Source organism: Lepidochelys kempii, chromosome 19, assembly GCF_965140285.1.
Source record: "Lepidochelys kempii isolate rLepKem1 chromosome 19, rLepKem1.hap1, whole genome shotgun sequence".
Lineage (NCBI taxonomy): Eukaryota > Metazoa > Chordata > Testudines > Cheloniidae > Lepidochelys > Lepidochelys kempii.
In genome coordinates this window covers 10,671,974-10,781,321 of record NC_136398.1, presented here as the reverse complement: position 1 = coordinate 10,781,321, position 109,348 = coordinate 10,671,974, and the positions used below count along the sequence as shown (strand labels likewise).

At 58.1% G+C, this 109,348-nt stretch overlaps 4 protein-coding genes across 13 annotated transcripts; 3 read left to right on the top strand and 1 right to left on the bottom strand.

Moving 5' to 3' along the window:
* The first annotated feature begins 26,490 nt into the window (after positions 1-26,490).
* CD164L2 (CD164 molecule like 2) lies at positions 26,491-43,010 on the top strand. 2 transcript variants are annotated; one of them, XM_073317710.1, is made up of 6 exons: positions 26,491-26,697; positions 30,812-30,916; positions 34,409-34,486; positions 35,180-35,317; positions 37,631-37,793; positions 39,224-41,133. In XM_073317710.1, exons 1-6 carry the CDS (start codon positions 26,613-26,615, stop codon positions 39,237-39,239), a joined length of 585 nt encoding a protein of 194 aa, XP_073173811.1. In that variant the 5' UTR covers positions 26,491-26,612; the 3' UTR covers positions 39,240-41,133. The 2 variants fall into 2 exon arrangements, with proteins under 2 accessions (XP_073173811.1, XP_073173812.1); XM_073317711.1 differs by lacking the exon at positions 39,224-41,133 and adding an exon at positions 41,929-43,010 and having other exon boundaries at positions 26,492-26,697.
* A 2,967-nt stretch (positions 43,011-45,977) lies between these two features.
* LOC140900421 (ficolin-2) lies at positions 45,978-55,636 on the top strand. Of its 2 annotated transcripts, none has more exons than XM_073317680.1 (8): positions 45,978-46,106; positions 47,023-47,145; positions 47,963-48,007; positions 48,840-48,875; positions 50,315-50,442; positions 51,641-51,770; positions 52,223-52,357; positions 54,771-55,636. In XM_073317680.1, the coding sequence occupies exons 1-8, from the start codon at positions 46,016-46,018 to the stop codon at positions 55,010-55,012; spliced, it is 930 nt and encodes a 309-aa protein (XP_073173781.1). In that variant the 5' UTR covers positions 45,978-46,015; the 3' UTR covers positions 55,013-55,636. The 2 variants fall into 2 exon arrangements, with proteins under 2 accessions (XP_073173781.1, XP_073173780.1); XM_073317679.1 differs by having other exon boundaries at positions 47,963-48,008; positions 48,832-48,875.
* Positions 55,637-61,334: 5,698 nt separating this feature from the next.
* On the top strand, positions 61,335-86,093 carry MAP3K6 (mitogen-activated protein kinase kinase kinase 6). Of its 6 annotated transcripts, none has more exons than XM_073317428.2 (29): positions 61,335-62,029; positions 65,600-65,739; positions 67,838-67,861; positions 69,071-69,258; positions 71,544-71,712; positions 72,306-72,412; positions 72,829-72,999; positions 73,496-73,608; positions 74,130-74,289; positions 74,669-74,819; positions 75,466-75,573; positions 75,693-75,742; positions 76,537-76,632; positions 77,189-77,273; positions 77,454-77,587; positions 78,441-78,568; positions 78,954-79,090; positions 79,539-79,644; positions 79,897-80,054; positions 80,471-80,675; positions 80,812-80,971; positions 82,021-82,189; positions 82,606-82,791; positions 83,068-83,173; positions 83,749-83,986; positions 84,303-84,405; positions 84,676-84,776; positions 85,139-85,215; positions 85,601-85,689. In XM_073317428.2, the coding sequence occupies exons 1-28, from the start codon at positions 61,723-61,725 to the stop codon at positions 85,173-85,175; spliced, it is 3,837 nt and encodes a 1,278-aa protein (XP_073173529.2). In that variant the 5' UTR covers positions 61,335-61,722; the 3' UTR covers positions 85,176-85,215; positions 85,601-85,689. The 6 variants fall into 6 exon arrangements, with proteins under 6 accessions (XP_073173529.2, XP_073173528.2, XP_073173530.2 ...); XM_073317427.2 differs by having other exon boundaries at positions 84,243-84,405; XM_073317426.2 differs by having other exon boundaries at positions 61,337-62,029; positions 84,296-84,405; positions 85,601-86,093.
* Positions 86,094-86,456: 363 nt separating this feature from the next.
* Positions 86,457-105,826, bottom strand: SYTL1 (synaptotagmin like 1). Of its 3 annotated transcripts, XM_073317433.2 has the most exons (16): positions 105,647-105,826; positions 104,269-104,415; positions 98,994-99,458; positions 96,285-96,433; positions 95,633-95,738; positions 94,918-94,966; positions 93,717-93,762; positions 93,463-93,548; positions 91,554-91,673; positions 90,911-91,077; positions 89,669-89,768; positions 89,070-89,231; positions 88,691-88,769; positions 87,976-88,075; positions 87,394-87,599; positions 86,457-86,808 (listed from the first exon to the last, which is right to left on the bottom strand). In XM_073317433.2, the coding sequence occupies exons 3-16, from the start codon at positions 99,119-99,121 to the stop codon at positions 86,669-86,671; spliced, it is 1,638 nt and encodes a 545-aa protein (XP_073173534.1). In that variant the 5' UTR covers positions 99,122-99,458; positions 104,269-104,415; positions 105,647-105,826; the 3' UTR covers positions 86,457-86,668. The 3 variants fall into 3 exon arrangements, with proteins under 3 accessions (XP_073173534.1, XP_073173533.1, XP_073173535.1); XM_073317432.2 differs by lacking the exon at positions 104,269-104,415; XM_073317434.2 differs by lacking the exons at positions 96,285-96,433; positions 98,994-99,458; positions 104,269-104,415; positions 105,647-105,826 and adding an exon at positions 96,052-96,265.
* Positions 105,827-109,348: the final 3,522 nt, after the last annotated feature.

The window sequence follows — 109,348 nt, the reverse complement described above, 5'->3', positions numbered from 1 at the left end:
CAAGCAAGCGCTGAATAATTCATCGCCTGGAGAATAAGCGATGCCAGCCCCGCAGCAGGGCTGGGAAGCGGAGCTCCGGGCAGACAGCCCTTCCCGCCAGGGCCGGGCTTGGAGAGCCGAGAAACGCCACGCTGCTGCAGGGAAGTGTGCGTTAGGTGGCTTTTATGGGGGAGGGGAGAGAAATCCTCCTCTCCCTGATGTGAGTGTCTTGGGGGGGGGGCAAGGGGGGAAGGCATCAAGCCATTAGGTGGAGTGTGCGTGGGGGGGTCTTGCACAGGAAGCTCCTCCCACCCCTCCCCCAAAGCACGTGTCAGAGCGGAAGCAGGCTCGAGGTGTGCAGTGTGGGAATTGCACTCCCAGGCTGGGGGCGTGTTTCCTTGAATCGCTCTCACTGCAGGAGGCCTTTACAGGCAGCAGCTGCGGCTGCATCGGTCCATGCCTAGCTAGCTGTGTCAGCTGGTTTGATGGGGCTGAACCACAGCTCCATGGGGAACACTGAGCGGGGAGGGGGGAAATCAGATGGATGGATTCCAAGGAGGGGGATCCTGGTTTTGCTTCGCTCTCCCCCCACATTTAATTGTTCAGTGTTCCTGGGTTGTGGCCACAGCAGAGGGCTGGAGGCTAGGAACAGACATAAACTGAGGCAGGATCCCTTCCTCTCCTGCAGTTAAAACTTGGCTGTAAAGCCCTGATCCCAAGCCCAATGAGTTTGATGGACAGCTATGGTGTCAGAGCTATGGTGATCAATACCCCCCACCTCACACCTTTCTAGATCCATGGCTCCTACACATGCCTCTAACAACATGTGCCGTACCTCATCCCGTGCACCAGCTGTCCCAACAGCAGCCATGGTGAAGCCAGATCATCACTGCACTCTCAAATGAATTCACTCAGAAAAGGATAAAAGACAAAAACACCCTGTCACCTGTGGGCACACACTTTTCACATGGCGACTGCTCCGTCTCTGATCTCTTAGTCCTCCTCCTCAAAGGAAACCTGCACCATCTTCAGAAGATGACCCTGAGAACTTAAATTCATAACTCTGCTGGACACTAAAATCAGGGACACTGATTTTATGGGCCATTACAATTAGTAACACACTCTGCTGCCTACTAACCCTCCATTGTCCTCCCACTTCAGAGATATTAATTGCCTGCTTCATTTTAAGTGGTCTCCTGCAACTCCTGTGAACCCTTCTGCTTAGCAATCTGTCCTGCCTTGTATTTAGCTTGGATGCTCTCCAGACCTGAAGAAGAGCTCTGTGAAGCTGAAAAGCTTGTTCCTTCCACCAGCATAAGTTGGTGCATTAAAGATAATGCCTCACCCACCTTGTGTCTCTTAGGCCAGCCCTACACTACAAACTTACATTGGTAAAACCACATCACCCCGGGGTGTGAAAAATCCACAGCCCTGAGTGACGTAGTTAGACCAACCTAACCCCGCCTGTCAACAGTGCTATGTCTCCCATCAACGGGACTACTGCCTCTTGTGGGGGTGGATTAACTATGCCAGTGGGAGCACTCCTGTCTGCATAGTAGCATTTTCATAGAATATCAGGGTTGGAAGGGACCTCAGGAGATCATCTTGTCTAACAGACCAATCTCAAATTTTTGCCCCAGATCCCTAAATGGCCCCCTCAAGGATTGAACTCACAACGCTGGGTTTAGCAGGCCAATGCTCAAACCACTGAACTATCCCTCCCTTCGCTAAAGCACGCTGCCATGCAGCTGCACCAGTGTGGTGCTGTAGGTTTAGACAAGCCAGTAGTGAGAGTTTGGTATCATTGTTATACAGTGGGCTTTCTCAACGGTCTTTAGGCACCTAGCTCCTGTTGAAATCGATCAGTGAGATTGAAATCAATAGGCACAAGACACCTAAACACCTTTAAAGAAAAGGAGGACTTGTGGCACCTTAGAGACGAACCAATTTATTTGAGCATAAGCTTTCGTGAGCTATAGCTTCACTCCGATGAAGTGAGCTGTAGCTCACGAAAGCTTATGCTCAAATAAATTGGTTCGTCTCTAAGGTGCCACAAGTCCTCCTGTTCTTTTCGCGAATACAGACTAACATGGCTGCTACTCTGAAACCTAAACACCTTTGAGGATCTGGGCTGCAGGGCCTATATTTTTAAAAGGGACATTAATGATTTTGCTTTTTTACTATACATACTGGGAAGTTGCTTTGGGTCATTTGTTGCTCACAATGGCCCGAGCTCTGAGCTCTGTAATCACTGTCTACATTTCAGCTATCTCCAGGTGCCTCTCTCCAAAGCAGCATACTGCCTTTTTGTGGTACATGTCTTTTTATTCTCAGGAAGGATGTTTGAATTAAACCAAAAGTTTTTATCCCCACTGTGGTGGGCGGGCGGAGAGCAGTTAAATTACAAGAATGTCTCATTTGGGGGTTATTTACAGCAAACAAACCCCAAAGGAAATTCGTTGTATTTTTATACAAAAGGCACGTTCCAAATGTGACAGCCACTAGCATGCTGTAGTGAATGAAACAGAGGATGTTTGTCCTCCCTTTATGGCTGAAGCTTTCACCAGTGGAATAGCAAGCAGCCGAAGTTATATAATAGCCCAGTGCCAGTCATAGATCTGTAATTAGATCCTGGTAGAGCAAGCAGGCACTGGAAGGAGCCTCTTTGAAGTATTTAGGGGCGAACTCTTGAGTTGCATCAGCTGAATAATGGATACTTTTGTTCTGAAATAACAAAAGGGATGCAAATTTGATCCAGCCATAGGTGCCACCTGCCAGGCTATTTCTGGGCCCAACAAAACAATCTGCTCTTGATCAGTGCTAGGCTCCCGTTACCCCAAGGGGTGTTTGGGCAAGGAGCTGTTAATGGTGCTGAAAAACTCTTGCTCACTCTTGCACTTTCGCAGGTAGAGGCTGGCTAGAGAGCTGCAGGCCCCCGGGAGTTGGGGTCTGGCTTTTCCTCCAGCAACACTGATTAACCAGGGCTTTAAAACCTCAGCTTGTTGGTGTTGTTGAGCTGCAAATTTTCAAAGTCTTTTCAGTGAAAGGCAATGACCTGTGGTTGAGAGCTGTACCCTCTCTCTGTGTTGTGGCATTGTCTAGCGATCAAGGCCTGCTGACGTTTGGAGCTGTACCTTTGCACCATAATAGGCAATCTCTGCTCCCAAGATATGACAGTCTAAACACATGAGTAGTGGATCTGACAAATGAACAGGGAGGAGGACATGGGCGCAGCGAAAAGCTCCTGTGGACTGTAATAAACAATGTGGAGTGATGCTTATGGTCGATACTGACATAACACAAAGGCATGGTGTAGGGGCTTTATTGGCTAGTTTTATTTGGGATGGCTGTTTATTTACAACAGGGGATCAGCATTCTCCCTGGGTGTGTATCTTTTCAGGTTCTTATACTGAACCCATCACCCTGGTATCTGTGCACCTCCTAATGATGCTCGAAGCAATGTTGATTAGCATCGGTGGTTCCTTTTCCTTTTTTCTCTCCAGAAGGAAATTGCCTATGTGTGTTTCAATGATGTCATCTGTGCTTTTATTAATGAAGGCCGGGTTGAAGGAGTGTGATTTGCACTTGGAAGAGCATGTGGTTTGTTTTTCATTGTCCCTGCGATCTGCACTCGGAAAAGACCCTGGTTTGTTTTTCATGGTCCCTGCTCCACATGAGCTGTTGCGCTGGGTGCGACAGCTTCCTGCCCACCCCAGAGCTGGCTGCATTTCAGCAGAGAGATTCACATGCATGTGGTTTGTACAGGCGGAGACACTCGAGAAGCATCTTGGGACCCACCCAAAGGACAGGCTGTCTGCGAATGTCAGATCCTTAACACCGTTGTCTGAACTGTGCTCAGTAGCTCCTGCATGTCGCTCCCACCATCACTGGGTTACCGGTGCTGCTTTATACAGTCCCAGCAGAATCCGTGGGGTGGGTAGGGGACTCTCTGTCAAACCAGCGTCTCGACTGCAGTGGAGATTTCAGGATACGCTGCCCTCTTGATGTGCCTAGGTAACCGCATTTAATGGACATGGCAGATGTGTATGTGAAGGGAAGGGCTGGCAGCCATACGTACGCGTCTCTCTGGGGAGACACGTCAAATAACAGTGCTTAGCACTTACACAGCATGGTACATTTTTCAAAGCATTAGCTACATCTCAACATCGACATGGACAGGAAGGTTGGTCTTTGGCAAAAGCCTTAGATTGGACTAAGAAGCTGTCAGTTCAATTTCCAGCTGTGCCATTGACTCTTGGCCAAAGTCACTTCCCCTTCCTGGGCCTCCCAGCCTCTGGCTGGCCTGTTTGGATTGTTAGCCCTTTGGGGGCAGGGACTGTCCAGATTGTTCTGAGTTTCCCAGGCAGGAGTAAACCTTTCCTGCCTGTAGAGCTTTCCATCAGCATCAATCCCCTACCTGCTGCAGTGTTTTCAGAGCTAAATTAATCCAAGGCCCTGGCGATGAGGCTTTTATCTTTCCTTTTGCATGTTATACGTGTTTTTACAAAACCACCCCCGGGCACACATCTGCAATTGGATGCGCTCTGCATCAGTATTCTCATGCCTGGAGGCAGATGTGTGACTCTCTTACTGCTCCTGGGGATTGCACGCAGAGCTGACTGGTGAGGCAGGGCTCAATCCCGAGTGCAGGGGGAGTTCTGTGGAGAGAGAAGGGGGAGGAAATTAATCATAATTCCTAAACTATGGCATCCCCATGCAGCCCAACCCCCTGCGCTCAGTAACAGGTTAGCTGGGTGGGGGTCTGTGTAGCCAGGAGTTTGCTGGTCCCCTTCTTTCCTCTGTCCCTGTCCTCAAACCTGGGCTGGTTTAAGGCAATCTGGTGTCCTAGGCATGCTATGACACAGCTACCCACCCTGTGACTTCACCTCTGCTCCTGCCAGCACCCACTGCTCCCTTTGGGAGCAGTAGGGGCTCCACCCCTGAGGTAAGGGGCAGTACTTACCCCAGAGGCTCACGGAGTTGTGGGTGCTGTGACAAAGTTCATCCTCTGCCTTGATGGGTCCTGCACTTATTGGCAGATTTGCTCGCCTCAGAGATTCACGGCAGCCCTCAGTTTGCCCACTTTTGCTCGTGGCTCAAACCTGCCGTTCACTCAGCTAACCTCATCACTGGCCAGCATGGGGAAAAGGAAGGAGAACAATCCCCGCCGTCTCTGCTGATCCACCATGTGGGTTGCGGGACAGGCCAGGGACCTTTCCCTCTGGTGGAACCCACAGTCCAGGTCAACTCCTCCTGTATCCAGCAGGGAGTTGGGGGGATGCGGGAACCTGGGCCCACCCTCTACTCTGGGTTCCAGCCCAGGGCCCTGTGGCTCACAGCTGTCTACAGTGTTTCATGTAACACCTGTGTGACAGCTACAACTCCCTGGGCTACTTCCCCATGGCCTCCTCCCACCACCTTTTGTATCCTCACCACAGGACCTTCCTCCTGGTGCCAGATCATGTTTGTACTCCTCAGTCCTCCAGGAGCACTCCCTCTCACTCTCAGTTCCATGCACGCCCCTCACTGACTGAAGTGAGGTCCTTTTTAAACCAGATGCCCTGATTAGCCTGCCTGTCTTAATTGATTCTAGCAGCTTCTTAATTGGCTCCAGGTGTCCTAATTAGCCTGCCTGCCTTAACTGGTTCCAGCAAGTTCCTGATTGTTCTGGAACCGCCTGTTATCTTACCCAGGGGAAAGGGACCTGCTTAATCTGGGGATAATATATCTGCTTTCAATCACTCTCCTGTAGCCATCTGGCCTGACCCTGTCACAGTGCTCAGTACCTCTGAATATCAGGGCCAAGGTGTCTCAAGTTGGGCACCCAAGAATGGCAGCCACTTCTGAAAATCTGGGCCTACCTGACTGCCCCAAGGTCCTGCAGTAAACCAGAAAGGGAACCCAAGAATCCTGGCTCGTGGTCTTCTGCTCTGACTAGGGGATGCTCCCATATGTTAATTACCATATGGAGTGTTCGGAATGATCTGCCCCTGGTGAAGACGGGAAATGGGCCTTTGTGCACATGAAATAAATAAACCCTAGTCAGTGGGTCTCAGCCGTGGAGACTGACCTCCCCTGTCATCACTAGAGGGGATCCTGGCAGGGCAGGACCGAGATGTGTGGGCGAAGGCAGCCCTGCCTCTGTGTTTACAAAGAGGACCTTGATCTCCAGGGCTGCCCATTCTCCGCAGTGCTATGATCGCCCCCACGCGTGCCTTCCCCGGCGCTGTCGGCACAGGTGTGTTGCCCTCTCTGGCACAGATTGGATCTTAAACCAAAGAACCGGAGTCTTATCGTCCTACCTTTTGAGTCTCTCCAGGCAATTAAAATGTGCTTGCTCCTCAATTTCCCCACTGTGGGGAGGTGGGCTGGAAAAGCCTCTGCGTGCGTGTGGGTGTACGTGAGGCATTGCACTGACCTTGGGAAGCAGGATTCAATCTGATTGTGTTCCTCACTCAATTACCTCAGCGCCTCACCGCCCACGTGGGCCAGGTGCAGAGATGGTTGGCTTGATTGGCTCTGCTGGGAATTCTGAACGGCCCTGGGCTAAGGTTTGTGGCCAGATGAATCGGAAGAGGACACTGCAGTGTGTGGCGTGAGGAAGGCCTGGATCCAGATACACACACATAGAATGAGAAGCTAAGCATGCAGCCCATGACAGCAGCACTGAAAAGCTGTGTGATGAATCAACCTGCGTAGGATACACAGGACTGGTGACTCACTTTGCTGCAGAGGTAATCTCTTTCCGACATGCTTGAGAGCAAAGCAGCTTCTACACCCTCACAAGCCGTAGGTTTTCTGCATCTCATCCCCACGCGCCACAGATCCCTCCTCTAGGGAGAATTGGTGGATTGGAGATAAAGGTCTCTACCCCTGGGACAATATGATCAGTGGCTATTCATCCCACCCCTAAAGGCTTCAAGGTGGAGTTAGTACAAATTCTATAGACGTGTCTCACACATTGGTCAGGAGAGAGAAGATAATTTACAAGGCATTATGAGGCAGGGAAGCCAGGACTGGGTAGACTTGAACAGGAGGTATAAGGTACGCATAGATGAACTTTAACACCACTTTAGCCATCAGAACTCGCTGATACAAAATAGGTTTCAGAGGAGCAGCCGTGTTAGTCTGTATTCGCAAAAAGAAAAGGAGGACTTGTGGCACCTTAGAGACTAGTGGAAAAACCACTGAATGCACCCGATGAAGTGAGCTGTAGCTCACGAAAGCTCAGGCTCAAATAAATTGGTTAGTCTCTAAGATGCCACAAGTCCTCCTGTTCTTGATACAAGATCATTATTGGCAGAAGAAGCTGAGCAGGATTTTTTAGAAGGGATTAGATGTTAATGTAATTAATAAGAATACCACCCAACGTGACAGTAATTGTAGGATAAACATTGGTATCGGTTCTCATGCTTCAGCCAACCACTGACTGCTGGGGTTAGGGAGAAATTTGTCAGAACTTTGTCCATTTTGGGAGTCTTGCACGTTTGTTAAGGCAATACTAGCCGTGGTCAGAGGCGGGATAGTATATTAGATGGATCCCGCGTTTCCAAGCCATTCACTAAGCAACCTAATACAGTATGTTCCTGCTGCTTGCACTATCCAAGAAAGGTCCCAAATGTCAGAATGCTGATCCTGAGGTTCTGGTCAAATTCCAGCTGAATAATTGCCTTCTGTCTGCCGAAAGGTTCCCCGGGCATTTCCACTGGACACAGTAATGTTTGTTTTTCATGTCCTTCCCTCAACCATTTAGTGTTGCTTTGTGCTGTTTGCCATCTGCAGCGTCCCACCCCAGAAGTGGCTGCATTTCAGTGCTGTGTGGTGCAAAGCAATTCCTGTATCATTTGTACTGGCCGTGTGGGATCTTTGGCTAAAAGGCGCCATGTCAATATTGGTCACTAACTAACAGGTTGGCAGCATGATCTCACTATTAGGGCAAAGGAGTGAGGGCCAAGAGATTTTGCTAATGTGTTGTGGGGCTTTGGACAAGTCCCTGCCCTTATTTGGACTGGATACCATGCATTCCCCCCTCACCCAACAAAAACAGGGGGGAATAGGATTTCTTTAAGCCTTCCTCATGAGCTGCATCCACTCAATTACAGTCATAAGAACTGCCACCATTAAAGTTGCATCAATCTCGCCATAGCAAAGCCGATCTGATTTCTCCCACAGGGCTTATAACTTGGCCATGAATGTTTGTTACAAGATTAATTTGGCACCAAAGCTCTCAGCCTAAGAACAGTATATAGTATCTGTCTGTCTATCTGGATTCTACTACCTCTATCTGTCCAGATTCTACTACATCTCCCTACCTTTTACAAAAGGTAGATCGTGCCAAACCAACCTGCTCTCCTTCTTTGAGAAAGTAACAGATTTCTTAGACAAAAGAAACGCAGGGGATCTAATTTACCTAGATTTCAGTAAGGCATTTGATACGGTGCCACATGGGGAATTATTAAATTGGAAAAGATGGGGATCAATATGAAAATTGAAAGGTGGATAAGGAATTGGTTAAAGGGGAGACTACAGCGGGTCATATTGAAAGGTGAACTCTCAGGCTGGAGGGAGGTTATCAGTGGAGTTCTTCAGGGATCGGTTTTGGGACCAATCTTATTTAATCTTTTTATTACTGACCTCGGCACAAAAAGTGGGAGTGAGCTAATAAAGTCTGCGGATGATACAAAGCTGGGAGGTATTGCCAATTTAGAGAAGGACCGGGATATCATACAGGAGGATCTGGATGACCTTGTAAATTGGAGTAATAGTAATAGGATGAAATTTAATAGTGAGAAGTTTAAGGTCATGCATTTAGGGATTAATAACAAGAATTTTAGTTTTAAACTGGGGATGCATCAATTAGAAGTAATGGAGGAGGAGAAGGACTTTGGAGTATTGGTTGACCACAGGATGACTATGAGCCGCCAATGTGATATGGCCGTGAAAAAAGCTAATGCGGTCTTGGGATGCATCAGGCGAGGTATTTCCAGTAGGGATAAGGAGGTTTTAGTACCATTGTATAAGGCACTGGTGAGACCTCACCTGGAATACTGTGTGCAGTTCTGGTCTCCCATGTTTAAGAAGGATGAATTCAAACTGGAATGGGTACAGAGAAGGGCTACTAGGATGATCGGAGGAATGGAAAACCTGTCTTATGAAAGGAGACTCAAGGAGCTTGGCTTATTTAGCCTAACCAAAAGAAGGCTGAGGGGAGATCTGATTGCTCTCTATAAATATATCAGAGGGATAAATACCAGAGAGGGAGAGGAATTATTTAAGCTCAGTACCAATATGGACACAAGAGCAAATTGATGTAAACTGGCCATCAGGAAGTTTAGACTTGAAATTAGATGAAGGTTTCTAGCCATCAGAGGAGTGAAGTTCTGGAACAGCCTTCCAAGGGAAGCAGTGGGGGCAAAAAACCTATCTGGCTTCAAGATTAAACTCAATACGTTTATGGAGGAGATGGTATGATGGGATAACATGATTTTGGCAATTAATTGATCTTTAACTATTCATGGTAAATAACCCTAATGGCCTGTGATGGAATGTTAGATGTGATGGGATCTGAGTTACTACAGAGAATTCTTTCCTGGTGAATCTTGTCCACATGCTCAGGGATCGCCATATTTGGGGTCGCGAAGGAATTTTCCTCCAGGGCAGATTGGAAGAGGCCCTGGGGGTTTTTCGCCATCCTCTGCAGCATGGGGCACAGGTCACTTGCTGGAGGATTCTCTGCACCTTGAAGTCTTTAAACCATGATTGGAGGACTTCAATAGCTCAGACATAGGTGAGAGGTTTATTGCAGGAGTGGGTGGGTGACATTCTGTGGCCTGCATTGTGCAGGAGGTCAGACTAGATGATCATAATGGTCCCTTCTGACCTTAATATCTATGAATCTATTAATCTATCTTCGGAGCAATCAAGTAGGCTGGTTTGAAGCTGGATACTTGTTTGCAGGTGTTTTAAAGACCATTTTCAGGCCTATGTTTTCCAAGGCAAGCAGTGATTTTGGATGCCTCCATTTTGGGGTGCCCAGGGTGAGGCCACTTTAAGAGGCCCTGGATTTTCAGGAAGCACTGAGCACCTGCCTGCTGAGAATTGGACCTCCTGGCTCAAGATGGGCCCCCAAAATCACTTGTCACTTTTGAAAGCATAAGCCCTGAGGTCCCAAACAGGAATTGTCCTGAGCCTGCTGCTTTGCCTTTCTATAGCACTTTTCAGCTGAGGATCCCAAAGCACTTTACAATTATCTTTGTTAATGAGCCTTCACGGTCCTCCTGTGGGGCAGTACTCTCACCCGTTGGAGAGGTGAAATGGCTCCCCCAAAGCATCACCGCAGTGCTGCATGGGTTAGACATGCCTAGACCAAGAGGGAAGCAGAAGGACAGTAAGTGGCGAGAGTAGTATGATTGACAGGTGTCTTGATTAGTTCCAAAGTTTGCCAGGGAGTGGGGGAGGGAGTTATACAATTTTAGGCTGAGCCTTTCAAAGGGCCTTGGGTGCCCAGCTCCTGTTGAGTTTCAATGCCATTTCAGCACCTAACTCCCTTAGGCTGCTTTGGCTCTCCTAGCCTGAATGTTTCCATTGTAAAGTGAGCTCAGCGAGGAGCTGGGAGCCCACTCAGTTTCACACTGTTTCTCCTCTGCCCTTTCCTCTTCACTGGAGCTTTCTAGAGCATGGGCAGTTCGCTGTGTGACAGCATGTACCCTGTGTACACCCCTTATACACTGTTGTAATAATCTTTGTACAAAGTAGGTCTTGTGAGGTATCATTTGAAAACTCATAATTTGCTGGTCAGTATTGCCTTGATAAAATATGTGTGGCAACGGTGTATGTGAAATTACAGGATTCCACTCTATGGGGTTCTTAATATATGTTCCAAACTGAGGTGGGCAGACACGCCTGTCTCAAAGGAGCGTGTGCTCGGCTTAACTTGCAGGAGAGGGAAGAAAGAGAAACAAGATGCTCCAACAGGTGAGGAAAAGTAGCAAGGAACATCCTTCCCTTTAGACACTGTCTCCTGAATCTCCGCTGGAAATGTTTTCTGGGGGGAGGGGAGACACAAAAACTATAAAAGGGGGGACCTTCGTCTCTGAGCAGCTCACAATCTTCAACACATTTATCCTCACAGCATGTCCATTGAATGGCTGAGCACTGAGGCCCAGAGAGACTATGTGACTGAACCAAGGTCACAGAGGAGATCTATGGCAGAGCAGGGCATAGAATCATTGAGTTCTCGAGTCCCTGGCACACACACTAACCACAGAACTGACCTTTCTCCCTGCATCCCTGCCTCTGGGGATACACCGATTAACACTGCTCCACTGTGCACAACTCTTTGGCTCTCTGTGTGCTCGCTCCCCTTGCTTACTGACGTCACGACCTGCCCTCGTCACTTGCTCTCAGCCTGTCTCAGAAATGAAGGCTCAGCCATCCAGTGGCCGCCATGCCCAGCGCTGGTTTTCATTTGATGCAATAGGAACATGGGAAGTTCCACAATGGAACATACTGCCGTGCTCTGACACTGCTATGGGTGTGTAACGCACGTCAGTCTCACCCATCTCTACTGTCTCTGATTGGTCCTGCTCGGGCTGAAGTTTTACCCCTTTGCCTGACTTCCTTGTAGCTGGTTTGCACTCTGCTTTGGCAGGGCGTTACTCATCCAGTCTGGGTAGGAGCCATCCATCACCCCAGAGCCCTGAACCTGCCTGGTTGGCGAAAGCGGCTTTGCCCAGGTCTGATGGGCTGAAAATCATATGTGAGGTCTCACAGCAACCAGGGAAATGGATTGCCGAGGCTGTGGTGTGAGGAGGAGGGGCTGCGTCTGCATCTGCTGGGATCTCTGCGTGTTGGACTTTTCCTCCCCATGATTGATCCCAGACCCAGATGCCCTTAGCTGCACTAGGCTGTCCTGGCTGAGCTGCCAGTTCAAATGTCTGGTGAATTGTTATATGTTAAATACCAATTGGATGTTAAGGCAGTTATTAAAATGTAACCACCCCCTAATAAGTCTAATTACACAGCCATTCAGCCTCCTCCAACAATGCCTTGCTTTTGATAATAATAATTAATAATATTAGGGTTTCACTTTTACACAATGGCTGCTTCCCACCCTGGTGTCTGAGTTTAGCTCTGGTGAAAGGTGCCAGATTGGCAGCTCTAGTGACCATGGGCCTCTGTGTATCCAGAGCGCCCCCCCCCCCACACACACACACTGCTGCTGCCTGTCCCGGGGGAGCACCTGTAGGAGTCAGGGGGACTTCAGTCTCCATAGGGCCTATTCCGTCTTAGGCCTCAGTGCTGAGGCTGTCATCACGGGATGGGGGATTTGTGACAGCTGTGATGTTGGGTTTTTACAACTCTTGCTTTGTAGGGACTGGACTGAAACCCAGGAAACTCATTTCACACAGACACCAGATGGGCCTAATCAATGGCAGTTAGGCGCCTAAATTCCTGTGAGGCTCTGGGCCAAAGGAGTTGGGTGTGACCAGACAGCCTGGCTGGGGAAGGCCATTCCCAATGGCCAATGCAGCCTGATCCCCAAGATGGATGGATGGAGCTGGAGGAACCCGTGTCACCAACGGGGATTGAGTGTGGTTCGAAGGTCCATTCGTGTCCATCAGATGCACAATTCAATCTGACCCAAATCCTGTGTCTGGCCTTCCCCCAGCACCGGTTCTCCCTTCAGGGCATTGGCGCTGACCAGTCCATGCTAGAGAGCACGGCAGCTGCTCAGCAAAGCCCCACGCATATCCAGCGGTGTGGCATCCTGCTCTCCTTTGCTCAGTGTTCACGCAGGCAGTGATGCCATAGGATTGTGGGCTCAGTAGGTACTCGCTTGTCAGAGGTGCTGAGTGCCTGTCTCTCCTAGGAAGGGCGACGGGACCTGCAGATGCTCAGCTGCACTGAGAACGGGGACCTCAGAATCTGGCCTTTAGTGATTATGGATGTGACTGGAGCCAAGTGAATAGCCACTTCCCTGTGAGTGGAAGGAGAGACAGGCTGGTCTCAGTGGTCTGTCTGTTTCCTCCTGTCTGTCCTAGTTGTGTATGTTCCGTCCCCGCCCCCCCCCCAGGAGCTCTGCTGTGCTCTCAACCCCCTCCCACTCCAGTGCTGAGAGTCAAACCAGTGAGTGGCTCAGACTGGATGACCCCACTGAGGCTCCCAAGCTCACTCCCCCTCAGGAGGCCAACTGAACATGGGGGGATGCGGGGAATCTAGAGTTTAAACTCCCATCTCCACATGGCAGTGGCCTACCAAGTATGAATGGAGGTGTGAGGAGTGGATGGACGGTCCCTGTAATGAGGTGTTTACTTGTTGCATATTATTCAGCCACTAGGTGTCCCCCTGTGCTGAATAAAATTCCAGGCAGGGGACAGAGCCTGGTAAACAAGGGAGACAAAGCAGGGACTCAAGCTGTGTGGGAATCTCTTTGTATGTGCCTGTAGTTATAGCTGCTTGCTTTACCTGTTACAGGAGGGTGGTACTGCCTAACAGCACAGCCCCTGTCCTTAGCGGGGACAGCGTCACACAGGAGGAAGAAGAGGAGGGAAAAAACCTCACTGTCTCTTTGGAATGAACAGGGCCAGCAGGGGCCACTAATACACGGGCACAATCTGCTGTGCCAGCAGCTGCTCAAACCTGCCTTGAACAAACTGGGTTGGGGAGCAAACTGAACCGGTGAGGGAGGCCAGGATCGGGCTGAGGGAGGCCAGGATCGGGCTGGGAGAGGCCGCTGCAAAGCCCGTTCCCCCCCGAGTTTGTCAGCCCAACTCCACGCACTCTGCGGCTTTGCCTCGCACGGGCAGAGGAGCAGCCCCTCCAGCGCCCAGCCTCCACCCGGGGCCGCTGCCAAGCAGCAGGGCGTCCGCCGCGTTCCCACACCCGACAATGGAGGGCAGCGGAACGGGCTGAGCGGCTCCTGGACGCGGACGCCTGCGGGAGCCAGCGGCGTGGCCGTGCAGCCCTGGCGAACTCTCTGCCGGGACGGGACGGGGCGCCGCGGACACGCGAGCCAGGGGCAGCCGCCACGCGGCCGCGAAGCGAAGCCTGGGGCCCGGCTTGGGAGACAGGCCCAGGGACGTCCGGATGCTCCCAATCGCGGGCAGGGTGGAGGGGGATTCCCCCGGGAGAGGCCCCGAAGGGTTAAGGGCCCAGCCTCTGCGCGACGCCCCCAAACGCGGGCGCCTCCCTCCCCAGCAGCTGCGTGGCCGCTTCCTCCGCGCAGCCCAGCCCGAGGCGAGTGAAAATACATCGGCACGCGGCGCCTGATCAGGATTCCGGTCACCGCCCCGGAGCAGGCAGGAGACACGCGTGATCCCCGCGCGGGCAGGGCAGAGCCAGGCACCGGCCAAAGGCGCAGCGGGCAGCCGCGCAGGGACTGGAGCAGCCGGGGGGGGGGGGGGCCCGCGCGTGCGGCTGGAGCTCCCCCAGCCGTGCCCGGAGCCCAGGGCGGCTCAGGCTGGGAGCGCGCAAGCTCTCCCCGCTGGGAGGCAATGGGGCGAGAGCCGCGGAGCTCCCACCCGCTACCGCAGCCCCGCGCTGGACCGGAGCAGCTCCCGGTCACAGCACCTCCTGCTGGGAGTGTGGCGACGGCGCCTCCTGTCGGGAGAGGCTGGGACTGCAGTAGCTGCGCACTGCCAAAAGCCCAGCCTCCCGCGCCACCAGGCATTGATTCCCCCGGTAACTTCCAAGCGCCTGGCTGCATGTCTCGGCTCCCTGCCCTGTCTCTTTACTCAGCCTCCCCAGCGCCCTTGGAGGGACACGGCAGGGGGGATTCGTGCAGGCCCAGCTTGAATCGTAGAATATCAGGGTTGGAAGGGACTTCAGGAGGTCATCCAGACCAACCCCCTCCTCAAAGCTGGACCAATCCCCAGCTAAATCATCCCAGCCAGGGCTTTGTCAAGCCTGACCTTAAAAATATCTAAGGAAGGAGATTCCATCACCTCCCTAGGTAACGCATTCCAGTGTTTCACCACCCTCCTAGTGAAAAAGTTTTTCCTAATAGCCAACCTAAACCTCCCCCACTGCAACTTGAGACCATTACTCCTCCTTCTGTCATCAGCTACCACTGAGAACAGTCTAGATCCATCCTCTTTGGAACCCCCTTTCAGGTAGTTGAAAGCAGCTATCAAATCCCCCCTCATTCTTCTCTTCCGCAGACTAAACAATCCCAGTTCCCTCAGCCTCTCCTCATGAGTCACGTGTTCCAGTCCCCTAATAATTTTTGTTGCCCTCCGCTGGACATTTTCCAATTTTTCCACATCCTTCTTGTAGTGTGGGGCTCAAAACTGGACACAGTACTCCAGATGAGCCCTCACCAATATCGAATAGAGGGGAATGATCACGTCCCTCGATCTGCTGGCAATGCCCCTACGTATACATCCCAAAATGCCATTGGCCTTCTTGGCAACAAGGGCACACTGTTGACTCATATCCAGCTTTTTGTCCACTGTAACCCCTACGTCCTTTTCTGTAGAACTGCTGCCGAGCCATTCGGTCCCTAGTCTGTAGCGGTGCATGGGATTCTTCCGTCCTAAGTGCAGGACTCTGCACTTATCCTTGTTGAACCTCATCAGATTTCTTTTGGCCCAATCCTCCAATTTGTCTAGGTCCTTCTGTATCCTATCCCTGCCCTCCAGCATATCTACCACTCCTCCCAGTTTAGTGTCATCAGCAAACTTGCTGAGGGTGCAATCCACACCATCCTCCAGATCATTAATGAAGATATTGAACAAAACCGGCCCCAGGACCGACCCTTGGGGCACTCCACTTGATACCGGCTGCCAACTAGACATGGAGCCATTGATCACTACCCGTTGAGCCCGACAATCTAGCCAGCTTTCTATCTACCTTATAGTGCATTCATCCAGCCCATACTTCCTTAACTTGCTGACAAGAATACTGTGGGAGACCGTGTCAAAAGCTTTGCTAAAGTCAAAGAACAGCATGTCCCCCTCTTTCCCCTCATCCACAGAGCCAGTTATCTCGTCATAAAAGGCAATTAGATTAGTCAGACATGACTTGCCCTTGGTGAATCCATGCTGACTGTTCCTGATCACTTTCCTCTCCTCTAAGTGCTTCAGAATTGATTCCTTGAGGACCTGCTCCATGATTTTTCCAGGGACTGCTCTGATTCGGATTCCGGGCCGCACCGTCCCTTCCCCTCTGAACAACTGTGAGAGCTGAGCTCGCGGCCAGGAAGCGTCTGTGCCAGCCCCCTGCTGCCGTGGCTCCTTTCTTCCCGGGACCAGCGACACCAGGCACAGGTGGGACAGCCCCTGAGCCGTCAGCTAATGAGACGGTTCTCGCTCCAGCTGCCGGCCCAGCTGCCGGACAGGGTGGCTGGCCCAGCGCTGTGGTTCTGCCCAGGGGTGAAGAATTCCAGTGCAGCCTGGAGATCTTGACGGAAACGCAGCAGGCCAGATTCTGCTCTCGGTTCCGCCAGTGTCCCCTTCCCCTTGCCCCCACACACAACCCCCCTCCTCCTAGCTGCAGTGGGGCTGCTCCGGATTTACAACAGCCTCCGGGAGGGCAGGTGCTGCTGACCCCGTGGATCACATTCGTTTCAGCAACAACAACCAACCAAAGGAGCCAAATAACAGGGGGACGTCTCTCCCCACCTGGAGCACTTGATTCCCCACAAGCCCACCCCCATGTGCCTCACCCCCTCCCCCAGGAGAGCAGGAGGAGGTCTCTTGTGTGTTTCAGGACTGAGCCAATACCCCAGCATGCCATCCGGACCAGCAGTTCTCAGCCTGTTTTGGGCTCAGGACTCGTGAAAACCTTCGTGGCCTGTCATGACCCAGGGAATGGCTTCAGTGCCAAAAACATCTGGCTCACGAAATATTTCTTACCCATGTTATGTCATATGCACGTTAATGGAAGGAGTACACAGTGCGTACCAGAGCAGCAGCTCCCATGTGGCACCAGTCCCACAGGGCTGGCTAGGTTTGGCTCCCTGCTCTGGGCACTGCGATCTCCACTCAGGTGCCACTCAGGTTTGGACCGGCTCCCCTGATAGGGGGCCAGATGGGCCAAATTTGTGAGAGTGGTCGTGTGATCTGGATCGTAGCACCACTCACTCAAATTTGGCCCAGCCAGCCCCCTGTCGTCATGATGGAGGGGCAGCTGGGCCAACCCCGTGCACCAGGTCCCAATGCCCGGAGTGGGAGCCGAGCCCAGCTAGCCCCACGGCACCTGATGCAGAGTGGGTGTGGGGTGGGCTTTGCATTACACTCCCTCCGTCTGCAGCAGTGACATGACAGAGCATCCCTGGGTGCCCAGACAGGCGCTATCAGAGGCTCCGTCTTTTGTGAGCAAGGAGCTGTGCTGCGAGACTGAGCGGGCTCCACCTACTGTCCATGGGAAGGTAGGTGGTCCAGCATCCCCTTCCCAACCACCCTGTGCCAGGGTTTAATGAGCCCAGCCCTCAGGTGCCAGCTGGGGTGGAGCATCTGCCAGCCATCTGGATGCTGGCTGAGTGCTTGCCAGGTGGAGAGGGGCCCTTAATTCCCACACAGGACCAGCTCCCCAGAGAGCACTACTGACCGCCCTTATCCCTGCTTGGAGGATAAGCAGAGGGGCATCTGTATCTCCCAGTGCATGACCAGGCTGTGGAACAAAACCAGCGCTGGGTCATAAAGGGGAAAGACCCCAAGGCACCCAAGGGGCTATTGAAATGCATGGAGCTTTGGGGGAAACCACGGCCAGCTGCAAATCCTGGGCTCCCCTCTGCCCCCCATAGCTCTGTCGATGCCCCTCAGTCCTGGCCTGCAGCCCCCTGCTATCCCTGTTATGAGCGTCTCACGGCCACGTTACACACCAGTGCGGCACCAGCTGCGGCCTCCAAACTGGTTTTGCTGGGAGCAGAGCGGCAGGAGGCTGGTGAGCGAGAGGCTGGGATCTCCCTGCGTTGGCTGCAGGCGCGGTGGCTGGTGCTGCTCGCCGGGACAGAAGGGGGCTTGGATTTGGGGGTGCCTGGGATGGGTGGCACCCTGACAATGAGGCTGTCTCCCCAGCAACCTAGCAGGAGCCAATGGAGGGGGAGCATTTGGCCCCGACTTTCCAGCGTTGCTCTCAGTCTTTTGGAAGCTGCATCTCCATGGCAACCATCCTTGAGTCTGGCTCCACTCTCTGCAGATGGGTTGCCAGGGGCCTTATCAGCTGATCCAGCCATGTTTCTCTCCAGCAGCCTCCAGTGTGCTTGGGTACCTGAACAGGCAGCTCGGTGACAATGCCCCCCGTGCCCCCCTACGACGAAGGCAGGTCTGCGCTCCCTGAAACCACAGCCTAGGGCTGGGCCTGAATCTCTTGTGTGAGCCTTCGGGGCGGGGCGGGGGGCGCTAAGGGCCCATCTCCCTGGCATCAGGGCTGCTCATGGGCAGGAAGCAGCCTCACGTGAGCATTGCAGCAATGCTGGGGTTAGCTGTCTTGGGACCAGCATTGTACGGCACCAGACTTAGCCGGGTCAGCACTGTGTAAACTGGCTTCTCCTCCCCCAGCTCTGCTGATGCCCCTCAATCCCGACCTGCAGCAGCCCCTTTACTCCAGTCCTGGGCTGCCCCATCACAGCTCTGCCCATGCCTCTCAGTCCTGTCCTGCAGCACCCCTGCTCTTCTTGGGCTCCCCACACCTAGCTCTGCCCAGACACCTCAGTGCTAGCCTGCAGCCCCCCTACTATGCCGCTCATTCCTGATCTGTGGCACCTTTCTCTGTTCCAGCCTTGCAAATGCAAGTCTCCCCTGCTCTGCTCTGTATTCCACTGCTGGGTGCTCTCACACAGCTCCGTCACTGCGTCTCGGGGCATTTCTAGTGCAAACGCCTGTTTTCAGTTGCTTATCGCTTTCTCAAAGCATCGATTCATCAGGCTACAAGGCCTCCTACTTGAGGAATCTTTTGGAATGGTTGGAGATGTGTCATGCAGTGCTTTTGTGTTTGAATGAGCAGAACAAGGAAATCAGACGTGGAGGAAATGTTCTTCCGAAGGGTTTAAAAGCAAAGTGTTTGGATGACTCAATACAACTCTAGCTTTGCTTTCAGAAAAGCTGAAGCTTGGCCCAGGTGAGCTCTTGGCTTTGCCCTGGATGGGCGCATTTTTTGCCTTGCAACACAACTAAATTATGAATATTTGAAAACTATGATTGATTGGTATTGGGGAAGAGTCTAGGAGAACCAGTCCTGGACCAGAACAAAAAGACAGTCTCTCCCAAAGAGCTCACAGGCTGGGCCTCTGATCTAGCAGAGCACTTAAGGATGTGCCAAACATTACGCATGTGCTCAAGTGCCTTGCTGGGCCGGAGTCCTGCGACTGGCAGCCACCATGCAATCGCCTTCACCTCGTGGCCCACGCTGAGGGTTGACACTCACAGTACTCACCGGGGGGGAGAAGGGGGGCGGGGGTGCATCTGATTGTACAGCCCCGCCTCTGGCAGTGATAGTAACCAGCTGAGCTTTCAGGCCTGGATGTGTTAGGAACATGAGGCAGGAGAGATGCCCCACTCAGCGTGTGCCGCTCCTCCAGGTGTCGTGCAGAATGGGGCCTCACAAGGTTTAGGATTGGCCCTTCATGGGCGACACAGCATCCCATATGTGTCCACTGCGGGGTTCTCGTACCTTCTTCTGGAGCAGCTGGTGCTCGCCCCTGGTGGAGACAGGACACCAGGCTACACGGACCTGGGGTCTGGTCCCGGCCAGCAGTTCCTGTGTAACCATCTGTACTCTCTAATAGGGGATGAGCAGTGATCAACACTCCCTGTTTCTCCAGCCGTCATCCTGAAGGCCCAGCGTCGGTGCAGGCTGACCTAGTGCACCCCCTTGCAGGCGGGCGTGGCATTGTAGGTGAGCCCGTACTTGATTTTTCCCTCACCCAGGGTATCAACAAGTCAAGACAGACCCTTAGGTGCTCAAGAACCCTGCCGAGTGGAGAGTCTTGTTGATTAACAGAAAAGCCAGAGCAGAATGTAAACAAAACTTTCACCCCAACATCTCCGCTGGGTGGCCAGGTCATTCTTAGTCCATCTGTCCCCACCTCTACCAGGCTCTTCCTCAAGGGTTCTCTCGGTTCCGGGCTCTGCCCCTACCGGAGTAAGATCCTTGTCAGGGATCTGGGGAGGTCCATCCACAGCGACACTTCTCCAGGGATAGCGGGTGATCCTTGTTAGGCCGGGCTTCCAGCCCGTGTCTGGGAGACCCCGGCTGACACCAGACCCTTGTGGATGTCAGCTGCCTGCAGACCCCTGTCTAGGAGGTTCCCTGCTCTAGGAGCACCTCTGACAGGCTTTATTCTAGTGGGTTCCCTGGAGAATTCACCCTTTAGGCTCCCTGCTTAGACCTCTGGTTCAGGCCTCTCCTGGGAGCTCCTCTCCACAGGAGCTTCCTGTATCCTTCTGGAGTTCCCCTCTGAGATTGGGTCCAGGTGCTTGTACTAACCAGCTACCCGGGGCAGTCTATGACCCCCAGGTGGAGCCTTCATAAAGCAGTCACAGGCAGCCTGGGCCCTAAAGAGTAACGCCCCATAAAGGGGAGCTGCCCCATGACAAGCCAGGTGGATCCTGGTGAGCAGACCCCAGTGCGGGTGTGCTGCTGTCCCATTGACTTCGATCAGCACGGACCCAGTTGTAGGCTCAGGACCTAACTTTCCAACCTGCCATCTGCACAAGAGTTCGTAGGATTTCCAAGTGACTTGACTGCTTCGTCATACAGCCAGGTGGAAATACATTAAACTCCCACTCTGCTGCGTTAGATGGAGCTGGGACGGCAGCCCTGGCAAATCCTCCGTTCGCGTGGGTTTGCCAGAGGAGAGCTGAGCTGATTTGAATGTGGCAGTGGCTATGGAAAGCTAAGCAGGGTGAGGCCTGTAAAGTAGCACCAGCAGGCGACTGCCAAGGGGAAACCGGACCCACAACGACACACCAGCCACTTGCTCAAATAGGACGCTTTGGGTCTGACCTCAGGCCCATTGAAGTGACTGGGAGGCTCCATGGACTCCATCGGGTTTGGATCAGATCCTGCCACAGAGTCTTTTTCAGCTTTTGCTTGAGGAACCCCTGGGCGGTTTCTTGCTGGAGTGGCTCTGTCCCGGGGAATGTTAACCCTTCACACGCTGCTCGCTTACTTGGGTGCTTTCTTATCGTCCAGTGTCCACCTCGGGAGGTGTCATTATTCCCAGCTGCAGGAACTTGTAGTCAGGGCTGAGCAGAGAGCTCAGTCGAAAGCGTCGGCTGGGGAATGGGAGCCACGTAGCGCAGCACTGGAGAACGAGGCCGGGGTTCGAGGCCCTCAGGAATGCAGGCTGCTAGCTGCCAAACACTAGCCCCCCAGCATGCGCAGCTAGCCACTCTGCACCCTTCACAGAGATCTCTTTCCTACAGCTCTGCCTGCCCGCTGCATCATGTGACAAGCAGGATCAGACCTTCATCATCCACACAATTACTCTTTGGCCTGACCCTTCCCTTGTTCTCACCCCAAAGAGGAACATTTGGGATGTGGATGTGTGTGTGTGTGTGTGGGGGGGGAATCCATGTGACTGTTGTTGCACATCAGGCATTCCAGTAAAACTTAAGTTTGTTTCTTTGTTTAATTTACATCCTGAAATATTCAGTTGTGATTTTCAAAGGGAAATTTAGCAATACCTTTCCCCCGGATTTCAGTGGCTAAATCTGCGAGCCAGCTTTGGCAAATCTCCAGCTTCATTTTATTGTCTCCCCTTATGTGTCTTCCTTAATCAAGAACGTATAAAAGAGGGGTGTGTGTCTCTCTGTGTGTGTGGTGTGTACATAGAGTGACATTTGAACAGCACAAAATGTAGAACTTCAGAACAGAAATAGAACTCAAATAAATTGCCTCACAGTCTATGATTAACCAGGGTGCTGTGATAAATTGTAGCGGGGTCAAGGCAACATCATATCACGGAAAAGCTGCTCCTTTTATCCATGCGGCTCCTGGGGTCATTCTTTGTAAATCAATGATCCTGTATCCTATTTGCTATTTAAACGGGCCCTTTCCCTAGACTCTTACATCTGCAGAGGTGGAATTTGGCATTCCAGTATTTGACAACCCCACCCGTGCACAAATTATGAGCCTGGCCTCCAAAAAATATGAGATTAAAAAAACCCACAGTGCATTTTGCATTCTTTCTCTTTGACTTCTGGGTTTTCAGCCTTTAGGGGTCACATTTTTATGCTTTCCTTGCAACCAGCGGCTACCTATTTCCTTTTTTTTTTTTGTTCAAGGAGAGCTGAGATTCTTGCCTAATCCGTGACTCCAGGAGCCGAGGCTTTCAGGAAGACACCAAAAAAGGTGAGAGTTGGCAATGCTCCATTCCTGCTTTAGCGTCGTGTACCATTGCAATGGGTTTCCCCTGCCCACCTGCTAGGCATGCTTCAAGAAGGACTGAGGTTATAGAAAGCGAAAGGTAAAGTGGGCTGGGGATCCTGCCTGTTCTAGGGCACACAGCCACTGCAATGTGAGGGGTCTGCAGCAGAGGGTTGTCGGGCCTTTAAAAGCCTGTGTGATCTCTCCTTCCTTCAGGTCCTCCGGATGCGACAGTATAATGAGAAGCCCTATTGTCCCCCTGAGTCTGGAGAAAGGGGCAGGGTTACAGCTGATCTGGAAGCTTTAGGGAAATATTGGGCATTTTAAAAAAAATCTCACCCCTCCTGCTGCATAAACCAGGGTGTGGGGGAGTTTGGATTGAACGACTGGCTGTAATCTCCAGCTGGACCAGGAGGCGGTGTTCAGAGCTAAGGTTACACAGAGCCAGTCACAAGACCCAGGATTGGTAGGGCTCAGTTTTTCATCCTTTCCTTCTTTTAAACTTTTCTGTGCTGTCCAATGGGCAACTCTGTGCTCAGCGAAGCGGCCCCCCGAGGGTGGCAGAACTGTGGGGCGTGTCCTACGGGTGTTGTGCTGACAGCACCGTGGGCAAACGCGTATGCCGCTCAGCCCAGCCAGAGACACAGAAAGAGCTGGGTGGCTTTGTAAGACAGCAGAAGAGGGGAGCTTTTTCGTTTAGGGCCTGATCCAACATGCAGTGGCTTCCCTTGGACTTGGGTCAAGCCCTTACCGGACTGCTGGCCAAAAGGGAGGGTCTGTCATAACCCGGGAGCAGCAGTGATTAAAGTGAGACAGTTATTAAAGTGTGCCCCGCCGTGACCTGGGTTGATCTAAGTGTTGGGGGGTTTGGCCAGGTCTCTGAGGCCTGCCGCACCCCCCCCCCCATATTCACTTTAAGCACCATATATAAAATTATACAGCAGCTGGTTTGGACAGCAAATGCAACTAAGGATGTTGCAGATGTTCCACTGGATCGTTGGCAAGAGTAAGGCTGAGCAAGCCTGCGGTGCTGGGGAACGGGCACCTCCCACAGAAACGTTAGGAGCGACTTTGGCATTTTCCCAGGTATGAAATGACACACACGAGTCTGAGAGAGCGACTGGGCTAAATGAATCTGTCTCTGGTTCTTATCTGGCCCCCTGTTACCGTAGCATCTGAGATCCTCACAGGCTTTAGTGTATTTAGCCTCGCTATGCCCCATGAGGCAGGGCAGTGCTTTGACTCCCATTGTACAGATGGGAAACTGAGGCACAGAGAAGCTAAGTGAGGTGGCCAAAGTCACAGAGGAGGTCTGTGTTGGAGCTGGGAATTGGACCAGTCTCAAAGGTACAGGCTAGTGATTTAACCAGTGGGCTATCCTTCCTCTCATATCCACCATGCCTGACTGACTAGAACAGACAGCCCATCACACGGAGTGAGTTCCATGGGTGATCCGCGTGGCCAGCTCTTGCAATTTTATTGGAAGTCTTCAGATATTCCAGGTTTTTCTTAGAGCCCCAGCTCCCCGAGTCAGCTGATTACATGAGAATTTCAGGTTTCACAAAAAGAAATTAAGTTTCTCGCTCTCATGGTTGCTGAGCAAAGTGTCAAAATGCTGAAAACCAGAAGGCAAATAAAAAGAATCCAACTTTTATTATTATGTCAAATCTAATGATTTTTAAGCAAATCTTGTAATTTGGGGGCCTGACTCAGGATTTTTGAATGGCGGGGGTCAGTCGGCAGCATGGAGGAGGGGACCCTCATTTGGGAATGCTGCTTTCTAACCTGAGCATACAACTAGCTGGTCTGTCTTTGGACAGTAGCCAATGCCAGGTGCGTCAGAGGGACTGGACAGAACAGGGAATTATCAAGTGATCCATCCCAGATGGAGATGATACCAAGCTACTCAAGACTGTTAAGTCCAAAGCAGACCGTGAAGAGCTACAGAGGGACCTCACAAAACTGGGTGACTGGGCAACAAAATGGCAGATGTTGATAAATGCAAAGTAATGCCCATTGGAAAACAAAATCCCAACTGTATGTACAAAATGATGGGATCTAAATGAGCTGTTACCACTCAAGAAAGATCTTGGAGTCATTGGGGAGAGTTGTGTGAAAACATCCACTCAATGGGCAGCGGCTGTCAGAAAAGCAAACAGAATATTGGGAATCATTAAGAAAGGGAAAGATAATAAGACAGAAAATATCATATTGCCTCTATATAAATCCATGGTGCACCCGCATCTTCAATACTGCGTGCAGATGTGGTCGCCCCATCTCAAAAAAGGGAAAAGGTCAGAAAAGGGCAACAAAAATGATTAGGGGTCTGGAATGGCTGCTGTGTGAGGAAAGATTAATAAGACTGGGACTTTTCAGCTTGGAAAAGAGATGGCTAAGGGGCGATATGATAGAGGTCTATAAAATCATGACTGGTATGGAGAAAGTAAATATGGAAGTGTTATTCACTCCTTCTCATAACACAAAAACTAGGGGTCACCCAATGAAATGAATAGGCAGCAGGTTTAAAACAAACAGAAGGAAGTATTTCTTCACACAATGCACAGTCAACTTGTGGAACTCTTAGCTAGAGGATGTTGTGAAGGCCAAGACCATAAGAGGATTCAAAAAAGATCTAGATATGTTCCTGGAGGATAGGTCCATCAATGGCAATTAGCCAGGATGGGCAGGGAGGGTGTCCTGAGTCTGTTTGCCAGAATCTGGGAATGGGTGACAGGAGATGGATCACTTGATGATTCCCTGTTCTGTTCATTCCCTCTGGGGCACCTGGCATTGGCCACTGTTGGAAGACAAAAAGAAAAGGAGGACTTGTGGCACCTTAGAGACTAACCAATTTATTTGAGCACAAGCTTTCGTGAGCTACAGCTGATACTGGGCTAGATGGACCTAGATGGACCTTCGGTCTGACCCAGTAGGGTCATTCTTATCCCCTGTTGCCCACTCAGAGCTTCTGGCAGTCAAAGGCTTAGGAACATCCAGAGCAGGGGGCTGCATCCCTGACCATCTTGGTTAATTAATAGCCATTGATGGACCTATCCTCCATGAATGTACCTAATTCTGTTTTGAGCCCCAGTTACACTTTTGGCCTTCACAACACCCCCGGCATTGAGTTCCATGGGTTGACGGTGCGTTGGTGTCATTTACTCCCGTACAAAGTGAGCTCAGATGTGCTGCTGTTCTGGTCTGGTAGCTTTACACACATGTACAGCTGCTTTGCAGGGTAGGGGAGAATTAGGACCCTCCCCTGCAGGTTTCATGGAGGCTCCCCTCTGGCCGACTGGGCAGCAGCATTTGCAAATAAGTTTGGATTTTGTTTCCAGACCTGCACCCTTCTTTGCACACCTCAGGTTCCCCGTCAGGACTCATTTTAGTGAGCTGCAAGTGGCTGACGGTTGGCGCAATAAATAGCAAGCACAGCGCACAATGCAAACAGCAAGCAGCATTGCAAACATGTTCAAAGGAACTTTGTGAACGTCCTGACTTAGGCCCTGTCCATCCCGGCCACTCTGTTTGTGTGCCTGAGTGCAGCCCCCGCCCCCGGCAGCTGTGCGAACGAGCCCGGGCCAACGGGCTAGCTTTTCAGACGCTCCCGGGTAGGCCCTTAGAGAAGAGGTGACATTTCCCCAAGGGACTCAGTGCACACGGTGACACTGAAGGCCCGATTCTTAAAGGAGCTCAGCTGCCAACCTGCACCCGCAGCCCGGAGCTCTCCACCCTGGTGCCAGGGCTCAGCACTCCAGCCTAAATGAGGAAATCCAGGAATTTAGCAAATGTTGGTGCATGTTTTTGGAACTTGCTGGCGAAGGTTCACTGGGCGCTAGTCATGGTGCAAACTGGGCACCCACAGTTGCCCCTTGGCCAAGACCTTTGACCTCCCTGCCCAAAGGGGGGTAGATTCCTGGGGAAAGGGAGGGCTATTTGGGGAGGAGCCGTGGGATTTCTGTTAGCAGGTAGAGAAAGGGCTTGTGTGCACCTGGGGGAGCTTCTGACCCCGGCCTCTGCCCTGGATATGGGGAGGTCGCATCTCGGGGGGGTGCCCTCCTTTGGCTAAGATGGGGGCTTATCTGGAGAAGCAGCTGCGCCCCCACGGGGTCGACAGGGGCAGCACCCGAAGGAGCCCGTGGTTTTGGGTGGGGCCGCACCTGGCTATTCCTCCGCCCCCGGCCGGGACGCTGGCTGCTAGCTCCCCGCCCCTGCGCGCATAAGCTCGCTCCGCTCCGGCTGCTTCCCGGGCGCCCCGCTCGCTCCCCCGAAAGTGACGAACCGCCGGAGCCGGGGACTCGCTCCTGCCCCCCGGAGACATGGGTGCGCCCCGCACCTGGGCGCGGCGGGCTGCGCTCTGCTGCGCGCTGCTTTGCGCGCCCTGGCTGCCTCTCGGCTGGGCAGGTAGGTGGCAGCTTCTCCCCCTCCCCAGCTCCAGCGCCTCTGGGGAACGCAGAGGGACCGGGGTGCCCCCCCGGGAGTCCCCCTCCCCCCGGGGTGACCCCTCCAGCAGGGACCCCGCTCCCAGGCTGGAGCCACAGTCTGGGTTTGTTGAAAATGGAAGCTCAGAGCACGAGGGTCTCTGCCCCCTTCTCCCCCCAAGCCCTGTGCAGCTTGGCAGGACAGCGCTGAGTTTGTTTTCAAAACAACTCCCCCCCTCCCCCCAATCCCAGGTGACCTGGCTGAGCCCTCCTGGGTCTCCTACCACTGGGGACGCTGCTGGGTCCAGGCTCAGGCTCCTCCCAAGTCCTGGGGTTCAGGGGAGCCCTTTGCAGGGCAGCAATTCCAGCCTGGGGCTTGTGATCAGCTGCTGTTCTCACTTCCATTGGTAAGGCAGAGAAACCCCCTGGACTGCATGGCTGGGGCTGCGTTCGCCTGGTTCTGTGACCCATTCCTCCACTGACCAGTTCCAGGCCAGTGGTAACCCATGACCGGCCACCCGCCACTATCCTGTGACCCTGCTCAGAGCAGATCTGTGGCTGGTGCCCAGAGCAGCCCTTGTGCTAAGCTCCCAGCACTGGGGCAGACAATGGACAATGTTCCCAAATGGGGGTATGACCTGAGCTCAAAATCTGGCCCTCAGTTTGCGGGGTTCTCTCTTTAGGGGATTGGAACCGATTTGTGCAGGGTCAATTTCCTTGCTGTAACTTCCAGCTTAAACTGTGCACCTGTGTTTCCCTGCCTCCTTGGGGACTCGCGTGAGCTCTGTGTTCTCACCATGCAAATCCCGCTCTTGTTTAATTTCCCACATGAAATGCTTGGGAGAGATTTCTAGCTCGGGGGGGATTTCTAGCTCGGGGGTGGGGGGATGGCCCACAAGAGACCTAAATCATTCCTCACCGAGCTCTCCAGCTCAGCTGATTGCCTGCCAGTCTGGGACGAGCGCTTGCAGATTCGCTCACCTTTCTGCAGCTGGGACTTTCTGGTGCTCTAGAATCTGAATCCACCTCTCACCAGGGCTTAGCAACAATCTGTGTGTTGTTTTTTCCCTCCAGCTGCCCGATTCCCAGTGTAAAGCATCGGAATAGGCGGCATTCAGCAAAATGTCTGATTCTGTGTGTCTGTGCCTGGCAGGATAAAAATAACTTAAATTCTAAACCTGCCTGAAACCCTGAGAACAAAGTCCTGCTTTCCCATTGGTTACTGTACAGCTCTTTAACTGCTAGGCAAAGAGGAGTGTTAGCACCAAAACACTGTATCCATGGCAATGTGTGGCTCAGCTTTTAACTTAATGCAGGAAGGTAATTGCCTAATTATTTTCTTTTCTCTTTTCATGGTTTGCAATAGCAGGAATGGCCTGTGAGTCAGGCTCCGCCTAGTGGTTAATGGCCAGCTGGTTTGGAGGACCCTTTGTTTCAACTCAGACCCTAAGCTGCTCGTTAGCTGTCCCGAAATCATCCTTTTTGCTCCTGTAATGTGTCTCAGTCCAGCTTTTCCAAGGGTGGGCATCCCTCCCAAGGGGGTAAACCGAGGCACACAGGTTAAGGTCCTCCAGGGCCCCAAACTGGCAGTGACCTCCATGGGTGTGCTGGGATTTACCTGAGTGGAGCTCACTGTGGGATGGGTGCCTAGGTTTTTCCAAGGTAATTGCTAATTTTGGGTGCTCAACTTGTGATCTGGGGCCTGATTCATGACAGTGCTGAGTGCCCCCAACGCCGGCTGTTATCAGCAAGGCCGGCGGGCACTCCGTCCCTCTGAACAACAGGCTCTCGAGGGCACAAGTTGGACACCCAGAGCCTGGGGTGCCCGGAGCCAATGAACCTTTCCTGTACAAACAGTGACCAACGCCCGCGTGCCTTCCGCTGCACGAGTAGCCCCCTCGACTCCTGTGCTTCAAGTTCAGCCCAGGCCTACGTGGGCTTTGGGGAGGAATCCTGCTGTCGTGACACCAAAGGGCCTGTTCTAACCACTAGATCGCGCAGCCTCCCCTCTATCCCCTCCTTATTGGCTAACTTTGCTTCCATTTCGAACAAATAACGCAGGGGCAACAGAGTTCTCCGAAAATAAAAACGAGATGCCCGTTCGATACCTGGGTGACTCACTTTACTTTCCCCTGGGCTATTTTTTAAAATGTTGGGGTGGTGATGAGTAAATGTGGGGGGCAGGCACAGTGGGATCCCACCGGTGATAGTGGTTGGACTTGCTAACGCCTATCCGGGTGGGGGAGGGGGAGGCTGTGTTTTTAAGCCAGCAAGGGCCAGGGCAGGGGGCAAACCCCTGTTAGAAAAAAGCCCAGCCTGGCTGCAGTTCTGGGAGGCAAACACTGGGGACCGCTAGGCTCATGCTGCTGGGAGCTAGGATGCGCTCTGATTTTTATCCTGTGCTGACACCCAGGTTCTGGTTGGACTTTCCACCGAGAGCTTCTCTCTCTAGAATGGACCCTAGCCGTTAGCAAGTATCTGGCCATTAGCAAGCAGGCCCAGTTTGGGGGAATAGCCACGGAGCATGAAGGCTGCTACTTGTATCATTATTTCTAGTGACCTGAAGGGAGATCAGGGCTCCCTGGGGCTGGGGGCTGTGTGGACCGGGATCTGGACAGTCCCTGCCCAAAAGAGTTTACAATCTAAGTAGACAAGGCAAAGGAATGACCCCCATTTTACAGGTAGGGAAACTGAGGTATGGAGCTATTTCAGTGACTTGCCCAGGGTCACCCAACTGGCAATAAACCCAGCTCTCCTGAGTCCAGGTGCAAGGCATTAGCCAGGAGACCAGCCTTTAACTGTGAATGCTCCACCCCAGATAGTTTTTATGGGTCCAATCCTCTCAAGTGCCGATTGCCTCCTGGGATGTGCTGAGCATTCTCAGTCACTGATTTCAGGATTGGGACCCATTGTGGCAGCGAATCCTTGGCTCTCCCATGATCAGGCTTTGCCAGTGAATTAGGCAGGAGGCCGGAGGAAGCAGGCTGTCGCCCTAGGACAGCAGCCCCAGAATGTGGGGCTGGTTACAGGAATCCTGCGAGGTCAACGTGGCTCCACCCAGAGCTGGGTGCAGGTGAGGAGTGCTGCAGGGTTGTCCCAGTGCCCCAGCCTCTGGAGGGAACTGCCCAGGGGTAGCACAGGGAAGTTGACCCAAATAGTTTGGGCCATTCACAAAAACAACCGGAGGAGGAGGTGATCCAGCCACGGCCCCACAGACCCTTATGGCCCTTAGCCCGGTGCTTTGGGCAGTCACCGGAGATTTAGGGAACCCAGGGCCAAGGCCCTGCTCTGGAACAGCCCGAAATGGAGGTCTTCAATTCACTGAAAATTCAAAAACCCCTCGGTCAGTTCATCCTGAAGTGAGTTTTTTCAGAACTGGCTTGGATCCAAACAAATCAGCCATTAGCCCAGCTCTGTGTATTTGTGCTTTGAGATCTGTGACTAAAAGGGCTAGGTCAGCGCAAGGCATGGCTGTCGCTCCATGTAAAGCACTGGGGTGTTCTCTGCTTCTCTGGGGAGGGCATTCAGTGCGGGACACCTGTAGCTCAGGGCCACAGCCAGGTGAGGTATGTGAAAATGAATGTCCTACTTTCAGAGATGGAGAAACGGAGGCCCAGATTTTCAAAGGTATTTAGGTACTGAAGTGACGTGCCTGAGGACAGGGAGGCATAGGCTTTGGAGAGCTCTGACTCTATCCCGTGCTCAGACCACAAAACTCTACCTCTCTTGGGTCTAATCCTTAGACTCTAATCCACCTAACTTCCAAGAGGGGGCAAGGGCTGGAATGTCTTGACTCTCCAGACACTCGCCGGGGCCGTGGCTTGCTGGGTCTGAGTGTCGCTCAGAGGCCATGGTACCAAGTCGCCCATGGGGGATGCTGGCCAGGCTCCCGAGAAGGCCCCCGGTCAGGTCAGAACCGAGGGGGCTGGGGACTGTTCTGTGTCTGTGAAGGCTTCACTTAGCAGTTCCGAGGTGCCCTTCAACCTTGACGTCTCATGGCTCCGTGCCCCGTCCTCCAAGCAGAAAGACGGCGGGGCGGGCTAGTTACCCGGCTGCTTGCTGTGACCTGACATCTGGCGTCCTCTTGGTTTTGGCAGGAGAGTGCAAACAGCTGGAGCCCTGTGAGAGGTGCATTGAAGGAGACGCTTCCCGGAACATCACAGGCTGCGTGTGGATGCACTGCGGAGCCTTGGAGGAGCCAGGTACGGTGGGGGAGCACCTCGAGTTCTCCTGTGTTAACCCTTTGCAGCCTGGCCCCATGGGTCCTGCTGGCCAGGAGGTATCCGGTTGTGTTCAAACATCAGCACAGCTTCCACCGTCAGCAGGGATCTTAAAGCCTTCTCCCAAACCCTCCGTGTAGGGCGAATCCTTGGCACGGTTCTCAGACCCACCCTGGGCCCAGGAAATGGCTAGAAACAGGCCCTAGGATTGTTCTGCTGGTGGCCTGGAAAGTACCAGTGTCTTAAGTGTTAGTGGGCCCTGTTCCCTTTGAGCTAGAGTCTACGCACCCACAACTGGGGTCTGGTTTTCACGAGGGCTCAGAAAACCCATCTGTAAGGGTCACACTGAGGGCTTGGAAAGACCGGCCCTCTCTGCGGGTGCCCAAATGGGTGGGCACTTTTACTGTGGTCAGGCCACGTGCTCTCTCCCGACGCCAGTGTCCGTGATGGGTCGGATGCTGCGCCTGTCACCGGGGTATCGGGCTGTCACCGGGGTATCGGGAGAGGGTTCCACTGCGAATGGTTTCAGGACAGATTTCCTGACTGCCTTTCCCGGCAGGGGCCTGCGTTCGCTCGCTCTCTGTTGGGGCGGGTTTGTCCCCGGGCCGGACAGGGCGCTGCTGGTTGTATTCGGCGCTGCTAGCCAGGTGGGGGATTAGGCTGAGCTGCTTCCTCTCATGTTGGCAGGGCGGTGGGGAGTTTGCTGCCCTTTGACAGCTGAATTTCAAGCTTTCTAAGTGATTCAGTGACGGAAGGTTTCTTCACTGTCCACCTAGTCATGTCCTGCTTCCCTATGGAAACCATCTTGGAGAAATCTCCCTGTCTCTGGACGCTGGTCTCGATGGGGGATGCTGGGGAACCCACACCCCACCCCAGCTCAGCCCTCTAGTGGAGGTGACCACCCTGGTGAAAGCAGCGTTCTCCTCCTTGCGGGATAGACGGAGGACGCGGAGGGGCCCCGGCTGGTTCTGTGAGCTGAGGCCTGGCTTCCCTGGCTGCTAGTCTGGCCACCTCTTCCCTTGCAGCGCCCTGCTCGAAAGCCAGACTGAGGTCAGGCCCAGCCGCCCGCCGCAAAAGCCTCTGTGGTACAGTGAGGAGCCAGCCCGCAGGGAGCCGCTAAACCCAGCGGAGAGGCAACAGCTGGCCTACTGTGGTCTGATTAAGGGTGGGGACGGGGGACCAAGAGTCATTAGTGGGGGGCCCCTCCCCAGTCACATCATCACCCCCCAAATTACCCAGCATCCCCCACACATTCACCTGCCAAAAATCCCATTATCCTCCCACCCTGTCCTAAGCCATCGCCTCCCACGGCCCCGTGAATCACGCTCCCCGGTATCGAGTGCCACCCGCCCCCAGCTGCTTCTACTGGCGGGTGCAGCCTGTCTTCCCACCCCCTGCAAAGACCTCTGGCTCTAGGCCTCACCCCTCCAGCCCCACCGCCGGCCAACAGCAGCAGCGCCACCTGGTGGCCGGTGCAGGGCTGGTGGGTTGCTAGCTCAGTCTGCCGTGGCTGGCGGTGCTTAATTTGCAAAGGCAGAAGTGCCGGGGCTCCAGCGGTAACCCTGGCATCCTCTGCCCAGCATGGCCTTGCGTGCCACCGAGAGGCTGGGGCTGAGCCCTGCCAACCCCAGGCACAAATTAAGCTCCGGTGGCCGGGCAGCCCAGTTCCCCCAGTGAGCAAAGAACAAACTCCGCTCGCTGTTCTGGTGTGTACGCCCCGGCCCACCCTATGCGCGCTGTGGCCAGCAGAGCCACTTGCCACGCCCGCTGTCCCATTGCTCTGCCGGGGGCACCGAGGGGATCAGGCCCAGCTGGGCAAGGGGAGTTGGGTTGTCCCTTTCAGAGCCGAGTGAGGAAAAGTGACAGACTGGCGACTGCGTGAGGATCTTTCCTGCTCATCCGTGTAATTCATTCTCTTGCTTCTGTCCCGCTATGCAGTGTTGCATGAGCTCTCCAAGCTGGAGTCTTTGCAAAGTCCCTGCTCTGTGACCCATGGAAGACACTAGGTCTTTGCTGTGGGAGTCTGTCTCTTTCAAATCTCCCCCTGGTGCTTTAAAGCCCAGGGCCCAGCCAGCCCTGAACAGAACAGCACACGGCATCTTTGTTTTCTGGGTGGGTGTCCTGTTGCTTTGGGAGGGGGCTCTGGATGCTTCTGCTGCTACCTTCAATAACAACTGATGTCGTCGGGAGTGCGGGGGGAGGGAGAAGCAGAGATAATGGAATCGAAAATCCTCCACTTCCCAATGGGTGGGGCAGATAACTGAGACAGAAGAATGTGCGGCAAGAAGAAGCCGACCCATCAGCCCAAGCACATGGACCTGCAGAAAACCCAGTAGCTTAAAAATACCTGCCACTTTGTTTAAACTCTTTTGGGAAGCCCAGGCTCCTTTGGTGACTTTAACTAAAGTAACCAGAGTCTGTCTATTTGGAGATCACGTCACCTGCTGGTAACATGCAGCCATTTCTGGGGTGAGATGCCTCAGATTCTGCTCTGCTTGCAAGTCAACCATGACCTCTTGCTCTAGAAGTGGCATCTGAACAGCTTGTCTGCGTGGCTGACAAGCCAGTAGGCTGCCTCTTGCTCTCCAGGAATGGGTTTCTGGTGTGCCATGCTAGGTCCAGCTGCCTGTTGGTCCAGCCATCTTCATCCAGCAGCCATGTGCTGGGATGGGCTTCTGCCAGGTTACTGGGGTCTGGAGTGAAGCTATGTAAGGGTCCATAGCTGAAATGATAAAATAACAACTGGCTTTCCAAAGGGGATGGAGCTCATGCAGCTGAGCTGACGCCAGGGTTGTGACTTGAGTTCCACGGGATCCCATCGATCTGGGGGTCTGTGGATCCCAAATAGGCTGGAATTTGTGGTTAGGTGTCTAATGCTGGAGAGAGCCACTTATAGGGACAAAACAATGGGAGATGTGATCTCCTTGCTGTTCTTCCACCCTCCAGGAACTGAAATATCCCCAAGGGTGAGAGCCAGTCCCTGTTTCAGCCTACGATGGGGCTCTCCCAGGACTTACAGCTCCTGGGGGAATTGTCGGTACAAACCACGGGCCCTGATGAAAGCTGCATGGATCCGATGGGGGGAGAGGTTTGCCGGTCGTCCAAGAAACGCCATTCAGGAACGCATCCCCGCGGGAGATCGTGTTCCAAGCGTGATGCCGTCCGCACAAGCTCTGGGCGTGATGCTGGGCAGGGCCTGGGGGAGCAGAGGCTGCTGAGGCAAAGTCGGGACATGTCAAACTCAAAGCCCGTATGCTCATTTGGGCAGGTTTGGACTTTTGAGTCCTTAGACTCTGCTTCCCCAGTGCTCGTGTGTGGCTTACCAGGCTGACCACACAGTCTCGCTCATTGTCTCCCCACGCCAGCCAGGCCTCCCCCACTCAGAGCCCTCCTCGCGGGGGGGAATGGCAGGGTTTTCTAGAGGGCAGGTTTGCTCAGGGGAGTTTTGTGGAAGTTTTTTCCTCTTTCCTTCAGGGCCTGGGGACTGCATTGGGAAGGGAGAAGCCACCAAGGAGACATGCTCCATCTACAATGTCACAGCTACGTGTCCAGGTAACTTCCCGGGGTGAACGCAGCCGCACAGGCCATGGGTGGAGTGCAGCACCAGGCCTCGGCAGACCTGTATTCTGTCCCTGGCTCAGGTGCTATTTATATTCCCATCTGTCAAATGGGGATGATATTCCCCCTTCTTTGCAAGGCGCTGTGCGAGCTGATGGTCTCAATGTAAGTGCCTGGTATTGCTGCTGTTTATCATCTGCTTTTGTGTAAGAGAACCCACACTCCGCTGCAGGAGCGGCAGCTGTGAGACCAGCCCCGGCCTCTCCCTGCAGGAGGCGCTGTGGAGAACGTGGCAGGAGCACTGGCTATCAAGGCAGCAGCTAGCTACTCCTGTCCTAGCTGCTTCCAGGATCCTGTAAACACCTCTGACTAAATGTGTGCAGGAGCCCCTGCCTGCAGCTAATTGCATGCATAGGGTATAAGCAGGGCTGCCTGTCCTGGGAGAAGAAGGCGCAGTTCCATGGGCTCAACCCGTTGGGGAACTTGATATGTCTGACGGCCAATTGATGTCCCCAGCTACATGAGACCCAGCCGCTCCCAGCAGGGGACGCTGTAGGGAACGGGGCAGGAACAGTGACGGTGGGGGAGCTCCAGTCCCATCTGCTCCAGTCCCAGCCATGGTAAGAGCCAGAGAGGAACTCTGGCCTCTAAGCACCTTGTTTTGTTCTGCCACCCTTGCCCCCTCAGCATGGAGAGCGCCCACCAAGGAGCCCCGGAGAGCGCCCACCAAGGAGCCCCGGAGAGCGCCCACCAAGGAGCCCCGGAGAGCGCCCACCAAGGAGCCCCGGAGAGCGCCCACCAAGGAGCCAGAGATCCTCACGCCAGGCAAGTGGCACCCAGGTGGGCTGGGGAGGGAGTGTCCAGCTGGGGATCTAGGGTGACCAGCAGTGGCAGGCTGGAGTAGAGGCAAGTTCAAATTTGTGGTTCTTGCACCAGGCTCGGGTCAGCGGGGAGGAGTCTGGCAGGGTTTGTTTTGGTGAGAACACTCACTCTTCCTTCCCGCGGCAGACAGCCAGTTGAATGTCTCTTCGTTCTAGAATTTCTCCTGCAGAAACAGGGGGAGGGAAGCGTGTGCTGTAATTCAAGCACAGGCCTGGCCCTCAGGACTCCTGGGTTCCACTGACAGTGCTGGCTGTGACACTTCTGCAAAGTCCTCCTGTCCCTCCCCCGCTCCGTGCCTCAGTTTCTCCATCTGCACTGAAAAGGAGAATAATGACATTCTTTCCCTGCCATCCCAGGGAGAGTTTGGAGGGTTACTAATCACTGCCTGAAGTGCTTCTAGGTTAATGCCCGGTGCTATACAAAGGCAAAGTATTCTATTAATCAGAGCACTGTCACATAGGGGAGAGCCCCATTTTGGGGATCTCCAAATATTTGGTGAAAGCCTAGCATGTACTAAGGCAGGGGTGGCTGACATCTCTACCTGCCGAGCTCCCCGGGCTGCGTGCGGTGCCTTTTGTGAAGCATCCAGCGCTACCTATTATGTCTGAACGATGGATCTGACTTCTTTTACAAGAGGGTGTGAGACACCCGCATACTAACTTATAGGCACAGTTAACTGTGATCTGTTCGTGCAAACCAGGTCATCGCTCATGCAGAGTATCACAAGTTGATCAACTTGCACACTCATTTTGCATGTGTATTTGGGGCCCAAACGTTCGGAAAAATCAGACCTGTGTGCAAGTGAGAGAGAGAGCCCTCTGATTTTACATAGAGACTCTCCAAGCATTGCTTCACTCCCCACTAAAATGCAGCCGAGCCCTGGGCTCGTAAGAGCTCTGGGTGGAGAGGATCCCAGCACCTGTGAGACAGGCTGTAGCAATGCAGCATGGGATAGGAAGAGGATACCGTATCCAGCTGCACCTGCCTGGGGAAATGGAGGCAGGCAGCATGCAATGGGCACAAATACTCTTTCCAGTTCCTGGCTCATTGTTTGCTAGGGCGGGTGGGGAGGGTAACCAGGTGGGAGTATGGGGAACGGGACGGCAGTGTTATGGGAAGGAGCCTTTTTCCAGGAAGGAGGAGCAGGAATCAGAGAGCTTTCAGCTAATTAAAACGAGTAACTTTATCCCGGAGCTTTGTGAATTATTGATCCAGCCCAGGCTCTGATGGGCAGTCGCTCTCGTTAGCAGAGCAGCTGATGGCTTCTCTTCCCAGTCCTCCCATTCCGCATGCAGGTGGTTCGCTCTCACACACTCACACTCACGCAGTCTCTGCTCTGCAGTAAACTCTCTGCTGCAGCAGGTGCTGTGGACAGAGGAACGGGCTGGCAGAGCGAGAGCACTGAAAGGGTTAAACTCCATTCCGTAAACAGTCTCCTTCCAGTGACCCCTCTGGAGTCTGTAGTGTGCATGGGGGACCTGCAGCGTACCCCCGACCCTTTGCATTTCACTCTGTTATAAAACATATCAGGCTGCAGAACGCCGCTGCTCTGTGTTTCTGCCCCTTCCTCTCACATCTGCCGCCAGACGGGTCTAGTTCTTCCTCGCCAGTCAACCAGCTGCTGCGTCACCATCAGCTTCGGTGCCTGAGAAGCCATCTGGGCTTGGGAGATTAGATCACGAGAGGAATCCGAGCATGCGGGCTGTGCTGGAATGCAGCCACCTCTGGGGGGGAGGCAGCTGCCCACTCGTACACTGCAGCACTGGTGGGGTGGGGAAGAAGAGATGCTGCTGGCCAAAGAGAATGGGGGAAGTGCCATGGGATCTGGAATGACCCTCGTCCCAAACAACCAGGACCTCAGCTTCATCTCTGATGGCCCGGTCCCCCTGGCACCATGCTGGGGCGTTGGCAGAGAAGGCAGTGTTCTCTCCAGGTGGAATGCCCCTCCTGGTTCCTGGAGAGCTTTAGGTGAGCCTGTTCCAGAGCCTAGGGCATCTCCCATCTCTTCCTCCTGGCCCTTTCCCTCCGTCACTGCCTAGGGAAGCCCTGCTTAGCCAGGGGCAGGAGAGAGGTCTTGCCTTCAGCACCAAGGACAGCATCCCTATTATCTGGGCTCGGGGCCCCAAGGGCCCAGAAGCCTGCTCAGGTGGCCAGTAACTAGGGAGCAGGTGGCATGCCGGGAGAAGGAGCGTGGCGTTGCAGGGGGGTGCGCGTGGCGCCAGGCCCCAGTAATGCCCTTGCTGCTTCCCCCCCCAGGGACGACAGCCGGCCCCCCGCTGACGGCCACCCCCGAGTTCCGCCCGCCTGGCTTCAACTCAGCCAGCTTCGTGGGGGGGATCGTCCTCGTGCTGAGCATCCAGGCCGTCTTCTACTTCATCGTCAAGTTCCTCAAGTCCAAGGACAGCACCTACCAGACACTGTAAGCTCCCCCCCACACACACACTGTCTTGGCCAGGCTCGGTCCTGGGGCTCGAGGACAGCTCCGATCCCGGGAGCGGCTGGGGGCGAGCCCTGCCACGTGGGCTGTGTGTGATGGGGCATAGAGGGAGACCCACTGGTGCCATAGGCTCGATATTGACCCACCCATAGCTGTACACGGGGCAGCTACTAGATCCAGCCGGGTCCCGGGGGGAGGGGTGGGGGCTTAGCACTGTCTGGCTCCCATCTTTCCACCCGTGTTTAGAAAGCACTGACTGCAATCTGTCTAGAACCGCCGTGGGCATGTTTTCCCCTGCCACAGCTAGGCAGTCGTGTGCGTCTGGGGTCTCTGCACCTGCTCCCCTGGGCGCTGCGAGACCCTTGCGTGTCTGTCTCCGCCAGCTGCGTGCACGTGGCCGTGTGTGGCGTCTCATCCAGGCTCCTCTCTCTTGCTCGTGGCCGTGCATCGCTGGTTCACGCTCATGCAGGCCCTGCTGTGAAACTTTCCGTGTTCTCCTTTTCCCCTGTCCTGTCCCCCTTATGCTCACTGGGGCATCCGCTCTGCCTCTCCCTGCTCTGCAGAGGCCAGGTCTCCCCAACGCGCGTGCTCTGTGAGCAATAAACCCCAGCTTTCCCTCTGGTGGAGACTCGTCCCCCATGTGTTTCTCATCTGGTTGTTTTTCTGCCTCCTCATCCATCTGTTGTCGCCCGTTCATCTCTCTGGTGCCTGCCAGCTGGCTTCTCCCCTCCCCGAATCATCCCCCACCTCCTGCCATTCGCAGCAGAGACACAGGATCCAGGGACTCAGCCCCTAGGAAAGCTCGTTCTGCTGCAGAGCCGGAGCCCTCCTTGTTTAAACCCTCATGTTGACTGTGGCCTGGCTGGGGCATGTGGGGATGGGCCGGAGCTGGGAAGTGGCCGTTTGCGAGAGGGGAGGCTGGGCCAGAGTCACTGAAGCTGGATGAAATGGGGCCTCGCTCGCTCTTTTCCCCGTGCTGGGGTAGGGCATCTCCAGAGGCTCTGGGCTGGGCCCCTTCAAGCCCCCCAACACCCACACTCCTCTGCTGCTCCCTAGCCTATGCGCTCCTCCACCTGCCAGCCCATCCAGAGCCCCCTTCCCCTTTCCAGGATGAACCCACTTGGCCTGACTCTCCTGCCCAAGGTACCATACACCATGCAGGGACTGACCTCTGGGCATGCCCAAGTCCTGGGCACATGCTCGCCTCGTTTCACCTGGGGCCCTGCCTCTCTCAGCCCCAGTCCCGGCTCGGGGACTTTCTCTCTTGTGGGAGTAGGGCCCCTGCCTCCCTTCACACCCCATAGGAGAGCATGGAGGGTAGAGTCTTGCGCTGGGCAGGGAGCTGGGCCTGTGTCTAATGTCAGGGGCTGTCCCCTCTCTCTGTGTTTCCCTTGCACGCTGCCCGGCGCCAGGGAGGAGAACCAGTAGGTGTGGCTGTGTGCGCGAGCAAGGCGACGGGAAATGGGCCACGGCCGCAACAAGAGAAAACCTCACCCTTCCTTGGAGCGGCCCGTCGCTGGGGCTGGGGGTGTCTCCAGGGCAGCATGTTAGCCCAGCCTGCTCCCTTCCTGGCTGCGTGCTGCACGGAGGGGGCATGCAGGCCTTGGCTAGCCCATTCGCTTGTATTAAAATGCTGTCTCCTTGCCCAAAGGCAGGGCCGAGTGCCCCACTCAAGGGATGGAGCTGAGTAATGTCCCCACAGCTATTTAATGGGATGCTACCCTGTTCCCATCCACCACCACGGCCCACTGCTGTCACAAGCGTTTTCTTGGCTGGCGTCTGGCCGTCTCTACCCCCCGCCCCAGCCCTTGTGCTACAGCAAGGCTCTCTGCTGTCATAGCAGTTCCCAAACAACCCCCTTTGTGGACTGGGAAATCAACCCTTCCTCCCTACGTAAGCGTCCTCAGTCTGGCTCCAGCTTGGCTTTGTGCAGCCAGGCTGTGTGGAAAGCCTTTGCTTGTGCCCCGCCTGATTGGCTTCTCCGGTGCTCGCGTGGCCCTGGTGAGGGAGAGAGTGGTGTAGTGGGGGAGTTAGAGTGGGAGGGCTGGGTTCTGTTCCTGCCTCTGCCACTGGGCTCGCTGCAGAACCTCTGTGCCTCAGTTTCCCCAGCTGTACACTAGTAATAGCTACCTGTAAAACGCTGTGGGGTCCTTGGCTGGAAGATGCCAGAGACGTTGTTACAGGGGTGAAGCGGCAGGTCATACAACAATGAGAAGAGCCTCTGAAATCTGCAGGGGAGTGTGTCCTGCTGGAAGCAATTCTGCGCGGCCCTTCCCCCTGCACTCCCAAGTACGCTGAACGGAGCAGGCAGGGTCTGTTCTCTTAGCACTGTAGCGCCTAGAAGACCCGAATACGATCAGGCCCCCCAGTGCCAGGGGCTGTACAGAGGAGAGTGAGACACAGACCCCGCCCCAAGAGGTTGACTGTCTTCAAGAGGGAGAGGAAGGATTATCCCAGTTTTACAGAGAGGGAACTGATTCCCTGCACGCCCATCAGCCAGACTCTTCCAATGAGGTCAGCGCCTCGCGCGCTGGGCTCTTGAAAATCTGGCCTGAACTGCGTGCCGCATGGACTCGATGGCACAATCAGAAATCGAATCTAGGTCTCCCTGAACCCCAGCCCGGTGCATTATCCCCGAGCTCATCCGCCACCCCCAGCTGTGTGAAAACTGCGTGCAGCTCAGAGCGGGTCTTAGGAGCTCTCCCTCCGGCAATTCCTGCTGCCGGGGCTCGTCGGGGAGGCAGTGAGATGCCTGCCCCTCGTGTCCTCTTCCTGAGCCCCCCCCCGGAGCAATTTCCAAATAATCCTGTCCCTGAATTTCTCACTTGATTGCTGAATCCCGAGGAGGATTTTTGTTCATCCCCCCGCCCCCTGGTGGCAGGGCAGGTGATGCTATGCTGGCTCGCTGTGGGGCCATCTCTAAAATACAGGGTGCTCCTGGCCACTGGCATCCCCAGCAGCTCCCCGTTCTGTCTGGATGGCAGCATCTATCTGGATGTACCGTGGCTCTGCTCAAGGTAGCTTAGCAGCAGACGGCTCTGACCGCCCCCACCCCGCCACCCCCCCCCCGGGCCAGCAGCATGTCTGCCGGTATCGCTTTGTCCCCCCTTCCCCAACGCAGCCGTTGTGAGGGGAAGGTGGGATGGTTAACAGGGCCTGTACCCCTCCCTCTGCCCGCTCCCCCCCAGCCGTCCGCGTGCTCTTGCTGTGCCGTTGTGTTGCCGTGTGGGTCCCTGGGGGGCGGCTGGGGGCATGCTGTGTGCAGTGGGCCGAAGCCTTGTGAGCGCGGGGGCGGAATTAAAGCTGCACGGTTTGATTTCTCCAGGGTGGCTCTTTATTGCTGGGTGGATCCCAGCGCAGGGGCGGGAGGTTGAGGACAGCTCAAGGTGTGGAAATCGCTTGGCAGAGTTACACGGGCCCGGGCAAACTGGGCTGACCTGCCGGGCATGGGCCGGTGCTGCCGTAGCAGGTATCTGGTTCCCCTGCCCCGCCAGGCTGCGAGGGCAAATGGATGCCTGTCCAGCTTTGTCCTCCAGGCGTGCGAAGGGCCCTTGAGGCCGGCGTGCGCCCACGCCCCTGCTATCGTGTCAGGCTCTCTGATAGAAGGGTCTCTGGGAGACCATCTCCAGCACCCGCCGTGTGCATTAGGTCCTAAGGGGCCGGGGAGAGGCTGAGAACGTTTGGGTTTTCAAGGACAAGGACGGGGGTGGCCAGTACAATCTGCCCGTGGGAAGCAAGGAGCCATGTCCCTGGGCTGTGCATAATTGGCCTGTTTCCCTACAAGCAGCCCTGTGTCTGTCTGTCCGTCCCCCACCCATGGTTTATTTGCCCATCTAACTACATTACCCTCTTGGGGCCAGATCGACAGCGGGATGGTGCTGGCCCTGGTTTAGGGACAGAGGAGGATCCTCTGCTGAGAGCTGCCTCCCTGGGCTGGGATTGAACCAGCGACCTGGTTGTGAAGGGTTCCTTGCGCTGCCAAGCCCCTGGGGCATCCAGGCCTGTCTGAGCCAGCAGCCTGCGCCAGGGTGGGGAATGGCTGCGCCGGGGGCGGGCAGCGATTGCAGTAGGACTCGGCCCTCGCTGGTGAGCTCTCTTCTTTGTCCCACCGCATTAGGATCTGACGGCTGATCCCCGGGGCGGTGCGATGAAGTGGTTTCCTGTGGGAGGAGGAATGGAAGACGAGGCGGTCAGTGCTCCGGCTGCCCTGCTTGCTCGCAGCAGCGCCCCTCTCCCTCCTTCAGCGCCGCTTGCTGGGGCAGGAGATCTGGGCGCCATGGAGCTATGCAAAGCACTGCCAGGCCGGGTCCTCCGGCTCGGAGCCATGTGGTCCATTAGACTCGTCACGGGGAGGCCTGGCCCCGGGACCACACACGCTCCATCCCAGGCTCAGGCCAGTCCCCAGCAAGACCTAATGTCGCTGCCTTGTTTGGAAAGCTCAGGGTGCCCTCCTGGCCCTGCCCTCTCTGGATGGATGGACCCCCGGGGCTGATGGGCTCAAACCACCTTCGCCGGACCCTCCACGGCACAGCTCTAGCTCTGTTTGATTGTTCGTTTCTCCCCCGCCCTGTGCCCCGGGCTGGCGAGCTCCCATTTCCTGCTATAATTCCAGTGGGTGAGGGGGGCAAAGCTGGGTCAGCCACTTGCCTGGGGTCAGCAGTCCACTGGGCCTTCACCTTCTGTCTGCTGGAGGAACATACCTCCCCCCACTCCCATGCACATGCCTTGAGCCCTCTGCCCCATCCCGGCCTGTAACTTCTCACCAGCCTTCATCTTTGTAACCCCTGCTCAGTCATGCCGACTGATCCTCAGACAAAGGGCTTTCCCAGGCTACAGGGGCTGGAGAGGTCTCCCCTAGGCTCAGGTGAGCTTCCTAGTGCTGTTCCTTCTGGAGATCTCAAGGGACCCACAACCCACTGCTGGTTTCCTCTTTAAGGGTGGCCTAAGGGCCCCCCCAGATGTTCCCCAGATCATCTCTCTGGTGCCTGCCAGCTGCCTTTTCCCCTTCCCAGGCCCAATCTGCTCTCACAGGGGGCTGGTTGTGTTATTCCCCACGCTGGCTCCGTTTCCCCTGGGCGGGCTGCAGCCCCAGCCAGGCTGGTGGGACTCCAGGCTCCAACCCCTGGCCACGCAGCGCTGCGGGGGGATGGAGTCATTGCACGCAGAGGAGGTAAATAAAAGCACTTTCTTGTTCTTGACTCTTGGGTGTCTGGGTCATGTGTGGGAGCGACGGGGACTGCGTTACATCCAGGGAGCTGCCAGCGCCGCGGTAGCCTGATGAGCAAGTTTCCTGCAGCTGGCAGTCCCCCGCTCTGGTGGGTGGGATCTGGAGCATACACCTGGGACGGGCAGAGGGGAGCTGGGCTGTCCTGGGAGGACAGTTATGGACTTAACCTTCGCCTCCTCTACACCGTGTGTGCACCTGGGCCCGGGGTGATTAGTTCTCACCCGTGGCCTGCTGACAATGGGGCTGTTCAGCAATGCAGGCAGCTGCATTCCTCTTCTCCAGGGCCAGCAGCAGGGAGCCAGGCTGCTGAACTGCATGGCTGCCCCTGGGCCTGGCCCACATCCCCTAGGCCCTGATCCTGAGCAGCAGTAAGCCCCTGGCCACTGCAATGGGATCCTCTTGCTACGCTCAGTGATCAACCGGCGCCCGAGTGGAGAGGGACATGGGGTTGCAGCGGGGAGGTGCTGTGTTTGGGGTGGCTGTGAATGGCCGGGGCTGGGAATGTTCCAAGTGTGGGGTTTGGCTCTGCCTAGCCCCACTGGGAGTGAAGGATTTGGTCTGTGTTCTGCTCTCCTCCCTGTTATTCGTAGGAACAGAAACCAAACCATCCAGGGATGTGAGCTTTGGACCCCACTGTGAAGGGACGGTGTTATCCCCTTTTCACAGATGGGGAAACTGAGGCACGCAAAGGCGGCCGCAGCAAGGCGTTCGTTTCAGTGCTAAGAACCGAACTCACGACTTCCTGGCTCCCAGCCTTGTGCTCGGCACCGCACCTCGCATTTGAGCACTACAGCTGTCAGCCCGACCCAGTCCTCAGCACAGAGCGGGACTGCCCCAGCGAGTGTGTGTATCTCCCCTTTGCAGGGCGTTGTCATGGCATGTGGCCGAGGACAGGGGGTCTCAGAGTGTGGCCACCAGCTCTTGCTGGCGGCTGCATCCACGTTTCCCTGAAATATTTAATTAACTTTAGGAAAAACAAATAAATATGCACATGTCCACAGTCGTTTATTTATGTAGGGTTTTTTGCATACTCAATAATGCTGTGAATATCACTTTTTACAGCAAGTCCTGGCAAGTTACCTAGGGAGGTGGTAGAATCTCCTTCCTTAGAGGTTTTTAAGGTCAGGCTTGACAAAGCCCTGGCTGGGATGATTTAACTGGGAATTGGTCCTGCTTCGAGCAGGGGGTTGGACTAGATGACCTTCTGGGGTCCCTTCCAACCCTGAGATTCTATGATTCTAAGTTAAGACCTGGACGGAGGGGTGGGGGGCGAGGCAGCGGGGGCCAGGGAGGATGGATGCAGGAGGCTCCGCCATGACCTGGGCGGGGGTGTGGGTCGGTGCCCGGCGCTGAGGGTCAGTGCCCTGGGCCAGCACTCACTGGAGCCCAGGGTGGGCACCCACAGCTGCATGGCCAGGGCCGGGGATCAGAGCCCAGGGTTAGCGCTTGGGGTCCGCGCCCGGTGCTGCACATCCTTGGCCAGCACCCGCCGGAGCCTGCTGCAGCGCAATCAGGACTGGAGGTCGGCATCCTGGTCCAGCGCCTGCCGGAGCATTGGGTTGGTGCCCACTGCCATGTGACTGGAGTTCTGCACCTGGGGCTGGGGATTGGCACCTGTGGCCAGTGCCTGCCGGAATCCAGGTCGACATCCAGGAGCAGTGCCCAGGCTTACGGGCCAGGGCTTGGTGTCGGAGCACGCGGCCAGGGCTTGGCCACCACTGGGATTGGGGGCTGGCACTTGGAGTCTGTGCCTGCTGCCGCCAGGGATTGGCATCCAGAGCCAGCACCTGCTGGAGCCCAAGGCCAGTGCAGGGGATCTGCACCCCGGGGGTCAGCAGCCAGGGCTGGGGGTTGGAGCGCACGGACGGCGGTCAGTGCTTGGGGCCAGCAGCTGCCACCAGGATTGGGGATTGGCGCCACGTGGCTGGAGCCAGGGATCAGAGCCAGATGCTGTGTGGCCATGTGTCACGGAGTCCCCGGGCGATGCTCTGGAACTGCTCCCCAGGAAGCCAGTCAGGACTCTGGGGAAGTCTCCTTTCTGTGAGCAGCCTGTCTTCAGGACACACAGCTCACACAGCTTCCACCTTCCTGGATCTGACCTCGGAGCATTCGGCATCCTCTGCCCCTCCGTGCGCTTCCCACAGCGAGTCCGCCCAGGCGGGCTCCTGGGGAAGCCAGAGGGTCCTGCCCCCCAACTCCGCAGTCAGACATGACTCTCAGCCAGCCAGTAAAACAGAAGGTTTATTAGACAACAGGAACATGGTCTAAAACAGAGCTTGTAGGTGCAGAGAACAGGACCCCTCAACTGGGTCCATTTTGGGGGGCAGTGAGCCAGACAACCACGTCTGCGCTTCACTCCATGTCCCAGCCAGCCCCAAACTGACTCCCCCTCCAGCCCCCCCCCATCCTCTGGGCTTTGTCCCTTTCCTGGGCCAGGAGGTCACCTGATTCCTTTGTTCTCCAACCCTTTAGCTCTCACCTTGCAGGAGGGAAGGGCCAGGCTATCAGTTGCTGGGAAACAGGGTGTTGGCCATTCTCTGTGTCCAGACTCCTGCACACACCAGCCCTCTAGGGCTCTGCAATGATCATACACCCTTATCCCACCACCGAGATACTTAAGAACTGCATAGGGGAAACTGAGGCACCCCCACACTATTCAGAGGAAACATTAAGAACAGTCCCGCTTCGTCACACCACAAGCTGGCATCTGAAGCCCCGTGGCTGAAGGCCAGGGCTGCGTGGCCAGAGCTGGATCGGACATGCTGTGCTGTGCTGGAGGAAGAGGCCTGACGCCACCTCTCCAGATGGCCTCTGGGGGATGGTATTTGGGGGTGGCAAGCTTTTGTGCCTTGGGACAATAGTGGGAAGCCCGGTTTACTTCCCAGGAAAAGCTCCCCACCAGGGCATTGTTCCTGGAATGTACATAACCCGAGAGGGAGTTGGGGGCGGGAGGAGCTCACGAGAGAACAGAGTGAAGATGTGGCCAGTCAGCCCTTGGAGCTTTATTCCAGCCCTGCTTTGGCTCTGCACCTGGACGCTGATCACTGGGGACCCCGGCACCTGCCCAGGTAGGAGCATCTCTGTTTTGGGGCTGTAAATGGGGGGCTAGGTTGAGCTCTGAGGCACCCACATTGCCTAGTGATGGCAGGGGGGTTCTATAGCTATTTAGCTGGCTCCAGCACTGCAGTGTCTGAGTTGGGGCATTGAGGCTGGGGTCCTGGGGGCTGAGCCCCTTGGGCTGGCTGCAGGGATTGGTGTTGGTGCTCCAAGCGGGTGATGGGCTGGAGCTGAGCCGGGGGGAAAGTAGGCTGGACCTCAGGGGAGTGCCTGTCATGGGGAGAGCGTGTCTGGATGATGCACCCCAATGTCACATGGGCCAGGAATCCCGACCGCCCAGGCTAAAGCTGGTTGTAAAAAGGTGAAGGCCACGTGGCTGGGGTGGGATGTCAGCCCAGGGTCGGGGGGCGTGGATAGAAAACAGGGTGTGGGGAGGTGGATAAAAGAATGGGGTGAAAGCTCCCCAACTGCCCGCCCACCCACGTGGGGCCCCAGGGAAGCATTTATTTCCGAGCGCCCAATGCAGGACCAGTCCCCACACCCTAGACCAGCCCTGCGCCAGGGGATGCGGAGCCCACGTGTGGAGGGGGCCATGGCGCAGGGCCAGTGGAGTAGGAAGATGCTGGCTATCGTGGGGCCGGTGATCGCTGAGAGCAGGGAGGCAACACAAACATGGTGGTGGTAGATGCCTTTGGGGTCCCTTTCCCTGTCCCTCACTGGGCTGTGATGATCTGTGAGACCAGGCCTTCGTTCCACAGAGCCCTCCAGAGACAGAGACCAAGGGGCCCGCGGTAATTATCAGCGGGGCCAGGGTAAGGCCGAGCACAGAGCGATGCTGAGAACCATCTCACCAGCTGACTCACCGGGGCTGATCCGGAGCAGGTGCTGGGATCATGCCTCCTCCCATGTTTCTTTGTGTTTCCACAGAGCTGAAGGTGGTGGGGCTCTCTGGCACTGAGAAACTCACAATATTACAGGGATGCCCCGGGACACCAGGCGCAGCAGGAAGCCCTGGAGAAAAGGGGGCACCCGGTCAACCTGGCCTGAGAGGTAGGAGATGAGGGAGGGGCTCTCACAACAGGTGCTGCCCCCAAGCTGGAGCAGTGCCCCTCTGGGCCTGTGGGGTGGTCTTGGGCCCGCTCCCATTGGGTCTGTGGGGAAGGTGGAGAACGCAGCGGTCACAAGGAGGGGATCAGACTCCGTCAGCTACTGAGCCCCGTTTACACCAGAAGAGGATGGAGCCCACTGGCTTAGAGGTGTCTCTTGAACCAGGGAATCTCTGGCTAAGGGTGCAAACCCCGTATTGAACTGGGCCCTTCGCTGTGTGGTGCCCGGTGCGACCTCATCGCCCGTGGTCACTCCGGCTGGTGCATGGTCCTTAGCAGACTGTGTGTGGTTGATGGATCAACCCCTCCTGGCACGTCGATTAGTCCCTGATGAACCGCACGCCCTCCACTGGTGGAAGAACAAGGCACGACGTCATCTGCCAGCCGCCCTTCCGTCTGGAATAGCCACACCGCCCCATGAATCTGGCCCTCTGCCCCCCGGTGCCTCTTGCTCTCACACACCCCAGGCTCAACTGACCAGCCCCTGGCGGGTTGGGAAGGACCCCCACCACACACCTCCTCCAGGCCTGATGGCAGGGCCTCTTCCACCGGGATCGGCTGAGCAGCCCACATGAGACACTTCTTGTGACTGCTATGGGAACAAGTAGTGATGGACTTTGAGAGCTTCCCTTCTTTTTCCTCTGGGTCCGTCCGTTTGTCCCCTTTTAAAAGAGCCTGCGGGGGGACCATGTTCTGCGTCTTAGCTGCGCTCAAGCACTTGCCTGCGTTCACCGAGTCTCTCTGTCTGCTCTGGATTTCAGGGGCTGGGGGGCCGCCCGGGAAAGCAGGACCGAAGGGGGAACGAGGTAACTATGCAGCAAGGCTCTTTGGAGGAGGGGGGCTGAGGGTGTAGGTTACACCCCATGGGGGGGGTTGTTGGTCGAGGCAAGCAATTCAGATGGGGAGCCAGGCTTTGTGCCCCCTGTTTCAAGAGGCGTTGGGCCTGTGCTGGGGTCCACTCCTATCTGCTCTGGCTCCAGTAGGTTTAGTCTGTCCTGCCAAAATTCTCCTGTGGCTTTCAAGAGGGGCCTTCGGGGCTGCTAATAGGGCTCCAGGGCCTGATCCCACCCCCACCCCAAGTCACTGCGGCCCTTATCATTGATTGCAATTGGCACTGGGACCAGGCAAACCCGGGTCAGCATGAAGCTTTGGGATGGGCATCCAGCGTCAGGGAGATGAGACGGCACCCAGGATCGCCCCCCCACCCCCGTGGTGGTGTGAAACGGGCTGCCTCTGGAGCGTTTCCACCTCTTCTCATGGCGCAGGGGGCCGATCAGGGAGGGAGCCTGTGGGAGGGAGCCTTTCCACCTCCTCAGTGGGCTTTCCTCCTCCTCTGTGGGAGGGAGCCTTTCCACCGACCTCAGTGGGCTTTGGCTCAGGTCTCCGGAGAGCAGGTGGCCGCGAACGTTGCACACAGACGCTGCAAGCACACGGCCGCGGTTCCTCCATACATTGCAAGGCAGGAGGGCAGTTATACACACCCCTTTCAAACAAGAGACACAGTTGTGAAACAGCAGGAAAAGCAGCTAACCAGGAACCTTGCACTCCTCATCCGGCCAAGTTCTCCAGGGCGCCGGCTGGAGACTGTTCAGCTTTGCTTTCTAACTGTGTTTTTTTTTTTATTTCTCGGAATGGCAGGAGACCACCCAGACCCTTCCTTCCTCTGCCAGAACGGTGAGGTTGCCTCCTCGGCGCTTAAAAAATCATAGAATCATAGAATGTCAGGGTTGGAAGGGACCCCTGAAGGTCATCTCGTCCAACCCCCTGCTCGAAGCAGGACCAATCCCCAACTAAATCATCCCAGCCAGGGCTTTGTCAAGCCTGACCTTAAAAACCTCTAAGGAAGGAGATTCTACCACCTCCCTAGGTAACGCATTCCAGTGTTTCACCACCCTCTTAGTGAAAAAGTTTTTCCTAATATCCAATCTAAACCTCCCCCACTGCAACTTGACTTACCCTTGTTTGCATTATGGTTTGCATTATGGTACCGTTGCTTCGAGGCACCCAGCAGGATCAGGGCCCCGTCATGCTAGGGGATGGGCTGACACAGAGCGAGAGATGGTCCCTGCCCCAGCGTGCTTACAGTCTGAATAGCCAAGACGGACCAAGGGAGCAGCCCTGGCCCCATTTTACAGGTGGAGATCTTAAGGGCCCAAGAGGGGTGGACGGACGAAGAGGTCGGTACGATGCAGCACAGAGCTGCGCGGGGTACCCCACGCTCATCGGACTGACCCCCCGGAGCTAGTTAAAGAGATGCAGTGACTGGCTCAAGTTACACAGGGAGTCGATGGCAGAGTTAGAAACCCAGGTCCACTGAGTCTTCCTCCAGTGCCTTAACCAAAAGACCATCACTCCGGAGCAGTGAATATTCCCCTTTCAGGGACCAGCCCCTACCTACTCACTGGAGCAGTTTAGTCCGGGTCTGTTGCGATTGCAGGAGCCTTTACGTCAAAGGAATAAGCAGGCTGCGTTTGTTTGTTTGTCTGCTTGCTTTAGAAGGTTTAACTCTCCTTCGGCTGGGAAAGCACACCGTTCAGTAATACAGGAATGATAGCACCCTTCATGCCAATAATGCCTTTCCTCTAAGGATCTCAAAGCACTTAGGTGGGAAAGTATTATCAGCCCCACATGGGGAAACTGAGTCACAGAGAGGGGATGTGACCTGCCCTGTGGCACACAGTGAGTCAGTGATGACCCCATGAGTACAGACTCCCATTTCCCCCTGCTCTAACCATTAGACCACACTTCCTCCCTGAGCTGGAGCTAGGATCCAGGTATCCTGACAGGCATTTCTCCTCTTTTAAGCACTAGACCCCATTCCCGTCCCAGAGCTGGGGCTAGAACCCAGCAGTGCAGACTCCCAGCTGTCCCTGCTCTAAGCGCTACATGGAGATGAAATCCTCCTGAAATGACATTTAGCCTAAACCAGGTTCCTGGAGCCTGATGTGGCCGCTAACTGGGTAGCACGGTAACCCCCTGTCACTGCGAGGTGATCTCAGAGTTCCTTAGGCAGCCACTCCGTCCCATCCCCTCCTCACTTCTGTGCTCCTCTCTCTGGGAGGAGACGAGACCTCAGACGTTTCCCCAGGGACCAGATTCTGCCTTGATTCCAGGGCCAAAGAGCTGCAAGGAGCTTCTGGGCAAAGGGGAGTTCCTGAGCGGCTGGCACACCATCTACCTGCCGGACTGCCGGCCGCTGAGGGTCTTCTGCGACATGGACACTGACGGTGGAGGCTGGCTGGTGAGCGCAGTATCCTAGCACCAGAGCGATGGAAACGGGGGATCAAGTCACATCCAGAGCTGCCTATGCCCAGTGCAGTGTGAGAGATTTACGCACGGGTAGCAGAATATGGCCGTGATGTGGCTGGGGAGGGGTAAAGAGAGAATCAGTCCTTACCCATATATAGCGGGACAGTAGCGCCTTTCACCCTGAAGGGCTGCCAAGTGCTTCACAACCCGTCTCCATGGGGAATCACGTCGCCCATCGCTGGAATGCAGCCACCTCTGGGGTGGGATGGGGCAGCTGTTTGACAGTGCACAGTAAAGCTACAGTGCAGGGCAGGAAGCAAAGAAGATCGCTGTGTCTCCCTGAATCAGCAGGAGGGGTTGAGGCAGAGGACGTTAACCCAGGCTGTGGAGTTAGCTGGGGTTATCAGTCCATGAGTTAGTGGAGCAGAGATTGGGGGAAGGCAGATGCATCTGTCTCACCTTTCCCTGACTGCAGGCATGGCCTACACATGTGTCTTGCTCTGGTTTGTAAGATTTCCTGTCGCTCACCCAGGCGTGGTGTCAGTCCCCAGTGGCTAGCAGTGTGCAAGGCCGACACCCTGACAGGACGGCGATGGGAGGGATGCGGACCATGGTTCTGCCTCTGATTGCTGTGTCAGAACGTCCTGGCTGGCTGTGCACTTGTGGGGGGAGTGGTGGGGAAGGAGGCCATGGGGCTGTCACAAAGGGGTGTCACTCACAGGCTCGGCCGAGGTTAACTGCCAGCGCTGAATGTGCTAGGCCTGGGTCCAAGCAGCAAAGTCCGGAGCCGCTCTAGCTTGGTACTTCCCCAGCACGTGGGGAGTGGGAATTGGAGCTGATTTTGCTTCACGGAGCCACCTCCAGACAGATCATTCTATCCTGTCTCCAGCCATAGTTACCGCTGGGAGCTTTGAGGGTGGAGGGGGAAGGAAAGGCATCAAAACCCCATGTTGTATCCAACTGTGCAACATTTTACCCTAGTGGGGAATTCCTTCCTGACCCCAGCCAGGGACAAACTCATGCCCTGAAGCCTGAGACTGGACAGCCCAACTGATCTTAACTTCCAGCTAGTCTCCCCATAGCTGCTCTTCTGGATCCTCCATGGCCCAGCTCAGTCAGGGCTGCACCTATTGTCTGAAGTGTGGCTGCCGGGTCAGCTCCCAGCCCCCATTCTCTCTCCGCTCCTCCAGGTGTTCCAGAAACGCATGGATGGCTCGGTGGATTTCTACCGCACCTGGAGCTCCTACAAGAAGGGCTTCGGGAACCAGCTCTCCGAGTTCTGGTTGGGCAATGAGAACCTCCACCAACTCACCCAGGACGGTAAGGAAGCCCAGCAGCTGTCCTGGGGGAGCTCTGGCCTGCCCTGGGGCTGTTATTCCACAGGGCCTCTCCAGGGGGCAAAAGCGAGCAGCCATTACCCATGAGAGGCCTTTTAGATCCAGCCCTTGGGTTCTGGAGGGTGTTGCTGAGGAGCTGGAAATGCCCAGGTTGGGTGGGAATATCCCTTTCCCCTGATCCCCTCCTTTTCCCCAGGGGATCCCCTCCCCTCCCTCTCATCCAGTTCCCACTGTTGGTTGTCCTGCCCTAGTGCCATGCAAAAACATGGCATCGCTCACAGGGACGGAGACACCCCTGGCTGTGCTGGTGTTGGGCTGGGCAAGCCTCCCTGCTTTGTGGCTAGAAGCCCCGGTCCACCTAGATCCGCCTCCTGGAGGTGAGTGGGAGCCAAAACGGGCCCCTGGCTAACGCTGGGCTCTGTCCCTTTCCCTCAGGCGAGTTCCAGCTCCGTGTGGACCTGGTGAATTTTAATGACAGCAGCTCCTTTGCCAGCTACCGGTCCTTCAAACTCAAGGGGGAAGAGGACAAGTACGAGCTTGTTCTGGGGACGTTCCTCGGCGGCTCTGCAGGTGAGGGGTGTGTGTCTGGCTGGCGTTCTGCACTGCACCACCTAAAGGGGCAGCCCGAGGGGAGGTGGGCAAAGGCCACTTTTATAGCCTTGGGATTCTGGGCTGCTCTGGGGCTCAAACAGACCCCAGTGTAAATCAGAGCAACCCCAGGGATGCTCTACCAGCAAACTCCCGAGGGCTGCCCCGCAGTCCAGAGCAGCTCAGAGTCTCCATAGCACCATATACTGTGGAGACACCCCCTTCTGTTCCTGTGCCAGGGGCTTCATGGGGGCCTATGGGCTGCTTATCAGAGACCTACACAGTGCCTCCTTCAGGGGACTACACCCCCGCCTCTTGCAGCACAATTTGGGCCCCGGCACGCTGCGGGAGCGGCACAAAGAGGCCAAGGCGGGAGAGAGAATCTGTCCCATTGTGTGTGTGAGTGGGAGAGACAGCACATGTTCCACTTCCCTTCGCTGCTCCTACAAAGAAATGTGCTTCCAACCTCCCAGAGCGAGGGATGCAGCAAAGCATGAAAGGGGCTGTGTTTCTCCAGGGTCGCTCAGGCATTTGTAATCACCTGATAATGACTGGTCATCATTAATACTTAACCCTCGGGGCGCCTCTTCTGCTTTCCCCTGGCGGGTTTCAGAGCACTTTGTGTATGTCCACGGATTATGCCCCAAAAACCCTATTGTGAGGGGGGTAAAGAATGGAGGGTCTCTGGGGAGCCAGGCACCCAGCACTGCAATGCAGCTGTTTCCGGGGAGGAGGAAAGCAGCAACGCTATCTTTAAAGTAAATTTAAAGTAGGCAGAAGAACAGCACATGTGGCTCAAACTGTCACACTGGGATTTAAGGAGACAAAACAAGATTGGAAGAGACGGCCGGAGAGGCAAAAGACAGATCTAGGTCTCAAACGATCACACACACAAATACAAACACCTATCCCGGCTGCCCCCCCAAAGCACACACGGATTGTGGGGAGCTCCCACATCTGGCAAAGAGAGATCCTTCCTTGTCTGTCTCCTTGCTGGGATCTCAGCCAAAGGCCAGGCGGGGCTCAGGGGTGCGCATGGACGCAGGGAGGGATGCACAGTTCAGGCCGTGGCCTCCCCCACCTACTGCAGCCTCTGATTCTTGGCAGAGATCGCACGCACTCAGGATGCTTGGCATCCAAAACCCCAGGCAGTGCCCCACCGCAGCCGCCTGCGCCCAGCGTCAAACCCCCGCCCTCCTTCTCCAGGCATTAACCCCATTCGCTGCCAAGGGAAGTGCAACGCTCCCGTGGGTGGCACCCATGTTCGCTGGAGGGTGGGAGGGGATGCAGCACGTGCCCATGACGGCACTGAAGATTGCATCCCGTTACAAACCGATCCGTGGAGCATTAGGGGTTAACAATCATCATAAACCAGCCAAGTAGGGGGGCAGCAAAGCAGTGTGGGAGGAAAGCCCACGCCGGCGCACTTTGCAATGGGTCTGTCTCCTCCACTGGGGCTCCTGCTGGCTCAGGGTTCCCGTGCACTAAGGTGGTTAATCTCTAGGGGCCTCGGAAATCCATTTCCTTGGCCTGAATTACGCAGATGCACCCTGTCCGGCTCTGCACGCTTCTCCCGAGAGCGCTGCTGGCAGGGAAAATCTGACATGAATGCCAGCTCAGCTTTGCTAACAGTAACACTTAGAACTTGCCCATCTTTGAAGCACTTTACAGACATTAGCTAATTAATACCACCCTCCCCCCTGGGGACTGACAGCAGGACCAGACTCAGGGAACCCTGAGGTTCTAATCCTGGTTCTGACACTCACTGCGTGACCTTGGGTAGGTCACAGCCTTTCATAGAATCATAGGATATCAGGGTCTTTGCTGTGCCCCACCATGTAATGGGGATAACGTCCTTACCTACCACCTGGAGTGTATGAGGATTCATTACGTAATGTGCTGTTGACATGCTTAGCATTACTGCATCGGCGTGGATTATCATCCCCATTTCACAGTTGAGGAAACTGAGGCAAAGACATGAAAGGCACAATTTGCCACCGAGTTCAGCACATCGGCAGCACGGTGGACGCTGAGCTCGGTGGAAAATCCGATCCCGATTGTGGGTGCTGAGGCCTTGAAAACTTACTCTAGCACCTTGGGGAAAAATGTGGCTCTCTAGTGCCCTGGGCAAACCCAGGGCTCCCAGATTCATAGATGTTAAAGCCGAAAGGCACCGTGATAAGCACGTCTCGTCTGCTCTCTGGCATGACACAGCCATAGAATTAAATCTTACAGGCTTGGATCCCAGTCCTGTGCTCAAACCAGACCATGAGCCCAGGCTGCCTCCAGGGATACGTTGCTGGCAAGGGAAATGCTCCCATTTCTCTGCTGCTCAAGGTCATGCCCTGGTGCGGTTGTGTCCTGTTGTGGCACTGAGGGCTCGTGTGTCCCACAGGTGACTCCTTGGGTGTCCACAACAGGAAGCCTTTCTCCACCTACGACCATGACAACGACAGCGGGACGCAGAACTGCGCATTCACTGTGCATGGTGCCTGGTGGTACATCAACTGCTACCGTGCCAACCTGAACGGGGGCTACGCGGTGGGGGAGCAGAAGAAGCAGAGATACGGCATTGACTGGGTCTCTGGCCAGGGCGTTGGCAACCCCTACAAACGCACAGAAATGAAGCTCCGCTAGACGGGGGCCCCGTCCAACCTGTGCATCTGGGGCACGCCCGAGACAGCAGGACTGAGTCGCCTCCTAGATCCCCTTGCAGCAAACCACCTTCCTCTCCCCCTGCAGCAGCTCCAGGAGCCTCCAGTGATTACACACACCCCGTCTCCGGAGGGATAAAAGACTCCTTCCTGGGATCATCCAAGTCCCCAGTGCATCCCTAAGGTCCCGCGAGGACAGCCTTCCTGATGCAATCACTCCCCTCACTCCCAGGGCAATGGGGCAGATCCTTGCTCTCCTGGCCTCGCCATCTGACATTGCATTGAGTCATGTTGTGTCCAGATTGTCTGAAGGCTGCTTAGCGCCATCACGTGCTCAGAGGCAAATAAATAGGTGAGCTCAGTGCATGTCCCCACACAACGTGGTAGCATGCGATCCTCTGCAGAAACAGCTTTCAAATAGAGTTGCCCAAATCAGGCCTCCAGAATGATCTAGATTTTGGGTGTGTACATACGTGTCATTGTGCATGGGTATGCGTGTCAGACCCAATTACACGCATGTCGAGGCTTGCTCTGGCATGTATGTCATCCGATACCGCTGCACTTGCGGCTGCTGTCGTCTGTGCTCCCAATAAAAGCATCACTCCCGGCTGCTGGTTTGAAATCGCTCTCATCTGAACGTTCCCTGTGCGTTCTGCAGCTGCTTTTCTGCAGCTCCGGCTGAGTTTGCCCAGCTGTGGCGGTGGCTTTGATCCCAGGATGACAGCACTCGGGAGGGCTGAAGGTCTCCTCGACCTGTTTTGTTTGTTCAAGCCCATTGGCTTGTCAGTTTCATGTGACCTTGTCCGCTAGCCAGAAACAACTGCAGCAAGGGAAGCCTGTGCACCTACCGCTGGTCCAGAGCCCAGTGAAGCGACTGGGAACCTTCCCACTGGCTGCAGTAGCCTTTGGCTCAGGCTGTACGAGAACGGAGGCCCATAGGAGTTGTCATCCCAGGTCAGAGGCCATAGCTTGTCCGGAGTTTTTAAGCAAATTAGCCTAGTCCAGCTAGTCTGGTACGATGCCACTTGTCGGGTCCAGTACCTGCTATTTCATAGAATCATCGAATATCAGGGTTGGAAGGGACCTCAGGAGGTCATTTAGTCCAACCCCCTGCTCAAAGCAGGACCAATCCCCAATTTTTGCCCTGGATCCCTAAATGGCCCCCTCAAGGATTGAACTCACAACCCTGGGTTTAGCAGGCCAAAGCTCAATGGGGACAGGGAAAATCCTCTCTGAAGCCTATAGTATATTTGCACATTGTGTGTTTTTCCTCGTGTGTGTGTGTCTGAGAGGTTGTGCTATGTTTTCTTTGTTCTTCTCTGTCACTTTGCTCAGCTCCTTGTTATTAATCAGAGCAATGCCCTTTCCAGCCTGTGTTATCCACGGGTGAGGTTAGAGTTGGAGCAAGGTGCTGGATTGCTCACCTCGGGGGCTTACGGCATGAGGCAGTGACAATGTAAGCACTTCCCTTCCCACAACACCCAGGCAAGACGTTGCTCACCCAGATCGGAGCAGTCCATTCATGGGGGGACATGGATTTGTGGATCGTTCAGGTTCTTGGCTTCTCTGCAGAAGCTGTCAACAAGAGTGACGTTTGGTATATAGAAACCTGTGGTACAACCGTGTCTTGAGCTACCACTTGAAATTTCAGGCAGTTTCCTGGTCCTGCTTGCAGCCTAAGGGGCTCTGTAGGGAAGCATGTGATCTGGGTCTTCTTCAATAGTCATTCTGCAAAGAGCCAGCCTAGAGCAAGCTTATAATTATCGATCTATCTATCAATCGATCTAATGAATTATATGGCTATATGGCTCCTGAATTCTCATTGCTTTGGTAGCTCAGTGCCACTCCAAATTATAATGTGTACATAGAAAAGGTCTGTTTATCTTCTCCCACTTCCAGTCAGCATGTCCTGGACTTTGTTTAATTCACGTGTCTGAGTTTTCTCCCTTGCTGTTTGCTTTTGTGAATGGCGCATTACTCTGAGAAGGCCCCGGCCCCTTGGCCTGAGACCCATCACACTATTTTCACATCTCACCAAAACGGTGGCCGTTTATGATCACAGCTGACCTGGGCGGGATTCAATCCTGTGACTAAGGCCTGGTCTCCACCTAGAACTCAGATCAATCTAGCAACATCACTCAGGGCTGTGAAAAATGTCAAATTCTTCCCTTGACCTAGCTCCCACCTCTCGGAGAGGTGGACTAACGACACTGATGGGAAAACCCCTTCCGTTGCTGTAATAAGCGTCTAGACTGCAGTGCCTCTTGTATAGACATACCCTAAGACCCAGATCCTGCTGGCCTCTCTGCATTGGGAAGCACTTAAATCCTGGAAAAATCTGGCCCCCGGTGACTTGCCCAAGGCCAGGCAGGGCACCTGTGGCAGAGGATGGAATTAAGCCCAGGCCCTAACCACTGGGCCACCCTTCCTATCTCGTGCTGCGGCGCTGGAGCTCAAGCAGTAGTAGCTTGTGCATTAGCTCCAGGGTTCGGTCCCGGCAGGCGGCCGACACAGGTACAAACGCAGACGACATGGCCACAAACCTGGGGCAGGTCCCTGACTCCCTGGGGGCAAGTATCTGCGTCTTTTTTAGAACCAGCCTCTTGGCTCAGGGGGCCTGAATGCTTTGACCCCCGGGGTGAGGCCCATGTGTGACACTATTCCCAGAAGGAGCCCCCAGATCACCACAAGCCAGACTGGACCCTTTACTGGTCTTGCTGAGCAGTGACTCGCAGCAACAATTTCACCGAAGTCAATGGTGCTGGCTTGTAGGTCAGCGTCTCCAGCGCACTAACCTCCAAGGGCCCTTTGGGGCCGGTTCAGAGCGATCGGTTTGGTTTGGTTTCTTAGGTTTGCAGCCAGAACTCCCTAAAGCCCAGGGAGGGCCGGAAGGGGGCCCGGCTTTCAAGCCACAGCCCATGGCGTCATGAGCAGAACAGTTCCGGATGGTCCCCCTGGCCTGGGAAGCAGGAACAGCTGACTTGGCTCGGGAGGGGAGCTGCTTCCCCATGGGAACGGCTGCAGGGCGATTTGGCTGGATTTAGCCAGCTAGGGCAAAAGTGCATCATGAGGCTAACGCTGGCCCCAATCCAGAGCCCACTAAAGTCAATGCAGAGACGCCCACTTTGGATCAAGCTCATTTAGCACCTCTGGGTCATACTCATTACCATGTGTTATTACAAACATTTATATGTCGCTCAGCACCCTTCCCTCGGGGATCTGCAAGAGCTGCACAATGAAGTCAGTGTCCCCACACCCACAGGAGGTCAGTAAATATTATGTTATTCCTTTGTCCAGATGGGGAGAATGAATCTACCGGCTAGTCCTCTTAGTCACAAATGGATCTGTCAGGTCCTAGGCTGGGGTACGAGCATCCTCCATTGTCTTCAATGTATTTGTTGGGTCCTTTATAAAACGTCCTCTCAGTGATTGTCACGGAGTCCCTGGGCGATGCTCTGGAACTGCTCCCCATGAAGCCAGTCAGGACTCTGGCGAAGTCTCCTTTCTGTGAGCAGGTTTCAGAGTAGCAGCCGTGTTAGTCTGTATTCACAAAAAGGAGTACTTGTGGCACCTTAGAGACTAAAAAACAAGGGGAAATAGGTTACCTTGCATAATGACTTAGCCACTCCCAGTCTCTATTCAAGCTGAAGTTAATTGTATCTTTTTGAAGTGATAAACAACCATTTTTTCATGGTCTGTGTGTATAAAACATCCTCACTGCATTTTCCACTTTATGCATCCAATGAAGTGAGCTGTAGCTCACGAAAGCTTATGCTCAAATAAATTGGTTAGTCTCTAAGGTGCCACAAGAACTCCTTTTCTTTCTATGAGCAGACTGTCTGCAGGACACACAGCTTCCACCTTCCTGGGTCTGACCTCGGAGCATTCGGCATCCTCTGCCCCTCCGTGTGTTTCCCACAGCGAGTCCGCTCAGGCGGGCTCCTGGGGAAGCCAGAGGGTCCTGCACCCCAACTCTGCAGTCAGACGTGACTCTCAGCCAGCCAGTAAAACAGAAGGTTTATTAGACGACAGGAACATGGTCTAAAACAGAGCTTGTAGGTTCAGAGAACAGGACCCCTCAGCTGGGTCCATTTTGGGGGGCAGTGAGCCAGACAACCACGTCTGCACTTCACTCCATGTCCCAGCCAGCCCCAAACTGAAACTCCCTCCAGCCCCTCGTCCTCTGGGCTTTCCCCTTTCCTGGGCCAGGAGGTCACCTGATTCCTTTGTTCTCCAACCCTTTAGCTCTCACCTTGTAGGGGGGGGAAGGGCCAGGCCATCAGTTGCCAGGAAACAGTGTCGGCCATTCTCTGTGTCCAGACCCCTGCACACACCTGCCCTCTAGGGATCTGCAACGATCATACGCCCTTATCCCACCACTGAGATACTTAAGAACTGCATAGGGGAAACTGAGGCACCCCCACACTATGCAGAGGAAACATTAAGAACAGTCCTGCTTCGTCACAGTGATGCCATCCCGACGCCCCACCCAGCCAAGCGTCCAGCTCTAGAACAGCTCTGAGCTCTAGTTCCATGCTGCACATGGCTCCTAGTTTCTTTAGAACTAGGCAATTCGGTGCAGTTTGAAAGCACCACACAGAGGCTTCCCTTCCTTCCCCGCCCCTCTGCCCTTTATCCCAGCATGGGAGGAGGTGAATGGATGATTAATCCCCAAATTAAAAACCAACAATGGCTCCAGGAAAGCAGCCCCCCTGGGCCAAGTGACTTCTGGCCCATTACAGACTCCCAGCCTGGGACTCCATTCCCAGCGGACCCGCTAAATCTCTGAGCTCCAGAGAAAGAAAATGTCCTTTCTCCCGTCACCGCCGTCGGCCCATCTAAAGCCAAACCGCCCTGCGCTCGCTGCTTTTTGGAAGTACTGAGTAAAGGGGGAAGCGAGTGGGGACGGACATTCTGCATGAGGCGGGGGCGAAAGGAAGCGAAGCGAGTCAAAACAGCCTTTGATGTATGCGTGCAGCTTTTCAGAGCCGAAAGCTGTGTTTTTCCTGGAGCCTTGCCTCTGAGCTGCTTTCTCCATCGCTCTCACACACACACGCATTCCTATACCCAGCTTTGCAGTCCAGGGCAGCCACCCCTAAAGCTGGCCAAACATCAGGCGGGTTGAAACCACCTAAGCCCCTCTCTGAAGAGAGTGAAAGATATTTTGTAAATCTGGGACTGAACGCCCAAGGCGATAGCATGTCACACCACAAGATGAGAGTAGAGGGAATTCCTCTCTGCGTACTGCCTTCAAAGACTTCCCCGGTCATAAAAGACTCTCTGTTTGTACCATCCTGTACGCTGAAAGCCACACTTTGGCTAGACTCATTTTCCTCCACATCTCTCGCTATGGAAAAACTGAACCTCAATTAACTGCAGCTCCATGTGTCTGAACCACCCCTGTTTTCCATCACAGGTTTGTCTTCCCTGATATATGATAATTGCACTGGCAGGTCGCTAAAAACTTCAGTTATCCAAATATCTGATATTCAGATAATGGAGGTTCAACTGCACAATGTTTCCTGCACATTAGGCTTTGCACATTTGTCTTTTTATTTATCTCGAGTTCATAATAGACTCGTTGGAGTCTAAATATCTTTAGCCGCACTTGAGCTTGTATGCGACGTAAGTGCTTCCAGAAATGCGTTTGCAAAATTCATGGGTGCATCTGTCCGCTCCTGTCTGTAATGCAGGGGCCCGCTTGCTCGCATCATTGCACTGTGCCTTTGTGCACACGCATTGGAAAGGCTGCTTGTGCAAAAAGATGCATTTGCAATTTGGGCCGCTGCCTTTCAGAGCGAGAAGAAACCATAGAGGTTTGTAAGGTAACTCCTTTCTCTTCCTGTGTCAGCATAATAATGCCTGCAGCTGTAATTTTCCCTCCATGCATCTGAAGAAGTGGGTTTTTTACCCACCGTAGCTTATGCCCAAATAAATCTGTTAGTCTTTAAGGTGCCCCCCGGACCCCTCCTTGTTTTTGCGGATACAGACTAACACGGCTACCCCGATACTCAAGAGGTTTCATTTTTTTGGCCCCAACCCTGCAATTGGATCTGTGCACTTTTGCACCCTGGGCACAGGTCCAAGGGCATGCCTTTGGGGGCCAGCTTGCAGGATCGGGGCCTTTCTTTGCAAACATGGGGCCAGCAGCTCCTCAGCTGGTGTCAATCCCCCCCCGGGTGGGAGCCATGCTCCTTTACAGCTTTCGACCTTGGCCATAAATCCCTCCACCAGCCTCCTGGAGGCCGCTTTGCAAGATGCAACCCAGGTCTGGATTGTTTTTAAAGCCCAGGCTACTGGGAGAGGGGAGCTCCCAGCTGGAGGCCTCAGGCAGGAAGGGGAAGGATGGCTTTACTTTTCTTTTCATTCCCCTGGCGAGAAGGCCATGGTGGGGCAGCCGCCCGTGGCTCCTGCCAGCCCGGCGGCGGCTGCGTTTGCACAGGAAGGCGTGGGACCGGGTAGCTGCCGCTCCCCGACTCTCAGGCGTTCACACAGGGAAAGTGTTTTGGTGGGTGGGGCTCGGGGGCCCCACGTGGGCTGCAACTGACCCAACTGGGGCCCGGCGGCGCTCCGGGCGGAAACGGCCGTGCCAGCCTTTCGGCCCCGTGTCGGGGGGCTGGGGGATCCGCTGCACGTGCGCCCCCCCCCGCCCCACACACCGGAGCTCGAGGCTGCGGGGCGAGAGGCGCCGGCATGGACGGGGAGAGCAGGCCGGGAAGCGCCGGCCGGGCGGAGCGGGCGGGGAGTTACTGGCAGGACCCCCTGGCCATGGCCATCGCCCCCAGCAAGCCGGTGGCCGGCGCCCCGGGCCGCCGGGGGAGCAGCAGCCGGAGCCGGGCTCTCCGCGTGGTCTACGTCCTCGGCGGGGGCTCGGCCGAGTCCCTGCCCCAGCGCTGCCTGCGGGACGCCTGCCGGGAGGTGCGGGCGGAGCTGGAGACGGTGCCCTTCGGCCCCCTGGCGCTGGGCGACACGGGCCCCCTGGACTGCTTCTACAACGCCGGTGAGCCCCGGCCCGTGCGATGAGCTGGGGCCGGCCTCAGCCTGCGGGGGCGCCGGCGCGGGGCCGCGGCTGGTGGCCAAACTGGGCGAACGGGTCGGGCGCAACATCCATCAGCCCTCCCCCCGCGGCCTGGATCCGGGGTTGGGGGAGGGGGGGGTGTTCACTCCTCATTTCTGTGTCTCAGCCCCCAGCCTGGGAGCTGCTGCAGCCCCAGGGCTGTTCGCGATGCGGGTGAGAGCAGGGCTGCTTCTGGGCATGCCCCCCTCCCCTCCCCTCCCCTCCCCTCCCCGGCCGGCTGCTGGCAGATGAAATGGGCCTTCTCCTTCCTTGAAATCACCCGGCCCCTGGAGCAATCTTCAGTAGGGCTGTTATCAGCTGGGGAGTGTGTGTGTGTGTGTTTGTACACCACTGACCTCTACCAGGTGGAGTGGGAACTGCTCAACTGTGTGTCATAGGCCCTGTGTTATCTCCCTGTGGAGATTCTTCCTTCGCTCCCATGGCAGGAGCCTGGGCCTTCTGGAACTGGGAGCTCAGAGCTCTGTCCCGAGGGTTGCTGTGAAGTCCCTAGACAGTGATAGATTCTGTGTAAGATTTAGCACCTTCCCTTTCTAACACCCGTGAACAGTCTTGCACAGGGGGGCTGGAACAATTTGTGCAGTGCGGGTGCTGAGAGCCACTGAACCACACTGTAAACCCTGGATATAATAGTGCCTCCCGCACCCCTAGTTCCAGCACCTACGGTGAGGTTTGTCTATATTCTGTTACCCTCATTTAATGGGTGTTGGAAAGTTTGCAGAGAGGCTAAGTGACTTGCCCAAGGAGAGATCAGTGAGCAACATTGTGTGAGAAGTGGGATTAGAACCCAGCTCACCTGACTTCCAGTGCTGTGTGCTAAGCACCAGACCTTCCTGCCTTTCAGCCTCTGTTTCCTCCTCCTTATTGTCCTGTTTACTGTTTCCCTGTCATCTTGGGGGAAGAATGACAAAGAAATGAAGGTTTGTCAGTTACACAGATCTGGGCATCTCTGATTGTTCTCTGCTCAATTAGCATTGCGGGATGGTGCTGCCTGGAAGCAGACAATAAAATATCCCTTCCAAATGGGGTTGTTCCTGCAAATGGGGTTTGAGTTATAGCAAAATGGGGTCACAGACTCGCAGTCCAGGAGGGGAGTGTGTGGAGGTGTGGATATTTTGCATTGTGTGCGTGTGAGACACAGAGAATTTAGTGGGGATGAAAGGTACCAGGACAGATGCAACAGAAACCCTGGCAGTGCTAACTACCCCAATCCTGACCAGGCAGGGGATGTCCCACTAGGTGTCAGAGGGCTTCCAGTCTCAGTGGATCTGCAAATCTGTATATGTCCACAGACCATGTGTGCAGATCGGATGTGGATACCAAATTTTGTCAATGGACTAATCCTTCCCTGGCCACTCTGCTGTGGCTACTGGTTCTGCCACTTTCTCTGGACTGTGGATTTTTCTCTTTTCTCGTTTATTTTCACGTGTCCGAGAAGCTGCTGGAGCATCTCCCTTCACTGCCAATTTTTAAGTCAAGAGTGGCTGGTTTTCTAAAGGAGATTTTTCTAGATCCACCAGGAGCCAATTCAGGCCTGTTATGACGGTGGTCAGACTGGGTGATCACAGTGGTCCCTTCTGGCTTTATAATTGATGACTGACTCTTAAATCTGCCATGGGGGGAGGCAGATTTATTCTGCTCCCCACTCTGCTGGCCTGCTAGACTCCCCACCACAGGGGCGTCACACTCCGTGCATGCCCTTCAAGGACAAATCGGATGTGAGAGCCTGGCCCTTTAAGAAGGACTCCGGGGCCAGAAGCTACTGGAGCAGAAGGATGTCAAATGATGTGGAAATCACACACTTGTGCAGTGTGGTCACCGACTTCCTGTCGATCTGGGGTTTCCTCACCCGACATCTGTGATGCTCCCGATTCCTCTGGAGCAGAGGAGGGACCACAGCCACCCGCATCCCATGGCCTGGGGGGGCGTGGCTTGGATTTGTGCCCTTGGCAGTGGGTTATGGGGGCTGGAGGAAAAGATTCCTCCCTTCCCCCTAGGAGAGGTTAGGCAGGGGGATGTTCTCTGCTTAATGTGATTTATTCCATCTGAATGGTCCCATCTCACCTTCAGCCTCTGTCGCCTCTGTTCTGGCTCCAACCCAGGCAGCCAGGCTTGGGGGAGGAAACACACTGTTTTATCGATAATGCCAGGAGGTTGGCTGGCAGCCTTGTGAGACAAAGAGATCCCAAGGAGAGAGCCTGGCTAACCCACGCACAATGCTCCTGGCCAGCTGAATGAGCCGGTTGTTCTGGCATGTGCCCTCTAGGACCACGCTGCTGGCCAGAGTCACTGACTGGGTCGGGCACAGGGACAGGGGACTCAGGAGTCCTCAGTTCTGTCCCCGGCTCCACTACTGACGTTGGATAAACCATGCCAGGGCCTGACTTTTCAAGAGCTGCTGGGTACTTGTGACTCTGCTTGAAGTCGACAGGAAGTGTGGGTCCTTGGCCCCTCAGGAAATGGGGCCTTAAGCTCTCCGTGCCTCAGTTTCCCCTAGTGGTGCTGTAATACAGCTGGACTTCAGAGTGCAGGCAGGGTGCGAGGGTTGAAGTGCTGCTGTTTTTTGTTACCCCTCTGATGGTGAAGCGCAAAGTGAGTTGTTGCATGGTCACTGGGGGTCAAAAGACCTTGCCTCACAGTATCCGTGTTATTCGCATCCCGTTCTGTTCTAGCTGCGGGTCCGGGGAAGCGTCTTGCTTTTCCTGGTCCGCTGACATGGTCTGTAAAACCTGCTTGCACGTATGTGTAGCAACGATCAGCCCACCTGCCTACCCCAGGGGAGATGGGGCTGGGCCTTTAAACAGCCTGTGGCAGGTTCGGTCCCCTCTGTCAGCTATCGCTCGGCTACCCTGGAGGGAATGTGAGATGGACAGAGAGATGAAGCCGTGAAACTGCTGCCTGCAGGAGCCCTTGGCTGGGGATGCAGTGGGGAAGTATCCTCACTGTGCTGAGTAATTGGGCGTGGTGGTCTATGTGCAATGGCCAGGGCAGGCAATGGGCTTTGCAAAGGGGATGAAGGAGAGTGGTGGAGCTGCACTGAGCGGTCTCTGGCCAGGAGAGGTAGTGATCAGGCTGGCCTGTGTGACCCAGCATCCAGGGTGAGGGACGTGCCTAGTCACTAGCCCCGTGGGTTGATCATAGAATCATAGAATATCAGGGTTGGAAGGGACCTCAGGAAGTCTTTTAGTCCAACCCCCTGCTCAAATCCCCAGTTTTTGCCCCAGATCCCTAAATGGCCCCCTCAAGGATTGAACTCACAACCCTGGGTTTAGCAGGCCAATGCTCAAACCACTGAGCTATCCCTCCCTCCAGTGTCACCTGATCATGTCACCCCATCACCAGGATGTTCCAAACCTGCAAAGTGAGTCTCCTTGCTATTCCCTAGGGCTCAGGGGAGAGGATTGAGGGAGATTCCCCAGTGCCCCAGACCTGTCCTCAGCTGCACGTTGAGCGATGCAGGCTGGCGTCTGATGGTCCCTTGTTGCTTCCCCGCAGATGTGGCTGTGGTGGAAGTGAGCAACTCCTTGTGCCAGCCCACGCTCTTCTACCACCTCGGGGTGCGGGAGAGTTTCAGCATGACCAACAACGTCCTCCTGTGCTGCCACACTGACCTTCCGGACCTGCAGGCCCTCAAGGTGAGTGGGGGTGATGCCCCTCGGCGTTGGAAACCGGGTCCACTCTGTTCCGTAAGCTGCCACCGAGCTCTTCGCCACTGCGTGTGCGAGAAATGGCCACGTTAGCCGGGAAATGTCTGGTTACGCGTGGGAGATGGAAGCGTTAGGGAGGTAAAATCAGGTGGTTAGAGCAGCGGACTGGGAGCCAGGATGCCTGGGTTGGCCTCTGCTTGGCCCCATCATGTCACCTCTCTGTGCCTCAGTTTCCCCATTCGTAAGTCCGGAATGGCAATACTTCCCTCCCTCAGAAGGCCGAGGTCTTGAGATAGGAAGTGCTAGATGAATGCAGCACCCCTGTTGCTTTGCAAAAACTGTGGGCTGCTTTAAAGGCGAGCTCTCTGCTGAGCCCTTGGCACTCGCCAGCAACGTGGACTCGGCGGGGATTCTCAGCTGTGTACTGGCCGGGTAGCAGAATAGGGGGAGGCTGCAGACACCTGGCAATGTGGCATTACCCCTCCTCATCGTCCATCTCCTGTGATAAGGAAACGCCCGGGCAAGAGGAAACTGGCAAGAGCAGGCTCAGCTGATCCAATCACTGGACTTTTTGAACTTGCTGCTTATTGTATTACGGTAGCACCTAGAAGCTCTAACTGAGATCGGGCCCCGACTGTGCTGGGCACTGGACAGGAGCATAGTATACAGTCCCTGCCCCACCGAGCTGACAGTCCTAACAGACAACACCCAGGGTGTCGGAAAAAGAGTATTTTCTCTCTCTCTTTTTTTTTTTTTTGGTACGGCTGGGAAACTGAGGCCGACAGAGACAAAGTGACTTACCCAGGGCTCACCTGGGGAGTCAGTAGCAGAGCAGGGAACTGATCGCAGATCTCCCAAGACCCAGTTTGGTGCCTTAGCCCCAAGCCCATCCTTCCTCTCCTGGGTTGGAATGATGCCTGTACAAAAAGCACAGTTCTGAACCGGAATGGAACAGCTGATCTAAATGGCAGAAAAACAAATGGGATTTTGAACAACAATCAGTGAGATGCTGGGGGTCTAAGCATTTTATTTCTGATCATTGGTCATGTACTTAGGAAAGCTTACTGGCCCTGAATGCATCTGTTCTGGGCCACTCCAGTGCATCTAGCCCTAGTGGGCTGTTGGGAATCTTAAAATCCCTGTCTTTCCGATTACCCGTATGCTGCTTTCTCTCTCTTTGTTTCCAGCATGGAAAGTGCTGCGGCAGTCTCAGGAACCATTAGACAGGAGCGCTTTCCACGGCGCCAAGCCCTGGAGCCTGGCCTTTCCCTGGGATAAAGCCCCCATCTCTAGCCGTAGCAGTGGGAGAGATCTGCTACAGCAGTCATGGGACTATAGAAACAGGGGCACAACAGCAATCGGCATCGTGTGATATTTAGAGTCTCTAGCATATAGGGACCACTCAGAGATAGTCACACCTTGGTCCTTTTAGGAAAAAATGCCCCAGTACCTATGAATTCCTAAGCCCCCCATGTTCCCATGACCTCCCCTCCGTAGACAGTACTGAGCCAAGTGCCGTATTTAGGGTGTGGTTCTGACCCACGGAGGGATTAAAGGGCACTCCAGCGCCAGGCCACAGAGGAGGGGGGAAAGCGTAGAGCAAATGACTGATCTGCTGCTTGGCTGTAAAATGCAGACTGCCTCCTTTCCAGGCCCTCCTCTCAGGGACCCTGAGCTAGCAAAATGTTACAGGTCTTGTTTTTCCCAGGAATGAAATGATCCCAACTAATGACCTATTCTGCACACACCCTCTGCTTCCGAAGTTGGTGCTGCACTCATACAGGGAGAGCGTTAAAACCCAGCCAGATCCCACCAGAAATAGATACACTTTTCTGTTCCCCTGATCTCTGTTGCAGTTCGGATGTTGGGGGGAGAGAACTGAGCACGTCCCTGGAAAGGTCTAGTTGTGTTGGAAGTGCTGGGGTCCTAGTGAATTTCTGTCTCGGTGTGTTCTGCTGCCCATCACCCTGCTGTCTCACCACCTACCATGTAAAATAGATTCCCAGATTGGCTAGTTTTAGGGGCTAATGTGTTCTGTGTCAGTTGAATGGACAGCTAAATATCCACCCTCTTGCTCCCTTTCTAGGAGGATATCTGCCAGAAGAACTCCGTAAGTGTGATTTACTGTCTGTGAATCAATTTATATTTTTTACCTTGTCTGTTTATGCTCCTTGCTCCTCAATCCTCACCTCTAGCCGCCTCTCTGTCATTCCAGTTCTGGGCTGTGCCTCTCAGCCCTGGCCTGCTGCACCCCCCTGTTGTTCCAGTCCGGGCATTTTGCAAACAGCTCTTGTCAGTGCGGCTTAGAGTTGGTTTATGCACCCACCGCCACCCACCTGCTGTTCCAGCAGGAACAGGCTGGGAAGGACAGAGCTCCCCCCATGCCCCAGACTCGGTAGCAGGGAGCTGATCACATGGGACATGCCCAGCTGAATCTCCCAGCTGGTCCCTGCTCTCTCTGCACCTGGTTTGCCATCAGGCAGAGATGGCCGGGGGGCCTAAAGGTGCCTGAAGCCCCCAAATGCGCTTCTGCCTGTGACCTAAAGTCTAGGTGCAGCTGCTCTCGGCCTCCCCAGCCCAATGATTGCAGACCCCTAAGAGACACAAGCTTAGCTTGGGAAAGCAAGGCTGCAGCTTCCTGGCTGCTCGGGGTGGGTCCAGGCTCCTGCTGGGGCGTGGACACCTTCCTTCACCACCACCTGCCTCTGCTCAGGTGCCCAAACTCCCCTCGGCCTAAGAGCTACGGATTACCCACCCCCGCACATGGGCCTGGCAATACCCTGTGCCCAAGGAACCTGTTTGGAGAGGGCATGGGGTAGGAAGCCTTTCACGTCTCTCGCTGGCTCAGGGAAGTTGTTTCAGGCTGTCTGCTGTCAGGTGGCAACAACTATGCCCTAGTGAGCAGCCTCAGTGTTTTTCAGTGGGGTGTTAACTCTGGAGCTTAATAATGGCTATGTAAATACCAAGGTTGTTAAATCTTTCACTGCTGATTGGAGCACACAACAAAGGAGCGGGACAGATGGCATTAAAAGGGCCTGTGTGGGCTGTGACGTCGAGTGGGCAGGGTTTGGATGGAGCTTGGGGAGATCCCGTTCCTCTTCCTTTCCGGCTGTCTGGAGGGCATTATGTGAGATGAGTTGGTGGGGTCTCAGCCCAGCAGCGTCTCTGTCACGAACGCCACCACCCATATGGGGACCACGTGGTCTTCCTGGCTGGCCATCTGGGCTGAGAGCCCAGGGAATGGATGGGCTGATGTGGGGGGGACATGGAGGGAGACTCCCAGCCCCCTGACTCCTGGCGCCCCGTCTCTTCCTGGCAGGACTGCTGCGGCACTTACACCTTCATCCCCTACGTGGTGACAGCCCAGAACAAAGTCCTGTGCTGTGATGCTAGCACCATGAAGTGCCTGACCGAGCTCTTCCAGCCCAGCTTCAATGTGGAGGCCTTCTTCACCCCCCTGGCGGGGCGTCTGGCCAAGCTGCTGGAGGGCACCCCCACCAACTCCTGGTACCGTACCACCCGGCCGAGCGCATCCGCAGGAGGGGCGTTCAGCGAGGGCAGGGCACGGCCCCTGGAAACCAGCTCCAGCCGAAGCCCGGGGGGGTTGCGTGGCAATGCCCGCCGATTAGTGAGCTTGAGAGGACTGGCCCTTGCCTCCCACCACCACTGAGGGGAGTCTTTGCTGGGCCCAGCTGGGGCTTGCACGAGCCTCTGGCTGACTGGCATCTAGAGGCAGGGGCATAAATGCAGCGCTGGGGAGTTAGAACCGGAGGGCACCACCCAGCTCTGAGCATGGGGGGGGCCGAAGCAGCCGGAAGGCGATGGAAAGACTCCTGTTAACTTCAGCGGCCTTTGGCTCAAACCCTCCCCTGCACTGCTCTTGGTGACCAGCCCCATTGATGCCAATGGCAGTAAAAGCTTGCTCCCCCGAGTAATGTCATGGCTGCTAGCCGTCGTGGTGTTTCAATGCTCGGGCGTTTCCTGGGGCTCCCTGCGCCCTGGGAAGTCGCTGATTGGAGCAAGCACCATACAAGTTCTGGATATGAGGAGCTAGGTATTCTGCAAACTGGGCTTTTCCCTGCACTCCGCAGCCCCCTGCCATATGGGAGTGGCACAAGCTAGGAGCAAGCCAATGGGCTGCAGCTTAAAGGTATTTTCTCTCTCCTTTTTCCTGTCCTCCATCCACACTGCAAAAAAGAGAGGGTGGGAAACCTCTAAAGACCGAGGCTCCCTGCCATTCCCCAAGCGGGTGGCAATCCCCTTTCCAGTTAAATCGCCTGAATTTCAGAGCTTTGCTCCTAGCAATCTCACTCCCGTTGCAGGGGGTCAACACTGAAAGGCCAGTAAATGTAGCTTGCAGGAACAGGAAGGGCTGGTTCTGACCGTGATCTGGTCTCTGGCGCAGCTCCGCTGATTGCCTCAGCTCAGAGCCTTGCACCACACTGTCTTCTTGCCTCCTTTGGGGGGAGGAGAGGGAAGACCTATATGTGGGGCTGGAGCTGCAGGGCTGAACTGTGATGCAATGACTCAGGCATGGCGCAATTTCCTGCCTTTGAGATGGGTCAGCCTCTGCAGATCGCAACAAGGGGCCCGTCTGCCTCCTGCTGGGGGATTCTCAATCATGGGAATGCGGGCTGGGGGTGGGGTGGGGTGATGGGTGTAGTAGGAAAGGCTCAGGGCTGTGAGATGTTGCAGGGGGAGTGGGTGCTTCCAGGCTGGTGCAATCTGCTTTCCGGAGCCTGCTGCATGCTCCCTGCGTGCCTGAGAGCATGGCTGAGGCCGGAGGTGTGGCGCATGCCCAGGGGAGCCAGCGTGGGGCTCCGGGACGATGATGGCTACCGGGGGCGGGGGGAGCCCTGCAGTGGTGCTCTGGAGCCAGCTCGCTGTGAAGGCCTGGGGAGCCCCAGCACTGGGCTGTGGGGCCTGCAGCTGTCTGAGCGCTTGGGGGGGCCCCCCCTGCGGCGAGGGAGGGACTTGAAGGAAGTGAAACTGGGGGGAAAGGGGCTTTGTGTCACGCCCTCCCCCAGCTCCTCACCCCTCCCGGCTCGGCCCCGCCCTAGTCTGAGGTCCCCCGCCAGCTCATGGGTCCCCGCCACGGCAGGGTGGGGGCTGCACGTCCCCTGCATGGCGACACTCCCCGTGCAGTTCCCTTCCCCTTGTGCAGCCTGTCTGGCCCCTCAGCGCCCACGGGGACATCTCAGCCTGTGAAATTCGGGTCCAGGGCAAGACAAGCCAGAGCTGGGCAAAGGCCTCGCTGACCCCTTCTGGGCACGCCCAGGGCCGGGCCAGTTCCCTGCCTCCTGCTCTCCAGGGTCTGTCCTGCCCCAGAACTGTGCCAGGCAATGGGGCTTCCACCCCTTTCCATGGAGGGAGGCAACTCCACCTTCCAGGAGACTTCACTGCCAGGAGGAGACCTTCCTAGTCTATGTTCTCCATAGCCCAGCTCAGCTCCATCTGCTGCTCATTCCACCCCCTTTGGACCACCCCAGATGAGCCCTCCTTGGTGAGAGGTAGCGCCCTTCAGATACGTGGTCTCCCTTGTCCTCTATCTTGGTGGAGAGGCTGAGGGTTGACTGGGCCGTGGCAACTCGCCTCTCACATGGGATAGGTGGGACCTTGTCCTGTGGATAACCAGAGCCCTCAGACCCCAGGGGTGTCAAGCCAGCCCCTTCCACTACCACTGAGTGCCCCCAGGGGAGAGTGGGCAATTGTGCAGGTCAAAGGCTCCCTCCCCATCAGGCCTCTGATCCAGGAGTGGGCTGCACTCAGCTCCGAGCATGGTTGTTTTCCAGCGGCTATTTCCGGGAGACGATCCGCCAGGACATCCGCAAGGCCCGGGAGATGTACAGCGGGGAGCAGCTGAGCCGGGAGCTGGCCAACATCCAGCAGCGCCTGGACAATGTGGAGCTCCTCAGCCTGGACATCGTCATGAACCTCCTCCTGTCCTATCGGGACGTGCAGGCGAGTCGCCCCCAGCCCGCGCCAGCAGGGTGGGTGGGGAGATGGGTGAGGGGGGCGGTGGCTGGGTGCTCGGAAGGAAGCGTGGCCTTGGGAGCACCGGCCCAAGGTCCCTGGAGATGGTGGCAGAGGTGGAGTCGCTGCCCGGGGTAGGCCCTGGCTTGTGGCTCTCAGAGGAGGTTGCTGGCCCTGGGTCACAGACACGACCATGTGCAGCACTGGCCTTTGGCTCCCCAAGCAGGAGCTGATGGGGGATCGCCAGGGTCCCCGGGCTGCAGAGCCCCCATCCCTGGCCAGCAGAATCGCAGTGCCTGGTGGGTGTGTTGCTGCCACCGGCTGCCCAGCAGGCCTGGCTGTCACTATGTCGGGGGGTGGCCGTGCTGGAGGAAGGGTCTCCCACAGGACACCGGGGTTCTGCAGGCCCCACCGCCTGCCCTCGACTGCACTCCGGACGCCATCCCGAGTGGCGTGGTTTGCCCGTCCCACTGCCGAGCCCCCTGTGCTGCGTCAGGCCTGGCCTGTTCCGCCCCCACCCGGGACCTCCTGCGGGATGCGGATGGCAGCCTGCTCCTCCTGAGCCCTGGCTTCCTCGGCAGGACTACGACGCCATCATCAGGCTGGTGGAGACGCTCCAGGCCCTGCCCACCTGCGACGTGGCCGAACAGCACAACATCCGCTTCCACTACACCTTCGCCCTCGAAAGGTGAGACGCTTCCTCGGGCACCCCAGGCCCCGCTCCCAGCCCCCCGGGGGGCCAAGCGCCCTCTGCTGCCAGTGGGCACCCAGCGTGCTGGGCCACCTGGCAGGGGGTGGTGCTGGGCTGAGAGGATCGAAGCCTGAAATCCTCTCTCCACCGGGCAGCATCCGAGCAAGCTTCCGCCAGGCTGCCCCTGCCCAATCCAGGGATAAGAGGGGAGATCAGTCTCGGGGGTCCATTCAGCCCTCGGGGTCTGCAGCGACGGAGCACGAAGGGGGGATTCTATCCTGCTGGGCCCAGGGCCAGGGGCCTGGGGAGCGGCACTTGGCCCCCCAGTTCTCTCTTTGGGGCGTTGGCTCGTTGCGCCTGGCAGCGCCTGGGACAGCGTGCATCGCGGGTGAGCACGCACCATATCTGGGTAGGCGGAACCAGCCTGGGGACCGGGAGAAGGCGCTTTCCGTGCTCCTGCCGGTGGTGGAGAGGCGAGAAGGGGCGGCGCCCGACCTGTACTGCATGTGTGGCCGCATTTACAAGGACCTGTTCATCGGCTCCGGCTTCACGGACACGGAGAAAAGGGACCAGGCCTATTACTGGTGAGGGGGGTTCTCTCCGGCGGAGATGCGGGGTAGGGAGGCCCGTGCCAGGGAGACTGGGGTGGGCTCCTTGGGCCAGTGGGGTTCTGAGCATAGACACACTTGCACTTGTCCGGGTGTGCGAAGGGCTGAGTGTGCAGCCATTCCTGAGCGTGCGCGTGGGCCCGTGGGCTTCACTGGGTTCTGGACACCTGGGGTCCCAGGTTCAGTTCCCAGAAGGGACAACGTAGAGGCAGATAAGCTGAGTTTATGGAGTCTTCCAGATGAGACCTTACAACCCGTCTGCAGCAAGTGGGGATTAGAGACCCTCCCGCCCTTGGCACCTTGAGAGTCCTGGCTCCCCTGGCATTGGGATTAATGCCCCATCCCTGCACTGCCATGTATCGGTTGTTTGCTGCCAACCACCCCAGAAGTGGCTGCCTTTCAGTGGGGCTGCCTGGGATCCGGCCGGGTGACGGTTTCGTCACTGGCATTTCCGCATGTTTGAATTCCCCAGGTACAGCAAAGCCTTTGACACGGAGCCGAGCCTCCACTCTGGGATTAACTCTGCTGTCCTGCTCATAGCAGCCGGGCACCAGTTTGAAACCTCCGTGGAGCTCCGGCAAATAGGTGAGTGGCTCTTCCTCTGCCCCCGGCGTGTGTGTGTAAAGCACCGATTATAACAGGCTCTGCCCTAGTCCTGGCACGGCCTGGACAATGGCCCAAGGAAGGGCTGTGAGGTGGGTGGGGTTTATGGGTTTGTGTCTCTTGCACTCTGTGGCCAGGAGAGAGTCACTGAGGGGGTCCCTTGGAATTCGGGGGGGGGCGGACCCTGTCTGTCCTGGCTTCCCTTGCCAGTGGAATTGCACAGGACATGGGAGAGGAGGGGAAACGTCCTCTGCTAGAGACGGGGGACAGTTCTTTGGTTTGGGGTGGGGGTGGAGCGAGAGCAGGGGGTAAGGGTGGGGGCACTGACCCATAGGGGTGGGGGGGAGAGCATGGAGTGGGGCTATGACTGGGCGGGGCTGGGCCGGAGCAGGGGAAGCGTGGGGGTGAGCTGAGGGGATGGGGGAAGGCGGCGTGGGGCAGGGCGGTGGCTGGATGGGCCTGCCCTGCCCTCAGCAGTGAAGAGGAACCTTCCCGCCCCCCAGGCGTGAAGCTGAGCTGCCTTCTGGGCAATAAGGGCAGCGTGGAGAAGATGCAGTATTACTGGGATGTGGGCTTCTACCTGGGCTCCTGGATCCTGGCCAACGACCTCAGCAAAGTCATCCGGGCCTCGGAGAAGCTCTATAAGCTCAATGCCCCTGTCTGGTAGGTGGCAGAAATGCCAGCTCCCCCCACCCACCCCGAGCCCATCGGGGACCCCCAAATGGCAGCACCCTGCCAGTGCCTCCAGGAGGGGAGCTCTGCGAGGGGCGGCCAGATCGGCATTTGACTGACTCTCGGGCTGGGTTCAGCTTGGCCAGCTTCCGGGGCAAGGGTCTCCCCGAGCGGCCCCCCGCATGGGAGGCTTCACGCGGGCTTTTGGGCATGAGCCGCCCCGTGGGGCTTTTGCAGTGAACCGCGGGAGAGCTTGACGGTCCTGGGCACACGGGGGACAGCACGGGAGGCCTGTCAGTGCCCAGAAGCTGTTTCCTCAGTGGGGTGTCCCTCCCTTCCATCTTGCGCTCTGCCTTGGCTGTCACTGCAGGTACCTGACCTCCGTCATGGAGACCTTCCTCTTGTACAAACACTTCAAGACCTGCCCGGAGATCAAGACGCCCAAGCAGGAGCAGGCTGACTTCTGGATGGGCTTCCTGCTGGCCTCCTGCCAGCCCTTCGTCTCCACGGAGTGCTGCCCGGTGAGAAGCCCGCGGGCGCTTGGCGCAGCTGGCTCGGTGCGGCGGGTCGGCTCGGTGCGTTGAGTCCCGTCCCACCACTAGAGCTGCCTCTGGCCTGGCACATGCCAACAATAAGGCATGGTGAGGGCAGAGTTACCCCGAGTGATCGGCTCCCAGGTCCGAGCCTGGGATAGGAGGGCTGGGGTGGGGTGGGGTGGGGAGGGGGCTAAGGGCCACACCCGAGGAAGAGCCCGGCCAGCTGTGTGGTGAAGACAGACCCGGAGGCTACTGCTGCCCCATTACCCTGGTAACAAACCAGACAGGTGTGCAGGAGTGATGGTGTCAGCTGGCTTCAGTCACCAGTGCTGCTACGTAGGGGTCCGGAGCAAGCTCCTGGCAGCAGGGGGAGAGCAGAACCTGAAGTCGGCCCTTTGCAGGTTAAAATATGCCCTGGGGGTTCAGGGGGGTGTATCAGGGAGGGACACTGGGGGCTCCAGAGGAGGAAGCAGGATCCTTAGGTGAAAGGAGAAGAATATCGGCATTGATTGGGGCCCTCATCCCCAGCCCTGCCTTGAGGTCCCCCGCCTCCAGCCCACTGGGGATGCAATGGAAGGGGGCAAAGACCACCCCCGCCCCACACCAGCCTCTTTCTCCGCCTCCCTTCCAGGTGCTGATTCTGGAGCTGACCAAAGTCCTGCAGCCAGCCCAGCTGACGGTTCGCAATAGCGAGGCTGAAAAGTCGGTGACGCTATGCCACATCTGCCCCCCAGAGGAGGTAAGGTGGCTTGGAGCCCAGGGAGCAAGCCCACCCCTTTGCTTCCCTACAATGGCGACGACTTTCTGGGCTCTGGTTGTTCATGCTGCATGTTTCTTTCGGGTTTATTTTCCCCCTAGAGAGGGATCTCCAGCTGGACCTTTCCGGCTTCCTCCATCCGTGGAATCAGGTGAGGAGTTTAACTCTTTGTTGCCCCTTGGGATAGCCTCTCCGTCAGCCTTGGCACTCCCTGGTTAGCCTGCGTCCACCCGGAAATCTTCTCTGTGTCCCCAGCAGAACCCTCCTCCCCGAGCACCCTCCTTGCACTGGGCAAGTGTCCATCTTGGTTCCCATGCCCAGGGCTAGCTGGGAGCGCAGGGGGTAAGCCTGGCAGAGAGTAGACCTGGCTCCCCCAGCTGAGTGCCCGGCCCTTATTGGGTCTCATAGTAGGTGTTGGCCTCCCCAGCTGTGTATGGCACAAGAAGCCAGAGAGGTACCTGCCCGTAGGCAGGAGGTGGGCAGCTGGGGAGGTCCTGTGCTGCCTGGCAGAGCAGACTCCAAGAGCCATGGCATAACAGGCTCGTTCAGTGACCAGCCCCCCAGCTTTCTCTGAGAGGCTCCCCGGCCCTGCAGGGGTGGAGTGGGGGGTAAGAAGCACGGCTCGCCCAGAACACTCTGAGCGTCTCCCCAAGGGGGCTGGCATGGCAGGGAGAAGGCTTCCCCAGGGGGGAGGAGCCCTGTTAGCTGGAGTGCCAGCCCCAGAGCTCTGGATGTGCCCGAACCCCTCCTCTACAGCCCCATGGCTCCTGCTGGCAGTGCTGCCGGCCTGGTGAGGGGCCCAGTGCCGAGCCGCAGGGGCAGAGCAGCCCATGAGCACGCTGGAGCAGGAGGGGTTTCCTGGGGTGAGGCTCGGATGGGAGCCTCCTCCCGCCGCCTGCCCCCAATGCTCACTGTGGGGTGTGGGGCTGGCCTCTCTCTCTCCAGCATCTCCAAGTGTGATGAGCGCTGCTGCTTCCTATACGTGCTGCACACGGCCGAGGATTTCCAGCTGTACTTCCCCACCCAGCACCACTGCCAATGGTGAGCTGGGGCACGGGGTGGGGGAGGGGCAAGGACCCCCAACGCCGCTGGGGTGGGGAAGGGGCAGGGACCACCCAATGCCACTGCCACTGGTGGGTCAGAGGTGCTGGTGATGGGGCAGGATGGGGAGGCAGAGGGACCCCCTGGCACCACGGCTTTGGAGAGCTGGGGGGACAGGGGATAAAGGATCTGTCCCCCGTCCCAGAGCCCCTGCTGGGGAGGGGGAGCAGCTGCTCTGGGCTGGGTCTGAGGGGTGGAGGACCAGGCCAAGGAGGGAGCCGGAAGAGACTTCCTCCCCACCCGGGCAGATGGTGCCCTGTCTGTGGGGCTGCCCTAGCCCCCACCCCACACATGGCATTGCTGCATCTGCCCAGGGATCCTGTGGTTCTGCCAGCCAGCAGGGGTGGAGCTCTGCCGGGGCGGGTCACTGAGCCCGTGGGTGGTGGCTCAGTGGTGGGGAGGTTCTCCGGGGCTCATCGCCCAGCCTGAGAGCCCCCCCCGGAGGGGCTGGGCAGTGGGGCCACGCCCAGACACGCTCTCCCTGCTCTGCCGGCAGGTTCTGCAAGCTGATTCACTCCTTCGTGGCCGAGCTGGCAGTGGGGGGCGAGGAGGCGGGCGACGGCCCAGACGAGGACCTGGAGGTGAGCGCCGGGGGTGGGGGCGGTCTTGCACTCGGAGCAGGCGTCTCTGGGGGATGCTGGGGGGCAGTCCCAGGGCATGATGCAGGGGGCAGCGCAGCTCGCCGAGCGGGCGGGGAGGCATGAGGAGCTAGGCAGGGCTCGCTAGCCCCAGGCGCTCTGACCTTGCTCTGGCCCGCACAGTACGACTACGAATATACGGAGACGGGCGACAGGGTGATCCTGGGCAAGGGGACCTATGGGGTTGTCTACGCCGGGCGGGACCTCAGCAACCAGGTGCGCATCGCCATCAAGGAGATCCCGGAGCGGGACAGCAGGTAGGAGCCGCTGGGGGACGGGGCAGTGCTTCCTGTGGACGTTTTGGGGTTCAGAGCAGTCCGAGGCCGTGTCGCCCTGAGTGCCCGTCGTTCCCAGCCAGCTGGTGAGCAAGCCCTGCGTGTCGGTGCGTAAAGTCAAACCAGGGTATTGAATCCAGCATGAGATCCCTGGGGGTCTTTTCTAGGCCAAGGTCTTTGGCAATGTCGTCTCCTCCGAGACCAGTGCCCCCGCTGTGCGGAAAGGGGCCAGGGAATCTGATGGAGAGGGCTCCAGGCTGGTTTCTCCCCCACCGGTGCTTTCCGCGATACACCCTGATCTGCCCTGCAGCCCGCTCTGTGCCAGCGAGTGGCCAACGGCCTGTGATTGCAGCTGGATGGAGAATTCGGGCAGCAGCCGGCTCCCCCGCCGTGTCCGGTTCGAACACGTTTCAGTTCCGTGTTTCCTTCCTTTGGGGTGTTACCCAGATCAGGGTGTTATCGGTTTTCCGATGGCCCCTCACATGACCCCCATTAGGTACGGATCCGACATTAGCGAGTTGGGGTATGCCTGATACCAGTGGCCCTCAGGCAGTGGGTCCCGCCCATGGTGATCTGGGGGTGGGGGCATGGGAGGTAGGTGAGTGTGAACAGATGTGCACTCTTGGTGTGCAAGAGTCCCGGTGTGAGCGCACTAGTATCGGGGGGGATGTGCACCTGCCTGGTCCTTGGCGTGGCTCTCACCTGCCCTTCCCGCCCCACTAGGAGGGGATGGCCTTGCTGAGTGCGGGGCACTGCAGCCCCATTGCCCAGCCCCTGGGGAGGGAGCAGGCAGGCTCGGCCCTTTACCCTTGCTCCCCCGGTTCCCGCCGGGCAGGTACTCTCAGCCCCTGCACGAGGAGATCGCCCTGCACAAGCGTCTGCAACACCGGAACATCGTCCAGTACCTGGGCTCCATCAGCCAGGACGGCTTCATCAAGATCTTCATGGAGGAGGTGCCGGGAGGTAGGCCGAGCGAGCGCCCACCCCAGGCTGGGGATGCCGAGGAGAGAGGCGGCCTGCACGGAGCAGGGTGCCCCAGTCTGGGGACGTGCTGCCCTCCAGCTGGCCTGTCTGGGCTATCGCAGACCCCACGTCCCAGACCAGCTGCCTCCCACCCTTGGCGACCCATGGCTCTAGCCCCAGAATGTGGCCTGGGGCCTTCTAGGGGGTTCCTAATGGCCTTGCATTGCTTCCCCATAGCCCAGTACGGCTCCTGCCCTGCCCACAATGCCCTGTTCTGTGCCAGCTCTGGGACTGGGGTGTGACGCTGGGGCTCGGCAGGGCGGGGTGGGGCCTCGGGGCGGGCACACGGGCTCAGTGGGGTTTCCATCTCCTGCCCCGTCCCCAGGGAGCCTCTCGTCCCTCCTGCGCTCCAAGTGGGGCCCCCTGAAGGACAGCGAGCCCACCATCATGTTCTACACCAAGCAGATCCTGGAGGGCCTGCGCTACCTGCATGACAACCAGATCGTCCACCGGGACATCAAGGTGAGGGCGTTCCCCGGCCCGTGCGCTTGCGGGGTGGGAGAAACGGCAGCTGACTAGGGACCACCCAGTTTATGGGGTCCGGGGCCTTCCCCGGACTGGAGGGGGATGACGGGCTAATCCAGCGACTCCACCACGCACGAGGCTGCTAGCCAGGGGCTGGGCTCTCTGCGCTGAGTCCCAAGCAGGGGCCCCGGCCTGCCCCCCCCCACACTCTGGGAGTTCTAGGGCATCTGGTTGCAGCTGGTCTCATTGGCCCCTCCACCTTTCCTGGCCCCACAGGTAGGGTGGATCCACCCTCGACCCCCAGAGTAGGACAGAGCGGGAGCGAGGGGCATTAGCGGATCTGGAGGGTGGGGGGGGGGGGAGCACCCCTTGTCTCTGAGCACTTGCCCCAGGAGGATCTCCACAGCTGTGAGCTGTTCTGATGGGGGGGGGCGGCGTTTGGCAGGGAGACAACGTCCTTATCAACACCTACAGCGGGGTGCTGAAGATCTCTGACTTCGGGACCTCCAAGAGGCTGGCTGGGATGAGCCCCAGCGCCGAGACCTTCACAGGTGAGGGGCTCTGGTGCAAACCCCCCGCCCGCTCCATTGGGTTGCGGCATGCTGGGCTGTGGGAAGGGGCCATTTGCCATCTCCCCACCATGCACAGGGGCATCCTCAGGACCTGGCAGGAGGGGAGGGAAGGGGTCCCCAGCCCATCTGGGTTTGGGAGAGGCTCGCTGACTTGCAGGGGGCACTGGCTGATCTGGGGCAGGCAGGCGGGCTGGGGGCTGGCTTCCCTCAGTTGCTCTGGTCTCTTTCCAGGCACCCTGCAGTACATGGCCCCAGAGGTCATCGACCAGGGCCCCCGAGGCTACGGGAAGCCGGCCGATATCTGGTCCCTGGGCTGCACCGTCATCGAGATGGCCACGGGCCACCCCCCGTTCTATGAGCTGGGCAGCCCGCAGGCCGCCATGTTCAAGGCGAGGACGGGGCTCACTGGTACCTCTGGGGGAGGGTGGGGTGGGGGCTGACTGCTTGGGCTCCTCTCTGAACGTGGGGGCTGGCGGGGGAGGGTTATGGCTTCCCCCGCTACAAAATGGGGGGTGAGTCTCGCTGCAGCTCCCAGTGGACCGGTGGCCTTGCCCCAGTCCGGCTGCCATGGGCACTGACTGGCCCCTCATTGGCAGCCTCAGCAGAGAGACCAAGGCCTGACTGGGCTTTGGGCTGAGGCCCATTGGGTGACGTGGGGGAAACTGGTGCTGCTCACACCGTGGGGTACCTTGTGGGGGGGTGAGCCAAGGGACAGTGCCTCTCTGGGCAGTGCCTGGCTGTACGGGTACTGGGCCCGCTCCCTGCTAGGGTTCTGTGATGGCCCCTCCCTCATCTCCCTCGCCAGGTGGGCATGTTCAAGATGCATCCCGAGGTGCCTGACTCCATGTCGGGGGCAGCGAAGGCCTTCATCCTCCAGTGCTTTGAGGTGGATCCGGATAAGCGGGCGCCCACCGCAGCCCTGCTCCAGGAGCCCTTCCTGACAGCACCCAGCAGGAAGAAAGCCAGGAACCAGGCTGTGCCAGCTGCAGAGGGAGGTGCACCGGGGGCGGGTGAGCTAGGAGGCAGGAGAAGGATATTAGGGACAGGGGGGAGCCCAGGGGAGCTGGGGGGGGGCAGGACATGGTATCTCGCAGGTGGGCTGCATTCCCTGGAGGAGCTTCAGTAACCAACCCTGTCTCTTTGCAGCCAGCTCCCCTGCCTCTGAGTGGGCCCCTGCAGCAGAGGGGGCCAGCGAGGCCAGGAGCCCCCCCCTCCCCCTAAAGGCCCCCAGGACAGCTGCCAAGGCAGACAGCAGCTCGCCAGCCCACAGCTCCAGCAAGGTGGCCCAGAGATGCAGCTACCTGGGGTATGGCTTCCCTTCTGGGGGAAGGAGGGGCAGGCTCGGGAGGAGTCTGAGGATCTCGGGCTGGGGGGGAGGAAGGGGTCCATAGGGCTACACACTGCACCCAGTGACACAGCTGGACACTGCGCCTCCAGCCTGATGGGTACATTCCCCACTAGTGCCCCCAAGTGAGCGGCAGCCCCATGCCCAACCATTTATCCCTGGCTGGGTTTCCTGGAGGGTGCCCGGTCTCGGGGCGGTAGCTGTTGCACGCTGAAGTCGAAGGGGAGCCCCCTGCCTTAGGGGATCAAGCAGCCGGATGTGCCCAGGCTGCACCCCAAGGCCTCCCCCAGCCCCTCCTGCGTGTAGGGCCAGACCTGACCGCAGGCAGCAGGGTGGGTTTGTAGGGCAGGGATTGGGCGACACCTGGTGGTCAGCAGCTGTCCCTGCAGCTGAGTTTTGTGCGATTTCACCTCCCGCTCCAGGCCCACGGAGCGGATGGGGCAGGCGAGTGGGGAACACAGACTCCGCTCTCCTGAGCGCCCGGCTCCCCGCAGCCCCGTGACGCAGGGTATCTGTCGAGCGGCCGCTCCCTCGGAGCGGGAGGGCTTGTTCCTGGTGTTCCCAGAGCCCGGTTCACCGGCTGGCAGCCGGAAGCTGCTGCTGTAGCCGATGGCAGGGGCCTGGGGAAGGGGGTTGTTCGGGGGGTTTTTTTGTCCTGGGGATTCTTGGTCCAGGGAGATTCAGATCGAATGACAAACCCCCCAGCTGTCCCCCGCGATTCAGTGTCCCCCACGCTGGCCCGGGTGTCCCTTGCTCCCCAGGAGAAGGGCTGCAGTGTACAGGGGTTCATGACCCTGAGTCTCCCTGTCCCCCCAGCCCGAAGGGCCTGCAGCGCTGTGGGGCGGCTCCCCCTGGAGCATGTAAGGGAGGCGTCCTTCCCGTCCCAGGCTCCACAGTGGGTCAGCTACCGTCCTGAATCCTCTCTCTAGCACAGGACTGCCCCCCACCCCACAAGTGCCCAGACTTCACTGCATGTCCCTGCTGGCCGCCCTCCACTCCTGTCTCCCCAGGGCTGCCGAGGAGCCAGCTGGCTTGGATTGCAGTAGCTCCCCCACCCCCGAGGAGAACGGCGGCATGTTCCTGCTGAAGAAGGACAGCGAGCGCAGGGCCACCCTGCACCAGATCCTGACGGAGGAGCAGCCCAGCATCGTGGCTGCCTTGGTGGAGGCCCAGAGCCAGGTCAGTTCTAGCCCCTCGAAGGCTCGGTAGCCAGGCCGCTCCAGCTGCGGCGTGAGTGGGCCCAACCCCTCTCCTGCATGGGGCAGACAGCATGCGGTTCGGACCCCTCCACGGCAGGTCAGGGTCTAAACTCCCTGCCCCGGGCTGGGGGCCGCTCATCAGCCACAGAGCACAGGACTAGCCTGGCCCCGGAGAGGGGGGTCTCCAGTAGCTTTACGGCCTTTGTCCTTTTCCTGGGGCCTGTCACGTATGACCTCCATCCACTCACTAGCTCTGGCCCAGGGAGAGTCTGAGACCCCTCCCTCTGCCAGCCCAGCCTTCCCGGGTGCCCTTTGGAGGCCGCCCTAGCATTGCGAGCTCCGGGCCTGGGAGCCAGTCGGTCCCCCCTGGGCTGAGCCTTTCCCTTCCCCGTTCAGAGCTGGGAAGGAGGGAGGCTCTCCTCGGAGCACATCGCCCAGCTGGTGTCCTGCCTCAAGAGCTACATCCGCTCCCCCAGCCGCCGGCAGCTCAGCCAGGACCTGCTGGGGCTCCAGGCCCTGCTGTGGGCGGAGGACCTGAGCCTTCGCCACGTGCAGGTGCCGCTCTTCAGCTTCCAGGACACGGTGAGTACTCAGCCCTTCCCAGGAGGGGGCCGGGCTGGGCCAGGCCACTTCCCCCTCCCCACCTGGCCGGTGACCTTTAAAACTCAATTGCACAAGTACTGAGCACCCACTGCCTCACCTGGGCAGTCACAGGAGGATAGTGGGTGTGGCCAATGAACAAAGGGGGCGGAGCTTCTGTAACCCAGGCCTGGTGGGGACCCTAGAGGGAGCCAGGGGGGGTCGCCCCTCTGGGCCTGCGGTGGGGTCGGTGTGGCCCATGCTCTCTCCTCCCTGCAGGTGAAGGAGCTCCTACGGCAGCACCAGATCAAGCCGCACTGGATGTTCGCCCTGGACAACCTCATGGGCCAGGCCGTGCAGGCGGCTTTCACCATCCTTGTGACGGGTGCGTTGGTGGGGGGATGGGGGGGGGGACATGGGGCTGTTTGGTGGCCCTGGCTCCTGTTCCGCTTGGATCCAGCCCCGTGGGGAATTGGGGCCTGGCTGGGCGGCAGCTGGGTCCCTAGCCGAACGGCAGTGGATTTGCGGCTGGGGTGGGGGTCCCATCGGAGTGCTTTGGGGGGCTGCTAAGGTGACACTCCGTATTGGGACTGTATATAGAGACGGAAGCAGGAGGCTGCCAGCCAGGGCCTTGAGACCCAGCTCTTTCCACCCCCTCAGCTGGCAGAACCCCTGTGCCCCTGCCCGTGGAGTTCTGTGCCCGAGGCCGCTGGGCATTGCCCTCCCTGACTCCAGCGGGGAGGCTTCCCATCAGGAAGCACGGGGCGCCTGCCCGGGCATAGCGCCTTGGGAGAACAGAGGCAGCAGGACGCTACTGCTAGTCGTGGACCTGTGGGGCTGCACTGACCCCTCAGGTCCCAGTGCCCAGAGGCATCCCTAGGGCTCACAGCCCTCTGCCCACCGTCCCTACCCCAGGCCAGCCACCTCCCCCGCTCACCGTCTTCCTCCCGGCGCTCCCAGAACTCCGGGTGAAGCCGCAGCCTCCCCTGGGCAAAGCCCATGAAGGTGGCAGCGACGACGAGGCGGAGGAAGATCCGGAGGCGCAGGGGGCAGCTCCTCCCCCGAGCCAGCCCAGCGTGGGGACCCCGAGCTCTGGTATTAGCAGCGGCACCAGCACCGAGCTGGGCTTCCGTCCCCCCCCGGCGGACTCCCTGCCACTCCTGCAGCAGCTCAGCCGCCTCCGCGTGGAGACGGGCAGGTAGGAGCCCGGCTGATCTCCCGCGTGGAGGGGAGACGGGGCGAGGAGCCTGGCCCTCAGCCAGTGCTGGGCCCAAGGGGTCGGGAGGCGCACCCCACAGCCCCCCTCCTGGCCTGGATCCACCCACCAGGGCGGTGCCACTCCCCCAGTCCAAGGGCATTAGGATCCACACTTGGGCTGGGCTCCCAGCTGTGGTTCTGCAGTAGGACTGACGTGCTCAGTAGCAATCGCCCCCACCCCTCCACCCCCCCCCCAGCGTGGCCCTCAATTCCCAGGCTTTCCGCCTTGCCTCCCCGGCGCGCGTGGCAGGCTGCAGGAGGCGTTGCTGGAGAAGGAGCGAGAGTTGCAGAGGCAGCTGCAGAGGGTGCTCCGGGCCGCGGAGCAGGATGCCAAGGCTCTGCAGGGATCCAAGCCCCGAGGTGAGCGATGGCAGGACTCGCCGGAGAGGGGCTGGGGGAGCTCTCTGGGGCTGCTAGGGGCAGTGGGGAAGGGGCAGGGGGAGGTGGGCATGGCAGGGTGGAACACGCCTTGGTCTCTCCCCCAGCTGCCCACACCTGGGCAGGGGCTGGGTCTCCCTCCGAGCCCCACGGCTCTGGGGCACACGGCCGGAGCCTAGAGACACGGGGGAGGCTGAGCCCGCAGAGTCCTGGGGGAGGCTGACCCGGGTCTGAACCCTTCTGTCCGCACAGCCTTGGCCGCGCACCCCCGGGGGCCCCAGCAGGGGGCGGTGGACGCCCTCCTCATTGCCTGGTTACAGAGCCACGGAGCGGATGAGGCTGCGACCGAGACGGTACGTCCCCTGCACCACATGAGCCACGGCCCCGGCCTTAGCAATGCTGGGAGCGGGAGAGGCTGGCTCCAGCCCCTCTCCTTGCGGGGGTAGGCGGAGCTCCGCTCCAAGCCCACTCGCGGTGCCCGCGGCTGGCACCGAGGAGAAGCGCGGCCCCGGGGAAACTTCTCTGCAGGGGCCCTGCTCTCCAGTGTCAAACCTGCCCCCTTTCCCCTAGGCTTTGGTGGGGTGGGGGCCAGGTGCCGGGGCAAGAGGCAGCTGGGGCTGGGGTGTCCTTCCCACATGCCCAGCCCTCCAGCTCTCCCTTCCCCATGGAGCCAGTGGGGTGGCCCCATCCCAGCTCTGCCTCCTTTCTCCCCCAGTTCCTGCAGCACGGCTTCACCCTGCCCGACCTGCTGACCTGCGCCACCCGTGATGACCTGCTTTACACCGGCATCAGGTAGGGCGGCGGGGGGGGGGACCAGTGCCGCTGCCCCAGCCCTCATCCCCAGAGGGGCACTGCTGGCTGGGCCACGAGGCCACGCCTAGGGCTTGTCCCTCCCAGCCCAGCCACAATGGGAGCGAGTGGCTTTGGCGAACCATGAATCCGTCCTGGGAGCCTGAGCAGACTCTGCCCTGGGTGCGTTTCACGGCAGCTCTGCCCGGGAAAGTCCCTGTGCTGAGTGGGGCGTGGGGCTCACAGAGGCCATCCCCTCGGTGTGGCCCCTGTCCTGTCCCCTGGGTGCCAGACGGAGGGCGAGGCATTACTGAGGCTGTTTGCAGCCGGTGCGAAGGGGCGCAGGGTCTGGGGTGTGTCTCACTCGGTCTCCATCTATCCCTGCCAGAGGGGGGCTGGTGTGCAAGCTATGGGGAGCCATCCAGGAGCACCGGAAATCCCTGGCCAAGCAGGCGCAGCGGGAAGCCGCGTGAGAGACGGGACAGCCGTAACCTCCCCTGCGGCATCAACTCCCCTCAACCAGAGCTGACCAGCAGGTTGCTGCCGTAACACCCTGCCAACCGGTCACGCCGCCTCTGCCCTCGAGCTGGCACGTGGCTCCTGCCATCGCTCTGCTGGGCACCATGGCCCAGAGCAGCCTCCCACCCACTGCTCTGCTTGACCCTAGGCAGCAAGCGGGAGAGCGGGAGCATTTGCTGAGGGACGGCTGCCGCCCTGCCCATCACACCTGTGTGACTCCCCCCCCCCCGGCTGGCGAAGGAGGTGCCCACCCTGCTGCCTTTGCAGGAGACAGAGGAGGCTGCTGCAGCAGGACCATGGGGCTTTGCTGGTGAAAGTAACGGGACCACAGGGGCCTCAGCCTCCTCCCCAGTGACCGTGAGCTCCAGCAAGCAGGGAAGTGCCCAGCACTGTAATAAACAGCCTCCAAGCTGTGTCCCCGGCTGCATCCTCATTGCGGGAGGGGGCAGCCCCTGTCTGCAAAGGGAAAATGAAAGCAGGTTCTTCCCACGCTGGGTGGGGGTCTTGGGGCAGGCTGTGGGCCCAGCTGCTTGGAGCCCTGTCCCACCTCAGCCCAGGCTGGCATCCCCAAGGAGGCAGTGCTCCCCTCGGCCTGTCTGAATCCAGCTCATCCAGCAGCCCCTGCGCGGGGTGGGGGCAGAAGGAAGCGGTGAGCCCCTCCCGGCCCGCCCACGCCAGCAGCATCAGCCGAAAGCACCAGCCAGGTGGGCACAGATCTTCCCCCAGCCCCGCGGCTCGCCCCGTGGGGTTTATTTTCTGTACAGTCACACAGGGAGAGGCCGGGCCTGTGCCCCGGCAGCTCGGTTCCTCTCTAGCCAATACGTCTGGGCCCGGCAATTCCCAGCCGGGGGGCAGTTGCCTGCTGGTTCGATGGGCTCACCATCCCCCTGAAGCAGGGGCCGGGTGAGGCGTTCAGAGCCAGCACCGGGGCGAGGGGCTAAGTCCGAGGGGTGAGGTTCGTCCGCAGGGGCAGCAGGGCTTCTATCCACTGGCGGGGCTCTGCCAGCAGGCTCTCCCAGACTTGCCGCTCCTCCTCCGTGGAGTCCATCCACGCCACTGGGAGCCCGTAGCTGCTTCCTGCATAACGACAAAGCGGCACCCTCAGCGGCTGGGCGCAGGAGGGTCTGAGCCCACCATAGCCCCTGTTGGGGGGCAGGGTCTCTCCCACCCTCCAGCAGGCCCTGCCCTAGGGCGCCGGCGGCCAGCCCCCCCTCCATCCTCTCTGTATCCGCCCATGGTCCCCTTCCACAGGGCAGGTCTAGGCCAAGCTGTGACTGCCTGGGCAGAGAGTCCTAACCCCTGCCCTGGATGCAGAAACAGCCTGGCATTGTGTGCCCCCAGCAGAGGAATCGAGGCGAACGGACCGAGGGCACGGCCTAGGCCTAGGGCTGCTGTTCGGGAAATCCCAGAGATGATGGAAGTGCGAGGAGGGGGGTTAGGGAAGCAGTAGGGGCTGGCGCTCTGGGGCAGCCTCAGGGGCAGGGGTGCCACTCGCCACCCCTGGAACACACACACCGTAGGGCAGAGGTGCCCATGCCAGTGTGGCCTAACCCGGCCCCCTGCAGGTGCCACCCTTCCCTGGCACGCAGGACCCGCCCGCCTGCCCCACTCCATGGCCAGGAATACCCCTTGCGTGGCATCACCCGCCGGGCGCCTGCTCACCTGTGCCCAGGCTGAGCCGGATGCCGCCCAGCTGCTGCTTGGAGAAGGTCTCGTGCTCCCAGACGGTGAACTCGGCGCAGGCCTCGCTCAGGTCCTTGGCCTGGAACCCGTCGTACACCATGGTGTGGTTGAACACGGGGCTCAGGCTCCGCTTCACCACCCGCGTCTTCTGGCAGCTCGTCCTGCTGTCGTCGGGCAGGACGTAGCTGGAGGGGGAAGCGCAGCCTGAGGGGGGAGCCCAGGGCACGGGGCCGTGACCGGGCACGAGGGGGCTGCCGGGTGGTTCCCCTGCACAAGAGCCCGGGGCATGGGGGTGCAGGAAGAAAGCGGGTCCCCTGCTGCTCTGGCCTGTGAACTGCTGAGGCCAGGGGAGAAGGGGGGGCTCAGAAGTGGGGGGGCTGGTGTTAGTGGAGGGGTAGAGGCCCCATGCCCCTGTCCCACAATCTCTGCAGCAGCGAGCCTGGCACCACCCTGAGCCCAACTCCAGCGTGGCATGGCTACCGGGCACCCCACACCTCCAGCCTGTCTCCCCCGCTCCAGCCCTGCCTGCCCCCCCCCATGGCCACAGCCCCCAACCCTTACCACTGAATGAAGGAGTCCAGGGTGCCGCTCCGGCTGGGAATGAGGCTCTGAGCTGCCTTCACCCAGATGTGCAGCTCCCCCGTGGGAGGGAGCCCAGCCCCTAGAAGAGAGGTGAAAGCACAGTGATGGGGGGGCAAGGACCCGTGTAAAGGGGGCGGGGGCCACAGCACTTCTCTGGGGTCAGGGCAAGGAGAGCAAGGTCCTCTGGGGGGAGGGGTGAGAACCAGCTATCCTGGCCGTGGGGGGAGAGCCAGCTACACTAGTCTGGGGCCAGGGTGGGGGAGATGACCGCTACTCTGGCCCTGGGCCTGTGGGGGGAGATCCAGCTCCTCCAGCTGGTGTGGGGGAAGGCAGCTCCCTGGCAGGGCGAGGGGGAGGTCAGCTCCTCCGGTTGTGGGGTGGCACAGAAAGTGCCCCTCCAAAAGTGGCCACATTTTTATTCCTGTGCATGCCCCTGGGGAGGTGAGGGGGGCACCTGGGCGCGGCATCTGCCCTGCCCCAGGGACAGTCCCATTCCAGCCGGGGCCACTAGCTGCCTACCACTGCAGGGCTGAGTAATCTCCAGCTCAGGGTGGGAGCCGGGCTCCCGCTCAGGGCTGGGCCCAGTAAATAGAGAGGGACCCGGTAGTCACTGGGTTCACAGATCCTACAGCTCGGGGGCGGGGGGGGGCACTAGCCTGAGGTCCGTGCAGGCGAGGGACATGCCCAGTCTCACCTTCAGTACCAGCGGGGATGAACTTTAGTGCGAAGAGCAGCTTGCCCCTGCTGCCGAGAAGGTCAGGCAAGACCCGCATCTGATGGGGAAGGAGCAGAAGCAGAGTTGGCAGGAGAGGCCTATGGCTGAGAGCCGCAAGATCAGCTGGGGAGGGGGACACGTGCAACCGGGAAAGACATGGGGCAGCACCTGTTCTCTGGCCCCGGGGACGGGGTGCGTGTCTTAATTAAAGCACATCTGGCTTGGGCCCCAGCAAGGCTCCGGGGGCTGGCAGCTGCGGGGCTTGCTCGGCAGGTCACACGCTAATCCCTGGGCCTGAGCGAGGGCAGTGGGGATAACGGGGCAGTGGGGAATCCGGGGCCTGCTGGCCATCCCTCACCCTGGGCTGGAGGCTGAACCACACTGGGCCCGTGTTGCTCCAGTCCCAGGAGCTGAGCTCGAGCTCGACCTCCCCCATGAAGAGGTTACGCCCCAAGGAGTCGTGGTGCCAGACGGACAGGTTCAGGATCCGGCCCTGGAGCTCCAGTTGCTCGATCTTGTACTGCAGAGCGATGGCAAGAGAGAAGATGCTGGGAACAGTGGTGCCTAGTGGGCAGTGCTCAGGGGCAACCCGGCCCTACACTGCAGCACCCCCCACCCCACCTCCCCAGGGCTGAGTAGATGCCCTTTGGGGCAGGGGGGGAATGTACCCCTCCCCCCTGCTTCCCAGGCCAACGCTCAGCCCCATGCAGTCCATGGAAGCTTCACTGCCCAAAGGACCCAGCCTCCAGCAGCTACTGGGGGGCCAGACCCCCAACCCCTTCCTAAGAACAACCCCCCCCTTCCCCAGCCTCCACGGAGCCGCACCTGCCCCCTGCACTGTCCTCCCCTCAGTGCCTCTTAGCCAGAGAGCAGCTCCTGGCCAAGCCCCTCTGGTTTCCCCAGGGGGCAGGGCCCATGCCCTGCCCCAGTCCCAGCCTCCGTCCCCACCCTGCTTACCTTGAGGGTCTCGTTGAAGATGGGGTCCAGGGTCCGCTTTTTGACAGTCGTTTTGCGCTTGCTGTTGGATTTGTCTGGCAGGAGGTAGCTCTTGACATACCTGGAAGCCGGGGAGAGGGGGGGCGCACGCTGACCCAGGGCTCCTGGGGGGGTGCGGGGGCATACACTGACCCAGGGCTCCCGGGGAGATGGGGGCAGACGCTGACCCAGGCTCCCGGATAGGCATGTACCAGTTCCGTCCCAGTGTAGCTCTGTCAGTTAGGGGCAGTTATCCTGGAGCAGCCCCTAATGTAGACACAGGTATGCGGCTAACGGACAGCGTACAGCTCGTCCAGCTGGACTGCTTTGTGGGATCATTACACCGGTAGAACTGTGTCCAGACTATGGGTGTGGCCGTTTTCTCTGGCCCAGCACAGTTAATGGGGGAGGGCGGGGGGAGGCGCCTTGGCATTTGTGGCTGGCCACTAGCAATCTGGGCTGGTGGCTTTCTACAGATCTCATTTCACCCACCACTGACATGCAGCCACCTCTCTGCAGCAGCCAGGCAGCTGTTGAACAGCGCCCAGCACAAGCTGCTAGGCCAGGACATGGAGGGGAATCCCTTTGAACACCTGAAACTGCAGGCAGGGGCGGGGGGGGGGGGGAAGAGAGGGAGGCAGGACAGTGCCTGGCCAGGCTGTTACCTCTCACTCCCCAGGCCCGCTGTCCCCTCCCTGAGTCACTGGTCTGTGCAGCCCCAGAGACGCACTCCCTGCTGAATAGCCAGGTCCTGTAGCCTCAGCGCCCCTGAGCTGTGTGGGCTGCTCAGGCCTGAAGCAGGCTGGGGAAGCCCCAGAGCTAGGAGGGGTTTAAGCCCCCCTCCAGCCAGGTCCAGGGGCAGGGCAGGCAGCCAGCCCTGATCGGTGTCTGGGGGTAGGGGTTGCAGGCAACAAAGGGAGGCTGGGGCAGAGCAAAGAATCAAGGAGTCCTGATCCTGCGGGGAGCTCTCAGCCTAAGGCCACCTGGTTTCTCAGCTTGGGGGCAGGGAGGGGTTCCCCCAGGGGCAGGACTGCCTGGACAGGGCACTCTGACCAACAGGGGCTGTTTGGCTGCCCAGCGCCATGGTGCAGTGGGGTTGGGGGGAAGGGCGGAAAGCCCCTATGACCGTGCCCTTGGTCTGGGCATTGGCAGGGCCATCTGAGCCTAAGCACGTCAGGACGGGAGGTCCAAGCCCAGCGGGCCCTGCCCCACCGCGGCACTCACGGGTCCGATCGCTGCTTCTTGGCCTCGGCCAGGTCCCGGCACTGGATGACCTGGATCTGCAGCTCCTTCTTCCTGGCCTCGTACTGCAGGGCAAACTGGATGCAGCCACGCACCTCCACATTCCCCACATCGCTGTCGCTGTACAAACTCATCATGCTGCCACTCAGCTGCAGGCGCGGGACGGGGGTCAGAGCAGGAGGGTCAGAATGGGGGAGGGACCCCCCCACAGGCAGAGCAGGTAGAATGCAATTGGAGACAGGAGGAGAGACGCAGAGGGGAGCCCAAGCTGGGACCACGTTAATGGCCCCTTGAAACACGGTAAAATCCTGCATCATGTGATGGGGACATGGCCTTAAAATCCCCCTGCCACAGAGCCCGAAGGGCTAAGTGCTGAGCCCACTCCTGACCTACCAGCTGCAGCGACCCTTGCATGGCCAAGGGACTATCAAATGGACAAGCAGAGGCCCTGGCATACACCTCAGTAGGCTTCAGAGTACTCAGAGGGCCAGTACTCATCCGTCCTGCTCCAACTGCCAACCAATGACTGGTCGGCAACAGCTCTCCACCCAACCCTCTGCCCCAGTTGCCAACAGCCTTCCACTCCAGCCCACCCCTGGTTTTTGTCCCCAGCCCCGACCCATACCGTGGACGAGCTGAGGCTGGATACAGAGGAGCTCATCAGTTTGTTCACGGGGTCCACGCTGTTGCTCTTTGGGGGTGACCCGGCACTGGCTTCCTGGCCGTTTTGAAAGGCCCCGTTACTCTGGGGAACACAAAGCAAACCGGCCCCAAGGGAGCCGTGAGCCGGACATACGCCTCCCCACACAGCCCCAACCCAGGGACCAGGGCCAAGACAGAGCGATAGCCCAGCCTCCTGACTCCCACACTGCTCCGTGCTGGCCGTTTCAGCAGCCCATGTGCGTGCCGAGCAGGGGCCACCTGGGCATTCCTGACCCCCGGGGAGAGGGGCCTTCTTGACCCAGCCCATGCCTGTAGCAGTAGGGCCAAGAGCTGGGTCACCGCAGGGCCAGTTCTTGTTTGGAGCGACACTGAGCTCTTTGCCTGAACGGGCTGCAGAGCTCATGCCAGTACAGAGCCAGGCAGGTGTTTCACCCCTGTACCAACCAGCGTCTCCCTGTTTCACCGACAGGGTCGTGGGGCGGGGCAGCCGAAAGCGAAGAACAGCTGGCCGGCCTGGTTAGCGCGCGGTGTTTGTAGGGGAACCGGGCTGAGAGGTATGGGACATGGGGGAGATCAGGTGTCCCAGTGGCCGAAGTGAAACTTGTCACCTGAGACGAGGTCGGGGGGGTCTCCAGGGTAATTCACCCAACACCAAAAACAATGGACACCCCTGAAGCTGGCCGGTGTTGGACTGTCTGGCGTTAGAGCGACAAAAGAACCCCAAGGAAAGTCTCTGACTAGGGGACCCCGAGGGTAAGAGACAAGGGGCTGGAACTGATATGAGACAAAGAAAGAGCAAAAGTTGGGCTCCGTTATATATCTGTTATTCGATATACTCCTGTAAGGTGGCTCCCGGCGTTCAGGCCTGGCCGAGCGCTGCACGGTGAGAAACACCTTCTCCGCCAGGACAGGACCTTGCTATGAAATCCAGACTCTAGCTTGCGTGTTCGTTTTCCTTTGACCTGTAACCTTGTGCTTCTCAACCCCGAAACCTGTGTTTCTTTGACGCTGACGCTCCACTACAGAAGCACCAGTCTGGGTTTGTGCTAGACCCGGCCAAGTGCCTTGTGCAAAGGAGAGCATTGAACTCTGTGAACTGGGGTGCACGGCGTCCCTGGAGGCCGCAGATCGGGGTCCACTGTGGCTGTGCAGAAGACAAGGGAGCAGGAGGGATATATTGCCAGCCTGCACAGGGAGAGCCCAGAGCGGAGCACCGGTGGGCACAGACAGGGCTCCCTCTGGCTATAAGCAGGTGGTGATTCACCCCCGACATCTCAGATATCCCCGAAAAGTGTCACGCACCCCTGCACAGGAACAGATGCAGCATCCCACCGCCCACCCCCCCAGTATGGCACAGGAACATCTGCAACTCATCCCCCCCAGCAGCCAGCCCCACAGGTTGTTGTCTGAGCTAAAGAATCTCCTTCCTTAGATATTTTTAAGGCCAGGCTTGACAAAGCCCTGGCTGGGATGATTTAGTCGGGGATCGGTCCTGCTTTGAGCAGGGGGTTGGAGTAGATGACCTCCTGAGGTCCCTTCCAACCCTGATAGTCTATGATTCTGTGATGAGCTGCATTTAAAATAACTGGTTTGAAGCCATTTTAAGCTGATTTAATGCTCTCTTGTGTGGGTGAGTGCCAGCCCGCTCTGCACCAATCAGCAAGTTGTTGTAGGACACCTGGCCCAGGTGTCCTACACCTGCCCCAGCTATGAGATGGGGAGAATATGTGGCAGGGACCCCAGCCATGACTGGCCCTGTCAGTAAGTGACGCAGGTGGTGATGGAGAGCCCGGATTGGGGGGTGAGGATTTCCGTACTGGGGTTTGTCTAGAACATAAAAAGCCCAGGGGCAGACCCAAGCACCTTCCTACCTGTCCTGTGACGAGGCTGTCCGGGGACGGATCAGTATCCACCTCTTCTTCCTCTGCATTCAATGGGTAGAACGGGTTGGTGCTCTCTGCGTTAACAAAGAGGAGGCGTTTGGGTTGGTCTGTGGGACACGAGGTCAGAATACCCCGGGGCCCGCAGCCCGCATGCGGGGCACCGGGCCGAGAGACCTACAAGACGGGGACCCTACAACATCCCATTTCCCCATGCAATTGCAACAGGCTGTAGGGACATTTACCTGGCTTGCCCTCAGCCTCCTGCTTGCTAGACTGACTTGTGTCCTCCTACAGAGACAAGAAAACTGGTTAAAGAAACAGGCCAACTCCACTTATATGGGCTCTTTGGGGAAATACATTCTTATCGGGCTGATCTGCATATGCAAATCACATTAATTACTATCCAAGATCTTCAGACTGTGATGTCGCAGAACTAGGAAGTTCACCAAGTAACAATGACAGCAGCAAAAAAGCAACACCCCCCACTTCCAATATTATTTGTATATTCGAAACAGCTGCTTTGTAAATTTAAATCTGCAGACTGAGGAAGGTTTGCTCTGGAAGTGCAGTTTATACTCTTCAAAGCAGTGGTCCCCAAACTGTTCACGGTCGTGCCCCCCCCTCCCCCCGCCATCCTTGTCCACATACACACACACCCAACAGCCAGGGCCAGGCGTGGGGGCCGTAGCTTGGTGGGGAAGTGGGGCGGACAGGGTAAGGGGGCTGAGGCTGGGGTTGGCTCTGGGACCAGGAGCAGAGCCGTGGCCGGGCCAGGCTGGGGGCAGGGCTAGGCCTGGGGCTCCATCCCTGTGCCCCAGACTCTGGGAACCCTCCGATCCAGATCGGCATCTGAGCCCAGCTCTACTATTAACCCTTTGGGATCACCCACTGATGGGAAGAATTGTGCTCTCTGGGACTGGCTTCTATTTGATAAACTCCAAAGCCCGCTGGAACGCCTCCATGTATCAGATCACTGTCTTTCCCCACCCACTGCCTTTGGGAGCGGTGGGGAAGGAACCAAGGACATTCAGGGCAAAACCCCTTTTCCTGCAAATATAATGGAGACTGGCTAAGGAATGAGAGTCTGAAAAGGGCAAGTCAAGGCACATCCCGCCAGTAACAGTAACTCCAGCGGGTTGGACGTCTGTAGACATTTCTGAGCCTGCTTTTCTGGTTAAATGTGCAGCTTCATATGTTACTTCCACGCAGCCAGGCAGCCCGACTTTTGCTTTTCCCAGCCTCTTGCGATTGTAACCCGGCAGCCCCCACGTCACTGCTTCAGCATTTAACGCAAAACAAAGGCCCAGATGCCGACACATGGCCCCGGGCTGCCACCCTGCTGGTGAGCGCCTCACTAGACAAGGCCGGGTCTGCACCAGGGTGGGGGGCAGTAATTCCTGTGAGGACACCTCTAAATTGCCCACGTCACAAGACGCAACTGACCTGAGCCTCTATGGGATGGGGCAGCTGGTGAGCAGCCTCTTGGGGAAGCCTGCGAGAGGAGAAAATGATTAGTCTTTCTGGACAAGTCTCCAGGCTACCAAGATGTCTGGCTTCCTCCTCCAGGAAGTGGGTGCACCGCTCTGCTCTTCATAGACCCTTCTTCCAAAAGTGGGGCAGCCTCCGGCTGGGGCTGTCCATCCGTCTCTCCCTGCCCCCATTCGCTGGCTTCCCACTTATTTATCTCCCCCTCTGTTTCTGCTTCTTTCCCGCATCCGCCCAGGTGTCTGTTTCAACCTCCCCCCGTCCGCCCCATCCATTTCTCCCTGTCCCCCTAATGGAAGGAAACAGCCAGCTTTACAGTCAGGGAGGATGCAAGCAGCAGCAGGCCCCTTGCTAACCCTCCTCCCAGCCAGCCAGTGGAGATTCTCCTTCACCCACAAAACCCTCCCTACACCCCACGAATGAGCCCCTTCCACACTCCTCTCCCCGGGGCCCGAGTCACCGCTGCTACCAGCAGCCGCTCCCGCTCGCTACCAGCCTACCAAGGCTGCTCCCATCACGCACACAGCTAAAGGGTGCGTGGCATCAGGAAACTGACACCCACAAATGCACACTCCTTCCCCTCACACAACTGGAAAGAGGCACACACCCACCCGCACACACACACAATTCCTCCTCTCTCCACTTTGGGCCTCTAAGCCAAAAAGCTTCTCACCTGTCCTCAGCATCCGGCACATCAAACGTACCCTCCTCCTCGAATGCTGGCTCACTGATCACCTCCAGGTCCCCCAGGCTGGCACTGTGCTTCGGCCCCCGCTCACCTGCTCACAGGGATCATGGAAATCTAAAGGGACTGAAGCAACATCTCCCCCTCCCTGCCCTGTCCCAGTGTCGGATTCCCGGCTCACTGAAATCGGGGCCTCTAGGGCACGACGTCCCCACGGGACAAAGCCGGGTCCCTCGCCAGCCTCTCAGCAAGCTGCAGCCACTAGATGGGGACAGCCCCACACCAGGGCAGGCTGGCACACAACTGGATGCAGCTGTGAGAGTCAGGACACCTCTGCCATGCTAGCCTGGCAGAGGCTCATGGACATCCAGGCAGCTGACCCTGGGATTTCGGGCTGGGCAGCTCACCATTGGTCAGATGCAGAAGACTTTCTCTGATCCTGGGCGGGCAGGGCCTCCCCCCGTTTTCAGAATTGCACAAGGGCGTGCAACACATGATGGGATTGCCATGAGGCTCCCTGAGGATTTGACCAGCATGCACCAGCTTAGGCAGCGTTCAGTGCTGGGTCCCTCTCCTCCATCAGGCACCCAGCAGAAGCTCCCCTGAGATCCCAGAGGCCAGACCCTCTCCCAGCTCTTACCTTTGGGTTTCTTCTTCCTGCGGATGGAGGCCCGAACGAGATCAGAACCAAAGTGATTGTGCCGGTGGCACTTGGAGCGGACATCGCAGAACCAGTCCCCAGTCAGGATCTTCAGCTGGGTGGGATCAGAAACGGACTCACGCAGTTTGCTGGGGGCGAGGAGAGGGGGAATGTTTGAGCCACTTCCCGGAAACATACTCGTCCCATCACAGCACCCGGGAGGGACTAGCAACCACAGCCCACTGCTGGTGTCCGCCTGCTTCAGATCAGCAGCTGGGCTTCCATTTCCCCCCCACCGTCTGTTCTACCCATCCGCTGTTGGCCAGGAGACATGATCAGTACTCAACGAGGGCTGAACCCCCCCACAAACACATCAGCTGCCCACGGCCAGCCCCAGCCTCTCCCCCAAGGTCCCACCTGGCCAGCCAACACGCCCCATAGGCGAACGGTGCAAACTTCCAGTGGGGGATCAGGCCACAGAGTCTGAGCAGCTTAAAGAAACTCGGTAAAGGCAAATCCTTCTGCTTTGCTAAAGCCTTTCCATGCTAAGAATGACACGCCCAGCACCGGCACCCGCTTCTATCCCCTGCACCCCAAACCTCAACGCTTATCCCCCTGTACCCCAATGCTGATCCCCCTGCACCCCGACGCTGATCCCCTCTCTGCCCTAAACCCTGACACTGACAACCCTGCAGCCCAAAGGTGATCCCCTATACTCCAATGCTTTATCACCCTGCTTCCTAATGCTGGTATCCCCATACCCCAAAGCTGATCTCCCTCAACCCCAACACTGGCAACCCCCTGTACCCCAAACCCCAATGCAGATCCCCTGCACCCCAACCCTGATGCCTCCTGTACCCCAAACCCCAATGCTGATCCCCTGCACTCCAATGTTGGCACCCTCTGTACCCCAAACCCCAATGCTGATCTCCCTGCACCCCAATGCTGGCACCACCCGTACCCTAAACCCCAATGTTGATCCCCCTGCACCCCAATGTTGATCCCCTCTCTGCCCTGCACCCCAACGCTAGTACTCCCTGTACCCCAAACCCCAATGCTGATCCCCTTGCACCCCAACGCAGATCCCCTCTCTGCCCCAGACCCTGACACTGACACCCCTGCAGCCCAAAGATGATCCCCCTATACTCCAATGCTTATCACCCTGCATCCTAATGCTGGTACCCCCATACCCCAAACCCCAATGCTGATCTCCCTGTACCCCAACACTGGCAACGCCCTGTACCCAAAACCCCAATGCAGATCCCCTGCACCCCAACCCTGATGCCTCCTGTGTCCCAAACCCCAGTGCTCACCCTCCTGTGCCCCAAACCATGATGCTGACTCTGCTGTACCCCAAACCATGACACTGATCACCCTGCACCCCAAACCGACACCCCGTGCACCCCAAACCCCTACTACCAAACAACAAAACCCAGAAAATTAATCTTAAAAAGCCAAACTAACAATCCTCCCTCAAGCAGAGTTTTTAACCTGTAGAGAGAGGAGAGTCAGAGTCTCCAGGAAATCCACTAGGGACTTCTATGCCATGGATTTTATGTGCTCAGACACCAAGGTGACGGGCAGCAGGATAAAATCTTAAGATCACAAACCCCTGTCTACACTCGGGCTCCGTCCATCGATGGGAACCAGGTGTCTTTTGAAAGACGTGTTCCCTGATCCCAGCGTGGACCGGGCAGTTGCAGGCTTAATGTGTGTTGGCTGGTCAAAGCGAATCCTAAAAATGAACCTTTGAACCTCATGAGGACGCAGCCAAGGTGCCCAGCGGGGCCGAGAATATGCACACGCGGTGATACGTGGCTCCTTCTCCCAGCGAGGGCAGAGCAAAGATACCGGCACAACCGTGCCTCCCCGCTGCAGAGAGAGGTGGGTCCTTACAGCCAGAGCGCCAGCTTGGTGCAAAATCCGAGCGGCACCAAGGGGCTGTAGATTTTACCTCCGTGGAGCTAGCTGAGGTTAATCCCAGGTGGGGGGGTCTAGTGTTGCCGTTGACTTGGAAGGCAATGTGGCCTAATGGATAGAGCACCAGACTGGATTTAGCAGACCTGGGTGCTATTCCTGGCTCTGCTGCCAGGTGGCTGTGGGCAAATCACGGCACCGCTCCGTCCCTCGGTTTCCCCATCTCTACAAAGGGGGATATTGATGCTGATGTGCTTTGTAAATGGCTTTCAGCTCTGCTGATGAGAGCCAGGTATTACTATTTGACACACCAACTCAGTGGTTTGAGCATTGGCCTGCTAATCTCAGGGTTGTGAGTTCAATCCTCGAGGGGGCCATTTAGGGATCTGGGGCAACTATGGGGGATTGGTCCTGCTTTGAGCAGGGGGTTGGACTAGATGACCTCCTGAGGTCCCTTCCAACCCTGATATTCTATGATCTATGATCTATGACCAAGGTAAAGACCCCCTGTGCGTTGGGGCCCCAGGGACACAAGCAGGCTTATGTACAATCCCATCTTTCAGCCATGAGGACCTAGCGCTAACCCACCCGGCTCAACAGCTGTGTGGCCGCTCGGCTTCCCGCTGGCTTGGCTCGAGCTTAAGTCAACCGGGGACCCATTTAAGCCAAAAAGAAATAAGCCGCTCAAACTGGAATGAAAGCCTCCCCGTGGGGGCCTGCCCCAGCTGAACTAACCCACCGCAGATGCATGTGCAGACCAGGCGTGCACCCAACAGCATCTCCTGGGCTCACCTGATGCGTCCTTCCTCCAGCACCCTGAGCCGCAAGTCCCTGCTCAGCACCTCCACAATAGCCTCGTGCTCTTCTTCCGTCAAGAAGCTCAGATCCAGCAGCGCATCTGTGTCTATGTCCTGGGCCATGGTGAGGCTGGCTGTGCCCGGGGAACAGGACTGGTACTGCCCGGGGCAGAGCCACGCCTCTCCCGCGGGGCTCTCCTCCCAACGCACAGCAAGCCCAGGAACAAGCCGCGAGGTCAGCCCTGGCCCCTCAGTCCCAGGTGCCTTCACCCCGTCACTGCCCGCCGCAGAACCAGGGGGATGACGGGCAGCTGTCCGCTAGAGCCATTCTGCCACTTTGCCAGGGCCCAAAGGTAGCAAGGCGCGCCCAACGCGGGGGCGGGGAAGCACGTGGCAGCCCTCAGCTCCGGTCCGCACCGCTCCGTGGGCCCATCAGCAGGGCACGCTCCATCTCGACCGCCTGCGGAGACAAAGCCAAAAGAGGTGAGGACCACCCCAGATCCCCTCTTAATGCAGGAGCCTGCGGGGAAGGAAGGGGCCTGGGGACCGGCCACCACCTCCCGAACGGGTCTCGGCTTCTGAGGGACCCTGGCAGCAGAACCGGGCAAACCCAGAAGTCAGACACGCTCAGTCCGGGTCTCCCATGCGCCCGTAGCTGGGGTGTGCGTGTGCTAACTCCCACGGCCAGCTAACGCCATTCTCCTTTCGCTCGGCTGCCAGCAGCCTGGGAGGGGAAGCCGGAGCTGCAGGGTGTGTCTAGGGCCTCTGGCTCAGGTACAGAGCCTGGCGTCCCTGCCCCCAGCCATTGCTCATCTGCAGCGTCACCCTTGCCCACGACCCCGCACACGGCCCCCATCTCCCCTCCACTAAACGAGTCTCCAGGAGCCCCCGCTGGCGGCAGGTCCATAACAACGTGTTGGTCTCGCTGCCAATCAGTAACCCCCCCTCTCCCACCCCGCAGAACGCCTTGCTAGCCAGGAAAGCGAGGCGCGAGTTGCCCATAGGAGGTCCCGGGCCCCCGGCCTGGGCTCAGAATGCCTGAGCATCTGTGGCCCAGCCCTCAGACACCAGGGACGCCCCTAGCAAGGGCTCGCCGGGCACGTTGTGGCCACTCGAAGCCAGGTACACCCTGACCTTTGCCAGGCTCACCCTGAACGAGCCCGGCCCTGGGGGGCAGAAGGGCACGTCCGGCCTGGCCTTCTGAACCCCTGCAGGCAGATGGCCCCCTCCTGGGGATGGAAGAGCCTCTGTTAGCGACGTAACCGGCACCTGCAGGGCAGATCTGCCAGCAGCAGAGGCCTTCCTCCCCCGCCTCCACCCCACCCACACAAACCAGCAACTTCAACTGCCTGCAGCAAACGCTCCAGCCAGACATCCGGGTGTCGTAACCGCCCAGCTCTGCTGCCACCCCACAGGAGGCAACGGGGCAGGCGAATCGGCCGCAAGGGGGAAAGCGCAGCCAGCCCAGCCCCAGCCTCGTCCAGCAGGAGGCGCTGTGGGGAACGGGATCGAGGCGCTGGCTCCCAGATAGTTCGGGAGTCTGGCAAAGCAAGAGCTCAGCAGCCCTGGTCTCCGAGCGGGGATGGACTGTCCAGCCGTCTGCGGCTACAACGGGGGCAGCCACCGAGCCAGATCTGAAGGAAGGACTAACAATAAAATGTCTGGAATTTCTCCATCCCCTTCCAGGCTAAGATCTCGCTGCACCTCAGCCATTGGTTAGCAGAGCCTCGCCAGGGGTGGGTCTTATTGCAGAGGGGGAAACTGAGGCCCAGAACGGGGCAACAGTTTGCCCCAGAGCAGCAGTGGCGGAGCCAAGAACAGAATCTCGATCTCCTGGGTCACTCTGTCACCTTAGCCGCACGGCAGCAGGGTCCCCGCAGCGCTGTCCCCACTCAGCTTTCTCCAGACATTCGCAATACAGGGGATGCGACATGGTGCTGGGCTGGACTCAGGCCTGGAGGAAGGGGGTGCAATTCCCACCCTTGTCAGTAGGAGTCGCCCCAGCTTGCACCAGGGTTTTATGTGGCCCAAATGGTAAAACCAAGAATCAGCCCAAGAGTAGCACCCTGGAGCCCTGGCCAGCCACATGGGTGAGAGATCCCAGAACCAGGCGACCCAGTCAGCCCACTCCTGGGTCCCCACTAAATCCACAAGCCAGATGCAGCACAGGAGCCCCTGTCCCTGCCTCTGGGCCAGCCCACTCAACAGTCAGGGGCCAGTCCCCCTCGCAGCCAGCTGTGTCTGTGTTTGCCCAGGGTGTTTGCTCAGAGCGAGCTCTGCCCGTGTTAGAATCATAGAAACATAGAATCATAGAATAACAGAGTTGGAAGGGACCTCAGGAGGTCATCTAGTCCAACCCTCTGCCCAGATCAACCCTCAGGACCAATCTCAACTAAATCATCCCAGCCAGGGCGTTGTCAAGCCTGACCTTAAAAACTTCTAAGGAAGGGGATTCCAGGGCTGTGCCCTGGGGGGTGATGGCCCGGAGAGTGCCAGTCATCCCCGGGGTTTTCCAGGGGGCAACAGGAAGGGCAACCTTTCCTGGCGCATTAAAGCACCTTGTTGTATCTTTAAGGGCTGGTGCATTCCCCGGTCGCATTGCAGCACAGCGGCACGACACCAGGGAGAGGGACTTTTCCAGGGCGCACGGTAGGGCTGGGGCTTCCCCCTTTGGGGGCCAGAGGGGCATTCAGTCCCCAAGACCACCCACGTAGGAGCTAGTTGGTGCCAGGTGCAATGGTGGTTTCTGGGATGGGGACAATGGGCCAGCAGGAACTGGACTGAGCCCCCCCAAACTCCTCTTACACAGAGCGCCAAGAGCCAAGCCCTGACTTTGGCCTATCTCCTGGGCTGCAGATGCGCTTGGCTGTTGCCACACAGCAAGCGACCTGCGCAGACCTGTCCCTGCAATTTGCGTTGAGAAAGAGCCTGCCATGAGAGGATAGAGGGCGGTTGCAACAGAAGCAGCTTGTGGGGGCTAAGGGGCATCGCCCAGTCTGCTGAGTGCCAGGAAGCGGCGTGAAGAGGAAACGAGATTGCATGTCACACTGGGGCAGGAAAGGGGCAGCAACAGAGCCAGGCTCTGAATTTGCCCTTGCCTGCGGCCTGGCCTTTGCTCACCCCGCATGGCCTAGTGGACTGAGCATGAGACTAGGAGCCAGAAACCGTCCGAGTTCTTTCCCCCACTTGCCGCGTGACCCTTCCCCTCACTGGGCCCATCTAATCGAGGGCCACGGAGAATGGCCTCTGGCCGCCGGTGGGGCAGAGCTAAGCAGGGCTTCGGGGAGCCAGCCCGGGGGCCAGTCAGAGGGCTTGCTTGCTCCGAGGACTCCAGCTGGCTGACGGGATGCTGCCCTGAGCTGCCAATCAGCGCCCCTGGTGTCTAGGGTTGTAATGCAATGTAAGCCTGGAACCCGGAGTGGAGGTGGAGGCCAGTTGTGGGCAGGCGGCGTGAGGCCCATGGCAGGCCCACACGGGCATAGCGCAGACCAGGCAGGCGCCAGGTGTCCAGCTGCTGGTGGAAGGGTACCAGCTGCGCCGGGGCGGGGGTTGCAGCCGTCAGTCTGGGCTCTGTGCCATCCCCAGTCCTGAGCAGCTGGGATTTAACGGGACAGCCAGCGGGGGAGGGAGATTGGGACCAATGCAGCGCCCCTCCCAGAAGGAAAACATTTGCAGAGTCAAAGGAGCAACCCTTGTCACGCAGCGTGCGCCGGGCCCGTGGCACCACCAGGGCACGGAAATGCTCCAGTTCCAGCACCAAGGCGAGCCCCCCCCCGACAACTTACTCTGGGCAAGGACAGTTCCCCCTCCTCCGGCCGCTGGGGGCTGGGCACTGAGCCAGTACCTAGGGAGGAGCAGGGCTGGGATCCAGCCAAACCAGGAATCCAGTGTGGGATTTGCCTTCCACTGGGCCCTGTGCCAGGCAGGGAGGTGCAGCCTGGGTTGTTCACCTGGCAGGGGCAGGACCAGGGAGCTGGCATTTCCCCCAGGAGCTGTGTGTGGCCCACCTGGGGGTGGGGAGCAGGGACCACTGGGCAGCCCCAGCATCGCCAGCGGGTCCCTGCGGCCCACTGCCAGCTGCCAGCGCTCTCCCTGCCCCCATGCCCCACCCTGCTTGCATGGGGGCGGGGCGGGGGGTGGACGAGGAAAGCAGGAAGCCAGTAGCAGGTCCCAGCCTGCCGCCCCAACCCCGTGCAAGCCTGGGCTGGATGGCACCGGGAAGCGGGCATGCCAGCTCCATCCTCCCTCCAGTGGTGGGGCCGGAGCGGGGCAGGGGAGAGGCCCAACTCCCCCTCCAGCCCCGCTGCCAGGCTGGGGGTCCCCATGGCCAGACCTGAGGCCTCCCTCTCAGAGGGTCATGTCCCCCCAGCTCCAGGGCAGAGACCTGGCTTTGATTCCCCTGCCATGACCCCACTGTCCTCTGGGGCTAGCCAGGAGCTGCCCCTCGGGAGTCCCTGCCAGCCCCCCGGGAGTGGGGGCATCTTTGCCTTGCTCTCACCGGAGCTCGTCACTGCCCCACCTCTGAGCACACCATAGGGACCTGGTGCCCGCGCTGCCCCCGGGACGAGCCCCAGGGTGGGCTGGGGGCCCTGGGCTCCATGGGCCTCTCCCAGCGGGGAGTCTCCCTTCAGCTCTACACAGGTCCCTCCTGGGCCTCGGGGCGGCCCTGCTCCCACGGGGAATGGTCCATGGAGGCCCCCACAGAACGGGGGCCCATCTCCACATCCCCTCAACACACAGCACGCAGCCCCTGCCCTCCCCTTGCACCCCCCCGACCCCAGACTCACAAGCACCCCCTCTCCATGCCCTACCCCTCGCCCCTTGCCCTGTCCCTCCTCCCCATCGGTGGAAGCCCTGGACCTGAAGGATTCCCAGTTATATGGAGCCCCCAGGATCGAGCGACCCGGGAGCTGCAGTCCCATCGGTGCCGAGACAGAAGTCAGGGGAGAGGGTGGGTCCCCCCTGCACAGAGATCCTGGGACAGGTGAAAGCAAAGCCGACTGCAGAGGAGAAGAGTGGCTGACTCCTGGCCCAGCCCACGGCTCCACCTTTCGCCCTTCCAAGACAGAGAAGCTGGGGTCTCTGGGAAGAGACCGAACAAACCAAGGCCTTGCCTGCGCTCTCCGGCCGTCCGGGATTTCATGGCACATAGAAAGAGGATGGGGAGGCATGGGCCAGCGGGCTTGGCTGAGCCCTGCTCCCCCACCCCAGAGGTGGCTGCATTTCAGCAGCGAATGAAGCAGCTGGGGCCGGAGCTGGGGAGGCAGCACCTTCTGGAGGAGGTTCCCGCTGTCTTGTTAATTCCACGCAGCTCTCTGCCTCCATGGGCTGCAGGCTGATCTCCACCACGGGCAGCATCCTGTTTACTGCCTGCTGCAAATGAAGCCCACGCGCCTCTCCTCCAGAGCGGCCGCCCGCTGCACCAGGAATCAAAACAGAGGCTGAGGTCTGACCATCCCGCTAGAGACGCGCTCGCTGCGGCTCTGCGGCCGTGCCTGGCTGGGACGCGGGTGGGTGGCGTACACACACAGCGGGTCTGGGGGTGGGGGAAGCCAGCCCCGTTTGTTTATGAAAGCCGCTCAGTATAGCGCCCCAAATAAAATCGGCTGAACCAGGGAGCGCGGCTCTCCAGCAACACCCATGGACACCCGCGCCCTCAGCCCCGTCGCCAGGCGCAGACACCCGAAGCAAACCTGGCGCACGCCCCCCACCCCCCCCCCCGCCCCGCACCCGGCTCCAGGCAAACCCGCTCCCGTCCCTCCAGAGCACTGCACTGCGAGCTGAGACACAACCCGCACCCAGAGCACTTCCCAAGCTTGAACGACGCTCGGCCAGGCACCAGGCTCTCTGTGCTTCAGCACTGCAATGCGGCCACCTCTGGGGTGAAACGCGGCAGCTGTTTCACAGCACACCCCACCACTAGGTGCACAGAGATATGTGCATCCCTGCTTTCCAGCCAGTTCTCTGGGTCTTTGTTTTCCACCCTGACCACTCGCCATCGCAGGAGTAGGACCGTGGTCTCCGATCCCAGCCAGAGGACAGCACCCACAGCATGGCAGCTACGCCACTCCTGCACAAATCCAGTCCCCACCGAAGTGGAGCCTTTGGGCCCAGTACGCCGAGCGCTCCCAACCCCCAGTGACTATGGATCCGCACCCCCCAACTAGACCCCAGCCCCTTTGCCCGGGAGAGCGGCACACCTCCTGCTGACGAGACCAGGGGCTGGGGCTCCAGGTAACCTGGTCCCCTGGCAGTACCACGGCCCGTGCTCCAGGCAGGAAGGAGGAAGATGGGGTGGGTACCCCTGCCATGCTGCAGAGAAGCGGGGCAATCCCTGGAGCTAGCTCCCCACCCCCCACCCCGCACACCACAGACTTCCCAAGAGACCAGCCAGGCATTCGTGTCTGAACAGGACCCAGGAGAGGAAATACCTGCCAGCTGGCACTGTGAGGTCAGCTCGAAGCACTGCCTCCCCATACCCACCAGCCACCCCACCGGGACCAGGGGCTCCTCCTCTGCAGGGAAGGGGTGAGGTCCAAGGCCTGCAGGGCATGCAGGAGGGGGTGGCTGCATCGTACTCCTGGAGGTTCAGACTCCCCAAACCCCGCCAATCTTGGCAACAGGTGGAGAGCGCAGGAGGTGCGTTACCTGTCCAGGTGGGCGGCTAGGCTGGAGGGAGGAGAAGGCGGCCAGGTGAGCTGGGGCCTCGCAGGGACCTCTCCAGGGGCCCTGAGCCTCCTCCGGAGGAGCAGAAGTTTGCTCTCTTCCGTCACCCCCACCCCTGCTGTGTTTGCAAAGCTGCACAGCAGCCGACCTAAGGCTGAGTCAACCGCAGAGGGGAGGAAACACCTACCCACAGAGCCGAGAGGAAACTCGGGCCTGGAGCAAGAGCCGCCCGCCGGACCGGACTGGGCGGTGTCAGACACGAGGGGGTGGCATAGCCGAAGAGCCCAGCCGCGCACACTGCGGAGTCTCCGCAACCCAGAGAGACCCGGCTGGACCAGGAGCTCATCAGGGCAGGGTCATGGTCCGCCAGCCAGCACGAGGGGGCCTGATCCTGACGGGGGAGCCCTGGGTGCCAGCACCATACAGAGACCCCCCCCCATCCCTTCCCTTCTGAATCGCTGCCCACCCTCCCTGCCGGGCCAGGCCCCAGGGGGTGCTCCCAGTAGCTGCCAGGGATAAATCGAGCTGAGCCTACATCCTGGCTGCCCCCAGATGGGGCACAGCTGACCACCCCACCAGGGAGCCGTTGCCGTCCCAGCATGTGGGTGTGGGTGGGGGGTATCTATGAGCCAGCCTCGGCTCAGTTCCACAGGCCGCGCCCGCCGGGGCGTCACTCGCGTGAGTCGCCTCGACACGCAGCTGGCCACGGTGCCCCTGGCCCACTGCTCTCTCCCCCTCCGGCTACAGGGGGATGCAGCCCCACTGGTGTCTGCAGCCAGGTCCTTCGCCCCCTCGGCACACCCCAGGGCTGTCCGTGGTTGAGGGGTTCAGGAGGAGAGTTCTGCCCACCCTCAGCAGGTGGCTTTGGGGCCCTATCGGGAGCCACAGAACTGAAGACTGTGGCTCCTGACTCACTGTTTAGAAGGCAAGTACCCCGAGTACCCGGTCCCATGGCAGGGGTCAGGATCCAGAATCCCCTAACCCCAGCGGTCAGCACCTCTCTTCAGGGCCAGATTAACTCTCCTGTGAGTCCAGGGCTATTCGATTTTATGGGGCCCCTATCTGAGTGGGTGTGGGTTCTGGGTGGGAGTTTGGGTGTGGGAGGGGATGTGGGCTCTGGGTGGGAGTTTGGGTGTGGGAGGGGATGTGGGCTTTGGGTGGGAGTTTGGGTGCGGGAGAGGGTGCAGGCTCTAGGCTGCGGCAGGGGGCGGGGATGCAGGAGGGGGTCAAGGGGTCGGCCCTTACGTCAGGCGGCTCCCAAAACCAACCAGCACACCCCTCTGGCTCCTAGGAGGGGGAGTCAGGGGGGTCTCTGCAGCATGCCACTGCCCCCACAGCTGCTATTGGCAGCAGTTCCCAGCCAATGGGAGCTGTGGAGTCGGCACTCAGGCGGGAGCAGCACATGGAGACCCACACACACCCCGCCCCCGTGGGCTGCAGGGACGTGCTGGACGCTTCCAGGAGCGGCGCGGAGCGAGGGCAGGCAGGGAGCCTGCTTAGCCCCCCTGCACTGCCAGCAGTGGCCAGGGCCTCTGGGCTCTTTTAAGTCGAACAGGCAATTGTCCCCTTTGCCCCCCATGTCAGCAGGCCTGTTGTGGGGCCCCCCTTAGCCTGAGATCCTCGGCTGCAGCCCCTAAAGGCCCTGCGTTAATCTGGCCCTGCCTCTCTCTCTCTAACGGATCCATTAACCGTCTCCAGCAATAGGTCTCCTGCTGGCTTCCACCAGACGTGAGGGGCAGGGACCAGTCTCACGGACAGCTCCTTGCTCCACACAGGGCTGCAGGACTCAGACTAGGGCCTGCTCAGATCCTGCCTCCTCCCTCTGGGTACCTGCCTCTCCCCGGCCCCGGCTCGCTGTCTGCCACTCGGCCAGGCTGCAGGGGCACCAAGCAGTTGGCACAAACCCACCCAACCCCGCCTAGGAAGGCCTCGCCCCTCGGGCATCGGGCTCCAGTCCTCTGTGGCCACAAGGGGGCACGCTTGAGCTCTTGTGAAGGCTCCAGCTGAGGCACAAGCGCCCACCGGCCCGTCTGCACCTGAGAGTCTCCAGTCCCGCTGCCTCCCGCGGGGTCTCCTGCTCCATCAGCCGCCCTCCTGCTCTGGCGACTAGGGGAGATGCCAGACAGGGCCAGTGCATCCGGGGGCCCCTACCCAGGGGGCACCTCCACTTCTCAGCAGCCTCTGACAGGAAGGGGGGAATTTCGCTGCTGTGGGGCGGGGGGGGGGTGAGAGGCCCCTTTTTGAAGGTTGCCGGGGGGCGCTGTGTGACCCCCTGGCCAGTCCAGCCTGCAGAACCCATCGTCCGTTCTGCAGTGCCCTCACAATGACAGATTTCACACACACACACAGTGTGAGCTTCCTCCCAGCAGTGCCCTGACAATATCACTCAGGACTCCAGCTGTGTGAGCTTCTCCCCCCCCTCCCCCCACACTGCCCCCAAAATGCTACCGGGATGTTTTCCTGCTCGAGGTCACAGGAAATACCTCTCGGAACAAAAGCACCTCCCTCCCCAGTCCCGGCCTTTAAAAGAAAGACCAAGGGGATCTGGCTGCGTCAGAGCCCTCTGGGAGCTGTGCAGAATTCTCCTGGCAGTGCCAGCATGCAGGTGGTTCCCCCCAAAGCAGACGCTCCCCCGACCGGGCAAGTCGTTCTCTCGATTTACGTGGAGATCACTGGGGAAGAAGGAAGCAGCTGACGGTCCCTCTCAGCAGCCGGGTAGTCTGCTCCTAGTGACTAATGGCATCCAGACGCCCAGCACAGCTGGAAAACACCCCGGGGCTTGGGGTGAGGGAGTCTCTGCAAAGAGACTGGTGCCAGGGGCTCACTGCTGGCCTGTGGCAAGGCAGAGAGCTTGGCCGGGGAGGCCCAGGTGCTCCCCACCCCCTGGAAGACATCCAGAGCTTAGTTCTCAAGACTCACCGCTCACTCTTTGTCACCAGGAAAGGGCTGCTGCTTCCCTCCAGAGCGCTCTGCTCCCCCACCGACACCTTGGGACGCTCCTGGGGCACTGTCCCGTAAGGCCCCTCATTCTCCCCCCACTCCACACACCCACTTTTTATACCAGCAGTGTCTCAGTCAGGCCTCGAAAACGGGAGTTTTGAAATTGTAGCAATATTTTCCGCCCCCCCCCCCCCGGTCTCCCAGCGCCTGACAGCACCTAACATCCTGCCCCTCTGACTGCTAATCCCAGTCCAGCCCAGCCCAGGCAATTTACAGACGAAAGCCTGCCCTGTCTTGGCTAAGAAACAAGGTGTGCTCGGCCGCGGTAACATCCTAGTGTAGGCCGGATAGAGGTCATTTACACACCGGTTGTTATGTCAAGGGGGAAGCCAACAGGTGTGGAAACTACCAGGCCTTGTCCGCACTAGGACGTCACCCTGTGTTAGCTCCCCGGGGGTGAAACCACACTTCTTCCCCCTAGGGCAGACACACCCCAAGAACCAGAGGGCTGAAAGAAATGCCACAAACACACACAGGGGTGTATCCACCCTCCACGGCAGCCGCTGTGAATGAGATCACAGGAGGGAGCCCAGGAGATGGGATTCTGGATTTCCGAGGGCACCAGAAGATGCATCATTTGGCCATGGGCTGGAGGGAGGCTATGAAACCAGCAGTAGGACAGAGCGCGTTGGGGATAGTTGGGGCTTCTGCCTCCACCGCCCTCGGGAGCAGGCAGTGCTGGAG

Coding starts and splice junctions, on each gene's coding strand:
- CD164L2 (XM_073317710.1), top strand. CDS start 26,613: ATGGGTGCGCCCCGCACCTGGGCGCGGCGGGCTGCGCTCTGCTGCGCG. Junction 26,698..30,811: donor GCTGCCTCTCGGCTGGGCAG/GTAGGTGGCAGC, acceptor TGGTTTTGGCAG/GAGAGTGCAAACAGCTGGAG. Junction 30,917..34,408: donor CGGAGCCTTGGAGGAGCCAG/GTACGGTGGGGG, acceptor TCTTTCCTTCAG/GGCCTGGGGACTGCATTGGG.
- SYTL1 (XM_073317433.2), bottom strand. CDS start 99,121: ATGGCCCAGGACATAGACACAGATGCGCTGCTGGATCTGAGCTTCTTG. Junction 91,078..91,553: donor CCAGCCTCAGCTCGTCCACG/GTATGGGTCGGG, acceptor CCGCGCCTGCAG/CTGAGTGGCAGCATGATGAG. Junction 89,769..90,910: donor AAGAAGCAGCGATCGGACCC/GTGAGTGCCGCG, acceptor CCCGGCTTCCAG/GTATGTCAAGAGCTACCTCC.
- LOC140900421 (XM_073317679.1), top strand. CDS start 46,016: ATGTGGCCAGTCAGCCCTTGGAGCTTTATTCCAGCCCTGCTTTGGCTC. Junction 48,876..50,314: donor TTCCTTCCTCTGCCAGAACG/GTGAGGTTGCCT, acceptor CCTTGATTCCAG/GGCCAAAGAGCTGCAAGGAG. Junction 52,358..54,770: donor GTTCCTCGGCGGCTCTGCAG/GTGAGGGGTGTG, acceptor TGTGTCCCACAG/GTGACTCCTTGGGTGTCCAC.
- MAP3K6 (XM_073317426.2), top strand. CDS start 61,723: ATGGACGGGGAGAGCAGGCCGGGAAGCGCCGGCCGGGCGGAGCGGGCG. Junction 71,713..72,305: donor TGTCCTATCGGGACGTGCAG/GCGAGTCGCCCC, acceptor CTTCCTCGGCAG/GACTACGACGCCATCATCAG. Junction 85,216..85,600: donor CTGCTTTACACCGGCATCAG/GTAGGGCGGCGG, acceptor TATCCCTGCCAG/AGGGGGGCTGGTGTGCAAGC.